Source organism: Acipenser ruthenus, chromosome 9 (genome assembly GCF_902713425.1).
Source record: "Acipenser ruthenus chromosome 9, fAciRut3.2 maternal haplotype, whole genome shotgun sequence".
In the NCBI taxonomy this organism is placed as follows: domain Eukaryota; kingdom Metazoa; phylum Chordata; class Actinopteri; order Acipenseriformes; family Acipenseridae; genus Acipenser; species Acipenser ruthenus.
The window spans coordinates 33037673-33181851 of NC_081197.1; the positions used below are offsets into that span (position 1 = coordinate 33037673).

A 144179-nucleotide genomic window follows, 5' to 3' on the forward strand; every position below is an offset into this window, starting at 1 on the left:
GTATGTGTTGCTTTATACAGTATTTCAAGGGATTATTCCAGGTTTTATTACACTAATCTGGATCTAATTTGAGCCAGCACTAATTTGTCAATATAAAGAAACTGCAATTCCCCAGTCTTTACTATGCTGGCACCACAGCCATCTTGCTATTTTTTGTCAGTATGAACATGCATTGATTTTACTTTTAAAGGGGTGCCTTCCGAAGGTAAATACAACATCAGTGCTGCAATTATTATTAGGTAATAACCACAGCTGAGTATATCCAGTTGCTGCATTTATGAAGCAATAGCACTGAAGAATGTATGAGTAGGGATTGGGATCATTGGGCCCTATATCCATAAAGCTTTAACTCATGAGATATTTAACAGGTGATTCATCTTTAACTGTATTTTTATGGATTACATAGAGTTCTAGATCCAGTGTTCTAGATCTAGAAGTGTTCTAGATGTAGACTATTGTCAAGGAGGTCAATATAGTCTAGATCATGGATATCAACCTTTATTTAACCCATTTAAGCATACAGCGTCAATAAAAGTGTCTTTCATAAGAAACTGTATCTAATCCATCGTGGAGCTTTGTGAATACGGTCCACTGTTTTAGAATAGCGTGACTTGTTTACATTATAGGCAAGGAAAGATCTTTACAATGGCTTGGCTCCAGGATGATTCACAGTCAGGCACCTGAGTATTCTCCAGAATGTTTATCTCGCACATTTTTTTTTTTTATTCTTGCACGCACACAAACTACATAGCACAGCAATCAGATAATCTGATAGCTTGGCTTTGGCTTTTGGCTCAAGGTGTAGCACCGTGTTGAATTTGAAACAGATACCATAATACCTGATCTTTATTAAAAGAGAACAACTTAACAAAAAAAGAAAAAGAGAAATAGGTAATAGAGATGTTGGCAAGCTGGTTTATTGAGTTTGCGTGGCTCAATAGTCGTGCATCTCTTTTTGCCCAATGTGGACAAGGATAATGGGTGGTAATGGAGCAACTAATTCACTGTGTAGAAGCAGGACCCACACTGGAAAAACAATCTGTTGCACCTCAACTGTGCTACCCTGCGGACATGGATTTCTTAAGACGTTGGCGGTACAGCATTTCCTTTATGTGCCTCTAGTGGTGCAGCATTTGAGATACTGGTGTTTATTGGGCTTCTGATTGGTGGCATCTCTCCAACAGGGTCTTATGAATGGATCCACCAACTTTGGTCCCCAAAGCAACCTTTTTAGATGTATATATATATATATATATATATATATATATATATATATATATATATATATATATATATATATATATATATATGTGAAAGCAAGCAAGGCTTACCTCATTTATAGACAACTGACCTGCAAACCCATGACTTTGTGGCCAGGCATTGAATTGTGGAGAGAAATACTGCATCCCATAAGCAACTGAATTTTACATTTGCTTTTTCATGCTATACAATGTATTTAGATTTTTTTTTACATCCATTCTTTACCATACGTATCTGTGATTCTACATGTTCTTTCTTACAATTTACTATGTTTTTACCTTGGTATAGCAGTAGACCTTGTTAAGCTTTTAATTTCTTCTTCTGTTTTTCCTCCATAAGATGGAGAAGCTATTGGGAACTGCTCGGACTTGTTGAAAGCAGCTGCCTTCAATTATTATTTTATTAAAGGTTGTATTAAAACAGAATGTGGAAATGGACTTCCTTCGTCGGTTAATTAGTAACAAATATGTCTAGGCTATGTAATAGCTACTGTGCTGATTTTTGTCTATTTTAACCCTTTATCCATTGTCAGTGACTTTTGGGACCTGATTGCCCACGTCATATATTTGCCTGAAAATGTTCTACAGTGGAAAATATAGGCATTGCTGTCAAGAAGTTAATCAGTTTGGACAGTTTGGACTTTTCTTTGCTGCTGACCAGCTGCAAACAGCTGTTTTTGTGAAGGGCGTCTTCAAAATGGGGGAGCCAAACATTTATAATGAACATCAGTAACTCATCAGTAACTCAGATCTAATTATGTATGAAGTTTCACATGATTGAGTTCATGTCATGCGTTCCTGTGAAGTAAACGACTATCTCTTAACATTAACTCATCACCCACAGCCGCAAAAACGGAACCATTACTGTATGGTAGCGCTGGGCATTATACTCCACTTCTCACAAAGAATATCTGCAATGTCAAACACAATGAAGGAACAAAAAACAACCTTTGAGAAGCTGCATTTATAATTCAGAAACAATATTAGTATGAATTGCTTGATACCTGTGGGACATACTTATGTAACTGTATAAGGCAGGCCCACACCATGCATTCTACCCATACTGCAATGGTTCTGTGCTAAGGGACAATGATAAGCACTCAGCAAAGGTATGAGACTATGTATTGTAATACAGTGGTAACACTCTTGAAGAGACAGCAAATATGTGATGTGATATCTAAAGGGTTTAAAACGATTGTGTGGTGTTGAGAGTGCTGTGCGTTATCGTGTTGTGTTCTGAGCACAGCGCATTCAGCACATTCTGGTGAGAACTGCTTGAGATGTGTTTCTCAAAAGATAGTTAGGACGCTGTTATGTCTAGTTTGAGGCAAAGCTGCTTAGTTAAAAAACAACCTCCTATAAGGGAATCTTCCTCTTTGAGAAAGTTCTAGAAAGTTCTATAATCACGCTGACGTGTTAATTTGCCTATTTGTTGCTATGTTAATCCTGTATAAATATTGTGCTACCTTGTCAATAATCGAGAGAGAGTGAGTTCCTGTAACTGCTGTTGCTCTTCCCTTGTGCATTGTATTAAAGCTTCTTGAAACTGCTATCGAGTGGAGTCATCAGTCATTTAATATTAAACAGGATTTTACCAACTACACTCTAATACCTTAATATACTAAAGGTATCATAATAACAGTATGAACAAATACACACTGGTCATCTACTGCAGTACCATGCATCCATACCAGTACTAGTTTGTTCCTGTATAGGACTGTGTGGAAGCCCTATTGGTGCACGGTTGTGTGGGGAATATTGGGTAGCAGGGGCACCATTGCTAGTGTTATAATAATGTCCCATTGGCATTTTTCACACTCCTTACTTACAATAATGTGGGTTGTAAGCTTTGATATCTTCATTCCTGGTTGCTGCTGCACTGCCATGGATTCTGTTTACTTGTCCTCTAAGAACATTGATTATGCAGACTTTTGCAGTCTAGTTTTGCAGTCTTATGCTGTCTAGTTTTTAAGCAGTGCTTTTGATTTTAGGTTTTAAAAAGCACAGAAATTTATATATAAAAAAATGAACACTGAAAACAACACAGAACAGAAGCCCTATTTATGAGCATGCATATTGTATTGGGAATATAGAGTTAACCAATAATTTTTTTTTTTTAAAAAATAGAAATGTCCTCAAGGCTGTAATGCCTTTTATTCTGAGTAGAGGAAGACAGAGGAACATTGTTAATTCTCTAAAGCTGCCCAATAAGTAGTAAAAACACATTTTAGAGATGACTTTTTGATCCCATGGTTTCACTTCAGAATAATACATTTGTTCTTGCAAGTTTTATTAAGTCGTATCACTTGGGTGTTGGTTCAAAGGAGTCTCTCCTTTTAAACATTTTACCATGGTATACCATGGTAAAAGCCTAGCAAAGTTTAGGAAAAAATTAGTGTATTATTATTATTATTATTATTATTATTATTATTATTATTATTACTGTGATAAAGGATACAATACTAAAGTGCAATTCTAAATGGTGTATAGTCCTTATATACGACAGCAATTACTTTGGAAATGTATCACGGTCAACGTTAATTGGGTTTTGTATGTACTCTGTGATTAAAAAGATGCTTTCAGCTAAATATCCACTCATTTGGGGATGTGTTTTCTCTTTGTGAGTAGATCAGTTAAAGGGGAGGTTCATTAACTGCTTAGCAAACTGAAGAGTGGTGACCCTCTAAAGCAATATCCTAGCAGTGCCACTGGTTGTGGTTATGTATTTCCTATGAAGCATAGTTTATATACTAGTACAGTCATCCGTCTTTGTTTTCTCAGATGGCTCTGTGGGTTAAGTAACCTCAGCTCACTGGAAACAAATACCCTCATGACCATTTTCCGTCTTTATAAAAGCTCAGTCATACTACTGTGGTCATAACCTTTTGTTGACAAATTAGGTTTGGAAAAACAAAACATTGAATAAACTATTTATTTTACTTTTATATCTTTTGATGGAGACCCAAAAGGGCAGTATTAAATACTTCATAAAAATATTTGAAATACCACCCAGTAGTTAAAAAAACTGGATAAACTGTGTTGAAATTTCCCCATAAATATTTTTTGTTTCTTGCAATTCAAGCAAGAGATTTGTAAAACTTTATTAAATTCAAACTTTAAGCTAATCACATGCACCAGGTTATGAAATATTGTATCTATTTATGTACACATTAAGTGTGTTTGCTATGGTAACCGTTGCTGAGTCAGTTAAAGACCTTTCCACATTATTCATCCAGACAGATCATGTTTTTTTTTTCACTTTAAAACTTTTCTCTCAAGCTATTTGGAATGAAAAGCTTTTTTTTTTTTTTTTAAATGATAGATTTGTGTTTCAAAAGCCCCCTATTCCTGATAAAACCAAACCAAAGCCCCCCTTCCAAAGCAAATAATAACTTCCTTTTCTACATGCTTTGTTGGGAAACCCTGGAGCCACAGTCTCTTCCTGTAGCATTGTGGTGGGGACAGGGCTTATAGAGGACTAAGTTGGCTGCTCAATAGAGACTTTCAACTCCTATTCTTCCTACACTATGGGAGGGATAAAACAAGGACATTATGCAGGTCATGTACTGTAGCAGCGCTGTCAATTCTGATGGAGTCGAGCCCCATGAAGTGGTCTGCAGAAGAAGGGAATAGGTTATGAAACGGTTACCAGCTTTCTTTATTCCCAGGAGAAATTATTGTGAAAGCTTTGAAAAAAGACAGCTTAATAAGTGTGCTTTATTTAAGTCTGTCACCTTTTGCATCTCAGGATTTTTCTGAATCTAGTCTAGAGCAATGCAGCATGGGAAACAATTTGGTTGAGGAGCACACAGTTTGTTAATTATGCTTTGACATTCACACTACTTTCTGCGTTGACATTAAAGTTGTTGATTCCACATTAATAATCGTCCTTGGACTTATGTAATTATCTCTAATTGACTGTGAGCTGAGGTCTTTTGGGAGCATGCTTTCATAGCTGTTAGTAATGTTCTGCATGGCTTTGATTCAGATGACATGGCATATATTGTAAACCAGGCAGGTCCAATCACAGTCCTGGAAGGTCATTCCACCCATGGTTGTTTAAGAAATGAAATAACCTACTTTGGGGTCCAAATAAATAATTTAGAACAGGTCTGGCACGAAACCCAGGGCCAGCTTTGGTCACCTCTGTTGTAAATTGTTTACGGATCTATAAATTAAGTCAACCCATACAATATATCTATCTATATATCTATATCTATATCTATATATATATATATATATATATATATATATATATATATATATATATAGTATATTATCCTGATCCCCACCAGAATAGAATAGAGTCAAAATAATATTTTAAACCAGTTCGATAGTAAAAACCCGAGATCAGCAGGACCACCACTGCAAGCACAAATAGTGTCATTTTGTCATTTTTAGAAGTCAACATTATTTGTTTTAGGAGCAAGCTTCAGAATGCATTAGCTACACTGCTGGAACCATAGACCCTTTTTAAATGTCTTTGCCCATTGCATTTGATAACTTTCCCAAAGTCATTTTAAGCACCAATGACAGAAATCATTGAAGGCTTTTAAGATGTTAATCAAATCAGGTTCCAAATGCTTTGGATGTGGTGCAAATATTTAAGATGGGGGAATCTGAAATACATTCAAGAATTCAACAAAAAATACTTAGACACTGTATTCAATCATTTGTAAATGGCTATTCCAGTAAGAAACACATGGCATGTTTTATATCCACACAGAAATGGCAGCAGACGAAGCAAGTTAAATGAGCCCCTGTTGAGATCCTCCTATACCTACTGTACCGTACAGTAACGGCTTGCCGTTGGCTCCAATGCACTCTCCACTTGTTTCATTAATTTGAATTTGGGCTTCAGCAATTTGTGATTCAGAATCCTGACAGTTATTGACTTAGTGATACACAGCGAAAACCCAAGACCATTATAGCCTCAATAATACCTTGAGCATTTCCAGAACTTTATCAGTTCCCATTCGATTCACAGACGCATCAGCATCTGTGTTGGGTCAGTAATGAGAAATCAAATCCAATCACTCATCAAACAATGTCACTGGGAGTCTAGTGGGACTTTGAAGACTATAGGCCAGATTTTCAAAAGCTGTTTACTCTTATCAATAGTGCTTTTTTTTCTAGAAGGAAATAAAAAAAACACCAAATATAATTTGAAAGAGAAACAATTTAAGATTATTTAAGAGTATTTTCAAGACTTGATATTCTGGCTTGATAACATTATTAAATGTTTTTTTTTTTTTGTTGTTTTTTTTTTTAATGAAGTTTAGTGTACAAGCAAGAAGCATTCATAATTCTAATAAACAAAGAGGCTTGCCAATGAAAGTTTAGTGGTAGTGGCCAGGATAATTTGACAGGATTCAATGCGCCCTGTATGTATGGGCATTCTCATATGGGCACCATTAGTCTTGAGGCACAGTTTTACAATGGCATCCCAGTGGCATCTTTCAAACTTTTTGCATGCACATTACTTCTAAATTGTTTTCAAGTGCATTTCTAAGTAAATGATATTACAAACATAAGTGTGTTCTATGTGTGGTGGTACTTTATTACGCTAATGTATTCAGTCAAATACTTAGAAGCATCTGACTCTGAACAAGTCTATCATCAGTTTATCGAATCACTGCTTGGCTGCTCTTACTGTCTAACCACCTTGTGATTCATTCCAATAAAATGATTCCAGGTGTCCAGACAATTTGAAGTATATATTTCAGTTCATATTAAGACTAGTTTCCAGGTGTGAAAGTCTCTCTCTGAATAGTTTAACAGTTACAATTCATTCCTAATTGCTACATAAGCAAGATGCTGGCAGGCCACAGTTAAAAAGAAAAAACAAATTCTCCACCCTTGATGGAAACTACCAGCCCTTTAGAAGCAATGCACAGAGTGAAACATGCTGTAATGAGAAACTGCCCAAATGGAAAGTGTGTCAATTGAAATGAACAGTGGTATATTGTTCTTGTTGGATATTACAAATCTGAAGTGTGACAACTGCCGTGTTTTTATTTCATGTTTTGGAAATGAAAAGTTAGTAGTGCTGGCATCATACTGATTCCCAGCGCTTTACACATATGTATTTAATAGGCTTTAAGGTCTCCAAATAAGTGATTATGTTTAGTTTTTTTACAAGCATGGTTGTAAAACTCAGGAAAATAGTCTTCAGGCTGTAAAGAAGAGATGTTTTGAAGACTTATTTCTGTCCCACTTCATCAACAAAACAAAACAAAAAATATATAGTAATATTAGAGATGTGAAGAGCAAAAGCAGGACGGCCCTATCCTGAAAATCACATGTATAATAGGCCAGGGGCTAGGCTTGAACCGGCGACCCTAAACAACGCAAGGGTCTTAACAACAATGCAAAAGAGCCGGGCTAGTCTGCTATCATGGTTATAGAGCTTTTACCCTCACCTCATCTCACCGACAGGGGACAGAATTCGTAACAGCTGTGTATCACACAACACACAGCCTGTTACACACGTGGCAATGCTCCAGTGTTGCCCATATTCCAAAACGAACAATGATACATTTTTGAGAAAGTGCACAGTGCACAACCCAATCATTTGCTGCCAGTTCACACAGATGTTTCAACAGACTGATCTGGAACACAGTTGCTTGATTTATGGTATCTTAGAATCCACTGATAAATGACAACCTGTTAAATCCAACATTCCCTACTGCACAGACACCAGGCTCTATTCTCTAAGCTTTTTACTCTAAATGGTCATTATTTCCCCCTGGGTCTCTTTTCAGTAACTTCTTGTCCACTCTTCAAAATGAATTCTTCTTGGTGGGTCTTAGCAATTTCTGCTGGCAACATGTTACAATTTTCACAGTTGAAAAAACAAAACTACTTAGGCATGTTTTAACATACCGGTACCAGGTATACTTATACCTTGACAAAAACTATTTACTATTATGAACCGTTTTAAACATAATGTTGTGCTGTCATAATGGATAAAGTGAGTTTTGTTTAAAGCCTTTTGAACATTGCAGTTCAGCAGAGACAACTTGCAAATTTTGTTACACACAGTTGGCAATATCTTATTTGCAGAAGAAAGAAAAAATCCTCACCAGGCATAATTAGGAATTCTGTTCAAAATAATATAATAAAAAAAAAAAACTACAACAATAATCACATTTCAACTTCTCTCTGTTTACAGTTTTTTTTTAATTTAGACATTTATTTACACAAATAAAACAGAAAAACATTCAAGCAAAACATTCAAGCCAAAAAGAGCACATTCAGAACAAAATGATGAGGATAATGGTAAATATTACTAATACAATCTTATAGACAGATTCACAGTTGTGCCATATTCTCTCCATTTCTTAATAATGGACTTTACTGTGCTCTGGGGGATATTCAATGCCTTGGAAATGTTTTTATATCCTACCCCTGATTGGTGCTTTTGAAGAACCTTATTCCAGATTTGCTTTGAATGTTCCTTCGTCTTCATGATGTAGTTTTTATTAGGAAATGTACCTCCCAGAGGCAGGTGTATTTAACCTGAAATCATGTGAAACACCTTAATTGCACACAGGTGGACTCTATTCAGCTAATTATGTGACTTCTAAAGACAATTGGTTGCACCAGAGCTTATTTAGGTGTGTCATAGCAAAGGGGGTGAATTCTTGTGCAATCGATTATTTTCTGTTTTATATTTGTAATTAATTTAGAACGATTTGTAGATTTTATTTTTCACTTTGACATTATGGACTTTTTTGTGTTGATCAGTGGCAAAACTCCTAATTAAATCCAATTTGATTCCATGTTGTAACACAATAAAATGTGGAAAAGTCCAAGGGGGGTGAATTCTTTTGAGAGCCACTATATATACAGTGCCTTACATAAGTATTCACCCCCCTTGGACTTCCCAAATACAGGGAAATTCTATAGGAAAACCTGTTTCAGTCTGCAAGAGACCTGGGACTGGGGCGGAGGTTCACCTTCCAGCAGGACAATGACCCTAAACACACAGCCAAAGCTACACTGGAGTGGTTTAAAAACAAGAACCTGAATGTCTTAGAATGGCCCAGTCAAAGCCCAGACCTCAATCCGATTGAGAATCTGTGGCAAGACTTGAAAATTGCTGTTCACCAACGGTCCCCATCCAATTTTGCCAAGAAGAATGGGCAAAAAATGCAGGATCCTATATATATACTGCATAATAAAGTTTATTTTATTAGATTATTATATTTTAAAAAATGCTAGTAAATTATGTGGACATATCCTCCATCGGCATTCTAGCTACAATTTCTACATGCTATAGAATAGTGTCCCCTGAAACTTGAAGCAACAACAATGTAGAAGGAACAGCTTTCATTCTACATTTTCTAGCAACATGTAGACTAGTACCCCCTTGGCATAGATTCAGACATTGATGGGTGTGAAATATATCTGTAAGAGCTGTTAGAGGCTTTTTTATCCAGATGGGCAGCAGTGTGGAGTAGTGGTTAGGGCTCTGGACTCTTGACTGGAGGGTCGTGGGTTCAATCCCCGGTCGGGGACACTGCTGTTGTACCCTTGAGCAAGGTACTTTACCTAGATTGCTCCAGTAAAAACCCAACTGTATAAATGGGTAATTGTATGTAAAAAATAATGTGATATCTTGTAACAATTGTATGTCGCCCTGGATAAGGGCGTCTGCTAAGAAATAAATAATAATAATAATAAATGATAAGATAAATATCTGTGCTAAAATACAGCCGTTCAAGTCTCAAACTAGGGACCCTTTGAAGAGACCAGAAATCCCTCACCGCACTTTAGTTCTAAGGCCTGTGGCAACTGAGAGACCATCTATAGCCAACAAATAGAGGATCACTGGAAAGGGACACAGAGTCAAACCCTGATCTAGCCATCAAGGATGGCCCTCTTGTGGTGCTGCTAGAGCTGCCTTTTGGTGGTAGACTGGAGGCTCCCAAGAAATCATTGATTGAAATGAGAAAAGGTGAGTTCAAGCACTGAAATAACAAGCAGAAAGAAAAGAAGAAGATTCCAGTCCCTTTCCTAAAGTCAATGTGTTCCAGAAAATATTCCCTGGAAAATATGGTTTTGACTCTATCTACATTTCTGAACACATAATAATACACATAAAACAGTTGGTAAGCTCAAGTCTATGCTCCAAACCCAGTGGATTTGCGGGTATAAATGGACCAGATAAATATGTGGTATCTGAGGACATAGTACGGGTTACAGTTCAAGACATGAAGGCTTGTTGTTATGACAGCTCTGTGGCATGGTGATCAATTTAGCTGCCGTGTGAAGTAACTGGATATACATATGTAATCTCCCAAGGGAACACAGTGAGTACAGTGTACACACTGTACAATGTACAGTGAGGCTATTTTTATTCAAGCCAAACTGGTCATTTTCAAGGAAAATCCAACATTATTTATTTTTATTTACTTGTTTATTTAACCAGGAGATTTTCCCATTGAGACCGAGGCTTCATTTATAAGGGGGTCCTGCAAAACAATACAAAGACAATTACAAGTACAAGCACATGATAAAAATATATGTGGTTCAAACTCCATCAGCAGCATACAGAGATCAAAGAACATGAGCTGTGAATGTAGAAACTGCTCTGCTTGTCATAGTAAAGCTGAGATATCAAGCTTATCTCCGTATCCATGCAGTGCAAAGAGCAAAAGTTTAAAACCAAATTACTGTTTTTATAACTGTTGGTAAAAAGAAGACCAGGACAGAGCAGATACTGTAACTGCATAGTTTAATTTCCTACTGTAGACTTTTTAACTGCTGTATTAAAACATTAAGTGAGCAGTAATGTATAGGTCTAAATTATTCTGGCAAATATACATGTAACTGAGAAATGTCCAATTGCATTACATTATGTTTAGATGTCACTCTGAACACATATTTTTGTTTTGCTTCATCCTTAAAAGGGCTTTTGGCCAATCCAGTGTTTCCCTTAAAAACACAACTTTACAAAGGAACGTGGTAATATAATAAGCAAAAGATTCCTAAATTATCAGAATTTGCTGGCAGCATTTCACACAAATGTACTTTTAATGTTCTAAAATCCATTATATAAACTGTGTGTATACTATATATATATATATATATATATATATATATATATATATAGTGCCTTGCGAAAGTATTCGGCCCCCTTGAACTTTGCGACCTTTTGCCACATTTCAGGCTTCAAACATAAAGATATGAAACTGTAATTTTTTGTGAAGAATCAACAACAAGTGGGACACAATCATGAAGTGGAACGAAATTTATTGGATATTTCAAACTTTTTTAACAAATAAAAAACTGAAAAATTGGGCGTGCAAAATTATTCAGCCCCCTTAAGTTAATACTTTGTAGCGCCACCTTTTGCTGCGATTACAGCTGTAAGTCGCTTGGGGTATGTCTCTATCAGTTTTGCACATCGAGAGACTGAAATTTTTGCCCATTCCTCCTTGCAAAACAGCTCGAGCTCAGTGAGGTTGGATGGAGAGCATTTGTGAACAGCAGTTTTCAGTTCTTTCCACAGATTCTCGATTGGATTCAGGTCTGGACTTTGACTTGGCCATTCTAACACCTGGATATGTTTATTTGTGAACCATTCCATTGTAGATTTTGCTTTATGTTTTGGATCATTGTCTTGTTGGAAGACAAATCTCCGTCCCAGTCTCAGGTCTTTTGCAGACTCCATCAGGTTTTCTTCCAGAATGGTCCTGTATTTGGCTCCATCCATCTTCCCATCAATTTTAACCATCTTCCCTGTCCCTGCTGAAGAAAAGCAGGCCCAAATCATGATGCTGCCACCACCATGTTTGACAGTGGGGATGGTGTGTTCAGGGTGATGAGCTGTGTTGCTTTTACGCCAAACATAACGTTTTGCATTGTTGCCAAAAAGTTCGATTTTGGTTTCATCTGAACAGAGCACCTTCTTACACATGTTTGGTGTGTCTCCCAGGTGGCTTGTGGCAAACTGTAAACAACACTTTTTATGGATATCTTTAAGAAATGGCTTTCTTCTTGCCACTCTTCCATAAAGGCCAGATTTGTGCAGTATACGACTGATTGTTGTCCTATGGACAGAGTCTCCCACCTCAGCTGTAGATCTCTGCAGTTCATCCAGAGTGATCATGGGCCTCTTGGCTGCATCTCTGATCAGTCTTCTCCTTGTATGAGCTGAAAGTTTAGAGGGACGGCCAGGTCTTGGTAGATTTGCAGTGGTCTGATACTCCTTCCATTTCAATATTATCGCTTGCACAGTGCTCCTTGGGATGTTTAAAGCTTGGGAAATCTTTTTGTATCCAAATCCGGCTTTAAACTTCTCCACAACAGTATCTCGGACCTGCCTGGTGTGTTCCTTGTTCTTCATGATGCTCTCTGCGCTTTAAACGGACCTCTGAGACTATCACAGTGCAGGTGCATTTATACGGAGACTTGATTACACACAGGTGGATTCTATTTATCATCATTAGTCATTTAGGTCAACATTGGATCATTCAGAGATCCTCACTGAACTTCTGGAGAGAGTTTGCTGCACTGAAAGTAAAGGGGCTGAATAATTTTGCACGCCCAATTTTTCAGTTTTTTATTTGTTAAAAAAGTTTGAAATATCCAATAAATTTCGTTCCACTTCATGATTGTGTCCCACTTGTTGTTGATTCTTCACAAACAATTACAGTTTCATATCTTTATGTTTGAAGCCTGAAATGTGGCAAAAGGTCGCAAAGTTCAAGGGGGCCGAATACTTTCGCAAGGCACTGTATATAGAGAGAGAGAGAGAGAGAGAGAGAGATAGAGAGAGAGCTGCTTCTTTCTTGTACACCACAAACCAGGGCATGTGGAAGGGAGTGTTGAAATGTACAGATCTACAGGACACAGCACCGTGTCCGAGTGTAACCTGTGCCATTGAACTTCTCACAAACACTTAACTCCCAAGTACCAACATTTTTCTAAAGGAAGGAAACACTTATCATCTGCACCATTGCAAGACTACAGGAAAAGCCAACTGACCTCCTACCTGTATGGAATCTCCATCAGCAGCGAGACATAACAAAAACCCTGCACTCCAATCATTAGTTTAAGCGGTAATATTAACTGAAAAAGCTGAACGCCAACATAAACTGAAAACATAATATAAAACAAAAGATCCCCTGCACATATTAAACTCTTCTTTGTTTTAATATCGTTAGTGGAAGTTTCCCATTGGGAAACAATGGCATTAACATTCCCATTAACAGGCTGCAGGTCATTGCAACTTTCCTAATGAACGGGACCACCTTTTTCCTCTTGAAACTTTGTCAGCCTGACATTCATCCCTATAAATACACTGAAGCCTAATGTGCAGGAAAAGTGAGGCTGGAAATTATAACTGTAAAAGGATAAGACAACAGCAGGGATTCTGGCCATGTGCTCCCACAGTATTATGTTAGCACATCTGTGAATACATTTAGGAAACACCTTTACTTGCAAATTGGCTCCTACAAACACATTAGTAACCCCCAGCTGTGTATGATGGTAATAAAATGCATTATAAGATACACATAACAACATTGCAATGTCAGTACAATGGTTCTGTACTAAATTCTAATGGTAGCACTGGACCACTACAATGCCATAAGTCATGGACAGAATGTTACCAGTAGTGACATTTTATGCTTTTACATTCCAGTATGAAATGATCCAGTACATACTGCTATTCTATTGGCATTCCAATAGTACTACATTAGTGCCAGCGTGCTACTGTATCAGGAACAATGTAGTGAGGTGCTGGTTCCAAATCCATTCTTTTGTCATTGTTGGTAATACTGCAGTATGGGCTGCTAATGGTATTCTTTAGGTTATTTCAGGGTAACACATTGGTAATATCATGGCTCAGTTATTTACTGATAACCAAACAAAAAAAAGGACAAGGAAACAGGAATGCTTGTCAGAGAACTAAAAATTATTTTCAAAACACATGCTTATAGTCGTAAAGGACCCAATTGAATTACATTTTAGAAAAAATACAAATACACTAAATAGTACAGCAAATTTGGATCTATTTGAATTTAGATTCATTATCGATCATGTGTTAAAGTTGAACTATGCCCAAAGTGTTTTAAAGCTTTGCAAGACTAAAGGGTTTACTTACTAGTCTCAAGTGATTTGCCAGATTGAAGATGGTGACAAATGGTATTTGAAATAAATGAAAGCAGCAATTCACTGATTTTATTATTTATTATTTATAAGACGCCTTTATCCAAGGCGACTTACAGAGACTAGGGTGTGTGAACTATGCATCAGCTGCAGTCACTTACAACAACGTCTCACCTGAAAGACAGAGCACAAGCAGGTTAAGTGACTTGGTCTGAGCCAGGATTTGAACCGGGGACCTCCTGGTCACAAGCCTTTCTCCAATCACTGGACCACACAGCCTCCATTTTCCACTGATGATGATGATATCCCTAAAAATCACTATACCAAAAAGACTAATTGCCAGGACTGTTCGGTTCAGCTAGCCCTCCCTGGTAAAGTTCACCATTCCTGACTATTTTGCCCTATTTATGCAAAGAGACATTTTCAAGAGGTCTTCCCAGTTGACCATTTCAGGCTTAAGTGAAACTGTCACAACAGGGTCTATATCCTACCATTTTTTACTGCTAAATATTGTTATCCTACTTCAATTACAGTGCTTGGAAAATCCTTCCTGTAATCCTCAAATGCCTATTTTTTTAGAGACCAGGTATTTTGAAATATTAAGCCTTGAATCTCGACATTCTGTCAGTTTACAGATTAACAGTATTTTACACTACAATCAGCTACACAGACCCAATACAGAGACATATGCAGCTCTCCAATGCCACTGACTAAAATCTTAAAAGGAGCTGACATAGTTAACCCTAAGCAACACTTTTAGTGCAGGACAGAAACCAGGACCAGAGGACACAGTTGGAAATGAAGCAGAGCAAGACTCAGGACAGAGGGAAGGAGACTTCTTCACACAGAGTGGTGAGTGGATGGAATGGGATACTGTTGAGGCAGAATCACTTGGACCCTTTAAGACCCAATCAATCAGCTACTAGGAACCGGATGGACGCAGCTGGGCGGAATGGCTTCCTCTCGCTCGTACATGTTCTCCAGTGTCATCTATATAAACTGGTTAGTGAACTCACTGCTGCCACTGTCCATCCATCCAGTACTTGCAATCACAGCCTGTACAGATGCAATGGTCATGCTTTATTCTCATAGACAGGAGGCCAGATTCAAAGCTTCAAACTCCAGATTGTTATTAGCACAAAAAAAAACCCACCAACTAAAATCATTAGTAACCAACAAAATTCTGCTTACGAAACCTTATGTATGAAGCTTTTACCTCTGGTCTGGTAACCTTATTGGGTGAATTGTTCTTTTTGGCATCAGTCTACAGGATAGAATGTATGAATTAGGCTCAATTTACTTATTCATTTATTAAATTTTAGGGCCAATTTAAAAATGGTCATGTCTCAAATGTGCACAATATGGCTCTTTAAATTTCAGAAACTTTCCTTTTTCATTTGGGGGTTGGAATTTTAGAAAACAGAGGCGGGTAAAGGTGACCTGTACAATGCGGGAGGCTGAGGAAATTCAAATGTGGATGTCTGCAGCTGACAAGCAGAGTTTATGTCCATAGTGTTTGTTTCTCTCTCTACAAAAAACAAAAAACCTAAAAAGAGGTAAAGGACAGAAAAAGTTAGGAAATCTCATCTTGCAATGAGCAGGTTTTTAACAGGTTCCTACGATATTGTGTACGGTGCACTCACATATTTCAACCTTTGTATATGATTTGTATCAAATTAGCTTTATAGTGGGCCTGTTTGTATCCGAATTTATTTATTATTTCTTAGCAGACGCCCTTATCCAGGGCAACTTACAATTGTTACAAGATATAACATTATTTCACATTATACAGATAACACATTATTTTTACATACAGATATCACATTATTTTTACATACAATTACCCATTTATAGTTGGGTTTTTACTGGAGCAATCTAGGTAAAGTACCTTGCTCAAGGGTACAACAGCAGTGTCTCCCACTGGGGATTGAACCCACAACCCTCTGGTCAAGAGTCCAGAGCCCTAACCACTACTCCACACTGCTGCCGAATACCAGTATCTCACAGGGAGCTCAACCACAAACACATATGAGTGAGTCTCAAAGGTGCTGACAGACCACACAGTAGGGAATGAACTGTCAAGTGCAGAAAATATAAACTGTGTACACAGTGGTGTATTTGGGCCTAACCATAAAACTGTATAAGAACAATATAGTCTATAATATATAGGCTGTGTAATAACCGCAGACAGATGGACACACGGGTGACATTTCTCACATTTTTATATGTGGCAGCCCCACAAAAGCTTTTTTTTTTTTTTTAAATGCAATTCTCAAGTCTGCAAAACATAAAAGTGCCTAATTTTGGTTTGAAACTGGAAAATGAATGGTTACCATGCACAGGCATGATGGAAAACACTGTAAATTGACAGCATCTGTATTTGTCACCTTTTTAATTTTCTGTGCAAACTCCGAACATGTATTTTTTTAAAAAAAATAATAAAACCGTGTTCAGTTCTTCTCAGTGCTGTGAAAGAGCAGGCTGCTCACCCGCTCCATAATTGTCTCGCTGCGCTCACACTCTGTTCTCAACGCAAGGCCTGATTAGCCAATATGCCAATAACACCATTCGCCATAATATGCATAGGGCCGCCAAAATATGAGTTAGTGTAGGACTCCCATGTCCCGTAATCCGACCCTGTACCACCTACACCCATTACAATTTATTAAAAATTATGTGCCATTAACAAAATGAATGTTACAATGAATCAGTGGACAACATGCTATTTTCTTTTGTTACAAAACTCGAGGGTTAGTAAAATACAATATAGCCAGTTTAAAATGAAAACCCTCGGGGTCTTCCGGATAGACAACCCCTTTTCTTTTCTTCGGGCGCCGGAAACACCCTTAACGCGTGGGCAGGAGAGGTAAGCATTTCTACCCAATTGTTTTGTTGTGTCCCTTAAAGAACGCGGCGTGTGTCGTGCCTTCTGCATCAGCAGCCCGGTTGGTTCTCTCTCGATGAAGAGGCGGGGGGAGGAGAGGGGAGGGGAAAGGAAAGAGAAACAGTGTCAATGTCACACGCACAGTCGACCTGTATTAGCTGTTTTTGTAGACTACGGCAAGAGCCAGAGGTAATTACAGGGAAAGGACACTGTAAAACACAGCACACATCTTGTAAACCTGACTCCATTAAAAGTAAGGATATCTTGATACAATATCCATTTAAAGGTACGTAAAGTTTCCTAGGAAGCATGCTTTTACACATTGGGATCTGAAAGGCATTGCTCCAAATGCTAACGTCTGTACAATCATTGCTAAAATGTTTCTCAATTGTGGTGATGATACATTATTAGAAAATTACAAACTTTTGCGTATAGCTTGAAAACGATTTCTTAATATGTATTATTTTCCACCTGTTGTGTTGCTATTGAATGCTGCTATACTGTGTGCTGCTAGCTAGGCCTAATTGAGTTGTTTTTGTCAAGAAAGTTATTTTGCCTGTACAGAAGAAAGATGATTTTTAGATGTTGCCATCTTTTATAAAGTAATTTGAAACCCCCAATTTTAAAAAGAAGCAACTAAATAATTTATATTTTTCTAAATAATTGTGTGTATTCACAGTAAAATGAGTTTATTGTTTTGTTTTTTTTGTTTGTTTTTTATGCAGGAAATACAAGAACATGCAGTCATTCTGCAAAACAGCTACCAATAACCTGATGAAAATCCTGTCCAGAAATGCAGGTTTTCCATCAGTAAGTCCCACAAGCAGAGCTGGCTTGGGGATAGCAAGAGCCAGCCACTCTGGGATAGTCCCCACCAAGAAGAGAGGATATGACATCACCAGGAATCCACACCTCAACAAGGTAAGCCAAAACCAACACCTCTCTGTTTTTAAATTGCACCATTACAATGGGGTGATCCATTCCCAGCATGTCTATAATCTTACCTTTGTTAAGGTACTTACTGTAAAACACTCCCATTGCATAGCAGTTTGATCCATTCCTGTATTTACTATGAGTTTAATAAGACACTTCTGAGCTTGGTACCTCTACATTGTGGCTAATCAAGCTTGTATTAAATTTTGGTATGGGTGAAACTGCTGTGCAATAGGAGTCTTATTCCATCCCTGTACAATTGGAATGAGCAGAAGTAACAATGAAACAACAATGAAAAAATAGATGCCTTGGCACTAGGACACCTTTAACTCTAAAAAGATGGAGATGGATCTTAGGGAACAGGGTTCCAGGTTCTATATAGCTACAATATATTATTTAAAAAATAGATCTTCTAATTAATACTACCCTTGCCTGCAACAGCCAACATAAAGGGGGAGGGCTCTAACTTTATATACACTTGGAAGTAATTTATTCAAGACATTTTGCCTCCGTTGCATAAATTGCTATCGACAGTTAATTGCAGGTACAGTTCAGAAGTTCAAAAGCTAAGATACCTTATCATTTGATTCCCATCCATACTGTCATTAAGGTGCTGCTTTTTATCATTAGAATAGCAAAGGAAAGAAGACTTGCATTGCATAGCAATTTTAGCCATCCAGGTTATATCACGAGTTTAAATAGGCACACACTGTTTACCTAGCTTTTGATCTACAAGAGGTACTAAAATACTTTAAATCAAAGTCTGGGGGCATATGGATGTGTATTTCTGTATGTCTCATCTGTATCCACATGTTTTTACATGTGCATACAGTGGATGCTGGTCTTGGGACTTTTTTTATGAAAAAGGATAATTAAAAGTCATAAAGCATATTCATTTAAGTGCTGCTGTATGTTTCATGAAAAAAGAAGAAATATTTGAGTAAAATCAACTCAAATATTTCTGCACTTGACTGTTGAGCCACCATGGCTAGGTATTGAACTGCACTGTTAAAAGTCAGGCTCAGAAGGTCATCCAGCAACTACATGCAGCATGTACTAAAGTACTAAACTCATTCAAACATGTTATCATTTACAAATGATAATGTGTTTGTATTTGTTTACAGAGCAAATAGAAGCTGGGAGATATGTGGCGCAATGAAACCTTATTCTAGTTAGAATTGCACAAAGCTCTACAGGGCAAATCAATAATAACTGAAGCAGCTTCTCATTACAATACAGCTTGTTTTTTTCTTGGGTGCTAAAACCCAGAGTACCAAGGAGACTTTTCATTCCCCCTATACAGTCTGAAAATGGAGAAAGCATTAATATTGCATTGAGCGTCTACAACCCGCAGGATATCCAGCTAACTGAAACAAGGGATTGGTAGCTTGTTCATTGCATTGTTAGGGTTCCTGAGGATTACTGTAGCCGAGTGATATCACACACAGCCTTTACAAAAAGGTAGGATGATTGGTGGCTAGCAACTCAGTCTAATTACTGGATGTTATGGCAAAAAAACAATAATGAACCAATTAAAGTATCATTACTAGTGGCTGTATGTTAAAAATTAAACAACTGGAAGAGAGTTAGAGATTAATGAGTGAACAGATAAATGATTTGTGAGCATAAAGAAGGCCTATGAAAGTCCGCTATTCAAAGCAAGACAATCCATTTAAAATGTAACACCAGTGAATATGTGGGCTGTGCAAGTTCTTGCTGTATAAGACATGTTTTACAACAAGAACCTTACACTTTCCACCTTCACTTCCTTCTAACCACTCTTCATACAGAATCCCTCCATTCCCAAAGTACATACCTCTGTGTTCTATGGGGTCCTTACAGTGTATTGCCCACTGATGTGGACCCGCTAAGAAAACTTTCTAATTGCACATTTTTTAATTTATATTGATTTATTTGTATTTTTTATGTCATTTTTTAAAATTAAACCCTATATAATGAAGTGACACACAGTTCTATGATTTCAGTAAAACAATTTGAGGAATTGGAATACTGTGCTATAGCAGTTGATGGGGTTTCTTTACATCTGTGGCCTCTCAGCTTGCTGAGGTTGTATATTCTTTTTTTGGTGAATGAGGACACTAAAGCAGTGTAGTTAGTGCACTGTGTATGGTGGCTCCACTGCAGCCAGTGTGAGAACAAGGACAGGTTTGCAGTGAACGGTGTGTCTTGATGAACTTGAAATATAACAGATACTGTAAAGCCAAATATAAGATCACACTCCCTCCTGCAATAATGCTGAAGCATTGTTGCAGGGGGGAGCATGAATTGGATACACTGCAGTGTTGAGAATAAAACATATTTCTCCTGGCGAACGTTCCTGAGTAAAAGTTAAAAAAAAAAAAAAAAAAAAAAATCTAAACTTTTAGGAATATGTTGAACAAAATGTGCTACGGTATGGGCAACATAGGATACAGCAAAGGTAAAGTAATGTGCTGTAAACACTACAGGGGGTAACACTTTAACCTTGACAGTAGTACTGCATAAACGGCTGTTCAGATTGAGCTATCCACTGAAAGCAGGTGCTGACAATCAGGTGACGGTCATTGGTGTTGATTGCGCTAATTTACCATTCAAAATGAAACAAGTGAATAAACAGCTGCTTGGATTTATGTGGAAGTCTCAGTGGAGAACAGCGATCATCACAACTCTAAGCAGCTGTTTTTTAGTTGTTTCCATTGGAATGGTAAATTAGCCTAATCAACACCAATGACCCTCAACCTGTGGTAAGCTTATCCAAATAATTGAATAATCAGTTTGTGCAGCTCTACTTGACAGTATCCCAAGCTGATTAAATTTGCACAGTCCCTACCTGGAGGCATTCAGTTTGGACTGACAGAGATGGAATAGAAACAGTGACTGCCAGAGCAGGGTTGCCGTGGAAACTGTAGCACTGAAATAGGAAGTGTTGTTGACCACTAGGGTTGAAAACATGCTGTTTATTTATTTAAATTGTTCCTGTCCAGGAAATCCTGGTGAATCATATAGTTTATTGGCCCAACCTGATCGTGGATACATTATCAACCCAACATTCACATAAAGGCTAGGAAGTTAAAAATTATGATTTGTTGTATTGGCTGGTTATGAAGCTATTTGTGTTGAGGAAACTAGAGGAAGTTTACAATTAAACATGTTGCTGTTCCAGAGAAGGAAATATGAAAAGTTCTTTCAGGATACAGTGCATTCAACTGCATGTATATGTTTTTAGAGTTCAGTAGTTTCAGTGCTTCAGTAGCTTTAACGGTTCTTCTTGCAATTACTCAAAGACTGTGTTTAATTCAGTGTTGCAGTGTTAAAACTGAGTTACTCTGTTAAGGCACTTTGACTTGAATTCAGGAGCTGCTATCCAGCTCTACTTGTTAGATTGTGTTTCACTATAGACATGTACCACAGACTAGATCAACAAAGATCTAATTCTAATGAATAGGTTTTGTGCAGATGATGCGTATTGACTGCGATGCTAAAGAAAACTTGATTCGGTAGTTGCCACTGGCTCTTAATCCTAAACCCTTTCCTGATCCAGCCTGTAGTGCATGCTGCAAGTCTGTGTTGAACGAACAAGTACAACTCAAGAGCTGCTCCTGAACTCAATATTTCATGTATATTATACATAATACTTTGTGAATCCAAAATAAGTAGAAAGTTATGAAACTCTAAATACCATCTAAACCAATTATTGTGAACCACAATCATGCTGCAAATTGCTACCTAAAAGCAACAATTAAGGTGGGGGAAATTGAGTATTGTGAGGGTTGTTCCAGCCCTTGACTGCCTTGCCTTTGTATGATATGTTCTGTCCGATACCATAAGTTCAACTTGACGTCTTTCAAGTTATTGACGTGCATTCTCATGAGGCAGAAATTGAGGGCCAGGCAGTAATAGCTACAGGAGCATTCATTTACAGTAGGTCAGAGCAAGTGGGTGTGAAAGGGGTGTGCAGTAGGCTTGCCACTCCATTGGATGGCAATTAATAGTTCCATCAGTAATAGGCTTCTCACATGATCTAGTATATTTATAGACAGTTTTCTCATGCAGGTCATTTTAGTTCAAGTTGATCTTTTTAGTGCAATTTTGTAGAACAAAATAACAACCTGTGATATCTCCACCCTGAATTATTTTTTCTCTCCATTACCTCTATAATATACTGTGTCAATCATCTCTTCTCTGGTAACGCCCATCTAAAAAATGTTACAATCAGTTTTTTAAGAGTATGGTGCTTCAGGTTCCCAGTGTCAGAGGATAGCCATGTTGAATGTTGGAATAGAACTGTAGAATTTTGGAATTTAACTTTTTGAGGGGACAAAAAGGAACACATTCAGTTGAACTCTTTCAGCACTGCAGGCATGTCAACTAGGTCTAGGAAAGATCTCCATTCAGTTCTGTTCTAACCATTGCCTATATATAAAGCTTTTTCAATGACACTGAAAGTATTTCATTAGGTGTCCTGTGTTTAGCTTTCTGTATAAGGAATGCTGGAATACACGTGCATTAAATTATCGAAAGTCTTTTGGATATGATGGCTGTTGTGGGACAATGTGAAATTAGTATCTTAGGTTCTATTGGAAAGACTCTCTTTTTCTGGTGTGTGTAGACATATCTTACCACACACACCTGGGTGCGTTGTGAGATTTTAAAGAAATTCAAGGACATTTATTTTAATTTTTATTTTATAGGGTCCTATTTAGTTTCGGTTATTATTTGACTAATACAAAAATATTAAAATATATAAGAAGCCTGAAGTCCTTTACTGAAGTCCTTTAAGATAAGTTTTTAAAACTGCTGACCAAGATGTGCTTCGATCTTCAGAGAGGATGAGCCCCCAGTAATTCTTCCTGCACGGTCATGTGATCTTGTTTAGCCAATCACAACATTTAATTTATCCAAGCCATTTTATAATTCATAATAAACCACATGGATCATCTCAACCAATTCGGTTCTGTGAAGAAAACTAGAAACTAGATGCCAGTCCAGAGCATTATTTAAAAAATGTCTTTGATTGATATCCGCTGCAACGGTCTTTGTCTTTCGCTAAGTCACCTGTTAGCAATTATCTAGCATTTAATGACTGCCACGTCAAGCATAATTGCCTTAATAGATGTCAATTTCACAAAACTTGTTGGCACTGTTTGAAAATGAGACAAAAGACGTGAGAGGTATGGAGTGTTAACCACTATGTCCCTGATGCTTTCTGAAGGTATGTGCTAATCTATGACAGTTTGTAAGGAAGTTTGCCCAGGCCATGCCTGCTTATTTTTTTCCCTGTTATTGTCAATCCACCACATTACACAAGTACTGATCTAAACCTCTTTTTTTGTTGTTGGTAATTATGCCAGCAAAAAGACATGGGAGACTGTTTAATTATTCTTGTTGAAAGATACTACAGAAACAGACCCATATTAAAAGATGTGTGTGGTCCCAGTACTTTTGATAACGATTCTGAGAAACAGATGAGTATGTTTGCTGTCATGTAACAATTTTGCTTGTTCCAGTTTACAAACTTACAGTACAACAGTGAGCGGTTGCAGTAAACAGGTCAAATGGATAAAGGAAAGCGGGGAACAGCATTTACAACTGGTTTGTGGGATACTTTCCCAATGGCACTGTTAAAAAAGGTGTGCTTAGTGAGGCTGAGACTTGATGTCACAGATTTGAGATTCACTGTCCAAATAGAAGCTGTAACTTATAGAAAATACATGTATAATTGTTTCCTGTTACTCTAGTGTAATAATTACCCCCTTCTTTTTTGCACCTTCATTTTTGATAGACGATAAGCTTGAGAAAGTTATTTAATTGGGTATCCTTCAGCAGTACTGTATGTGTAGCAAGCATGTCAATGCTCTTTAGGATATTCTACGTTGGCCCTGTTTTTGGCTTCTAAGCTCTGCTACCCCAGTTCCCAGATGCTTGTTCAGAAGGTTCTGCCCTTTCTTTTACAGTCCCTCACTCATCATCACATTATACCCTGCAGTATAAAAGATTTATACAAAACACAGAATACTGAATTTACTAAAGCAAAACCAGCACCAAAAATAACGTGTAAATCTGCATGGCGAGCCAGAAAAGTAATGTTTAGCATTGAAGCAGATCTTTTTATATAATCATAAACTTTTGAGCATTGTTTAAAATAAGGAAACAGAAGGCAAGGGAACAGAAAGTGTTGAATCAGCAAAGTAATCTTCTGTTTTGAGTGGCGTTAGGCATGGATCATTTCCGCACCGTGGAGACCCATGTTAAAGCAAGTGAAAAGTTTGCCACCAATTTTTCTTCTGTTTTATTTTTTTCTTGCAGAATTTATAAAATTGATGTTGTTTTATTCTTTATAGTTTTGAGGCGAAACATTTTATTTACACTTGCTTTTTGCAGGGATGGAAATAAGACTTATATTGCACCGCAATTCCACCCATTCCAGGTTTTACTACAAGTTTGAATAGCCACAGTCTATAGGTAACAAGTCTGAGTGTGTTCTATTAAACTCATAGTAAAACCAGGAGTGAATCAAAGTCCTATGCCATGGGAGTCTTATTTCCATCCCTGCTTTTGTTTCTTTGGTAACTGGTGAGTGGCTGGTAGTTTTCCATTATGTTATTATTTCCATTATACTAAAACAGCATTGCATTGATCTTGACAAAACATCATCAGACAATAATCAAAAGCACACCTTTGTTGTCCCAAACATTGCTGCTGTAAATGAGATGCTTGTCTGTTTTACCAAAAAACTACAATTATGTTGGCTTGCGTTATGCTTCACAATCACCTACATTTTGAAGTAGTTCGCAATCGAAATCTAACAATTCAGTGCCATTTTATTTATTAAATGTATGTGAATAATTGTTGGTAAATTTATATAGGGCTATAAATACTTTACACCGCATTTGAAGAGGTAATCGAAAATAAGAGTCTACCTGTGACTGACGAGGAGCCCTCCACATGAAAAAGGGCAGGGCGAAGCCATGCTGTAAAATGTATTTGTTTTGTATTATTATTTAAAAATGTATTGTTTATTTGTTTTAGAACAGGGTAGCCCTCCACCCCTGTGTTTGTGTGTTATTCTGTATCTGTTTTGTTTTATTATAATGTATGTCTTTTTAAATTATGGCGTAGCTGTGTTGTTATTTTTATTTTAAATGTGTTCTGGCAGAGGCGAGGTTGGCAGCTTGTCCTCTGCCAGTAGTAGCTTAAAAAAACCTTGTGTAGAAGGTGGCATAAAAGCTTGCAGCTCTCTGCAGTCTAGGTGGGTGTACAGAGGAGAGTACGGGAGAGCGAAAAGAAAATTTAAAAATGATACAGGATCAGTGACAGCGTTTGCCATGCCTGACCTGTATTGGCTATTGTGTTTTGGTGTTCGTGATTTTGTTTTGTTTGAACTTTTATTTTCGCTCTGTGAGCAAAGTGTTTTGGTTTGAATATTTTATTTATTTTTGTTCTTTAAAAAAATAAACTGCGCTGCAGTGCCTTTGCACTGCAGTATTTTGTGTTTGTTTTTGTCCTGCATCTGGCCTGACATCACTACTCTGCCAACCCTGTCACACTACCCAAAAACTTTTTTTTTCTTTCTTTTTTTTTTTTAAATAAATATTTTTATTTTTAAATACCTCTTAAGCACAAGGACCTTTGTGCTCAGCAGTTTTCCTGCTAAGTACCACAATACAAAACAGAATAAAAGACCATTCTCTGTAAGCTAACACCCACTGTTGTACATGTTACATAAACTATACTCAGAAATTTCCTGTACAGTGTTTCTGCCTCTTGAATCAAATGGTATTGATTACAATCAGAACCTCACAATGGCTGTCGGTAAAATGGGCACACAGCTCCATTCATTTTAAATAATGTATAAAACTAGGTTCAAGTAGTACATTTTGATTTACCCATGTTCATACACTTAACTCTTTATCAACCACAGCAATATATACAGTAGACAGAAATTGTGAGGTTCTGATTGTAATCAATGCCACTACATTCAGGAGGCAGAAACACTGTACGGGAAGCCTTTGAGTGCGGCGGTCTGCTAGTAACAGGTCACGGATAGGGTTGTTAAGTGTGACATTGACGGAATTTGTAAAGGGTGGTTTGTGAGAACTTGGATGTCTCCCAAGGTATTCACCATGCACTATTTACTGGCCCCTGAAGCCCCTTTTTATTTGAGTTGCTGTACACACAACCAGCTCCTCCTTTATACACGTGGCCAATCTAGCAGCAGATTGTCTAATTTAGCCTGACCAAATGTTGACCTGTTTTTAAATCTGCGATGTCTTAGGCCATAAAAATAATAATACATTGTTTTACTATACAGACAGTTTCTCCTAGAAGTGGTTTTACAAAGATAATTAGCGTGTTTAGCTTCACATGCTTGCACCTGATTAGCAGTTTTTGCCTGTATGGCCGCCTCCTTGAGCCGACAAGAAAAAGTAAAAGTGATTAGCTGCACCTGGCAGTTATTATCATCATTTATGAGATGTATTGTTAACAATCAAACCTGGCCTAGATAGATCTCCCAGGGTCGAAGTGTACCAGATTGTGGGCTGGTTGTGGGAAGTGTTGTGATAAGCAATAAAAGAAGAAGCGAAAGAGAAGTTGCGGGCTTCTTGCTTTCGAGTCCAGATAAGTGTAGTTTATTGAAGATAAAAGTTCTGAGTTGCAAAGTTAAAGGCTACATGTTGAGAACAGTTTGCAGGTATCTACTCTCCAAGCATGGATCAGAGCAATAAAAAGCACATTTCAGTTTAAATGCAGTCTTTCAGTGACGTCATGATTTTTCTTTAAACCAATCACAAGAAGACAAGTTTCTTTTGGTTACAGTTATACAATCTCTTAATCAGTCCAAGTATCTAACACTGTCCAGATCTCCCTGATGGGGCTAGCTTTTATGAAACCATCATAAACCAAACTTGTTCCTAAGCCTGAAGGTAATTTAACCTTTTAGTCAAAGCAAGGACAGGAGATAACCTGTCCTGGAACAACCTTATGGTCATCCTTTTGTTTAGAGTAAGAACAGGAACAACTGAAAGATCTTAATGAGCTCTTCAGGTTCTGACCAGAATTCAAGACAGAAAGATTTTGTCTCTCTGCCTAAATTTAAACATTTACCTTCATAGTAAATTCAATCTATGAGTTGTATTATAAGATCTAGTAATGAATTTATGTCTTTTTAAATGTACCAACAGGAAGTCGAGGGCGATTCTCTTCAGAAGAGAGCTGAGGTCACCAAACTGAATTCATTTGTGAATTCATCCAAACAATGCCAGATTTAGAGGATTAGTGTTTAGCCTCAGATTGCAAGTTGCATTTGGCAACAGAGTGCATATAATTATTACTACACAGTCGTTGAGAATCGTAACGCTTTCTAAAAGTTACATTTTAATACAGATTCATTAGGCACTGATGCTTCCAGCGCCCGGTTCCACAGTTGCATATTATTTTATAGCCTGTAAAGGTATGACATACTAGCAGTGAGGACCTGCTTTCTAATCCATTGACCGCACCTCCTGAGCTCAGTACACCTTGCCAGATTCTGGTCCAGCTAAGTAGAGAAGTGTTTACCTCCATAGTTTTATGGTCCTGGTTAATCTAGTGCTACTCCCTAAAATAAGCACCTATTGAAGATCTAGTCACATGCTTCCACATTCTGGTGTTTTAATGATCTAAACAGTGGTGCCACCCATTAAATGTATTTATTCATTTATTGATTTATTTATGGGCCAATTTTCTCAATATTTGTAGTATATGTATTATTGTTAATAAGTGGGTAAGTAAGTCACTAAAATGATTTATATAGAATTAAAGGTTGTTTAGGTCATTAAAACTGACACTTGTGTGTTCTCCAGCCCAAAACCTATGTGCAATTTTTTAAAATATATTTATTTATTTATTTATTTATTTATTTATTTAAATTTAGTCTCGCCAATGGTTTTTACCCCGGTTTTCTCCCCAATTTGGAATGCCCAATTATTCGACTGTTATAAACTGGTACATATTTTAATGTTTAGGTTTAAACTCAGCAGTGAATTACTATCTAGGTATTGGACTTCATTGCTTCAGTGAATAACAAGGCCAAAACATTTTCCTTGAACAAAAGAAACATTTCAGCAACTGCCAAAATAGTGTACCCCCCACCCCTACATTGTGTAGTTCTTTTGGCAAAGCTTGAGGTCTTTCTCCTGTTGTTGTTTGATACTAAGACTCATTTGCAGTGATAGTTTCTGGATTAACAAGGATTATTATGGGATTAGAGACCTGTCGTAGCTCAGACACAGTGCCTCTGTTCTCTGGAGGCCGTGGGTAGAAGGAGGAGGTCTCCTCTGGCTGAAAGAAAGGTTGGAGGTTAACTCAGTTCAGTGTGAATATGAGAAGTGAATGCAACAATTGTTATTGTCAGGCCCACATGCATTCAGTTCTTCTGGAAAACGTTTTGCAAACAACGGCAGTGGCACAGGCTTTTTATTTATTTATTTATTTGTTACTTATTACTTCACGTTTTGTTGTTCTTGTTTGGTGTGGCCAATTCCTTTCCAATTAAAGTCTCTAAGACAAGAACTCCGCTGTTTTTACTACCAGACATAGTAAAATGACTTTAATGACTCCACTGCTTTACAAGTATCAAAATGTGATTATGTTACCATGAGAGGTTTCTAGTGGGTTTTAATTTATAAAACCCTGCCCTCTACCAGGGGTGGGCATTTGTGGTTGAGATCAACATCGATCATCATATCCTTTTCAATGACATATATTTTCAGTGGGAATATTACAGATAATTACGTTCCAGACCTGTGGACAATTATAAATATAATTTCAATTACAGCAGAATTATTTGCTGAAGTTGCAATTACAATTACAATGCTATTTTATTCAGTCATTACAATTATAATTACAATTACACTAAAAAAGTAACAGAAACAACTACACACATTAACATGTTTACTCTGTTTATTCTCAATAACCAAGCAGTAATCACAGGTACAAATACAGAAACATGCAAGAATAATGATCGAATATAAATGCGTAATTGAACTGTAATCGATCAATTATATGGTATAATTACAATCATGTAGGTGTGTCAGAGTTCAAATACAACTACATTGTAATTACAGTTGTGACAGGGCAGAGGGTGGGCACAAGCGAATGTCGTAACCACAGTGCAAAAGAGCCAGGCTCGTCTGCATTCCTGATTGTAGAGCTTTTCATTCTTTTTTTTTATTTTTTAATTTTTTTTTATAAATGTAGTCGTCGCCAATGGTTTTTACCCCGTTTTTCTCCCCAATTTGGAATGCCGAATTATTATTTGTATCCCGGTTCACCGCTGCAACCCCCCGGTGACTCGGGAAACGGAGGCTGGAACACGCGTCCTCCGAAACGTGTTCCTGCCAATCCGTCATTCTTCGCACTGCGGATCCACAGCAAAGCCACCAGGCCTATAGTGCCTATACACAGGGGTTGCTGGTGTGCGGTGAACCGTGGATTGCCCTGCCGACCTAACCCCTCCCTAGCCGGGCACTGCTCTGCCAATTGTGTGCCGCCCCCTAGGAACCCCCGGTCACGGTCGGCAATGATTTGAACCTGCGATCTCCAGGCTATAGGGCGTATCCTGCACTCCAAGCGGAGCGCCTTTACTGGAAGCGCCACTCAGGAGCCCCGATTGTAGAGCTTTTAACCTCGACTCATCTCACCGACGGGACAGGACCGAATCCGCAGCGGCAGTGTATGACACAACACTGCCCTAGGGTTGGAACAATAATCGATTATCGTGATATTATCGCTAATGTTTTTGCATCGATAATTGTATTGCGTTGAAAAATAATTATCGATAATCATTTTATCGTCCGTTACCCACTATGATATGCTTGTGTGTAACAGTAACTCTGCATTGAAGCATTAAGACAGGATTTAACTGTCTGCGTAAGGCGCAACACCTGATCTGTGCGCGCTGCGTAGTGGGAAGTTGTAACATGTGATGTAAGATTCACGGAGTAAAGGCAAACGTTTGAGCTAATGGCGATGGCAACTGCAGAAACTACCAAACCTTCCGAAAAGATTTTAGAAAAAAGAAACAGCATCAGTCCTGTGTGGCAGTTTTTTGGAGTGACAGAAAGTGATCCGCAAGGTAATAAGCCCGTCTGTAGGCAGTGTGGAAAAGTTGATATTTTTTAATCGTAAATTATAATTTGTTTGTTTGTTTTTTTTTAAACACTTTTTTTTAATAAGTAGCCTATATTTCAAAAGTTTAAAAGCTACCAAAGATTTGGTTATATTTAGGGGTCTACTTAAATCGCGGTAAATTTTACGTATTTTTCACGGGTATGTTGCGGAATAAAATTAGGATTTCAAGGTCATTTCACGGACTTGTTTAAACATTAAATAATCCCAAGTAGACAGTATTTCAGAACACTATAAAGCCTAAAAATAGTGGTACTTGCTTCATTTCTAAAACAGAGTGCTGGCATTTGTTAAAGGCGAGTATGCAGCATCCCCCTGCAGGTGACTTGCCCATACATTGAGACTGCACGTCTGCATCCACTGAATTGCTGGAAGTTAAGGCAAAGCTTTGCCAAGTTATACAGATGTGGAAATCGATTAGAAACAGCCCAAAAACTTGGTTACACAAGGGCATCTGGCATACTTTAATAAAGGCAATGTATGCAGCACGTTCGTTGTCATGTAATTTGTCCCATCCAATAATTTATTTTATTAGTACCGAGTCAAAACAAAAAAGACGTGGCTATTCGGGTCTAACTGGCCCAAAGATGCACCTGGCAATTCTGCCTCTATGGCCACGCTGCTCAGAGCGCTGTCTGATACTCATGAACTTGGCAGTTTTCAACTCGTTGTATAATTAAATACAAATCAGTTAAGCACCATCTTTCTGTATTTTGTAGAAGTATAAATACTCCGGTAAACATAAATAACATTCATCATACTCATACTTTGACGGTTTTTGTTTTATTTCCCTTTAAAAACTGCCATTTCTGAAAATAATACTGTCTCAAGCATATTCAAACTGGTAGAAAATGAATAAAAACATTAAATTAAATCTAAAACACACATTTTCAGTATAGTAAGCAGCAGGTTGAAGCGAGGTGGCTGTGCTGGATCGTTTTAGTACTGATTTAACTTGCAGACAGGAATACTTCTTGTCTGGGCTGACTTTCCAGTTTGGTTTCTGAAAGCTGTTTATTTTACGTTCTGTTCAGCAGCCTCTGAAGTAGCCGTTTGTTTAATGCGTGATTTTGAAGCTATAGCGATCGATCGTACTTTCTCCAAATTCACATTAAGATATGGAAAACAATTGCCTCAGTCTGCATGTAGTTTCTTTGTGAAATATCTTTAAACGATCATCAGCCGAAATATACTTTGCTTTTTTTGTCATCCATATCTACTATTTTCCCTCCAATGCTGAAAACTAGATTTTAGCAACCTAAATGAAAACAATGCAGCACCTTTGTCCCGCCCTCTCCTGCACAGTACAGATCACATAAAATCAGTAAAGACGCACTGATAGGCTGAAAACTTTGTTATTTGAATAGTAAATAAGAACGTTAACTGCTTTGGAGAAATTATTTTGTAAATGTTAATTGTGGACATTTTTTTTTTTTTTTGCTTAAGTGCAATGCACACGGGACGGCGAAGGAATAAAAATGGGCCATCTACAGAAGGAAGATACGTAGTTTGCGTCGATTGTGTTGTACAGTAGTTCATTTAAACAAGTTTTCTTTTTTTTTCCTCGCCGTACTTGTTTGTATGCATTGGCCCCTAAGTGGTGAATTTCGCGGTGACCCCCCAATTTCACGATTTCCGCAAAATCGCGAATTAGGTAGGTCCCTAGTTATATTATTTGTGCTTTTTTGTAACCAACCATTGTTTCATAACTTTTATTAAAGATGCTGGTTTCTTTGAAAATTGTCTCGTTTTATTTCTTCTAAACTCGTAGAGGCAGTTGTCATATTGCTCAAGTATATATAGCTTTAAATTTGATAAATTCCAAGACATTTTACATGTTTTTCAGCCGATAATCATGATTATCGTGATAATTTACAGCCGATAATCGATAACTGAAAATGTCATTATCGTTCAACCCTACACTGCCCGTTACACAATTCATTACGAATTGCACAATTACACTTGGAACGGACCCCAAGTCTAACGCATTCTTTATTGCCCTTTCACTTTGTTGCAGTTTCAGCATGATTTTTCTTTTTTTTTTTTTATTTCTCTGCTGAAATCGGTATTGGTAAATCAGCGTGTTTTTCTTGGTGTAAATTCTAATGCTGCCAGGGGCACATTCCAGTTTATAAAATGACCAGGAAGGTGTGCCTCCAGCAGCAACTTTTAGGAGAATTTGGCCAACAAATGCAAAGAAGCTGGCAGCAGCAGCAGCCTCACAGGCAGAGCTTCACTGCATTAAGTTCACTGACACATAATAACACTTGTTTATTTTACTGCTGCCAAGTGACCTCTTCCTAGGGATATGAAAATATGAACTCTGTAGGCTAAGTGCTTTATTCTCTTGTATGGAGTGGGACTACTCTTCAGGGAAACGTTCAGGCCTGTAAGCTCACCCAGGCCTTGGAAGGAACTAATTACCATGTAGTTCGTTATCACATCCCGCTCCATACAGTAGCAACGATTGCTTAACCTTTACCTCATCCAATAATAACGTCACGTATAACCCTTGTGTATGGTAAACTTTGTGAACATTTGAGGGAAGGAAATAAACGTTTATACATGTAAACGTTTCTACTCAAAGTGCTTCCCAATCTTTTAGCGACTATGCAGCAGCATATACTACACATTGGCTTCCTCTTTTGTTTCTCATGTCGCTGATTTTGTTAGACTTGGAAGGGGTGAAATTAATCCAGGGCTCAGGTTCTTGCCACAGAAGAAGCAGACAGGGCTTTGTTTTAAGGTTTCATCTTTCCTACAGAGTGACCAACACATCTTGGCTAGTTGGTGCTACATGACAAGCCACGTTTCTAAAGACGTCTTCTAGTGCAGTATATTTGTGCATACTGGGAAAAAAGGGGAGAATTACAAATGAGCTTGGTGTGTGGCAACTCCAGGGTGTAAACAGAGAGTGTCCCTTATTTGTTGTGTTAAACACAAGAGGCCTGACGAAATCATGTTTTTATTCTACTATATTTTTTGAAAAACCACCCTCAGTTTATTTAACTTTTTATTTCTGCCTTTAGGAAGTTACTCCCTGGGTTTATTTGTTTACTGATGTCCCCTCAGTTTATTTGAAATGTCGCCGTTACCCATTAGGTGTGTAAGTAGCTCCTATGCAGGGGGCTGGACACTGGTAACCAGCAGTTTCACTGGTGTCTTGGGCGATTGCTATCAATGTGCTCTTCCTGTTCAGATGACACACATCCCATACTGCATTCCGTTTGAAGCACTGCCACACCATTGGCTGTCTCCAGTACTCCAGTACAGGACAGGACGTGATTCGGAAATCGCTGCAGCTTGATATGCAGCTGTGTTTTTTTATTCAACACCATCGTCGCCTCTAGTGGTATTTACAAGATGTAATTTCCGAAATATGTTGGCTATTTATGTTGGCTCTGGCTTTGACCTGGTGTTCTCAGGGCCCTCGTGAAGGATTATTTCATATTAGTTGGTCATTTCCCTCGGAGTGGCTTGATTGCCAATTGAATTTACACAGGGCGAGAGTCTCTCAGTTCACTTGTTACACTGTCCCACATGTTCTTAAGCATCCCTGGAAGGAGAGCTTATATGTAGATCACTTACACTATTTCAGATGGCAACATATTTTCAGTCTTATTGAAACTTCATGGACAAAGTCTAATGCTACCCATCACTTTGTCATGTGACTTTTTTGTTTCCGAATGATAAAGATGTTTTGAGATACTGGATTCATACTCGATAAACACTCCTATAGTTCTCTAGATCAAGTTGGATCATGGGTATCGCACAAGAAAAATGAACCTGTATGTGGCAGTAATTTTACAGAGCTCTTATCGCAACAGTGTCAGAGCATCATAGTCTGTTTGGAGGTAGTTATTTCCTATTGGCTGGGTTATATAAACTGAAATGTGTGGATTGCCTTGATGTTGACCTCTGTCCTAATATAGCTGCAAGTAAAAATAAATCGTTTCACAACCACATTGTTTTACTTCTGTTCATATCACACACTAAGATCTGGCTTTACAGTTAATGCACAACTTTTTTATGATTTGTTCATTCAATTTCCAATAGTAAAAATTAACATTAATTTCTGTATTGTTTATATACTAATTCACACAACCCTGGGATCAGGACTTTGCTACATTCTTGAGTGCGGTTGTGTCCTTTTTGTAAAGTGTTCTCACCTCACTGTAAAAGTCTTGAATTCTCCAAGAAACCCTATTTTCCTCAGAATGAAAGTTAAGGTGTCTTACTTCAGACCTGCTTCTTAGAACTGGACACATTTTGACATCAAATTGGTGACTTTTTAATCATGATTGTGGCAGGAATAATTTTGCCACACCTTGGGTGGTCATAGATGTCAATGTCTATGAAAGGACATCAAACTGTTAGTTAAAGTAGAATTGTATTTGGACCTGCTTCTTGGCCTGTTTTGAAGCCAGTTTTTTAACTGGGAAAGTGACCTCAAGCAGGATCTTCTGTTAGTCACAGGGGCTTTCCATCTACAGCCTGGAATCTAAACAATCCATCAGTTTATTGTAATGCGGTTTTGAATACTTTATACACTTCCTTCCTATTGCTTAGCCCTTTAGTCCTTTTAAGCAAAGCCCCCATTAACACTGATATTTGTCAACTTACAAAAAGCCTTACAAAATTAAACGCCAGAAACAGTAAGAAATAAACTACCGTAAAACTTCAATTAAACACCTCTGGCGTTTATTTAAAATATTTGCCAACAGACCCAACGTGTATTGGAGACAGGCGATTATTTGAGACCCGGAAATTATTTGAAGTTTTACGGTATGTATGAAATAAATAAACACCAAAAAGTGAAGCCATAAGTTTAATATAGAACCATGATTGCTGGTTCCGTCCACACTCCAGCCTTCAACCTTATTTTACTAGCTGCTGGATATTTTATAATGCTGGACAAAGAAAGGAATTAAGAAGCAATTTGATCAAAGAGTAGATAATGCAACAAAAGATCTGCAGATTGTGCAATTACCAGGACATCATTTTTTTCCACGTTCAACCACCATATTGTTATACTGTACTTACAGAGTCCTTCCCTTTCTGTATTTTATGTGGGGAGCAAAACCTACAACCCACTCAGGCCCCAAGCAAGTTGTGCTTACTTTTCAAATAAGTGACAGTGACAGTGGTGGAACCATGCCTGGAAAGCACTGAGTGGCACAAAGGAACTGGTACCATGTAAATGGAATTCAGAGGCATAGATTTCCCAAAAATAAATGACAAAGCTTTTCTCATTTTTAGTCATGTTCCTAGCTGAAACTACATACCCATATAATATAAAAGTGGGCGAGAATGTACATTCTGCAGCTGTGACTTTTTTGCAGAACATTCGCTTTATACAAACAGTAACTCATTATTCATCCCAGTGCTTTGCATAAGCCGGCATCTTCTTCAAGCTGACACTATTCAAAAAGATAATTTTTTAAAGATGAAATGTCTGATTTTCTGTGCACAACCAGCAAGTGTCCGTTTATTTGGCTCGTTTTGGGCATTCTTCAGATGCCCAGAGTGCCAGGGTTTTGTCTAAGATTGTACATGACTAAACAGCTCTGCTCTTTAGATAAATAGGGCCTTTAAGCTTTTCTGATTCTATTTTGTCTATGTTGTTGACATTTATCATGACTTGTTAAGCTGCTTTGACATGCTGCATAACTGCTGCCTTTAACTAAACTGGAATGGTTTTGTTTTGTCGGTGTGACACACCCAAATGTTTCATTTAAGGTTGATCATTTTTGGACCAGTTTTCAATGATCTAACCTGCAGATGGTACTTAAAAGGGTAACTGAGGCTTTTAAAAAAATTAATAAATTTTCCTACCTCCACTTTACTGCAAGTCCCTTATCATTCAACTGTTGATAGTTTAGTTTTCTAGACTCTATTTTCACTTTCACTGTGGTGAAGTCCTTTTAACCTTCCACCACACCCTACTGTAGCTTGTGTTGTAAATATGACTTAAAAGATGAAATATGACATAAAGCACCTACCTCTAAATGTCTCGCTGGAGAAAATCACAAAATGAGGACACGCTGAAATGCAAATTTGCAAGAATACTGGTCATCCAACATGTGGGTTTAATCTATAGCAGCCTCTTCTGCTGTAGTGGGAATTATGTGGTGCTTCTAGCTGTTTAGTCATTGATTATGAAGATAATTAAAAATGATTTACAGATTCAAGGCATACATTATGTGGCGTCTTTGGAACACATTCTTGAAAAATGTAAGAAAATCAGGAGGCAGCTGCATCGGCTGCACTTGAAGAACACGTCTAAAGCTTTGCAGTGTGCCTTGTCATTGCCAAGCAAATGGAGTAAGTAATACCTTAATGGGAAAGTCTTTTCAGCCACAGTGTTTGAATATGCATCAGTACCGTTTGTTTAATAAAAAACTGATCCTGAATATAGGATACTTGTCAACCAGATTATCCCCACAAACGCAAATAACAATGCTCCTGTACTGGGAGTACTGGGAAAATGTGACAGTGTTTTAATCACCTTCATTGCTGGCAGAGATTCTGAGTAATGTTCAGGTAGTCAGTGCAATGGCAGTTGTTGTAACAAGGCTAATAGGAGCTGAACAAACCCTGAAAGTGTTCTGCTTCTACATAACTTCCCCATAGTACAGATCTTTCAAATTACCTACAAGTTATCAACCTGTATGGCAGAAACACTACTTACAGAATTTTTGATGGATGCAAATTCTCCTTCACCCTGCATAAGGTTTTGGAGCAGAATTACATAATGAGTAACAATACCATACCTTTTATACCATATATCCAGCTTTAGAAATATCTCTGGTTTGCTGCAAGCGCTCTGTAACCTAGATACAGTTTACGGATGTTTGTGGTGCCTGCATTCAGGTCAGTAACAGCATTGTCCTTCTTAAAGCCCCCCACCCTTTCAACATGTGCAGGGGCAGGGGTCTGTGGCGTTGCTAAGCACATATCAATAAGGATTATGCTTTTTTTCCATGTTGTTTGTAATACAGGCCGGAAAGGAGACTCAGAACTTCCTAATCATTCTCAAGACCCATTTTACCAAGATAATTAAAAGTAGAAGAAAAATGGGCGTGTTTTCCCATATTTTTACAAAATTATACAGACATCAAAGCGTGTACTGCATATCTCGAACTGGATCTCTGAACAATGAGAGGAAGGGATCTGCAATCTGTTGTGTGGGGAAGTATTGTGCTTGGCACCAAGCTGAGGTGAAAGCTGGTAGGGCCTGACCATATATGCAAGGTTACTACGGGTAATTAAAGAGATTAGAATTATGGCTTGTTGGGAAATGGATTTTGGAGATTTCAAAGTCTACAGTCTGTAAATAAAATATACAGTTTATTAGTCAATAAAAGTGGAATTACTAAATCGAGAGGCCATTCCAGTGATGATTTTGATCATTTTGGCCCCAAATTGTGATAAAACTTGCTTAAGACATTCTTTACCAGCCGTTTCTAAGTATCAGAATCTGAGGCATATGACAGAACCTGTCTGTCTGTTTGGCCATCAGTACTTATGTCATTTATACATGTACATTCAGAGGAGGAGGTAGGTCATGGTAATATGTTTCATGATCCTGATAGCTCACATTTTTGGGAATGTATCATTACCGTGTCAGGGTAGAGGACCAGGTGAGAAGCAACTTGCCATATGCCTGAGATTAACAAAGGGCCTGTGGTGATCAAGCAATTTTACCAAATAGTCTTTTTGCTACTTGTTATCAAACCTGCCCTGTCTGAACAACACATGCCAGTTTGTCCACAGCACTACAGTGAAAGGCTGCTCTATAATGGACCAGGTGAGTTGTACCCTCTCTAGGGTGGTCCTTAAGCAGACTGGTGTGGAGCTGTGGTGAAACGTCAGTGTGTTTTACCCTCTCTAGGGTGGTCCTTAAACAGACTGGTGTCGAGCTGTGGTGAAACATCAGCGTTCATTTGTGTCTAATTACAGTCGTTTATAAAACAATAGGAAATTGTCCGTTCTCTAGGGTCCAATGTAATTTTATCTGGGATGCTCGACAACCGAACAACACATACAGTACAGTGCTTTTAATAATTGCAAACTGCACGGGGCTGTTTTAAGAGTTTTCGTTCGTCTGAATTACACATTGTTGAATTCATGTTCAAAATATCCTAACGCATGAATAATTAGAAACAGATGCTGAATGCACGCTGGTCTGTCATCAGCCATGGGGACCAGTGAGGGCTACATCAAGGTCTGTGCATGATTTTGGAGACACTATAGTTTTGGGAGACTGGGGCCAGAATAAAAATCTCTTGGTTTGCTGTAATCCACCCTGCTCATCACTGTAACCCCTACTCAAATATTTCTGTGCACTCGAGTATAATATATATATATATACAAATACAATGCTGCAAGTGTCATCTAATGTAATGCCATGTACTTTACTGGAAGTATGGTGTGGGTTGCAGAATGTTCATGAGAAGCGTGAATGATCCGTCCTGCCCGGTGTTCATGAACCCAGTTTAAACAAACACTAAACCCTCTACCCTCTCTCCCCATGTTTGTGAGTATTGCTGACCCTGGGAAAGCAGGTGGTCAGTGACTCTTTTTCCTCTCCCCTGGCAGGGCATGGCCTTCACCCTGGAGGAGCGCTTACAGCTGGGGATCCACGGGCTACTCCCGCCCTGCTTCCTCTCGCAGGACGTGCAAGTGCTGAGGGTGATGAAGAGCTACGAGACCAGATCCACCGACCTGGACAAGTGAGTGGCGCTCAGGCACCTCCCGCTCACACGAAAATCACATGAACATTTGTTACAAGTTATCTACATCCTGTTAAATATAGCGCGCAGGTGACCTACTTTCTCACAGTAAAGAGCTATGGAAGGCTATATCTCGGAAAACAACTCTGGAAACTGTATCTTTATTATTGGCATTAAGAGTCATCTCCTTATTGCAACTACGCTTATAATTTTGGTCGTACTCAGAATGTCAATGACAAAGCAGGCTAAGCGTTTAAACCACAAACTATTCTATATAAACAGATTAAGTATGTTAATATCAGGTTTCCATCTGTTTTTCATTTAGAATCATTAACTTATGTGTTTATAAGTATTCAGTCAAGTCGAGAGTGTACTTTCTCTTTGTATAATAGACCCGACAAAGCACAGAGTGTGTGAGAAATGCACTCTTAACTTGATTAGAGGTAGCCACCAAACACTTACAAACATATTGTAGTTTATTTCTAAATGAAAAACAGACGAAACGTCATATTAACATACTTAATCTGCTGGTGTGGTTTAAAGGTTTAGATAGCTTTTGTCATTGACATTCTGAGACATGTGGTATTAAGATGCTGCAAAATGATCTGTCGATCTTGGTCAGGTGTTGTGAGTCTTGGTCTCCCAGTTCGTGGCCTGTCATTGACAGAGTGTGTCTGGTTATACCGTCTCGCCAGATTTGAAATTGCTGGCTGTGAGCACCCAAGACGGCAAGGCACAGTATGCTGCCCTAGTCCAGCCTCCAACATGCCGATTGCACGAAGGCGCTGCTCTCTTGACAGACGTGGCATATTGTTTTTTATGTTATTTTCTTTATTGCTTTTATTCAAGCTTGCAATTCAACAGCTGAAATCACTCCATATCCCGTGTCCAATCAACTGTCTCACTAATTAAGTGATTAAGTGCATATGCTTCAGTCACAGTCCCTCAAGTAGTGGTTAGGGCTCTGGACTCTTGACCGGAGGGTTGTTGGTTCAGTCCCAGGTGGGGGACACTGCTGCTGTACCTTTGAGTAAGTACTTTACCTAGATTGCTCCAGTAAAAACCCAACTGTATAAATGGGTAACTGTATGTAAAAAATAATGTGATACCTTGTAACAATTGTAAGTCGCCCTGGATAAGGGCATCTGCTAAGAAATAAATAATAATAATAATAATAATAATAATAATAATAATAATAATAATAATAATAATAATAATAATAATATGGGCAATGATGAGTGATTAAAAAGAAACCAAAAACATTTCGTCAACGTCCATCATTTATATACCTTATTTTTTTTTAAAATAAATGTGTTATAATACTGAATTTTCTTTTGATGCTCAGTGTATATACAGTACTGTGCAAAAGTTTTAGGCAGGTGTGAAAAAATGCTGTAAAGTAAGAATGCTTTCAAAAACAGACATGTTAATAGTTTATATTTATCAATTAACAAAATGCAAAGTGAGTGAACAGAAGAAAAATCTACATCAAATCAATATTTGGTGTGACCACCCTTTGCCTTCAAAACAGCATCAATTCTTCTAGGTACACTTGCACACAGTTTTTGAAGGAACTCGGCAGGTAGGTTGGCCCAAACATCTTGGAGAACTAACCACAGTTCTTCTGTGGATTTAGGCAGCCTCAGTTGCTTCTCTCTCTTCATGTAATCCCAGACATACTCGATGATGTTGAGATCAGGGCTCTGTGGGGGCCATACCATCACTTCCAGGACTCCTTGTTCTTCTTTACGCTGAAGATAGTTCTTAATGTCTTTCGCTGTATGTTTGGGGTCGTTGTCATGCTGCAGAATAAATTTGGGGCCAATCAGATGCCTCCCTGATGGTATTGCATGATGGATAAGTATCTGCCTGTACTTCTCAGCATTGAGGAGACCATTAATTCTGACCAAATCCCCAACTCCATTTGCAGAAATGCAGCCCCAAACTTGCAAGGAACCTCCACCATGCTTCATGTGTACCGCTCTCCAGCCCTTCGGCAAACAAACTGCCTTCTGCTACAGCCAAATATTTCAAATTTTGACTCATCAGTCCAGAGCACCTGCTGCCATTTTTCTGCACCCCAGTTCCTGTGTTTTCGTGCATAGTTGAGTCGCTTGGCCTTGTTTCCACGTCGGAGGTATGGCTTTTTGGCCGCAAGTCTTCCATGAAGGCCACTTCTGACCAGACTTCTCCGGACAGTAGATGGGTATACCAGGGTCCCACTGTTTTCTGCCAATTCTGAGCTGATGGCACTGCTGGACATCTTCCGATTGCGAAGGGAAGTAAGCATGATGTGTCTTTCATCTGCTGCAGTAAGTTTCCTTGGCCGACCACTGCATCTACGGTCCTCAACGTTGCCCGTTTCTTTGTGCTTCTTCAAAAGAGCTTGGACAGCACATCTGGAAACCCCTGTCTGCCTTGAAATTTCTGCCTGGGAGAGACCTTGCTGATGCAGTATAACTACCTTGTGTCTTGTTGCTGTGCTCAGTCTTGCCATGGTGTATGACTTTTGACAGTAAACTGTCTTCAGCAACCTCACCTTGTTAGCTGAGTTTAGCTGTTCCTCACCCAGTGTTATTCCTCCTACACAGCTGTTTCTGTTTCAGTTAATGATTGTGTTTCAACCTACATATTGAATTGATGATCATTAGCACCTGTTTGGTATAATTGTTTAATCATACACCTGACTATATGCCTACAAAATCCCTGACTTTGTGCAAGTGTACCTAGAAGAATTGATGCTGTTTTGAAGGCAAAGGGTGGTCACACCAAATATGTATTTGATTTAGATTTTTCTTCTGTTCACTCACTTTGCATTTAGTTAATTGATAAATATAAACTATTAACATGTCTATTTTTGAAAGCATTCTTACTTTACAGCATTTTTTCACACCTGCCTAAAACTTTTGCACAGTACTGTGTGTGTGTGTGTATGTGTATATATATATATATATATATATATATATATATATATATATATATGATTATAATTAATTGCATTTGTAATAGACATTCCTTGTACCTGCTTTTGAAACTACAAATTGCAAAAATGGAATAATAATAATAATAATAATAATAATAATAATAACATGTTAATTCATTCTGTTTCCCTTCCTATACAGATACATTCTGCTGATGACCCTGCAGGACCGGAATGAGAAGCTGTTCTATCGTCTGCTGACCTCCTACATCGAGGAGTTCATGCCCATCGTTTACACCCCTACCGTGGGGCTCGCCTGCCAGCAGTACGGACTGGCCTTCCGGAGACCGCGGTGAGCACGTCGCCTTCCCTCCCCCCTCCTGAACCAGACCCTGCACCAGCACTGGCTGCAGTGATGTCTGGGGCTGGAATATAATAGCCAATATGCCAGTCAGGGATACTGTGAATCACAAGATCTGATCAGGGGGCTCACACTAGCAGGATTCAGATTAGCACTTATGATAAAAAGCATCCTTGTCAAATGAGTGATATCAACAATAAAACTATCAGTAACTTGTGTTATCCTGCTAATGAGCATGTTTTTTTTATACATCTAGTTATTATACATTTAAGACATTTTAATGACTTGTATGTAAGGGGAAATAGTGTTTTTTTTAATTTTTTTTATTTGTCCATTTGAAATAAAATACATATTTGCATTTTACAATCATATTGATTTATGTACTGGCGAACCCCAGGTCAGATCAAAGGATTATCTCATTAGTAAAATACAGAGTTTCTGATATTTGATGCATGTGAAAGAAATACAGCCTGACCTATAGTTCTGAATGATGAGATTCAGAAAAAAAACATATTAGAAACCATGCCAGAAATGGGATTGAACAGTAATGTTAAACAGCTGTATACAGACCAAAAGCCCTCTAACCAATACAAATGTTTCATGGCGGTTTTTGCTATGTCCAGTGTAATTCCTAATATCCCTCTTCATGCAGTTCCAGGAAATCTCCCTCTTTATAGAGAAATTCTTTAAATCTCTTATCAGTATGTAATCCTCTAAATGTTTGGGTGGAGGGAAATGTACTACATATTATCTCCTCTACTGCGAGGGAGCTTTGTGGCTTAAGACATGTTTTAAAAGTGTTAAAGAATTAGCTGGTTTTATGCTGCTGAACCATTACAGCAACATGAATTAACCTGGCTTTCTCTCAGGTCTAGACTCGCTGCCCCCTATTTGTCTGCTGTGATTGATTTGGGAAATGCCAGCAGCAACCTTTTGGGGATAAAAAGCTCAGGGTTTTAAAGCTACCAAATGTTGTTTTTTTTTCTTCTGATAGATACCTCTTAGTTGTCCTGTTGATTATTCCGCTCTGTATAATCTGCCCGTTGATCTGAGGGTGAGAGTAGACCAGCTCTTCTCATTAATGCTTTCAATGTGTGATCCTGTTTGTGGTGTTTAATGATGCGTTACATCTTAATCCCCTGCGTAAATAAGTAAGCAAATTGGCTGCGTCCTGTACTGACAATGATGAGGCGCCTTTCACCGCTCTGCCTGCACAGAGCATACATCTTCTTCTAGGTGGCCTTCTAAAAAGCTGACTATTCTTCATCAAAAGGCAGACAATCAAACTGTCTGATAGCTGCTCTTTTAACGAGAGGGTGGGAGGTGTAGGGGGCCAAAGGATTCTTATGTCCAGCTCTAAATGCTGAACAGAGTGGTTTTGTTTTGGAACAGTGTGTTACAGTCTGGGGTAACCTTGTCACAAATGTCACTGCCCGGTTTTGGCTCAGCTCTAGTGAATTTGCTTTCCTTGCTGCATCTGTCCCATGAGGAGTGCTGGCTGTATTTCAAAGCAAGCTAAATACTTAATTTTGTTTCGGATTGAAAAGGCGTCCGGTTCCCTCCCTTTATGTGCCCACAGTTTAATGTGTAGAATTGTAAATGATGAATTGTCATGGAATTTTTATTTTTTTTTGCCAACTGTGAATCTTTTGTTGTATAACAGAAAGTTTTCCATGCCAGTAATATATGATCTTCCTTTTAACTTTCTCTAGAGTATCCATTTGTGATGACATTGGTTCACAAGATTGCCTGTGGAGATGTAGATGTGAACGGGTTCAAATCAGAAACATTCATTCCTTGACAAGCTTTGTATGTCCCCTTTTGAACTATGTAAAGGTTTAAATAGTAAACAAAAATACAAATCTTAAACACATTTTACTAAACATTTAACCGAAAAGTTTCAGGTTTGTCAGGGTCTTACATGACTTTCTCAAAAGTTTCACCATTTATAGTATTTGTAAACCATTATTTTTGAATACTGTGGGCACGATTTTGATGACAGGGTCTTCTGATCAACTTTGGAGGTAGCAGGACAAGAGTGTTTATCAATCAGCAGGGTAGGTAGTTGAGTCTTTTCTAGGTACCTGCCATGTGGATAAATGCTGCTTAATGTAGATTCCAAATTGTATCAAATTGAAATAAAAATTATTTACTTTTGTGATACCAATGGCTCTAGGTTTGTATGTACATCTTATTTTTTAATGACTGTTCACGAGGAAGTATTTTTGTATTCTGTTTGTTTTTCTTTTTTCTTCTTTTTTTTGACAGATTTTCATCTATCTGTGAAAGAATAATACTAATAACTTTTTTTGGCACAAGTGCAAGTGTGCTTCAGAATGAGTCACATACAAAAAAAAAAAAAACTTGACTCGCTGGAAAAACAAAATAAATAAAGACAAAGTTGAGTGTCCTTTGGAGCAGTGCTGCTTATACATGTTGACTTGCTCAGTCTCCAATTCCATATGTTATATGGTTTTGAACTGTGCTTTTTTAGACGGATGATATGAAATCAATAACTCCAGATGGGAAGATGAAGGCATGTTCCCAGTGAGTGACAGGAAATCAAAAGATACTGCTGGAAAGCCACTTGGCTGTTGCTAACAAATCCATGTCATTTACCCCTGGTCTCCACAAGCTGTGAATCAGGGAGGGAAATCCCAGAACAGTGAAACAGCACTGATGCCAAAATCCAGTTATATCAAGCTGTGTAGAGGACAGACATTTAGATTAATATACTCTGGCAGACAAAGGGCTAGGGTTGTGCCCACCAGCTTAATACTGGGTTTCAAACCAGCTTAGGCCACAGAGTGACAGTCTAGTGGTGTACAGTAATCCGTCGCATATCCGCCCTTCACATATCCGCCCTAACCGTTTATCTGCCACGATCAAGCTCTTCAGCAACGTTAGTTTATTATTGAACAGAGAAGATTAGTTCAGAGACTGTAGATCCCACCAAAGTTTCTGTACACTGTGTTGTATGTGCTCTGTGAGCTACAATTACTGGTAGTGTCATGTGAGCTGTTCAGTGTGTAGATACGTAAATAAAGTCTCGACCTCGTGCCTGTCACTCAGCAGTGAATGCACGCACCCGCATGGCAGACGGCTACTCTGTCACAAGCATTAATACCCTGTATCTTTCTAAACAAAGGTTTTGGGGGAGCTCCCTGATAAAAGCTGAATCTCAAAACAATAATTGTGGGAATATAGTAATTGTTACAGCTGTGTTTAATGGTATTTAAAACCGGATTCATTTATCCGACTTTTTACATATTCGCCCTTACTCTGGTCTCACTACAGTCAGATACGCAGCGAATTACTGTACTTGTATGCTTGAAGTCTTGCAGTCAAGGCTGGTTTTATCCCTGTTCATGCCAAAACATATTATTGAAATAATATATTGTATTTCAGCAGTCCTCAACATATGTCCAGAGCTATCGCTAGCAATTTAATATAATTTTCCACAGTTAAAAATTGGTTTTGTGAATATTTTTTGGCTCTGTCAATTTTGCTTGGAAGATGTAAGGAATTCTAGTTTTGCAAAACAGTCATCGAGAGATTTCGTTCCATGATGCAGCTGTTCAGTATTGCTTGGCTGCCTTGCTTTTGTTCGCTTGTCCAGTTCATCACAGACAGCAGTGGCATGCAATGTTGTTTATGTGTTCTTGTTTTCATGATACAAGTATAATAAATTCAGTTCATAAGTGAATCAGGTAGAACACTCGGTACAAGATATCTGAGTGGAGGTCATAGCTGGGCATGGATCCAAGTAATAGGTCAGAATTGTCTATTTAACTAACTAATAATATCACCAGTTTAAGAGTCTCTTTGAAGGGGCTCCTGAGTGGCGCATCCAGTAAAGGCGCTCCACGTGGAGTGCAGGATGCGCTCTATAGTCTGGACATCGAGTCCAGGCTATTCCTTTGCCGACCGAGGACGGGAGCTTCCAGGGGGCGGTGCTCAATTGGCCGAGCGCCGCCTGGGGGAGGGAGGGTTAGGTCGGCCAGGGTGTCCTCGGCTCACCGCGCACCAGCGACCCCTGTAGTCTGGCCGGGCGCCTGCGGGCTTGCCTGTAAGCTGCCTGAGAGCTGCGTTGTCCTCCAACGCTGTAGCTCTTGGGTGGCTGCATGGTGAGTCCGCAGTGTGGAAAAAAAGCGATCGGCTGAAGGCACACGCTTCGGAGTTTCTTGGGAGTTTTTAGGGAGTTTTTAGTTGATAGCACCTTTTGAGATTTCCTTTGCAATTATCTTTCATGGATATGCCAATTGAGACTGTGGCAATGTACCCCGCCCCTGTGTGCATTTGTGTGTTTGTTTGTCTATTTATTTTGGCCTCAAGTGCCGTGTCCTGTTTTCTGTTCAGCATTTTATTTATTTTCAGCATCTGTTTTATAATAAACTGCTCAGCAGCGCATTCAATTCACCACATCACCTCACAGTACTGTGTGTTTCCTTTCCTGGGTCTGACGTCACCACTCAGCCAGACTGTCACAGAGACCCAGCCTGTTGTAGGTGGTAGAGGTGATGGATGGTGAATGAGTGTTTTAGGTTACTGGTTAATTAGCAGTGTTGTAGGCTTTCTGTGCTCCTGAATTTAGGGCATAATTTATTGCATTTTTAGCTAGTAAATTCAAGTTACTATAAACAAAGTGAGGAGTAATATTTATTTTGATTCAATGTAATAATTTATCAATACTATATAGAGTTATATAGATAACATTTTGTGTTTATTGAATGAATTTGTATTTTCCTTAAACTATTCCTTTCCTAGCTAAAAGTATATTGAACTTGGGCTTTAAGTTTACAAACTTAATTTCAAGCACTTTTAAAATGAAATTGCATGGTCAATTTGTGGTGTTCTTTTTTTAAAAAAGCATGTTACCCATAGATAGAAACAAAACCATTTTAGCTTCAGGCTTATCGTGACCTCGAAAGCTGTAAATCGAATAATAAACACTGGAATACAGTTGTATAAAAGCACTGCCTGAATGCCTCTTTTATCCACTTTTCCCTATTACGCAGCACCAATCAAACAAAATGAGAAATGCAATCCATTTAATCCGTCAAGTGATAACATTTTGGACATTGCCTTGCTTGTGAACGCTACTCTGCTTTGTTTGTGACCTTTGTAGGCTGGTTATATGAACTCATGAAAAAGTCAGACTAAGGATGGGCTTGTTAATCCGCAGTGCCAATCAATTCCCTCCTCTGTTCTTCCTGGTCTAGACCAGACCCAATGCTGACATCAGCTGTCAGCTTCATCCAGTCAATTCCCTCTTCTGTTCTCCCTGGTCTAGAGCAGACCCAACACTGACGTCAGCTGTCAACTTCATCCAATCAATTCCCTCTTCTGTTCTCCCTGGTCTAGAGCAGACCCAACGCTGACATCTGCTGTCAGCTTCATCCAATCAATTCCCTCTTATGTTCTTCCTGGTCTAGACCAGACCCAACGCTGATCACTGCTGCACTTCATTTTGCTTGTTCTGTCCAGTCCCTAAGCCTGAGGTTTTGTTCTATTAAATAATTAGCAAAGACAGTGTGTGGGTGCCAGCAGAATTGCCAACCTTTAGAAACTTTCTTCAGAAAGTCATCTGTTAATTGTTTTTCGCTGAAATGGCAACCTGTCTTATGGGCCCTATGGTTAACCTCACTGTTTCAATATTTTTAACCTATCTCTTGTCCGATTATGACGAAACTTGCAAAGCACCTTCTTTAGCTAAATTTATTGCGAGTGTAATAATCTTTAAAACCTGTTGCCTTCCACAAAGGTGTGCGCTGTGTTGAATGATGTCACTGGCACTGCTGTTCTCTTGTGCCTCAACTGTTTTTTTTTTTATTATTTTTTATAAATTCTGAACTTTTTCCAGAAGCTTTCCATTATAAGGACCAAGCTTATTTTCAATCTTAAGCAATACTCTTTCATTTAAATTGGATAAGACACATCACTGAGCATGCTTTTTTTATTTTTCCTTAACGATCTCTAATGGACCCTTTGTGGAATTCAAGCTTTTTTTTATTGCTTTGGATCAACTTTGTATTCATGTTTGGATATGTTTGTTTGATGCCTAATGCCACAACAACAGGCCAGTGAAAAGCTTTAGTTACAGCTTTGGGGTTCTGATTGGATTCCTTTATTATTGTATCAGCCAGCTGTTTCAAGTTAGACAGGTTTTTATTGGTTCCTCTGTGCCTCTGGAACCCTGTCTCCTGCAGTGAGGTGCACGAACATAACAATTAAAACAGAGGCTTGACCGGAGAACTGTGGACCTCAGTGACTCCTCGCCATTCCTTTGTGAGCTGTGTCACCCAAACTGGAATTGATTCAGGGTTAATCTAGGGAAAACATACTGAAACAGGAACTCTGTATGATTAAAGGGATGTGTTCCCATTGAGCCCTTATTAATGGCTTTCTCGTTCCTGTTTACAAGCTCTTCTCCCACCTGGCCTGAATCCATTATGGAATACCATGAACAGCAGCGTTGAAGGATTTGAGGCTCCAGGATATTCAGAGGTTATGGTTTGGAATTTGATTTTCCGGGTGTGGAATTTGATTTTCTAAGCAGGAAAAGCTTCTTCTTCCAGACTGTCTCTTAATCAGTATGAGAATGTACAATATGATTATACTTATTTTCAGGTCATTTATATAAGGTTTGTAATTGCAGATGGTGTTAATGGACAACAGCTTATCTAGGTTTTGCTTTTTAATGTGTGCACACTATAACTTGACAGTCAGTTAGCCTTGGCTGTGTTTAATGGTGTTGTTGGTTTGGTGTTTTGCAGGGGGCTGTTCATAACTATTCATGATAAAGGGCACATTGCAACAATGCTAAACTCGTGGCCAGAAGACGATATCAAGGTACTACTGCATGATGAGCTGTTTGAATTAAGATCAACTGAAGTAAGACTGTTATGAGGTTGTCGTGCATTCGAAGATCCAGCCCAACCATGCTAATATTCGATTACATATCCTCAGCCTTGCAAGTATACTGCTTCTCATTTTAATTCTAGCTGTGCAGTTATACAGACAGTTCAGGTTGACCTTTCATCACAGTTGACATTAATCAGACATGTTTGTTTATTCGATGTTCTGCTATTTCATCAAAGTAACTAGCTACATTCACAAATGCAACTCAATCCAAACCTGAACTATCTCCTGCCGTTCAGTATAGGGCCTCTTTTCAAGCAGATGATGCCAGTTGTGCTGTATTGTGGGGTAGTTCTGATGTGGGCTGGTGGTTGTGTCTGTTCTGTGTTTTTCAGGCCATCGTTGTGACTGACGGAGAGCGCATCTTAGGCCTGGGTGACCTGGGGAGCTATGGCATGGGGATTCCAGTGGGAAAGCTGGCACTTTACACAGCTTGTGGCGGGGTCAGGCCTCAGAACTGTCTTCCTGTGCTTTTGGATGTTGACACAGACAATCAGGTACTGCAGTCTTAAGTGGACCAAGATTGATATTATGTTATTTTATACAGAGGCTGGACAAGACAAATGGATACAGCTGCAATATTTAGCACATGGTTTTTGTGGGGGGTGGGGGTACATGAACACTGCTTGACGGACTTTGATCGAGGGCTGATAATTGGTTGGCAGATGCTTCAATACCCGAGACTGCACTACTTACTGCCGTTTCAGGAGGAAGGGTCTCAAAGAAGAAGACTCCACAGGAAATATTTTCAAAGAGTTGACTTTACGAAACTAGTATCAAACATCTAAGTAATGTGACTGAAGGTCTCTTAAGCACTCTCAAGCTTGTTTGGTTCTCACTTTTGTACTTTTACTGTTGAGGTTTCATCTTTCTAAAAATAGGCGTTAAGTATCCCTATTGGACTACTGTAGTAATGTTCTGGCCGGCCACTGACAATGCAGCTATTTCATTTTTTTTTTGCTTGTTTGTTTTTTAAATCCTGTAAATCCCATGCCATGTGGCTTTATTGGTAGGTGATTTAGTCCCAGTCCTCTTCCAGTGCCTAAGTTATCTACCTTTGAAGCTGCCTTGCTATTATTTGAAATCCCTTGCATACTAAGAGTATGTATTATTGTGCTATCAAGAAGTTCTCTCCTAACTTTAGTTTTTCAACAGGGGTAATTTGTATTTCCTTTTTTATGGAAATATTCCAAACATCATCATTTTATCCGGCAATATCTGATGAGCATACACAGAGGCCCAAAACAACAGCTAAACTGTAATTATTAGCATTCAGCTTGTTTTAATTCAGTATAAAAGCCGAGGCCCAAATGAATTAATCTTGGAGACAGGAACATCTGGCTTTGTTTAAATCTTTAGGCCACCTTTGATATAAAACATGCTGTTTACGTAATTTAAACACAACCCTCTCACAAGCTTTATCGGGGGTGTAGTTTGGGAATATTTCCTGCCTTTTTTGAATACTTGTTGGGGTTATTGTATTTAATAAATACTGTAAAGGAGACATCCAGTTTCAACAGTGCAGCTTCAAGGAATGTCTTTTTTGTTTGTCCATTCCTGGAAAACCCTGCCTTGATAAACATTTAATGCAGCCACTGCATTGAGGGCACACAATTACACAAATGGCAGTAGAGCTAGCGGTAGCAAAATGTTTTCTGAAAGACAAGCAAGAATACCTTTTAAATGCCTCATTCTCAACCTATCAGTATACTCTTAAAATCCTCAACTGGATGCTGAGTGGTTTGCATCCTATAATCCCAAAAACAGTGACACCTGAATTAAATGTAACTTGCTGAGAAGCTTTGGAATATGTTGCACTTTCAAACACTCCAGCAGCCACAGCACATTACTGAATGTTACTCATTTTTCATGTTAAACATGATGCTAATCTGTACATATACTATATAATGCTTAAAACTGCAAGCCCTTTTAGCATGGAGTGCCAAAAAGATTTGCATCTGCCTGGCTGATTTTGTTTCATTGTTTCCATTGTTGGAAACGACAGCAGTGCCTTGCAAAACATGTTTCCTGACGTGATCACTGCATAATGTAGCACATACTGTAGCTAAGCAGTTGTTCCCTTGCAAAGTTTACATTTGAGTCATACCAGACTAACATCTGTGAATAGACATACTTCATTCCGTATGTTTTTTTTAAATAAATTCTAGTCCTGCCATGAGAGATTACTGACTTTAAACAGTGTGTTATCATGCCAAGCTTCCAGCCATTTAATGAAATTAGCTGTACACTGGGGAACTTTGCGCTGATACATGAGAAATTCCTTGGTGTGTTTTGTATCTGGGTTCATTATGGGCAGTTTTTAGGACAGTTTGTCTCATCAAAATATATATTTTTTTTTAACAAACCGAGATGAGTCGCAGTCTGCATTGGGGCTGCTTATAAGGTTTGTTTGTTTTATTTTCACATGAACAACAATCAAAAACAATGCAGGAAATAAATAACAAAAATGATTAGTTGTGGTCCATCCCAGTTAAACACTAGTTGGTCAGCCAGCGAAGAAGACTCCAAAACTCTCCGCACTCCATTCTGATACAGCTTTATCAGCCAAGAGCTTCAGTGGCTAAGTGGATGCTCATCAGGATTGTAGAATGCAGCCTGCCTTAAAATAGCTGTACTTAAGCCCTGTTTATATCTTGTTTGTGAGCTTGATTTACAATTTATTCAGCTATGTATGACCTATTGTGACAAGTATAATGTATTCCAAGGAGAGTTGTGAATAAAAAGATAGCACAAAGACATGTGACCTGTTACCTGGCGCATTGCCTGTTCAATACATATGGTAAGAGATCATTCTGTGTTGTGCTTTTGTTTTGCAGACTCTATTGGAAGATCCTCTCTATATTGGACTAAAGCACAAGAGAGTGAGGGGGAAGGAGTATGACGAGCTGATTGATGAATTCATGAAAGCTGTAACAGATAAGTAAGTGCCTCTTCATGGTTTGGAAATGGAAATCACGATTGTTCAAAGTAGATACATGCTGAAGATATTGCTGTGTGATGTTGAGGTGTGAGGTGTGAAGCCCAGGAGGTTCTTCCTGTTTAACGATAGACTGTCCATGAAAGCGGATGAGGTATTGACTCCTGTGGGGAATATAATATAATATCTGCAGTTTTGTGTATTATCATTTTTTTAACCAACAAGAAACAGGTAGGACCGTATTTAGAAAGCTTTTCAGATTTTTCTTCCTAGTTTTTATAACACTGCTTGCTTTTCATTTTACAAAAAATAAAGATTGGTGCAAACTTAGAAAGCTTGTAAATGTTTTGTCAATGTGTCATTGCTGATTATCCAAAAGAAGACCGTTGCCATGGCTGCAATGCCCCTACCATGAGTCACAGATACCAATGGTCCTTACTTGAACTCATCATTGTGAACTTCTAAAGCCCTGTTAAGAGTGGAGACATCTGCTACCACTATAATAAACCTTTTTCAGTGCAACAGGAACAAAATCATCCTAACAAAACAAACAGAAATTAATTTGATGATGTTTATCGCCTGTTTGATACCACTAAATAAGAAAACAATCTCTGCGTTTCAAAATTAACAAATCAAAAAATCATGGGGTTATCAAACCAGGGATACTTCGGGTTCATAGGTGGTACGCAGGACGACTCACAAATGCAAAAATAAAAATAAAATAATAATCTTGAATTTTTTCTTTAATTGTATATTATCACTTAACCACTGTGCATAAATATTTCATTTTTGTTTAGCAGCTCTGACTATGTGTTACAGTCTGACTATAGTTTCAATATGATCACCCATCTGTACGCATGTGTGATTCCGACTGAGCAGATTTCCACTGTGGGCTGGGTGAAGCAAACGTCTGGCGATTCTGCCTATGGAGAGCTCTGCTCAGAGCGCTTTGTGTAGTTCAACTTATTTTATTAATGAATACTAATCAGTGAATCACAGTCTCTGCATTTTTATAAATGCTCTGATATACAAATAATAGTCACAATAATCATACTGGTTTTTTTTAAAAAAAAATTATTAGGCATGGATGCATTTTAGTAACAGCAATAGCAGCTGGTTGAATTTATTATCATTGTACTGTACTGTACATCCACAGTATCCTGTGTATCGTTTCTGAAGTCAACAATTGATACATTTCTTGCTTGCAAAAGAAAAACAAAGGAAGAAAGCACAAAATAGTCTACAGAAAGTGCCAAGCCACAGAAAGTTATACCGTGTCCCTTTGGTTCATTTTTATGTTGGCTTTCATAAGAGTTTTATCTTGAGGTTAATGTTTTTGATATTGTAAACATTTTAAATGGCACACATAATTATGCAGAGATGGAAGGTAAACAGCAGCAGTGTGGAGTAGTGGTTAGGGCTCTGGACTCTTGGCCGGAGGGTTGTGGGTTCAATCCCCAGTGGGGGACACTGCTGTTGTACCCTTGAGCAAGGTACTTTACCTAGATTGCTCCAATAAAAAAATCCAACTGTATAAATGGGTAATTGTATGTAAAAATAATGTGATATCTGGGGCTCCCGAGTGGCGCATCCAGTAAAAGCACTCACTAGAGTGCAGGATGCGCTCTATAGCCTGGACGTCGCCGGTTCGAGTCCAGGCTATTCCACAGCCGACCGTGGACGGGAGCTCCCAGGGGGCGGCGCTCAATTGGCCGAGCGTCGCCCGGGGGGAGGGAGGGTTAGGTCGGCCAAGGTGTCCTCGGCTCACCGCGCACCAGCGACCCCTGTAGTCTGGCCGGGCGCCTGCGGGCTTGTCCTCCGACGCTGTAGCGCTGAGGCGGCTGCACGGTGAGTTCGCAGTGTGTAAAGAAGCGGGCGGCTGACGGCTCATCTTCGCCCCTCCCGAGTCAGCGCAGGGGTGGTAGCGGTGAGCTGAGCCTAAAAAATAATTGTGCATTTCAAATTGGGGAGAAAGTAATAATAACTAATTGGCAACGACTAAATTATTAAAAAAATAAATAAATAAATAAAAAATAATAATGTGATATCTGTATAATGTGAAATAATGTATAATGTGATATCTTGTAACAATTGTAAGTCGCCCTGGATAAGGGCGTCTACTAAGAAATAATAATGTTTGGTATTCTGTCTTAAACCAACAGTGTGTCGTTTCCAAACTCTTGTGACATCATTTAAATATTAAATAAATGGGGGGGGGGGGGGCGGGTTACATCTGTTAATCCTGTTGTTCTGCCTTTTATTGCAACTGTGGGACCATTTCCATTCAGTAGAGCAAAAATTGTAAAGGGGTACTTGAGCTGAAACCTCCAGACAGGGTACAGTTATAAAAAAAAAGTTTGTAAACCATTGGTTTAGCGAACCAGAGGGAACACGTTTGATGTGGGAATAATAAACAGCTCTATCATCTGCAGCTGCGTCTGTCTCCAGAGACCACCGGCGTAGATTTAGCTAGGGATGGTAGGGACATGTCCCTACCAATGTCAAGGGACCGTTGAATTGTCCCTACCAATAATTTTGATAAATCTGAAACGTCTTTTGTCAAGTCATTTTATCTGCTCCACAAAGGGTTAACTCTCTCAAGCCCCCCACCCCTCCCCCTCGTTACTCCTCCCTCCTCCAAAAAAAACAAACCAAAAAAAACCCGCTAATTTGATTGGCTTAGGCCCTTCCATAATGCATCACTGTAACACGGACTCAGTGCGTGGCTGAGGTCAGGGACCAGCAGAGTGTGTTGTTTTCATTGAAGTGCGAAAGTGCACAAGGACTCGGGAGTGAAAGGTAAATCCCCGGGTTTAAAATAAAAAAAATTCTAGTCATTCTTAAACGGTGTATATTGTCCCACAATTTTCACATTTATTTAAAAAAATAAGAATAAATATAATCAGTTTAATTCGATGTTTGTGTTTGTTGGTTAATGAGTTGTCACATTATTTCAATCCTCCTCCTTCCTCCCTTTGTAACTAACTTACTACTTGCTTGAGATTTTTGTATCGTGTGTGTAAAAAGCGAACACGAACATATGTATTTGATTGAATGGACAGTGTGACTATCCAGGCGGCCAAATAAACGCTCTATATTATATAGGCAGTAATAAAAATATATATATATTAAAAAGTAAAATTAAACGGGGGCGGGGGGACGACAGATAAACAAATAAATTTCAGTGCGGCGTGAGTAAAAAAAGGTTGAGACCCGCTGGCTTAGGCTGGACTCTGGAAAGACGCTCATCTGATGTTGCCGCTTGCCGGTCAGGCTGATATGAGTGTGAGCCACTGACTGAATGAAAGCCAGGTGCCGGGGCTGAAGGTATTGTCAGCTCGTCAGCAACATAGCTTGAGTGAATAAACCTACCGACCTACCTACCTACCTATTACGTTAGCGACCCATTGCTAGCTGCTAACCCCACGTCCTTGGTGGCTAGCTAGCTTGTTTCACAGCTAAATCATTATGTGTGTGTGAGAGAGAGAGAGAGAGAGTGTGAGTGTGCGTGAGCATGTTTTGATATCGTCAACCAACTAACGTTAGCTAATCACTTCAATTTGGCTTTAGGTGACTAAAGCATAATGACAACCAAAAAAAGAAAGATGGACATCAGGACGTTTTTTTTACAAAAAGTCAAAGTGTAAGTAGGATGGAAGATGTCGTTAAAGTAATAAACACAATTGATAATGATTCTCATAGCAAATGAAAAAATAATTTACTAATGAAGTTAACAGAGTCATACTTTCTCTCTAAACAGCATGCATCAATTTATCATTTTATCAGGCGAGTGAAGCAGTGTAGCCTGGTAAAAGCAGTACAGAAGCAGGTGGAGCAACAGGGTCGCAGGTGAGGTCTGTAATGGCTTAGTGATTATAACAGTGAAAGTGTTAGACTCAGTTTTGAGATATATTATTGTTTGAGGCACATTGTGATATGATAGTAGGCTAATGCTGTATAGTAATACTCAGCAAATAAAGTTAGCATAGCCATATATTTTCTCTCTATATGACATGCATCAGTTTATTATTTTATCAGGTGAATGAAGCAATGCACCCAGGTTCGAGCAGCAGCACAGACACAGGAGTGGCAGGCAGAGCACGTAAGCGTGCATGTGCTCATGCTTGTAGCGCCAGGGGTAATGGTAGCTTACAGTAAGGCTGGGATAGGTTATAATTCAGGTTATTAGTAATTCTATAGCAGGGATGTCAAACCAGCTTCCAGGACGGCCACTTTATCATAGTGTTTTAAGTGTATACCAGCCAACTTCATGTCAATCAGATTGTCCTCGATTCATGTCCATCATTCATTTCAAGCCACCAGAAGTGACCATTTAACAGCTGTCTCCTAAAAAATTTCTTCCCGGGGGGCACGCCCCTGAAGCCCCCTAGCGACCGCGACTCCGCCCCCCTAAAAAATGGTGTCCCCACCAATGTTCAAACCAAACCTACACCCTTGCCAGAGACCCAGCTCTGTGTCTTCTCAGGACTTCAGTCCCTTGTGTGTAGATTTCAAGATGTCCACAGCAGTGCATTTATTTATTTAGAAGCAGAAAGCAGTGCTAGATAAATGAGGCTTGATGGACAAACTGCTCGTCAATTCATTCTTTATTCATATGGCATTAATATGATTAGGCTACTTGATTAACTCTCTCTTAAAGGTCTGAAGTGTTTTCCCAAGCCTTGCCTTCTGGCTCATTGGCTAAATTTTGAGCTTGATTAGCCACAGGGTATAGTTAACAAGCTCAGGTGTCTCTTATTAAACTCATAGTAAAACCAGCAATGGATGCAACCAGCAAACTGCTATGCAGTGGGAGTCTTATTTCCATCCATGTATTATATAAACTTCTTTGGCAAAATGCACCAGTAGCCTTGACCTCCAACCTAATATGGCCAGCACCTTTGAATATTATTTGAATGTAAGTTATTATGACAGACTTGTTCACTGCTATGTCTGAGAGAGTACGAGACAGTAGACTGCAATGTGACACAGCTAGCTGTTCCTGTAAAAATGGTGGTCTGAGTACTTGTTACAGTGAATATACTGATTCGTTTTTAATACCCTCAAAAAAATTAAGCACCCTTTTTTATTGCCACCTTGGCTAAGTAAATCTTCATGTTTTTTAAAGGAATTTCCCATGTGTTTGCTTGTTAATTACCTACAGGTGTATTTCTGGATACGTGGAAAAGTCCATTATTGCACATATGAAACAATGCCAATGTGTATATTTCTTTATAAGCTAACTTTTTGTTCAGAAACAGTAGTCAGATACAACAACACTTTACTAATACCAGAGGTGCTTATAAAATGAGGGATACCAGTGTATGGGGGGCTATGTGCTTGTGTGTGCGAATGTTTACTGCTTATGTTTAAATGAGTATATCCAACCACAGAACCCCTATAAACATGCATGTCTTTTAACGCTAGACTGCTGTGGCCAATATTCCAGATTTATTCTCGCTCTGTAATGACTCGTACAAAACTTATGGGAACAGTATTGTTCCAGTAATCCAGGGAGGTTTTAAAGGAATGGCAAGTTTGAAGTCCGTAGCCTCTCACCGACTGGGAGGCTATGTGCTGGTGTAGCTGTTTGTTGGGGTTAGACATCTGGTATTTGTAAAGGCATTTGTACAGTAAATGTCAGCAGTATTGATTCTCTGGCAAACTCCCAACACCCTGCATTCTTTGTGTTTTATTAACTCCACACAATTACTCTGTCATCTCTTGAAAGGTTTCTCGAAAAACTCTTAAAGTCTATGAGCATTTCTTGAGTTTAATCGAAAGTTGGAAAAGGTATCATTTTTCATAATTGTGTTTATAGTAAAATGTTGATGGACCGGCAACCTTTTAAATTAAACAAATATGGTTGATCTTGAATGACCTGTTTCACTAGGGACTACCAGTGTTGCCAGATTGGGTGGGTTCATGCCCAATTGGGCTTGTATTTTTTGTTTTGTGTGTGAAGAAATGGCTTTGGGCGGGTGCCTATTTTTGGGGCTGGTTTTGGGCATTTGTGCTGGTATTAAATTTGGATATGTTTTGAATAGTTTTAAAATATTTACGATATTTTTAAGCAAAATACTAAGCTATATGATACACAGCCCTTAGTGTTTACATCACTGTTGCTAAACATTATAACAATAACACTCATCAATATCTGTCATATGACGTTGTGACAGGCCAGCTGCAGGGATGACTTCAGGCCAGAAAGATGAAATTGAGTCGTGGCAGCGCTCAGTGTTTTAATAAACAAATAAACGGTTGAACAAAACACAGGACACAGCACTTGAGGCCAAAATAAGTAGACAAACAAAACGGATTAACACTAAACAAACAGTGGACGGACAGACAAACAAACACGGTGAGTCAAACAAACTTATATTTACTTTTTATTTTCTCCTTCTCCACACCCGTTCACCGAACACACAACCCCGAGTGAGTGAAACGTGCATCTATATATACACTATTCTATTGTGCCGGGATTCAATTACTAATTAATTAATTCACTTGAATCCCAGCACGTGAACTAATTATGTGCAACCCCGTGCTCACATATTAAATACTTTAAATGCACGTGAAGTGCAATCCCCGTGCCTAAATACAATTATACATTTTAAATAACTTGTTTTAAAATAACATATCAAACAGAACAAAACTTCAATGTACCATTTGTAATTCAGTAATATGAGAGAATTGGTCAGGGGTCTGAATACTTTTGCAAGGCACTGTATATATATATATGTGTGTGTGTGTGTGTGTATATATATATATATATATATATATATATATATATATATATATATATATATATATATATATACACACACATATATATATACAAGTAGAGATGTATTCCATCTCTACTTGTTCTTTAAGGTAAGCAATCATGGCACCATAGTGTACTGCTACTTCCCTCCTAGCAGAAAGATGCTGTATGACAGTAGGGAACCGTATACAATGGTAACTGATTGCCACTGGGGGTACACCGGATCCTAGGAATGGGAACATTAAGTTCTCTTCAACAAAAGCCCACATACAAGGGAATTGTTTCAAACAGCTGTGCCATGAAATCCAGATTAATATATGGAAATGGATGTTGTTTTTTGCAAACATTAATAATAGCAGACTCCCAGAACTCAATTATTTGTTTCATCTGTCTGTAAGAGATTCCACTCATTTCTTAGGTCTCTTTGTTTCAGTGCAGATGTAAGTAACTGGTTTTGCCAGGGTGGGGCTTCTTTCTGTTCTAAAGGGGGATGCAGATATTAAATATGCACAGATCTTAAATTCATCCCTTTGACATGATATACTTGCATGCAATGAAAGGATTGGGAGCATTTGCTGTATTTGTGTCATCAAACTTTGAGAAATTAAGTCTATATTCTCTTGATCTCTCAATTGCAGTTTCTTTTGAAATGTGGTAATGATATGTACCTCAGTAGATGTGTGTGGCAATGTACCCCGCCCCCGTGTGCATATTATGTGTTGTATGTTGCGTGCGTGTGTTAATGTTGGTGTATAGTCATTGGTACACGGGATATAAACGGGTCTGTGTTTCACGTGTATTTAAAAAAGTGTAGATTTGTATTTAGGCACGAGGAGGGCACAAATCACTTCATGTGCTGGTTAAATGTAATATGTGAGCACGGGGTTGCACAGAATTAATTCACGTGTTGGGATTCAAGTGAATAATTAATTAGTAATTGAATCCCAGCACAACAGTATATATAGAGACACGTAGCATTCAGTCGGGGTTGGGTGTTCGAGAGTGGAGAACGGGTGGGAGAGAAGGAGAACGTAAAGTAAAGGAAAATAATAATCTATAAGTGTTTGTACTCACCGTGTTTGTTTGTCTCTCCGTGCACCGTTTAAGTGTTTAGTACGTTTTGTTTGTCTATTTATTTTGGCGCAAGTGCCGTGTCCAGTGTTTTTGTCTGTTCAAACCTTTTATTTTCTGTTCTGTTATTAAATGCTGAGAGAAAGCATTCGCTCAGCTTCACCAAACCCCAAATCTCTGTCTGTTTATTTCCTGCATCTGGTCTGACGCCACCCACTCCTGCCATCTTTGTGACAATGTGACACTAAACAGAGCGAGCATTTGAAACCACAGTTTCCCTGATGATTTTATTACATTATAGTGTAGAAGTAGTTAACAAGATGGGTTGGACCAACTGTGCCTCCATCTTTTGTGTTCAAAGAGTTTACTATAAAATATTATCAGTAGAACAAAACCTAGTTTGGGGGGGGGGGGGGGGGGAATGATTTATTATTATTATTGTTTGTTACTGATATGCAAAAACCCTATTTTTGAAAGCTGATTTCGGCTCAAGAGCACAGAAGGCTAAAATAAGAGATAAACAATAAAATGCTTATGCCAGTGTTATTATTTGAGCTCATACTGTGACCTCCAAATGTATGATGGCATGTAAACAGAAATGAACAAACACCAAATTTAAACAATTTGAGCAGCTGTGGTTGAAATGTTCTTTTCTTCTGAATGAATTAAGGCTCTGTACTTTCTTGCCATCTCCACAGGTATGGAATGAACTGCCTCATCCAATTTGAGGATTTTGCCAACTCTAATGCCTTCCGTATACTCAGCAAATACCGCAACAAATACTGCACCTTCAATGATGATATTCAAGGTAAGTGTCTCCTCTACCCCTTGAACAGCAGGGATAAACCTAGATCTGATACAACTTCAAATACAGCTAAATCTTTTAGGACGGGCCTAGTTTGTCTATCCTGTAACGCTGAATTTTATTTAGCTGCACTCTGTCCACTGTGAGGGATGATTATAAACCAACCATACTTCATTCCCTGTGCTGGAGGACAAAACCAATCCTATTTAAATCAGGTGGTGTTGAATTTCACAGCAATCAGTACCCAGGAAATGTGGAGTAAATTGATAAAAAAAATAAAAAAAAAATAAAAAAGCTCCCTTATAAAAATAAAAAAACTGGGAATTATTTGGTGGGAAAATAATTGAAACACTATGCACACTGTAAAGAATGGTAAAGTGCAAAAGTACTGTGCACATTCACAGTGGCAAAGTTTATAAGGGTGGCACCCATCTGCTTCAGTCAGTGAAGATGGAAAATACTTTGTTGACTCAAGCGACAGTTTTGTTTTACAAGCAGCAATAACCAGAGCTAGAGGAGGCCATTAAAGCGAGATATATGTATTGCCCATGCATTTTAGACATTTCAACATGGAACATCACATATTTGTCTGAACAAAAAAAGGAACAGAGGATTTGTCTGTACATTATTATTGGCCATAAAATGCACTTTAGGGGACAAGCCTAGTGTTTTAAATATGTGCTTTGTAAAAGAAAACAGGGATATCCACAAGGTAATGTTCTTATTCAGTGATGAGTGGTGCTTGCTGCAGCAGCTACTGTAATGTATTCAGTTTAATTTTCTGCTGTGGAAGCCTGAGGTTTCTCAGGAACTCCACTGAATTTGAGCTAGAAGGGTTCCAGATCTGATTTGTGGTTTTGGCTCTAGTGTATCTAATGTTAACAATACAGGGAAAGGTGCAACAAGACGCATGTTTTAAAAATGTAAAAATAAGTTCTGCATTTAGTTACTACTTATCCAGTTAAATAAGTGTTCGTATAGGGCAGGTAACTGTTTCTATGTGTATTAAATATTCTTAAGGTTTTGTCTTTTTTGTGGTAAAAGTGAAGGCTTTACTCCAAACTTCTTCACGGCATTCAGTGTCCCTTTTAATCCCGCCCCCAGAATACATAGGAAGGCTTCCCCTGTTAAGGTGGGTTCAGATGTTTTCTATTTCTCGTGCTAGCTTTATGATTAAGACTGTGTGGCCTGTATCACCCAATGATTCATATTTTAGGTTGTGAAATGTGGAGGGAATATGGATTATTTGTATTTATTAAAAAAAACCTAAAGCCTCCTGTCAAAATACTTTTTTTCCCTTTAAAATTTTTGAATGTGCAGAATAACACCCCACCCAATACCTGTTCAGTCATTCGGATCCTGCTTATCATTTTCAAACCGTAAAAAAAAAAAACAGCTGGTGTTGATGTGGGAAAATATTTGTTGCTTATTATTGCTGTGGTCACAGAATTAGTCAGAGAGGCTTGTTCCATTACTTGTGAGGATTTCATCTGGTGGTGTTTGTGTCTTTGGAGACTGATGCAGAGCAGGTTTAGCCAAGAACAGATGTCTCTGTGTGTTTCTGTCTGCTATGAAACCTTCCAATAAAAAAGGGGCTCTGGCCAAATTATCTCCTGTGTGACCAATATACAAGACCCAGGTCAGGCGCAGTTGATCAGTCCACTTCCAAATGTGCCGTTAGGCAGATCTGCTGCAATGTCGCTTAGAGACCCATTGGAGTACAAAGCATATAAAAATCATTCTTAATGTGTTATGATCGCCGAGCTGTACAACTGAGTAGATGCAGGACCCCCACCGAGGCTGGCTTGCTGTCTCAGCTGGGCAATTCTGGGTGTAATTTTAGAAAACTAAACTGTACAAAAAAGAAAAATCTATTTTTCTGGCCTTCAAAACATGGTTAAGGATTGGAATTTATGGGAACCATGAGAGGACACGAATTGCAGTCTTGTCACACTGCAAGACCCTGTGTGGTGGTATGAGAATCCACTTATTCCCACAGTAGTGACTCTCTGTAATGGCATTTGCTAATGGCCGCAGGGTTTTCCCCTCTAATCTGATGGAAGAATATCAGGTTTAATTGTATGACACGGCACATTTATTTCTGCTGTTAAATGGACCTTATTATTATTATTATTATTATTATTATTATTATTATTATTATTATTATTAGTTTCCTAGTTCACATATATTTTTACAGGTACGAGTTTCTTGAAAATCTGTTTTTTCTATAACTTGCTCTGTTTGTGTTTTTGATATTTAATGAATAGGGTTTTAATTACAGTAAAATAAAAAGCAAATTGCTGTTGGACTCAACCCTATTCCTAAGCAAGTTCAAAGGCTATACAACTATTATAACAATATAGAACTACAAGATATAACTAAACTGTTCAGTAATATAACTGGGTGAGTCTGAGGTGCATGACTTCTGGAGGTCTGCTGTCAAATCCGGTGTTTTGGTCCAAATTTAGTCTAAAACAGTCCACACAATTTGTCACAGTTGATGCTGGTCCCCTTTGCACGTTGTCTTCCAAACGCAGGTCAACAATAGGATTGGCATTCTGTAGAGGCTAAATTACACCCTTCCAGTGACCTTGAATTGGTAGAAACTAAACATTTCTGTGCCGCAAAACAGTAATATGTAGGTCTATACCTAGACACTACTGAACAATAATGAATTTGCACTCTTGAGTTAAAAATGCCTGAGCCAACATTTAAGAATGGATTAGATTGTCCCCATCTGCCACCTCACGATAATAAATAGCTGTTTTTCTGCTGCTCTGGTTGTGCCCTTTCCAGTTTATCTGCAGTACATATATAAACCTTACAGCTGTCAAAACATGCTTAAAAGTGCAAACATTCGAAAGCTGGAGGGGATGAGGATTACAGTGCAATTATGATTTATTTTAGAATGAATGCACCCCTAGGTTTTATTAAATTATGAATCACTGAGTTTGGTCATAAAGTCCTCCCTGCGCTTACATATGGATGATAACAAATAAATTAGAGGTGGGAGAAAAGCCAGATTTATAATAAAAAGGGTCTGTTCTTTCCAGCAATTAATTGCTCAATAATCTTACTGTGCTTTATGTGTCTTTACATGCAGAATAAGTTCAAAGTTAAAGGTGTGTTGTGAATTCAATGTCAGTTGTACCAGTGTTCAATATTCAGTATTTCATGTTGCAAATAAATTATTATGGAGTATGAATATGATAATTAGAGCATTATTTACTAAATAGGTGAAATTAGTTAGTAAATATTTCACAAGGCTTGTATGAGAGTACTTTTACAGCAAAAGAGCACCTGACATCATGGCTATAGTGATAGTCGGTACAGAAAATAAGTTAAAACAGCTAGCAGGGCAGTGATAGGGTTAGTAATAAATTCCTACAGTTTTCATTGATTTTAAAAGTGCGTGTGCATTTTTTTTAACCACAACAAAGGAAAATATATTAGAAACATTGAAACGGAGTGATAGAATAGGGTTTATTTTCTTTTTTTAAATCTATATTGCTAAACCTCTCTCTCTTTGATCGCTTGTCACTTGTTCATATTTTATTATTACTATGATATTAAAAAGTACATTCTATTTAAACAGTACCTTGAAGTGAGGTCCAGCACAGATCATGACTGACAGGGCATGTTTTAAATCAGTGCTTCCTATGTCAGTGTATGTTAGGTCAAATGTTGCTTTTACTCGGTCCCCCTATTAAACTCAAGATCTCTCACCGCAGTTTTAATCTGAGTTGAAGCCCCCCACCAAGACTCAAAGGTTTTCTCAGGAAGGATGTGTAACACAATGCCAGTGCTAGAGAGTTTGTTTAATTTCAGTTGGGAATAAGATCCAAAGAAAAGGTGGCATAGTATATCATGGTACTGTTGTCATGGGAACCCATCTATGTCTGCTGTTGTACTGTACCATGGTATGGTCAACGTGATTGCATTGAACAATTACCAGAGACCGTTTTGAAATGGGTCATGTGAGGTTTGCCATATTATCTCAATATTAGTTTGTTGTTTTCTGTTGTGGAATTCCTTGACTTTGGAACCGACCTTAATGTTTATTTACATGTCACTGATACTGTACTGTGTCAGATGAGAAGGCTGAGAAAAGGGTCTGAGAAAACACATGTCAATCCAAGGTTATAATGCTTTTTGAATAAATATTTCTCTTGTTTACGTTCATGTCACAGACTGTGGGAGTGTGGAATGCACTACCGAATAAAACCACTTGAGGCAGTATTGAGTTTCTAGAAAGTTCTATTTTCTCTTTATTATCTTTCACAAAATCTTCATAATTCCACAGGGTTTCTTTATAAATTCCTTCTTTTTATTTTATTAACTCAAAGTTCCTTTTAAGATTGTATTTTCTTTACATAAATCACCAAAATAATTCCAAGAAAAATCCTCCCCTCCTACCAACACTGGTATTCGGTTTGGTTAAATTAGAGTCTTAAACTTAAGAGATCCCCTAACCAAGGATCTGAAAATAAACAAAAGACAGTTTTTAAAGCTTCCTGGATGGCTGCACCTTGTGGGAAGAGTCAGCGTCCCACTGGGTTTCTCTCTCTCTCTCTCTCTCTCTCTCTCTCTCTCTCTCTCTCTCTCTCTTTCTCTCTCTCTGAATGTATACAGTGTGCTTCTCTCTTTCCAAACAAACCAACCCGAAGTGTTACAACCCGGGCCCTATATACACAAGGAAACACCCCCCCCCCCAATCAGCAGGGCTCAATCATCTGCCGATTCGAGAATGTTCCACCGTGTTCCCAGGTTGATGCCCCCAACAAAGATGGCGACCGCTGTAACTGGACTTTTGTCCCAATGGCAAAAGCCTCCTGTCAATCAAACCGGGACTTCCGCCCCATGACGTGATCCTTGTTGGGAACTTTGTGGTCGATTCACAGCCCTCTGACGGCTGGGAGATTGAATTGCAGTACAATTTCCACTTTCCCAAATCCTTTATCTGTTCTCCATGTGTTTTAATCTGATGCAAGTGCACACAGGTTCAGGATCACTGTCTCAGAAAACCTGATTGATTTTGTCATGTAAGCTCTGTGCCATTGATTTCGGATTCAAAACAACCAGTTACCAAAGGGTTGATTTACTTGTGTATGTAAACATAGTGATTGATAACACCGTGTAACAATTTTTTTTTTTTTTTTGGTTCCTGGGTACTAAGTGTTATTTCCTAATTGCTTATGCCTCAAAAGTATAGAAAATGACTATTATTCCCCACAAACTTTGCTTTTGTGACCAGGACAGTGATATTTTGAAATTTACCTATTTCCAATGAGAAAACGGGCGAATTTGTGTCTTTTCGTTCACATAAAGTCAGAAAAAAACAACATATGAATCCAAATTAACATGTATTTATACTAAAGTAATACAAAAATGACTACAAAAGATTTAGAAGTGAGTAGTTTTTCGAGATTTACGATTATACTGTAAATCACAGAACATGATGGGAGACTACATTTGGGGGCTGATTCGTGAAAGTGATTTACAGTATAATCGTAAATCTCGAAAAACTACTCACTTCTAAATCTTTTGTAGTCATTTTTGTATTACTTTAGTATAAATACATGTTAATTTGGATCCATATGTTGTTTTTTTCTGACTTTATGTAAACGAAAAGACACGCATTCGCCCGTTTTCTCATTGGAAATAGGTAAATTTCAAAATATCACTGTCCTGGTCACAAAAGCAAAGTTTGTGGGGAATAATAGCCATTTTCTATACTTTTGAGGCATAAGCAATTAGGAAATAACACTTACTACCCAGGAACAAAAATTGTGTTACATAGTGTAATGAAAGCTCTCTGTCTAAAGTTATATTTTCAGTGCACCTTCCAATTATCTTCCGAAATGATGACTGAGTCTGGTTGCAATGAAAAGCAAAGTTCTCGCTTTGCTGTTAAACTGTAAGAGGCTGCTGCATCTGTGGTTTGCTGGATTGCCATGGTTTCTACTTCATCTTAATGTAGAAGAGACAGGCAGACAGTATATAACTTTAGGCTGAGCTGCCTCTGTAGATAATAGTTTAGTTGCATTGCAGACATCTTAGTCACCCTTTGTCTGTGTTAGAATGCTGAAAGGAAAGTTCTCTGCCCAGGCAGTGTCTGAGAAGTGGTGTTCATGTTAAGGCTGTCAGAGCTTGACAGAAATGAGTTGCAGGGAGTTTCAGTTGTTTCTTCAGACTCTTCTTTGGCAGTCTCTGGGATTGTTAGACGTTATGCCAATGAGGTTCTAATCATCTGAATGTAAATATTTTACTCTTCACTTAAGAATAATGGTATTTTTCACTCTTATGTATTGCCATGCTGGGGATGCATCTACAAGGCAGTGAAGAGGGGGATTTGGGTTTGAGCCTGTTGGGGTATTTTCTAAAGTGGGGGAAGTGCAGTAGTTGTAGGTCATGTAGATGTACTTTAAGAACATAAGAACATAAAGTTTACAAACGAGAGGAGGCCATTCAGCCCATCTTGCTCGTTTGGTTGTTAGTAGCTTATTGATCCCAGAATCTCATCAAGCAGCTTCTTGAAGGATCCCAGGGTGTCAGCTTCAACAACATTACTGAGGAGTTGGTTCCAGACCCTCACAATTCTCGCTGTAAAAAGTGCCTCCTATTTTCTGTTCTGAATGCCCCTTTATCTAATCTCCATTTGTGACCCCTGGTCCTTGTTTCTTTTTTCAGGTCAAAGAAGTCCCCTGGGTTGACATTGTCTATACCTTTTAGGATTTTGAATGTTTGAATCAGATCGCCACGTAGTCTTCTTTGTTCAAGACTGAATAGATTCAATTCTTTTAGCCTGTCTGCATACAACATGCCTTTTAAACCCAGGATAATTCTGGTTGCTCTTCTTTGCACTCTTTCTAGAGCAGCAATATCCTTTTTGTAACGAGGTGACCAGAACTGAACACAATATTCTAGGTGAGGTCTTACTAATGCATTGTAGAGTTTTAACATTACTTCCCTTGATTTAAATTCAACACTTCTCACAATATACCCGAGCATCTTGTTAGCCTTTTTTATAGCTTCCCCACATTGTCTAGATGAAGACATTTCTGAGTCAACATAAACTCCTAGGTCTTTTTCATAGTTCCCTTCTTCAATTTCACTATCTCCCATATGATATTTATAATGCACATTTTCATTGCCCGCATGCAATACTTTACACTTTCCTCTATTAAATTTCAGTTGCCATGTGTCTGCCCAATTCTGAATGCTGTCTAGATCATTTTGAATGACCTTTGCTGCTTCAACAGTGTTTGCCACCTCCTACTTTATCTGGCTTGGGAAAAGGCATAACATGTTCTGCAAACTGAACAAAACACCAGATAGTATTCAGAAAACAGCTTTAGTTTCATTTTTTATAACTTGGTTGTGAAAGCTGAACTCTTGACACTGGACGTGGTGAGTTGAAGTAAAGCTTTCCAAACTTGTATTCAGACAAGCAAATAAAACAGGATATTTCTTTACCCCTAAGATTTTTTCTTAAAGGATCCAATTAACTTAGACAAGCGTGAGTGTGAAGCCTCCGGGATTCTGTGTATGTCAGCTTTTATTCTCAAACTCTTTTTTTGTTGAATAAGATAAACCAGGAACAAGTTGATGAAATTGAATGCCCATTAGCATGTGGATGGTTTGGTTCTCATCAGGCTTTTACACAAGATGCTGATGAATGATTTTTTCACGATCAGGCCTTTACACAAGGTGCTGATGAATGATTTTGCTGCTGGAATGATGGTACTTTGCTCAGAAGCACAGGGGGGGTCTTGGGGTTATTAGAGTAAGTAGCGGGGTTCAGCAACATACAGCTTTACACATCCCCACGTGTTGCTACAACTGTTTAAATAACATATTTTTCCTTTCATTAACATCCTGACAACTTTTTACACTTATAACTTTAAAGTCTATTTCAAAGCTATTTTCAAAATGGCTGCTCTAGTGCACTGATAGTGTAAGGATTATTGCCCACATTGACAAACAAGTAACACAGCAATAACGATCCACGATGTGGCACGGAACATCAAAGCCAGAGCACTTGTTATGCTTTTTTTTTGTTTGTTAATCGCTCTTCCTGCAGTAATTTAGAGGACAGATCTCAAACCCCAGTGCACGAGAGCTGCCATTTTGAAAATAATTTTAAAACAGACTTTAAAGTTATATGTGTAGTTGTCAGGATGTTAACAATGAAAGGGAAAATGACAGGTATGTTATTTAAACAGTTGTTGCAACAGGTGGGGACGTGTGACACTAGATTTTGCAGAACCTCACTACTAACTCTTTTAGCATCTCCATGAGGGAAGCGTGTATGACTTTGCAAATCTACCACCACCAATTCTACAGCTGCTAATAACTCAATTAAGCTGGCATTAAACTCCTCTGGGTGAAATCCAACAGCACCATCACTAGGCATCCCCTCTTCAAACGTTTTATGAGGAAGATGTTTTGCTTATACCTACAATGAATGCCCTATGTATTTTACTTCCCACATATACTCTAGAATCTAAGTGAAGATAAGCCAGTGTGAAACGAGAAATTTTTGTGTCATCAAGTGACATTTTATTATTTTCCCACAGTCTTTACTATAAACATTTTTATTGTACAAATAATGCTCAGAAGACTTAGGCACCCACAAATTTAAATACAACTTTGCTATTTCCAACTAACTCCAGCTAACAGCATTATCCGTGAGACCCAGACAGTTCAGGCAAAGCCTGCCTGATCTTGCGTTTTATACAAAGGCGAGTGGATGTCTTTGGCATCATTAAAGCATCTTGTCTTGAGTGATGAAGGCTTGCAGATGTTCTGACAGATGTTGCACCAGGGAGAAGGGCATTGATTTTGGAAAGAAAGACGGAATATCTTGATAGGAGATGAAAGGCTAACTGCGAGAGTATGTATAATAAACTTCATTATGGGAACTGGAGATCCCAGTCTATTATACAGTACCAACTTTGCTTGAGGGTTTTTTTGCTCTGTTGATTGTAGATCTTATGGGAATGTCATCAGCCCCAGTCTTATAAAAAAAAGAAAATAAGATATACAACATATGCTGGATTTTCTAGTTTCAACCTTTGATAACAGAATATAAATGCGGTTAACAGTCTCCAGCAGGTGTTTGCTTCAGCCTAGCAGGTGCCTGGTAATAGGGGGCGCTGTAGCGCTGTGATGTGTCTGATTTTGCTTCACTAACTTTTGGACGCGCCAGAGCTAATGTGATGCTCCCTGTGGAATCCCCAACAAAGAATGGCAACTTCTCACAGCCTGGACAGGAATCTGCGCTCCCCTGACTATATGACTCACCCTGCACACCATGCGGCTGTGATTTCAGCAGAGCTGCTCGGGGACCTTGCTTAAAAGTCTTTAATGTTCTGCATCCTTTAACTGCTTTAAATTGCATGAACTCCAAGCTTAGGCTTTCTGCTAAGGATAAGATCTTTAAAAAACTATTTATTTTAATATATTCCCACAAGTATCTTATTGCAGTTGATCTGTTTGCTTGCTCATGCTTTGTTTTCACTCTGACTTGTCATTGCACTATAAGGTCTCTTACACTGTGTGCAGCAGGAGTCCCTGAGAGTCAGGTTTAGTTCTGGTGCCAGTCGACTCAAGAACACATCTGAAGTTCAGCTTTTAGGTTGTGTCCCTCCATTTGTACACAAAGTGACCGCTCAGCAACCCAGCAGTTTCTCTCTGTTTAGAAAAGACCACAAATTGGCTTGTTTGGTAGTATTACCAGATAATAAATTCCTTTGTATGTATTGTGAATGACTAGATAGGATTTCCTTTTCATAACATATTATTCCCATTCAGGATAAGAGATTGTCCGTGGCACCAGTGCTCTTCAAACATGACCTGGTATTTAGAGCCAGTAGCAACGTGCAATGTGTTTGAACAGAGGTGCATGTGAATAGCCAATATTGAGAACAAATACCCTGCACACATTACACTGTTTCATCTTTGTTATTAATTATAAAAGGGGTTTGCAGTAGTTGGTTTAATGCTATGCTTGTTCTGGGATTGAGAACTCAACTATATCTTCTGAGAATAACTGGTTGGCAATAATTACAGATGTGGTTACAGGGTGATATAGCTACCAGCTTTTAAGCAATTAGGATATATTCCAGGGCAGCCAAGAACAAGCTTACAGTCACACAAAAGCGCATGTACAGTTGGATATGATATTATTCAGACCGTTGTTAGATCCATGTTATTGCCTGCAGAATATATTAAACAGGTTTGCAAAGGAAAGCTAAGTGTCAGCATGTTTTCTTGTTTTATACCATGCCTTCGTGTACACTGCAAGTACATATAAACACACCCTGAGGCCCTTTCCTGGCCCCGTGAGGTGTTCTCCCTAACAGAAACATTCTAAATATACCAGTGGCATTGTATTATAACACCAAAGAAAGTCTACCAGATTAGCAGATTACAGCATTGCCAATGGCAACACAATGGATTTTGAACAAATAATGCAGAGTCGTCCTGATGCAGTAGCAAACCAGTATTGAGTTATTGCAGTGGATTTAGCAATGGGCTTTGATTACCAGTAATACCCTAAAAGGTGATTCAGTGCATATACAGACATGCTCAAATTTGTTGGTACTCCTCCACAAAAAACGAAGAATGCACAATTTTCTCTGAAATAACTTGAAACTGACAAAAGTAATTGGCATCCACCATTGTTTATTCCATATTTAATAGAAATCAGACTTTGCTTTAGATTTTTTATTCAACATAATATTGTAAATAATAAAACAAATGAAAATGGCATGGACAAAAATGATGGGACCGTTAACCTAATATTTTGTTGCACAACCTTTAGAGGCAATCACTGCAATCAAACATTTTCTGTAGCTCTCAATGAGACTTCTGCACCTGTTAACATGTAGTTTGGCCCACTCTTCCTGAGCAAACTGCTCCAGCTGTCTCAGGTTTGATGGGTGCCTTCTCCAGACTGCAAGTTTCAGCTCTTTCCATAGATGTTCGATAGGATTCAGATCAGGACCCATAGAAGGCCACTTCAGAATAGTCCAATGTTTTGTTCTTATCCATTCTTGGGTGCTTTTAGCTGTGTGTTTTGGGTCATTATCCTGTTGGAGGACCCATGACCTGCGACTGAGACAGAGCTTTCTGACACTGGGCAGTATGTTTCGCTCCAGAATGCCTTGATAGTCTTGAGATTTCATTGTGCCCTGCACAGATTCAAGGCACCCTGTGCCAGGCGCAGCAAAGCAGCCCCAAAACATAACCGAGCCTCCTCCATGTTTCACTGTAGGTATGGTGTTCTTTTCTTTGAAAGCTTCATTTTTTTGTCTGTGAACATAGAGCTGATGTGACTTGCCAAAAAGCTCCAGTTTTGACTCATCTGTCCAAAGGACATTCTCCCAGAAGGATTATGGCTTGTCAATATGCATTTTAGCAAATTCCAGTCTGGCTTTTTTATGTTTTTCTTTCAAAAGTGGAGTCCTCCTGAGTCTTCTTCCATGGAGCCCACTTTCGCTCAAAAAGCGACGGATGGTGCGATCAGAAACTGACGTACCTTCACCTTGGAGTTCAGCTTGTATCTCTTTGGCAGTTATCCTTGGTTCTTTTTCCACCATTCGCACTATCCTTCTGTTCACTCTGGGGTCGATTTTCCTCTTGCAGCTGCGCCCAGGGAGGTTGGCTACAGTTCCATGGACCTTAAACTTCTTAATAATATTTGCAACTGTTGTCACAGGAACATCAAGCTGCTTGGAGATGGTCTTGTAGCCTTTACCTTTACCATGCTTGTCTATTATTTTCTTTCTGATCTCCTCAGACAACTCTCTCCTTTGCTTTCTCTGGTCCATGTTCAGTGTGGTGCACACAATGATACCAAACAGCACAGTGACTACTTTTCTCCATTTAAATAGGCTGAATGACTGATTACAAGATTGGAGACGTGTGATACTAATTAAAGAAACTAATTAGTTTGAAATATCTCTATAATCCAATTATTTATTATCTTTTCTAAGGGGTACCAACAAATGTGTTCAGGCCATTTTAGAATATCTTTGTAGAATAAGCAATAATTCATCTCTTTTCACAGCTTCTTTGCTTTATTCTATGACATACCAAAGGCATGCAAGTATACATGATAAAATAGCTTTTAATTTCATCACTTTTCAGGAGGAATGAAGCATTATTTCAATGAGCTGTAAGGGTACCAACAAATTTGAGCACGTCTGTATATTGAGTTTGTATTACTGAATCCATAGCCCTACTGCAAAGGCACGTTTTCAATAAATAATTATAAGAGTGTAAAACTAGCTTCTTGCTTTTTTTATACCATGTGATTTATTTCTCTCAGAAAATGTCATTGCCTTTGCGCTTGCTGCGCAGTAGGGCACTATTGTTTGGCCAAATAATTGAGCAGCCCAGGCAGTAGCTTACAAGTCCTCATAAGATAGTGTGCCATTCCGTCTTCGCCAATGGAGTGCAGAATGAAAGATGTTGGTGTGTTGCCAGTGCCAGTAAATAAACTGTTTTTATGCTACTGCATGTACTTTTTTTGAGGATGCCTGGAAGCTTCCAACTGGATCTTCAGCGCCATCTTGTGATTATAAGTGGTCATTGCAGGGATTTCATATATAAAAAAAAAAACCTGGACCTCTACCTGCTTTGGTTGTTGTGACTGCAATTCAAGTTTTAAATTGTATGATCTACAAATATTAAACACTGAATAGTGCTAGATTTAGAAATAACTTCTAAAAGAAACTAACATTCAACAACAAATGTTTCAACAAGTCGTTTGTCATTAAATTTGAGTTTCTTTTGTTTCTTTTGTTTCAAAATGTTTAAGCTACAACTAAACATATTTCTGTTAAACTTTGTTTTACCGTGTCAGGTCCATTGGTGAATGCATAGAGCACCAGAATAGTAAAATCATACCATACTCAGTGCGTTCTCTCTACCTGTTTAGGAACTGCTTCTGTTGCAGTGGCTGGCATTCTGGCTGCTTTAAGGATCACCAAAAACAAACTCTCTGATCACAAGTTTGTCTTTCAGGGTGCTGGGGAGGTAGGTTTCATTTATATTTTCATATATATGGTTGCTTTTTCCCTTTAGTGATTAAATGTGATTACACAAAAATCCACTTGTGGGCTTTGTGAAGTCTTATAAGAACATAAGAAAATGTACGAACAGGGTGAGTCCATGTGGCTGGTTGGTTCCTAGTAGGAGATTGATCTCAAGTTGGTGTATACCACTGCAGAACTAGCAATGTATACATTTACCAAAAGGATAAAACACTCAATGGTGGAATATCTAGCAATACTAAAGAATCTTAGAGTAAAATTATTTAATAAATGTTTCTCAGTGACACAGATTTTTTTTGTTGTGAAAATAGTGTGCCTTGTATCAGAAGTAGCCGGTCAGTGTGGGTGTGATTAATCCAAACCAAAACTGTGTGGCTCTCTTGCATCTCCATGGCAGAATGGAGCAAGGTGAAGCTGCCTGCCTCCACTACCATCATCAGATGAATTGGAAATCGCACTCATCCTAACTGGCTTCATGGTTTATAATAATAGCCCTGATTGTCGTGCCTCTGCTTGCAGGCTGCCATGGGGATAGCTCATCTGATCATCATGGCCATGAAGAAGGAGGGGGTTCCATACGCTGAGGCCGTCAAGAAGATCTGGATGGTTGACTCAAAGGGACTCATTGTGAAGGTAATCAAATGTCATTGTTTCCAAAAAAGATTTTTATATGAAGTGTTTTAACTGTATGGCTGACTGATAGCATCTTTTTCTCAGTGCCACAGTTGCTCTGAAATGGGTGAATGATTAGATGTTGGAGGTGATCTGATCAATGGTGTGACTGGCTAGTGGTCATCTGGTTATTTATTTAGCATGTAGGCTCATAATTGTGCGCCCTACTGTCTATCAAGGTTATTTTGTTGGGTGTTTATTGCTGCATTCCCTTGTTAAACCAGGAGAAAGAGTAATTTACATTAGGGGATCGGACCAAGACCAAGAAGATTCACAAAGTGTACGACACAACACAATCCTACACCACTGAACCTTCATCCAATCTGATTCCAGAGATACACATTTATCCAAAATGCTCTGAGAGGACACTTTCATTTAAATTACATAAGTGTCAACCAATGGGTGCATAGTTAAGTAAGTGAATCAAGCCCTTTTTGTATAAACTGTAGTTGCAGTTTAATGTAATGAGTGTAAGTATCCCAGACCTCCAACAGAAACCGGCCTCCTAGCAGCAGTGTCAGCTACTCAGTAGTGCTGACAGTAGGCTTTCAGAGCACTGACAACTGCTGTCTTCAGTGTCCTGGAACTTACCTCTTAGAGATGATCCTCCTCAGCTCCCCTTTCACAGGTCTGTCCTTGCTATACTGCAGCCAGTCACACAGCCTGGTGAAGTTGGCAGATATCTCATGTCACTGCACTGAACAAATGCTGCCAGCCTGCCACCACCCACATCCCTTCCCATACTGCTACTGCATGATGGGGCTGATTTTTAATTATTTAGCAGGAAATATTCACAAGGCAATGTTATGCAAATGTACTAAAACATTACCAATATGTGTCATGTGATTGACTGCACTATGCTAGGTCTTGAGTAGTGAGTTGGCTATGTTAAATAGGTAGAAACTAAGATCAGAGTATTAAAGTGGTGTGATAATGTGTGTCCTATTGGTTGAAACATCTATAGATTGTAACTGCTACTGGGAAAAATAAAATACCCAGATACTGATTGGTCAACATGCGGTCTTAAGTGACTGGTGACCGACGGGGAAGAAAGACTGAAGTAGAGGATTGTGACATCCACTCCAAAGCTGGTAATAGACAGCAGCATCTCAGGTGGGTCTTGTTTTCTGTGCACAGAGCAGGGGGAACCTGAACCATGAGAAGGAGCAGTTTGCCCAGGAACACCCCGAAGTGAGGACGCTGGAGGAAGTCGTTCAGATTGTGAAACCCACAGCCATCATAGGTATGGGCTACATATATTAAAGCATTCTCATTATGAATGATTGGTAGAAGGTCAGCAGTGTGTTGCTCTATCTGCAGCACAATGTGCACAATTTAGAATGAGTCGTTTTTTTTTTTTAATACAACAAACACTATATAGCTAAACCGTTCAAATATTGTTCTAATGTGGTTCTCAAAGGAGGACCTCTCTTTTGACATGTTTGTTCCTTGACTTTATTACAAATTACGCACCAAGGGGGGCCATATCCATTCTGAATGTTATTGTCTCATTTCACAGACCCCAAGGAGCCCTAATCTTGAACTACCTTCCCATTAGGTAGCACAGGATTAGTGCTAATCAGGTTCTGTGAAATCAGGGTCTTTCATGGCCAATTAATGCTTTAGCTCTACTGAATCAGGATAGTTGTCTGATGTGCATGACATTGTAGCTGTGTGAGAATAGACAGACACCTTATTGACAAACAGTGACTGAAAAATAAAACCTTTTTTTATTTTCAGGAGTTGCTGCCATTGGTGGTGCATTCACAGAGAAAATCATTAAAGACATGGCCTCCTTCAACAAGCAGCCCATAATATTCGCTTTGAGTAACCCGACAAGCAAAGCAGAGTGCACAGCGGAGCAGTGCTACACTCTGACTGAGGTAAGACCCCTTTCCATCCATCACTTCGACAAATCTGTCTCGTGGTGTGTGTACGTGGCAGGCAACGGACTGAGCCACGAGCCTCTGTGCTACCAAACAGATTTACACATGCGGTTCTTTTATGTTCAACAAATTACCGTATTCCTTCGAAGATGCACTTGTTAAACCAGTTTTTCTTCTAAAAAATATCCTGCGTCTTAAATTCGAGTACAGTGATGAGTGTATTAAAATTGGCAAAAAAAGATGTGAATACCCGAATACACAAGCAGCAACGTGACTGACTGCCAAGAAAAGATGAACCAAAATGTTACTGCCTGATATCGAATTACCCATAACATACAGGCAGCCATTTTCAAAGAAGCATCATTAGCTTCCTGAGGAATTCAAAGAGACGCTTTTACAATTTCTGTTTCGTTATTAGGCTCCGCTCTAACAAACAGTACCAGCTTGGACAGATCGGAAATGCTGATCAGACCCCCGTATTTTTTGACATGACAAGCAATACCACAGTTCACAAAAAGGGAGAAAAACAGGTGCGAGTAATCATGACTGGAAATGAGTGACAGCAGATGGCCGCAAACTGCCTCCATACATCGTTTTCTTATATGCGTAATTGAGGTTGTATCTTTGTAAATGCAACTTTATTTGATGTTTTATTTTTTCCTCAAATTGAGAGTGGGAAATGTGGACTGCATCTTAAATTTGAAGGAATACGGTATTACCCAGGACAGAACAAATACAGTTTGTAACTGTGATATATGTCTAAGTTTTTTGTTTTTTTTTACCTACATACATTTTCAGGGTATTGTTTTGTTATTTGTTTCCCCTTTGGCAGGGTCGTGGTATCTTTGCTAGTGGCAGCCCCTTTGACAAAGTGACTCTTGCTGACGGGCGCTCCTTCATCCCTGGCCAGGGAAACAACGCCTACGTGTTCCCTGGAGTGGCACTGGGGGTGATCGCCTGTGGAGTGAGACACATCTCTGACGACATCTTCCTCACCACAGCCGAGGTACCCGGTGCTCTACTGCAATGACAGCTAATAGGAACAGGACGAACATAGATGGGCCGAATGGCCTCCCCTCGTTCGTAAATCTACTTTGTATTTTTAGGAGTATTTCCGAGATAACCTAGGATGTTGATGCAATCAAAGGTGATTCGCCAGTTCTGTGAAATGCAGATGTGGCTCATCAGGTTATAGGTTGATCAAATCTACCCCGGAGTAATTTGGCACTGTGTTGAACACTGAAAGGCATAAGCTTTATCAAGCAGGTTCTCACTAATTCAGCTGTAACTTGTCATGCCATTCTTTCATTTTTTGACAATAATATAAGATCTTAGAATCTCCATTTCCAAAACCTCTGTTCAAGCCCCCTTTGGTTTTCAGGAGAGAGCTCCACAGTCTCACTCTGCACGAGTTCAGACAAGTTGCTTTGTCTGCGCTCACAGCAAACCTTAGTAAGATGAAGCCTACTTTCTATGACAGCGATGTCCTTCAGTACTGGTCAAACAGAGCTGTTCAATTCTTGGGCCTATTCTGCAAAAAATCATTAATCAGTCATTTTCTCAGGGCTCCTTCCCTCAGAACTTGAAACTTGCATCGGTTTCCCTATTGTTAAAGAAAGCTAATCTGGACCATAATGTGTTTAATAATTATCAACCCATATCAAATCTTCCATTTTTAGGCAAACTCATTGAAAAACACGCTGCTCAGCAGCTGCAAGAACATCCTGTGGACTCCTTGACATTAATCAGTATGGATTCCGACCCTTCCATAGTACTGAGACAGCTACCTTGTGTGTTGTTGATGAGTTACGTAGTGTGCTAGGTAAAGGGGGTTTGGCCATTTTAATCCTGCTAGACCTCCGGCGGCCTTTGACACACTAGGCCACGGTCTTTTATTGTAGAGGGTGAAGCAGGATATGAGCATCTGCAGGACTGCACTGGACTGGATCAGGTCGTTTCTGAATGATCGCTCCCAAAAAATAACAATGGGTCCCTATTCCTCTTCAGCTAGGCCAGTCACGTGTGGAGTCCCACAGGGTTCCGTACTATCTCCCCTACTGTTTAACATCTATGTTAAGCCACTGGGGGAGCTGATCAGGGCGCATGGCCTTTCTTTCCACCAGTATGCTGATGATACTCTGCTATATCTTGAAATTCGGGATGAGCAGGACTTTAATACTCTGTCCGCTTGTCTGTCTGATATTAATAGCTGGATGTCTGGCAATTGGTTGAAACTTGACAAAACAGAATACTTGCTGGTTGGGTCAGAGGGTAAACTTGATGATCTGAGGCATATGGCATCGTCGTTAACTGTCAATGGAACTTTTCCCTTATAGTGAATAGTACTAAGAGTCTAGTCTAGTGTTGGACAATTCTCTGTCATTTCTGCCTCAGATAAAACAAGTGGTAAAAACTTGCATGTTCCATCTACGGACAATCAAAAAGATTTCCATTTCACTCTGACAGAGACTGTGCTTCTGTTCTGAATGCCCTCGTAACATCTCGTCTCGACTATGGCAATGCCCTGTATGTGGGTCTGCCTCGGTGTCGAGCCAGACTGCTCCAGGGCATTCAGAATGCCTCAGCTCGACTCTTGATTGGTCGATCCCGTTGGGATCCAATTTCCCAAATTCTACTGGATTTACACTGGCTCCCAATTGAGCTTCGTGCACAATTCAGATTACTGTGCTTAATTCACAAAGCACTTTATCAGCAACTTCCTCACTATCTGACAGAAATTGCAGGTTTATAATCCTATTAGGAGTCTGAGGTCCTCACACACCATGTCCCTGTGTCAGCCACGTTTTAAACAAAAACGTTCTGGAGCTTGTGCTTTTTCGGTCCTTGGTCCACAGATTTGGAATGCTCTGCCTGTAGAACTCCGCCTTTACCGCTGAAATTCTCCCTTTTAGGAAGAAACTAAAAACATTCTTATTTGTTGTGCTAATTCAATTGGGAGAATGTATTGTCAAATGTTTTGACACTGATACTTTATGCTATGTGCTGTTTTTTGTATATGTATGTGTGCTGTGTTTTTTTTTTTTTTTTTTTTTTGTATATTCATGCCCTGTACTGCGCTCCTATATTATTTATTTATGTATGTATTTTTTTTAAATAAAACATGTTGAGGGGGGGGGGGGGGGGGGGACTCAAATACTGTCTACATTTACAGCATCTCTGATAAGCTTTACCTCCGAAAACTAAAATACTCCGATAGGAAAGAAGCACGTGATGAGAATGATGCAGCTCAACACTGTATAGTAACTTCTATTATCGGAACAGTGGACTTGACATTGCATTAGAAGACCCAGCATGTCTTCTCTCTCCTGATCCAGGCTATTGCTCAGGAAGTGACAGAGCAACACCTTGCTGAAGGAAGACTGTACCCCCCTCTGAGCACCATCAGAGAGGTGTCCTTCAAAATAGCTGTCAAGGTAGGCACAGTTTTTTTGTCTTATTTGTTTGTATGATGTCTTTCACTTCATCTATGAATGGGGGCTGTGGCCACCTTAATGCTAAAATGTATTTCTGCAACATGTTTTTGCATTGCCTTGCATAGAGGGACTTTATATACCCTCTAAATCCCTGCTGTGTCAAAATCTGAACGCAGTAAATTTATAAATCAGCGTTTTAACTAATCAATCCATTGATCAGAAAATAACTCCTGCCTTCTCTTGCTCCCCAGGTTGTTAATTATGCCTACAGGAATGGTATAGCATCTGTGTACCCAGAGCCTGAGGACAAAGAGGCCTTCATCCGCTCTCATATCTACAGCCCCGACTACGACTCCTTCACCCTGGATAGCTACAGCTGGCCAGACCATGCCATGAAAGTGCAAGATGTTTAAATCTGATTGGCCAGTAGCCCAGGGCCTCATACTACCCCTAAGGCCTATGATCTCTTACCAATTGTTAGCACTTTGAGACAGATGATTAGTTTGAAATTCAGGAATAAAAAGGTTTATTCAAAGAGGTACTTAGAAAATAATAAAAGTATTTTAGTAATTGTACTTTTCAGTGAATCATTTAATCAGTGTTTTTTATATATAGATTTCTGTCCTGTTTTGGTGAATGGTTACCCACAGCAGGCGTGAGTTTGGGTAAAAGCAGATTACTTTTTGAATCATTACAAATGTCAACAGAACCCTGGTTATTCTGTGTTTGGGTTCTCCACAAGTAGTAAGCAGTCAAATAGGGTTAAAAGAAGCAGCTGCCAAAGCAACCAAGGAATCGGGCATGATGCTGGTTGCTATGGAAACAGCAGTACTGTGACACAGGGTTGTTGACATCTGGAACATTTTCTTAATAATGAACCAAGAGTGAAAAGTATAATTGTTTTGGGGGAGAAAACAAAACAAATAAAAAACAACACCACCACCCAGAATATTCTTTTTAAGCATCACAGAAACAATTAATCTGCTTCTCCATCCTATGTACTTTTAAACCCCATTCTCCTTCTCAACATCTGTTAATGTTACCAGATAGCAACCTGTGAACACATGCTGACAAGATTTCAAACTGGCCTAAATAACTTAAACTTGAGTGAGTAAACTTGAAATGACAGGTATTTTATCTTTTGAATCAGGAATCCAAAAATAACGCTAGTTTTGGAATTAGTTATATTTTAAACATTGTAAATAGTGTTTTGATCATGCTACTTATAGTTCATGTTTTATATAAACCTCAAATCAATATTGTTTGAGTGCTTCAGTTTGATCTCAACCCCCAGAATATGGCCCCTTAACGTTTTTGATGTTTTGTTGTTGTTTTACTTTTATTATAGTTTCTTAAAAGAGAAAGGGTTTAAAAGAAAAAAAAGATTTGTATTCAATATATACAATTGGGAAAGGGTTTACAGCAATGTAATGACTGTGTAATGGCATGCAGTCTGTTTCAGTGGGAAACAAATTGTACATTAAGCAAGCACAGTGTTGAAACATGTTTACTGTTGTCATGAATGAGCTATATGAACTGCAGTTGCCTTTGTACCCCCCCCCCCCCCAGCTTTCCAGCCCCCCACCCCATATCCTCAGGTACCTTCAACACCTGCATTTAAAAGCACATGTACAGTATGTTCTCGCTTCTAATTGCATGTCTTTTGAAACAGAATGAAAAAAGTAAAGCAATGCAATGTAGATCAAATATTAACCGTGCAATCTATGGGAATGTTATTGGGCCTTCCTTATCAACTTAATAGTTACTGGAATGAAGTTTCTTTATTGTCCTGTGTACTGTATATACATATAACAGGCAAATGTGTTATGCAGGTTCAGCATTCAGTACTATAGGTTTTATAGCGTAGCCCTACGAGCATGTGTGCAAGAGGCCAGTATTTAAACCATAATGTTCTTAGTTTTTTGTTTTTTTTACACTTGCAGTAGAGCAGTTAACAAACTGATTTCAACACACCAGACCTCTAAGAAAGATAACTAAATAACTGTGGACTGTTATATAGTATAGGAAGACATTGAAACTATTTAGTTGTCCCAGAGTCATCCTTCTGTAGAGTTATATGTATATAGTTACAGTTGCATTTACATACTCAACTGTTGTGGTTTGAGTTTAGATAAGCTATGAATGTGTACTGTATATAAGTGAACAATGAGGAAGTCATAGGCATGATGAAGTTATTAACTGATTCAGTCAGGGATACAGACGTGCTCAAATTTGTTGGTACCCCTCCACAAAAAACGAAGAATGCACAATTTTCTCCGAAATAACTTGAAACTGACAAAAGTAATTGGCATCCGCCATTGTTTATTCCATATTTAATAGAAATCAGACTTTGCTTTTGATTTTTTATTCAACATAATATTGTAAATAATAAAACAAATGAAAATGGCATGGACAGAAATGATGGGACCGCTAACCTAATATTTTGTTGCACAACCTTTAGAGGCAATCACTGCAATCAAACATTTTCTGTAGCTCTCAATGAGAATTCTGCACCTGTTAACAGGTAGTTTGACCCACTCTTCCTGAGCAAACTGCTCCAGCTGTCTCAGGTTTGATGGGTGCCTTCTCCAGACTGCAAGTTTCAGCTCTTTCCATAGATGTTCGATAGGATTCAGATCTGGACTCATAGAAGGGCATTTCAGAATAGTCCAATGTTTTGTTCTTATCCATTCTTGGGTGCTTTTAGCTGTGTGTTTTGGGTCATTATCCTGTTGGAGGACCCATGACCTGCGACTGAGACAGAGCTTTCTGATACTGGGCAGTACGTTTCACTCCAGAATGCCTTGATAGTCTTGAGATTTCATTGTGCCCTGCACAGATTCAAGGCACCCTATGCCAGGCGCAGCAAAGCAGCCCCAAAACATAACCAAGCCTCCTCCATGTTTCACTGTAGGTATGGTGTTCTTTTCTTTGAAAGCTTCATTTTTTCGTCTGTGAACATAGAGCTGATGTGACTTGCCAAAAAGCTCCAGTTATGACTCATCTGTCCAAAGGACATTCTCCCAGAAGGATTGTGGCTTGTCAGTATGCATTTTAGCAAATTCCAGTCTGGCTTTTTTATGTTTTTCTGTCAAAATTTGGAGTCCTCCTGGGTCTTCTTCCATGGAGCCCACTTTCGCTCAAAAAGCGACGGATGGTGCGATCAGAAACTGACGTACCTTCACCTTGGAGTTCAGCTTGTATCTCTTTGGCAGTTATCCTTGGTTCTTTTTCTACCATTCACACTATCCTTCTGTTCAATCTGGGGTCGATTTTTCTCTTGCGGCCGCGCCCAGGGAGGTTGGCTACAGTTCCATGGACCTTAAACTTCTTAGTAATATTTGCAACTGTTGTCACAGGAACATCAAGCTGCTTGGAGATGGTCTTGTAGCCTTTACCTTTACCATGCTTGTCTATTATTTTCTTTCTGATCTCCTCAGACAACTCTCTCCTTTGCTTTCTCTGGTCCATGTTCAGTGTGGTGCACACAATGATACCAAACAGCACAGTGACTACTTTTCTCCATTTAAATAGGCTGAATGACTGATTACAAGATTGGAGACATGTGTGATACTAATTAAAGAAACTAATTAGTTTGAAATATCACTATAATCCAATAATGTATTATCTTTTCTAAGGGGTACCAATAAATGTGTCCAGGCCATTTTAGAATATCTTTGTAGAATAAGCAATAATTCATCTCTTTTCACAGCTTCTTTGCTTTATTCTATGACATACCAAAGGCATGCAAGTATACATGATAAAATAGCTTTTAATTTCATCACTTTTCAGGAGGAATGAAGTATTATTTCAATGAGCTGTATTGGTACCAACAAATTTGAGCATGTCTGTATGTTCATGTGTTGTTTAGAACTAATGCACAGCATCATTTTTAAAAATCCAAAGGGTGCAAGAGTAGGCTAACCCTCAAATACATTTTCAATTGCATTTTCTGACAGCAAGCAATTGTAATAGTACCTTGACGTTAATAATCACTTAATTTCTCAAAGCCGTGTATTTGTATGTAGTAAGAAGACATGGGGATTCCTCTTCAGAAGCATATTGTAGGAACACGTGTTTTTTTGGTTCATTATTAGAACACACATGGGGTCCATTTAAAATATATTTTTAAAGTGTTAATTAAAAGCTAACTTAAAGGATCATTCTTTAGTTTGGTAACTAAATTCCAAAAGGTTGAGGATTATTCCACTCTTGCACTAGCTGTAAAACATTTGAATGTTTTTTGATGTATATCAGGTATTTGTAACTCCAGGTTGATAGTTTGGGATCTGATGGCAATGCTCTGAATGCAGTGGGTGAGTTTTGTTTGATTGTACTGTGTGCTTCCGTTGCTCATCATCTCATACCCCTTTTCCACTGGCACATCCTCACATACAGGTGGTTTTCCTCTGGCTATTTGTTGAGCCGAGCCTCATAACACATCTGAATCCTGCTCAGAGCCGAGTATGGCCAGGGGCAGGGTTAATGATTTTGTATCATTATGTTGCGTCAGTCAGTACCCTCAAGGAAGACTAACAATATGGCATGCAGCTAATTGGAGAAGAGAAGTATTTTTCAGTGTAATTCAGTAATATATGAAGAAAGAAAATGAAGAAAAACACAACCATTACCTCTGGATCCACCATTCTCGACTCAAACACATCTACATGCAACTCGACACGTTCATTGCGTGTGACGTCAGCTGACATCGGGGCTGGCTTGGCATGGCCTTGGCTTGGCTCGGTTGTACAGTGGAAAAGAGGTATACGATAGTAGCCTCTGTCCTGAGGAGATGCTGCATTGTATGTGTCTTTGTTACTTTTGTCTGGATCCTCCTCCCAGAGAAAACCAGTATGTAGGGTTAATTTGTTGGTTTTGATGTACGCTTTGAATTGTTAAGAAGGAAACATCTCTCTACAAAAGCTGCTTGAATACTTTAACTTTATTAAAATATGCTTTGCTTAAAAAAGAGCCTGTGTTTATCTGTTTAGCTACACTCATCCTACAAAAAAACTAAACATTATTATACTTGAACAATATCACATCACTGTGTAACATCTATAAATACTGGAGGGTGACTGGATTATGAGACTTAGAGTCCCCCATTCACACTGTATTCTTCTGTCAAGGTTTCATTTAGCTACACTTCATGGACTTATCTGGTGCACTAACTTATCAAACCCAATGACTAATTTGATGATTTCCATATTGCAAAATGAGCTAAGCAGAGTGCCTGTTCTACAAAACATGCAACACAAAACAGTAAACCAGCTGTTGACCATTTGACACAATGCCACATAATCAGTTGAACAACGGATCAATTCATCTAAACAATTGCAGATCCAAATACACCACTAAGATATTATAATTGGTGTACCAAGGTTAAGAAAATTAAACATCTAGCCGTGCATGTGTGTTTTTAGTGCATTCCTGTCAGTAAAAATATATAAAAGGCCAGAAAAGGGCTCATTTCATTCTTATTTAAGATCAGTACCCTATGTCCTTGGAATGCGAACTTTTCACAGAATACCGTTTTTTCCAAGGTAAGGTAAAGTTTATTTTGCCCACAGTTGTGATAGCCACAGTCAAACTGGATAGCCATCACTTCTTATCAATTTGCTAATCAATTTGAGAGTGTATTTTCTCTGGTACTCTTTATTTGTTAAAAAACAAAGGAAGTTTTAGCACATTTTCCCTCATTGACTTTACATGTTACTGTGTTTCACCTTCTAATAAACACTTTTAGAACACAACATAGCAATGTGCAACACGGTGTAGTAAAACCACAGAAACACATCCCAGTGCTGTATCACCCCTCCATTTCACCAGATTGAGTGCACTCTGAACAGAGCTGTATTACCGTTCCATTTCACCAGATTGAGTGCACTCTGAACAGAGCTGTATCACCCCTCCATTTCACCAGATTGAGTGCACTCTGAACAGAGCTGTATCACCCCTCCATTTCACCAGATTGAGTGCACTCTGAACAGAGCTGTATTACCGTTCCATTTCACCAGATTGAGTGCACTCTGAACAGAGCTGTATCACCCCTCCATTTCACCAGATTGAGTGCACTCTGAACAGAGCTGTATCACCCCTCCATTTCACCAGATTGAGTGCACTCTGAACACAGCTGTATCACCCCTCCATTTCACCAGATTGAGTGCACTCTGAACACAGCTGTATCACCCCTCCATTTCACCAGATTGTCCAGAATGACTGAATTCTGAAACTCTTTCATGCCTTTTGTAATTGTTCCCAAGATAAGAACAGTTTGGGGGAAAATCATTTCTTGAGATTATTCTCTAGAATAATATTAAAAATTCCAGATTTCTTTCTGCTTGGTTTAACCACATCTGGTTGCCCACATCCTCAGTGCCACATCAATATCATAATTAGTTATGAGAAACGTATTGGAAATCTAACAAATCTCCTGATATACTGTACATGAATACTACAGGATGACAAAGGGAAGCTGGGAGGCTTTATTAAAAAATGGAAACCTCTCATACATTATTTTCTTGATGTTAAAAAAAAAAGATCTGAAGCTTATATTTGAATGTAAACAATGATCATTAAATGAACAAACCCAATGTATGCAGGATTTACACTATTATTGTAACATGACTATTATACAATCCTGATTAGATTGATTATTATTGTTCACTGACCCGAGTTTCTGCCGATTCCTACCGTAGGATGTGTTGTTTTATGTTATATTTAAAATAATTTAGGTTTGATAGCTACCCCTGCAAAAAATAACTTGAATGGAAGCCCTGTAAAGTGTGGCTCGAACATATTGGTAGGACAGAGCTTGCACGTGTGTGTATGTTTAGCTTACACTGAGCCGCCCTTTTCTGTATTCCTTTGTTGACAACTAGAGAATTGTGTCCTCTCCATGTTGACTGTCTGTAATCTGCATTACATATAAGAACATAAGAAAGTTTACAAACGAGAGGAGGCCATTCAGCCCATCTTGCTCGTTTGGTTGTTAGTAGTTTATTAATCCCAGAATCTCAATAAGAACATAAGAAAGAGAAAGAGGGCTCGTGCGGGATTTGAACCTGGGACCTCTCACACCCTAAGTGAGAATCATACCCCTAGACCAACAAGCCACATGTACTTAAGAAGCATGTACTAAAGAAATCCATTTCACTTCTCAGCTAGCTGTGTTAGTTCGAGTCGATCCAGAAACACTTGGTCTTGTTTACTCTTGGCCTCTTTCTCCTTTTTCGCCCCTACTTGCAGGGACAGGCTCTGCTTGTACTCCTCCTGTTTGGGGAAGCAACACAGCATCCAGGGCCCCTTAGGAAAGAAGTAGGAGCTCTGGAGGTAGAAACGAGACACGTCTGAGGGCAAATCATACAGATGTGACAAATTCTCTGAAACTGCTCATTATTCCAGCCTTACAAGCGGCTCAAGAGGAAGTTTCTATTATGCTGAAAAATATTTTGATTTAAAATATATTTGAATGTTTTTTTTTTTTTTTTTTTAAACAAATCTCCACCAAAGCAAGCTTCAGCCATGACACCCCATAATAACTCAGACTCGACTGCTATACATTCCATGATCGCCTAGCTACCACGCTGCATCAAATAGCAACTCTTGTTAGGCACAGGGCACAGGCGGCGTTTACAGAGCCGTCAAAGACAGAGCAGACTTTGAAACTTTAAACAAATTGCCATCAGAAGAAAAAGGTAACGTATTTGTTTATTGTCATTTTCAATCATCTGCACACTTTTATCACATACCTAGTGATATAAGAACATAAGAAAATTTATGAACGAGAGGAGGCCATTTGGCCCATCTAAGCTCGTCCGGTTCCTAGTAGCTGATTGGTCGCCGAACTTTGTCAAGTTGGGCCTTAAAGGATCCAGGTGATTCATCCTCAACAAACATGCAACTGGTCAACTAATACTGTGAGTGAAAACATTTGACATTACACTGAATGTGGATTTTGCAGTTTTACTGGCTTTGATCGCTTCAGAGACTCCCAAGTTGTAGGCTGCACTCTCCTTATTGTTTTCTCTTGCAGCCAGCATGTGATTCTGAGAAGAATAAAGAAATGTGCAATGAGGATAGGCTAGTGGATTTGAGTGCAAATCCAAGTCCTTAATTTAGCACCCAATCAGCCAGCACTACTGCACAGTCCAGGGAAAGCACCCATCGAGTCTTACATCTGTGAAGCATATACAAATACAGGTCCACTGCAGCTGACAATTGTAACTAAGTTCAAAGGAATCACAGGTAATGCATCCATAACTTTAAACAATCAAACGTAAGAGTAGTACTAAAAATAAACTTGGTTTTAAAACATATGCACTGACACGGCACAATATGGCCCTAAACATCACGTTGAATGCTTGTTCCTGTTTCTTATCTAGGTAAGCCTGGTCTTGTAGTTGCTGGTACTGCATCAGCACTCTCTCTTCGTCCTCTTGCTGGCGCTTCCTCTCCTCATGGAAGTACACTGGCACATTCCTCCGGGCTCTCTACACGCACAGGTAGCACAGCTCCTGCACAACATAAGAGCAGCCAATCAGCACCCCCTGACAGCTTCACACAGCCCCAACCAAGCACCCCCTGACATCTTCACAAAGCCCCAACCAAGCACCACCTGACAGCTTCACACAGCCCCAACCAAGTACCCCCTGACAGCTTCACACAGCCCCAACCAAGCACCCCCTGACATCTTCACAAAGCCCCAACCAAGCACCACCTGACAGCTTCACACAGCCCCAACCAAGCACCCCCTGACATCTTCACAAAGCCCCAACCAAGCACCCCCTGACAGCTTCACACAGCCCCAACCAAGCACCCCCTGACATCTTCACAAAGCCCCAACCAAGCACCCCCTGACATCTTCACAAAGCCCCAACCAAGCACCCTCTGACATCTTCACAAAGCCCCAACCAAGCACCCCCTGACATCTTCACAAAGCCCCAACCAAGCACCACCTGACAGCTTCACACAGCCCCAACCAAGCACCCCCTGACAGCTTCACACAGCCCCAACCAAGTACCCCCTGACAGCTTCACACAGCCCAAACCAAGCCTGACACCCTCCCTGAGATACAAGCCCTGCTCTGCAAACAGCCACAACCAAGCATGACACCCTCCCTGAGATACAAGCCCTGCTCTGCAAACAGCCCCAACCAAGCCTGACACCCTCCCTGAGATACAAGCCCTGCTCTGCAAACAGCCCCAACCAAGCCTGACACCCTCCCTGAGATACAAGCCCTGCTCTGCAAAGTTTTGCTGCTGATAAATGGCATCTTGTCAATTACGCCTCTTCATGTTCTGATTATACAATACAGCGCTTGTATAAACTGAACAGATGTTAGAAGCCAAATTATTCAAAACTGCTGTTGTACATAAACTGTGTTTATTCAAATCTTGATTCTCCTCATGCCTAAATGTAACCCTCTGTTCCACTGTATTAATTATCTAATGTTTTTTTTTCAGAAAGGACATGAAGCTTTTCTGTGCAAATATGGGGCCTATGTTAGACACTGTAGATTATCCAGGGTATACCTAAATACTCATAAAAGGCTTGCTTCCATCATACACCAATGTAGCATGGTGGTTGACGGTGGGGATATAATCCCATGCCATGATGTCACAGCCATGGCTGACCCACACCAGCTGATAACAACTAACCTGGAAATACTAGCTGCTCTCAAACCTGGGGGCAACCTCTTTGCTGCAGAGGTAAAACAAACCTTTCCACTGGCTTCCAAGCAGGGAACAGATATGAAATCCATTATACAGACAGGAAAGCTTGTACAGTAGTTAATTGTATAGATGCAATACTTCATTATATACAAAACTTTAAATTGACTTAACATACTGGAAACAGATGACAAACAGTACAGCTACAGTAAAAAGAATCCCAAGGCCATCATACTTTCTATTCTCTTGGCAAAATGTTCATATTCTTTTTCAGTCACTGTATTTTCGACTAGTTTCAGAATGTATGTTTTCATGATAATGCTGCTTTGGTATACCTGTCAGCACAGGCAGTGACTGGTGAGCTCACTGCTCGTTTCAATGGGGGGGGGGGGGGGGGGGTAATTAATGTACTGGAATTATTCAGGGAAACAATGAAGACTCTGTTTCCATCATGGTTGAGATTAAGAGGGCATGGCAGGGAGGGCAAGTGCAAGTTGCATGTTATATGGACTGCAGTTCACATAGTCATGGCTGCCCACCGTGGCTCACAACTTTAATGAGAGCGGATCAGTCCTAATGACTTTCTCCTCTCACTTTCCACAGAACAAAAGCAAGTGTTGAGTAAAGCTCAGGGAGCCACTGGAAACATGTGGAACCTTTCCTACCACACCATTAAACATTGATCTGGAACGCGTAACAGGAGCCCCAGCCGAGACCTCTTTATGCTTGGAGGGTTACTTTCTCTCCCTGCCTGCCATGTGCAGCACAAGAAAACGGATCGGCCTACTGCCTGTCAGTGGTGGCTTTGTTTGCAGGAGCATCACTTTAATACCCCCTGCAGATGCTGTAAAGGATATTTTTTGGTGTTATTAGGGATGACAGGGATAGAAAAAAAGTTATCAGTTAAATGAGGATTTTACCATTCCCTTTCCTTTGCTTCATTGCTTTATATTGCATCTGCTGATTGTCTGCACTGTCCCAGCATCATCTTGCTTTGAGTGGAAAGAAACTGAGCAGTCAGCTTCAATGCTATTAAAAAGCATTCCTGAACTCAGGATTTTGAATGTTGACTTCCAACAACTGACTCGACAAACTGAAAGGCCGTTTACTTTCCATACCATAACACATGGGGGCGCACTTGTAGAACACTATGCTGGTAGTGGGTACCTAAGAATACAGTACTACTGCACGGTCAAAAACAAGCAATAGACTAAAATAATATTTCAATAGGCAATATAGATTTGTTTTAGATCATTGTTATAGGACTTATTCCTAGTTTGTACTACACTCTAGGGAAAGCAAGGACTCGTGTCTGTGTACAGTTTAGGGGTAGCTGATTCCAGGCAAATATGTACAATAGTCATCTAATGAGTGACCTGCCTCGGGTATTCCTACAATTACAGAGCAAGTATCACCCATATGACCTGAAATCAGCAATTCTGTTTATGCCACAAGCATTTTGTATTTAATTTAGTCTATTTTAATTCAAGCATCCTGCATTCTCAACTAAACAGCTGCACAGTGTTGTTCCTAAAAAAGCTCATAAGCAACAGCAAGCAGCAGGGGGTCTCATTTTTTACTTTTTGTTTTATGTTTAACAATACAGTAATTATTTAATGTATTACCAAATGTTTTATATAAAATCAAGCCCTGATCTAAATGACTCCATCAGGCTTTGAAAACAGCTTCCACGTCTATCACAGGGCTTACCTCTCTGCTGGGCTGTGTTCTTTATGCTCCTCTCCAGATCATCAGGCACACTGATCCCAGTCACTCTCGCCGGTGTTAATGTCTGCCTGGAGAGCAGCTGTCTGTCGCTGGGGGGCTCTGCAACACAAACCAAGCACCTCAGCGTTGAACTACATTCTTATATTTGTATGTGCTATTGTGTTACTAAAGTCTGTATTTGTGTGCTGTTACTGAATATGATGATCACTGGGGGTCAACACATCACCTTTTTGTGTGTCTTCTATAGAAAATAATAAAAACTCATTTTAAAAGAAACTCAACACTATTTGGAACACTTTGGCATTAAAAAAGCTTTATTTTCAGGGATGGACAGGGTGTAGTGTAGTGGGTGTAGAGTCCCCACTACTACCATGTCTGTATCCAGGAGGACTGTTGGTCTCTCAGCATTGGGGCTCGACTGCTGTTTCTCCATATTAATCTAAATATGTCCTTGATACTCTCATCTAACTAACATAACTAGACATAAAGTAATGCAGTAATATAGTTTTATTAATAACAGAACAAGTTAACTGTGTAATTCTTCATTATTGCAGCCTTTTGATCACAACATTTAGAAGAAATTAGGAGCACTGTGATCAGTTTTTCAATCAGTTTACCAGGACAAGTTCCGATGGAACCCTTGACGTCAACAAATCATACTGAACTTACATTTTGACCTGGAGGATGGTATACAATTGATTACGTGCAGGTTCCTTTAAAAACGAGAACTAGAGGGAGTTTCATGTGTATGAGAAGACAACAGTCCCGTTATTGCAGGATAGCAAGTTGAGGAATCCCAATGGAAGTGAATGTCAAGCTTGTCATAAAAAACATGCCCATTGCCTAATGTGTTATTCACTGAGCCACCAGCACTCCAACATTGTTTTACAAAGAGGTCTTACCTGCAGAGAACAGTTTGGTTTGCTTTAGCCCATGAGTTTGTGCACATTTTTCAGAAATTAGAAATATGGGTCTCTAAATTAAAATGATTTCATTTCCCACATCAAGCTTTTGCTGTGAGAAAATAAAGGTCCCCAGTCCTGGAATACTGACACCCTGAAACAGAGACCAGAGGAAAAAAATAACCAGGACCCCAAACCAAGACCAACAATTGTTCAGTAATAAACTATATTCCTAATTCTTAATTTATAGTACAGGAATATTATCAATGTGCAGAAAAGACATAACCACCTGAAATTCTTGTTGAAACAATAGATAAATGCTTTTATACCTGACCACCAGCTCTTTAAATATCTAACTGGTTCACATAATCTAGCTTTTTTTTGGTACATTTATGACCAAACAAGTTCTAATCATCTCAGTGCCTTACAAATCCTTCACTCCCAGAGGTTTGCATGACTAAAGCCCATCCCAGGGCTCTCTGGGTTATATTACTGGCTTGTAATACAGTGCACTGCAAGTCACGGCATATAAGAAAAAGTCTTCTATCATTGACTAGTAAAAGCAATAAGGTATACCAATAACATAAATCCCCCTGCAAGTGATACACATGCTGCTATAATAAATACCATGAATAGTTTAATCAAAGCTGAACAAGTGCCTCATGATGTGTCTTTGTACTGAATCTTACCTTCTGAAGGGACATCTGACGTTCAACAAATGCTGACACATTTGTCCAGATGCTATCAACATCGGAAAAAAAAAAAAAATGCTAATTATAGATTAGGACATATCAGTATATATTTTTTTCTCACTAATATTTTTTTTACAGGGGAAAATGATGATATTACCACATTTGGAGAAAATAAATATGTGAAATAATGTATGTTTTGTATTGTTTGAAAATACACATTCTTATAAATGTTATAATCTGAGACAAATGCACCTGTACTTCAATGAGTAAGTATATACCATGACAATGCAAATTAATATATTTTGAACATGCCAGAATGTTGCATGAAGATTGCAAACACATTTTTTTCCAGAAATAACTACAATACTGTACTGTATAAATAAAGGTAAATGTATATATATATATATATATATATATATATATATATATATATATATACATTACTGTGCAAAAGTTTTAGGCAGGTGTGAAAAAATGCTGTAAAGTAAGAATGCTTTCAAAAATAGACATGTTAATAGATTATATTTATCAATTAATTAAATGCAAAGTGAGTGAACAGAAGAAAAATCTAAATCAAATCCATATTTGGTGTGACCACCCTTTGCCTTCAAAACAGCATCAATTCTTCTAGGTACACTTGCACAGTCAGGGATTTTGTAGGCATATAGGCAGGTGTATGATTAAACAATTATACCAATATATTATATCAATTCAATATGTAGGTTGAAACACAATCATTAACTGAAACAGAAACAGCTGTGTAGGAGGAATAAAACTGGGTGAGGAACAGCCAAACTCAGCTAACAAGGTGAGGTTGCTGAAGACAGTTTACTGTCAAAAGTCATACACCATGGCAAGACTGAGCACAGCAACAAGACACAAAGTAGTTATACTGCATCAGCAAGGTCTCTCCCAGGCAGAAATTTCAAGGCAGACAGGGGTTTCCAGATGTGCTGTCCAAGCTCTTTTGAAGAAGCACAAAGAAACGGGCAACGTTGAGGACCGTAGACGCAGTGGTCGGCCAAGGAAACTTACTGCAGCAGATGAAAGACACATCATGCTTACTTCCCTTCGCAATCGGAAGATGTCCAGCAGTGCCATCAGCTCAGAATTGGCAGAAAACAGTGGGACCCTGGTACACCCATCTACTGTCCGGAGAAGTCTGGTCAGAAGTGGCCTTCATGGAAGACTTGCGGCCAAAAAGCCATACCTCCGACGTGGAAACAAGGCCAAGTGACTCAACTATGCACGAAAACACAGGAACTGGGGTGCAGAAAAATGGTCTCCTCAATGCTGAGAAGTACATGCAGATACTTATCCATCATGCAATACCATCAGGGCCCCAAATTTATTCTGCAGCATGACAACGACCCCAAACATACAGCGAAAGTCATTAAGAACTATCTTCAGCGTAAAGAAGAAAAAGGAGTCCTGGAAGTGATGGTATGGCCTCCACAGAGCCCTGATCTCAACATCATCGAGTCTGTCTGGGATTACATGAAGAGAGAGAAGCAACTGAGGCTGCCTAAATCCACAGAAGAACTGTGGTTAGTTCTCCAAGATGTTTGGGACAACCTACCTGCCGAGTTCCTTCAAAAACTGTGTGCAAGTGTACCTAGAAGAATTGATGCTGTTTTGAAGGCAAAGGGTGGTCACACCAAATATTGATTTAATGTAGATTTTTCTTCTGTTCACTCACTTTGCATTTTGTTAATTGATAAATATAAACAATTAACATGTCTATTTTTGAAAGCATTCTTACTTTACAGCATTTTTTTCACACCTGCCTAAAACTTTTGCACAGTACTGTATATATATATATATATATATATATATATATATATATATATATATATATATATATATATATATATATATATATATAAACCATGTATCATTGATCTGCCTTGATACACCCTACAAGTGAAATTCACAAATGAACCCGAAATATAAAAGACTTATCTTTACTTGCTTATTGAAAATATAATAGTGTAAATGAATTATTCAAAAATGACTGTGAGAATTGGGGTGGGGGTCGATGATCTGCCTGGTAACTTAACAAAAATATTCTAGAAATTTGTAGAAAATTAATTAAAAATAAAAACTGAAATAGCTTGGTTAGATAAGTGTCCATCCCCCCTTGTAATAGCAAATCCTAAATTAGCAAAGGTGAAACCAATCGCCTTCAAAATCACACACCAAGTTAAGTGGACTCCACCTGTGTTAAATTGTAGTGATTCAGATGATTTCAGGATAGATTCAGCAGTTCCTGTAGGTTCCCTCTGCTGGGTAGTGCATTTCAAAGCAAAGACTCAACCATGAGCACCAAGGCGCTTTCATAAGAACTCCGGGACAAAGTTGTTGAAAGGAACAGATCAGGGGATGGGTATACAAAATATCAAAGGCCTTGAATATCCCTTGGAGCACGGTCAAGACAATTATTAAGAAGTGGAAGGTGTATGGCACCACCAAGACCCTGCCTAGATCAGGCCATCCCTCCAAACTGGATGACCGAGCAAGATGGAGACATCAGAGAGGCTACCAAGAGGCCAATGGCAACTTTGCAAGAGCTACAGGCTTTTATGGCCAAGACTGGTCAAACTGTGCATGTGACAACAATATCCCAAGCACTCCACAAATCTGGCCTGTATGGTAGGGTGGTAAGAAGGGAGCCATTACTCAAGAAAGCCCACCTTGAATCCCATTTGTATGCATAAAAACACTCAGTTATGGGGATGTTTCTTATCGGCAGGGACTAGAGCACTTGTCAGGATAGAAGGGAAAATGAATGGAGCAAAGTACAGAGAAGTCCTTGAGGAAAACCTGCTGCCCTCTGCAAGAAAGCTAATACTGGGAAGGAAGTTCACCTTTCAGCATGACAACGACCCAAAGCACACAGCCAAAGCTATACTGGAGTGGCTAAGGAACAAAAAGGTAAATGTCCTTGAGTGGCCCAGTCAGAGCCCCGACCTAAATCCAGTCGAAAATGTGTGACATGACTTTGATTGTTAGCAGACGCCTTTATCCAAGGCGACTTACAGAGACTAGGGTGTGTGAACTATGCATCAGCTGCAGAGTCACTTACAATTACATCTCACCTGAAAGACGGAGAACAAGGAGGTTAAGTGACATGCTCAGAGTCACACAATGAGTCAGTGGCTGAGGTGGGATTTGAACCGGGGACCTCTTGGTTACAAGCCCTTTTCTTTAACCACTGGACCACACAGCCTCCTACACAGCCACAGACTTGAGGATTGCTGTCCATCAACGCTCTCCAAGGAACTTGACAGCTAGAACAGTTTTGTAAAGAATGGTCAAATATTGCCAAATCTAGGTGTGCAAAGTTGGTAGAGACCTATCCCAACAGACTAACAGATGTAATTGCTGCCAAACTGTATTAACCCAGGGGGGTGGAGACTTATCCAATTATGATCTTTCAGTTTTGTATTTTTAATATATAATTTTTTTCTCAATAAAAACTTTTTTCCCCTTAACAGTATAGAGTATGGTGTGTAGATAAGTGGAAAAAATCCTCGTTTAAATGCATGAAACTCTGAGGCACTGACAACAAATATGTTTCCCCTTATATATACACAGTTGTATGCAAAAGTTTGGGCACCCCTGGAAAAAATGTATGTTACAATGAAACTTTCCGGGAACAGAAGTTGACCTGACCTCTACATGGTACAAAGTTAAACATGACACCTTTCTGCAAATTTTAATACAGGATTACTATTTATTTACATTTATTACAGATTCAAAATAATAAACAAAAGTGAACATGGCGGGTGCAAAGGTTTGGGCACCCTTTTGGATCATTCTTAATTACTTCTTAAAAAGATGATTACTAAGGCCCAGAAAGGTTGATTTACTCATTAGGGCTTCAATTAGTCAGGTGAAGTCAATTCCAGTGCTGAACTTCATAACTTCATACCTTCTAATCTGTCAGACTGTGATGGTTGTTCTGCCTGGTTTCAACAACCATGGGCTCCTCTAAGCAGATATCTGAGTACTTGAAAATGAAGATAATTGACTTTCACAAAACAGGAGAAGGCTATAAAAAAACTCTCTCAACGCTTCCAGCTAGCAATTTCAACTGTCAGAAACATTGTCAAGAAATGGAAGTTAAATGGAACGGTTAAAGTCAAGGCAAGATCTGGAAGACCAAGAAAAATATCACATAGACTTGCCCGAAAACTGGTCAGATCTGCACAACAGAACCCACAGGTCACTGCAAAGGACCTTCAGAACAGTTTAGCTGACACTGGAGTAGTTGTTCACAGGTCCACAGTCCAGCGTACCTTACACAACAAGGATCTGCATGGGAGAGTTGTCAGAAGGAAGCCTTTTCTACGACCTCATCACAAAAGTCATCGTCTAAAGTATGCAAAAGAAAACCTTGACAAGCCTGAAGCTTTTTGGAACAATGTGCTTTGGACTGATGAAACGAAAATTGAACCGTTTGGCCACAACCAAAGAAGGTACGTATGGAGAAAAAAGGGTGAAGCATTTCAAGAAAAGAACACCTTGCCAACTGTTAAGCACGGGGGTGGCTCTATTATGCTTTGGGGTTGTGTGGCAGCCAGTGGAACTGGAAATATTGTGCGGGTGGAAGGAAGAATGGATTCAACTAAATATCAACAAATCCTAGAAGCTAATGTTCTAAAGTCAGTCAGGACACTGAAGCTGAAAAGAGGTTGGATATTTCAGCAAGACAAAATCCAAAACATACCTCAAAATCAACCATGAAATATTTACAAGAAAGGAGGAGAAAGGTTTTGGAATGGCCGTCACAGTCCCCAGACTTGAATATTATTGAAAATCTGTGGGGCGATCTCAAACATGCAGTGCATGCAAGGAGACCTAAGAATCTTTCTGAGCTGGAAGAGTTCTGCAAGGAAGAGTGGGAAAAAATTCCAAAGGCAAGAATAGAAAGACTCTTAGCTGGCTACAGGAAACGTTTGGAAGCAGTTATATCTGCCTAAGGAGGTGTTACCAAGTACTAAGTGACAGGGTGCCCAAACTTTTGCACGCGCCATGTTCACTTTTGTTTATTATTTTGAATCTGTAATAAATGTAAATAAATAGTAATCTTGTATTAAAATTTGCAGAAAGGTGTCATGTTTAATTTTGTACCATGTAGAGGTCACTGAAAGATTCATTGTAACATACATAGCATACATTTTTTCCAGGGGTGCCCAAACTTTTGCATACAACTATATATATATAAGGTAACAACAAATAAAACAAAGATAGTAATATGCAAACAAAAACAAACAACAAACAAATAGTTACATTAACAGCATCGCGACTCATGTTTTATGGTCACTTACCATTATCCGAAATTCTAGAAAGAGTTAGGAAAGAATTTGTCTCAGTCTCTGATAAGTTCCCTGATATTAGCGTTTCAATAATGTTGAACCAAAAAAAAATGGAATAAAAAAAACGATCTACCGGGGATGTGGTGTAAATATTCTACTATCTGCATTAATGACAACTTACTTTTTTAGGGCTTTCTACCATAAGCCCACAATCTGGAACTTCTATTCTGTTTCAAAGTCTGTCCACTGCACAGATTGCGCTCCGTCAGTGTCTCCAGGGAAAGAACATGAAACATTTCACTGTTACCATGGGCGACGTCATAAAGACACCTCCTCCTCTCATCTACGCCCATATACGAGTGACACCATTCATTTCTTCCCTACAAAGCAGAACGTGTGGAATGATGAAATTACAAGTTTAAACATTTTATATTTAATACAGTACTATTATAAGCACCCATTTTTCTGAAATTGGTGATAGTTTCATGAATCATAAGCCAGTTTGACAAGTTCAGGTTTGGCCTAATAACTAATAGTCGAGGAAGATACAAGTCGTAAATTATCTGTAGGTCTACAAAAAAAAAAAAAAAAAAATCGTTATGGTTTTATAATAACTTCAATCAAAAGAAATACAGTAGTAATGAAATAAACGTAGTAATATAGTTAGACAAATGGTTATAAATGTCCATGTTATATCTTTACCAACATACATGTAAAAACTAAGTTTAATTTTTGTTCTACTAGAATGTATAGTGTAATGTATATTAAGTCTACTGGCCATTTTTTCTTTTTTTTGGAGTTTAGTTCATTTGTTTATTTCAATGTTTGCAACTATGTTTATCAGATTATTTGATGTCCTCATTTCGATAAGTGAGGCTGTCACTTCAACTCAGTTGGTTACACCAGCCCTACAGAACTAACTGCTGAAAGTGCAGTCTTTCAATTCACCATTCTGAACCAACAGCTGTACAAATGAAGGAGCTCATCCAGGTTACCTTGCATCTCCCAAGAAGGGGAGCAGGGTAAACTTTCATGCCTGATTGTTTACATTCCCTAATGTAAGTTAAAATTTCAGGGATTTAAACTTCTCATCCCCTTGGTACAGTACCTGCTTGCCACTATGTAGCCCATTTTACAGGCAGCACCTTTTGAGCTGCTGTTTTGAACATGGGTCGACCTTCTTAAATATGTAACTCTAAGATTTGATATGTATAAAGGAAGCACTGGTAATACATTACATCCCCAAGAATGAAGATATCTGAATAAGACTCTATTATATTTCAGCTTTTAGACAATTAAACCCTTTAAAAGACACTGAGTTACTGAAATAACCCTATCAATCTTATCTGGAGTTTTTTCACATGTAATGAAATGATCACATTCTAATGTTTATACATTCGTAAAAATGTATGTGGACAGGCCAGCAGGCACTTCCATATTTCCAATAGATTCATGTGATAACAAACCTATTTGTAGGTGTTTAAAGTACAGTACAGAAAGCAAGTGTGATATACTTACTGAGGTATGGACACCACGTTAATTCATCTTTTAAATATCAGGGGCAACTATACTCAGCAGTGTTAAAGGATTAACACACATAGAAATAGCTAAAATGCAACTAAGTAGGGCATTCTATCACTCACTTATGGGTTTGCAGTGCTCGACATTGTGACTGCCTGCATCAAAGAACCCGTCTATCCATAAATCCTGTATAGCATTTTCACACATGTTCTCCTGCTCCTCCTCTCTAGAACAGGATAGCGTCTCTAGCCTGTTCCCCAGGAGCACCATTTATGGGGTGAATAAGCAGTGCAATCTCCATATCACCTATTTGTCAGCAAATAGCCCCTTCGGTGAGGTGTCTGATGGTTTTGTGACTCCCTATTATAACAGAGAACTCATTTCATATGTACCTCCAATGGATCTGTCTGTTAAGCACCAAAAAAGCATACATAATGTTTAATCCAAATTTATTTGTATATCAAACAAAAAATATATAAATCACTTTTTTTGCATGAATGGCATAATTGTCTTTTGTTGAAAACTAAAATCCCTGTGAACTCAGATGCTGAGTGTTGGTGTGTTATAAATCAAGCCTAGTGATATGGGAAAATAGGATTTAAATACACAAGGTTGTTTCAGACTCTTCATGGTTGTTGAAGGAGATTTTATGATTTCCAAAAATTAGGATTCTGGACCATTCTTCTCTGAAAGTTTTCATACCTGGGGGGGAAAAAAACAAACAAAAAAAACAAAAACATGCGTCAGTAACACAGATTTCCTGCGACTTTGTACAGACAACATTAAAGATATCAGTATTATGAACAATAAGATCCCCATGACCTACTGTGTATACACTGTATGTGTGTGAAAAAGTATGACATGCAGACAGACAGTTCCTCTATATATCCCCAAATTCTGATGCTTATTGCCGGGCAAAGCAATTTTCTACGTTTTGGTAAGATTTATCTTAAAAAAGATATAATTATATTTATTCATGTTTTTTAAAGGATAACTAATAAATCATAACTGCAACTCTGAAAGACATCACATTACAGCATCTTCCTATTAGGTCAGTCTCTTTACAGCATCCTGCAAATATTTGCAGACAGCCACTGTGCTGCAAAACCATACATGGCCATACAGTGCACCCCACACTGCCTTTAAGACAATTCACAGAAAGAGTTTAGTAGTTCAGAAATGTCATTTATAGCATTGATGTTGCTTCTGCAGCCCACCTATGAGCCAACAATGATGTGAAGAATGCAAGAGGCGTGTGAAACACCAGGGAGTCCTATTTTAATGATTTAATGACAGACAAATTTATATCCACTACTGTTTAAATCACTTGAATACACTCCATGGTCTATTTGGTAACACTTGCACATTTTGATACATGTAATTAGTAACAACAATTAACATTTTCTGGTGGGTCCCAAGGCAATTAACTATAGATAATTAGAAACATATGACCTGATTTAATTATATAGCAAGCAGTGGTGGCATCACAGACCTCTAACAGTAATTCAAAACACAACCATCATTGTGCAAAGTATTGGCCAGGATTTTAAAAGGGGGTTATACTTTATTACCTGATCATCCTATACAGTGTGTTGATGCTTAGTGACTCAAATGGCCCCTTTACACAATGAATGTGCATGACCCTGTCAATTTATTTAGCCTGGGAATAGTTAGCTTCTTGGCTACTCAACTGGTACAGTATCTCTAAGATACAATGTGATTCTCATGAGAGGGCTCCACTCTTTACCATTTCAAAATAACACTGGCAGGGATGAACATCTCAGAAGGATTGGGAGTCATCTGAGCTTGCGTCACTGCATACGATGAAGAAAAATTATACAAGCTGTCCATCATCTTCTGTGTGAACTACAAGTAAAGGAAGAGTGACAGAATTAGTTCAGACCAGCTACAACAAAAAGATTAAAGATGTGTAAAGAAAGGAATGATTTTTTCAGCCACTATACCCCTCAACACCTACATGCTTCATACTGTAGGCTAGAAATTAAATGCCTTACCTCCTAGAAATACAGTTGTTAAATGATTTTTACTGTGTCTCACTGCAAAACCAGAGCCACTAAATACAGTTTTAGTGTACGTTTATAAACATGAGCCTATATGATCACGTTATTCATGTGCTAATGACTAACACAGAAAAATATAGTTTTGGGGTAGAATATATTGTGATATCACTGTAAATTGTCCTTCCCTTTTTGTTGCCTTTAATTACCTGTGTGAAAGAGTCAACTGTGGATACAGTTGCACTGGCCACTGGGGTCTGCTGCACCAGCTGTTCCAGCGGTTCTATAGACACGCCCACCTGAGCAACAGAGGGAGTCTGCGGAATGCTCATCATTCCAAAGGGATGCTGGCCTCCTACCCCTGCAGCAAAAAGTTAAAAAAGGGACGTGGATTTATTCATTTAATAGTATGATTTAATTTTGCACTCAAATATAATATCTTGGTACCAGATTCTACTAATTTATTTACATTCCCCAAAGGTAGTTTTCATTTAAGAAATGGAAGACGACTTATTTTTTCTGTCATTGAATTTATTATGTTTCTTGTAGCATTTCTAAATTCAGCTCCACTAGGTGTTTAATCGTTATGAATGATTCATTGTGCCCCTACAAGCTTCCTCCCCTTTAAATCTATTTGCCACTAAATCACTGTGGTGGCCAGGGGTGTCCAATCTCAGTCCTGAATTGAAATAATGTACTACTTTTGGGTCTGTATGGTGGTTTAACTGGTTCAATTAAACAATTTAAAACAGGGTTGGAACAATGACCAGGACTGGAAGGGCCCATGTACAGTATGTATTGTAATATTTTCAGTGTGTGAAATTATATGTGTGTGTTTGAGAATGTGTAAAAGCCTGATATAAAATTGAAGATACAAGATTGATAATGTTTCTTCTATACCAATCTTCTGTAGTTACTCCTGCCACAAACATGCTTTGCTTAATCAAGATATGTCCCGTTTACCAGACTTCAAGCCTGTAATTTTGAAGATGGCGCTGGGTTTCTCATTGGTGATGAATCCTAAGAGCTGCCACACTGGCAGCCCGCTGGGGTCAGGGTAAGAGAAGTACACCGCTCCTCCCATCCCACCAGGGAAAGGCACAGTCCCCAGCATGAACACCACCACGTGGTTAGCAGTCTCATAGTCAGGGAGGTTGAACACAAACTTGTCCTCTGCAACCTGCTGCACATCTGTCTGCACCTAAAACAAACATGATCCTGGCCAGTCAGGTAAGTCTGTGGTATTGAGTGTGGTTCAGAGGTAAAGCATCTAGCTGAATGAGGGTATAATATCATATTTATTCATGATATTACATTGAGGTATTATTTACCAAAGACTACCCAAATCACATTTACAGACTCAATTACTCAACCTTAGGACTTGGAAACTAGATCATATGACTTGTACACATTCTGCATAACCAGGATATAACCACAGATAATTTGTGTTTTTTTTTTTTTTTTTGTAATGATGTACAGTGTACTTTAATGTAACATTTTAAACTCTGTTCACAACTTATATAAAAAATATGGAACAAATGTCAAAAATTAAGCCCTTTTACATGCATATGATACGATTATTTACAATGCGCCTACAGCTAGTCTGTAAAAAAAACTTTACAATTAGCCTAAATTTAAAACTATCCAGTATAATTTGATCATTTTAACGCTTGTAATGAATTCATACAAAACAAAATTAATGGTATGACTAAATCTAGAATCTAGTATGGAAGGTCACATTGGTCACATTACATTAGTGAGCACCTGTGAATATCAGGATTTTTGTCTAGACTGGTATATCTGTATGAATTTTAAGAACATCATTGATAACTAAGTAATAGAAAACTGTTAGTAATGAGTGAATGTCGCTGAATGCGGACGGGTGTAAATACAAGAACAAACGTTACCATACCATAGCAGTAACAAATAGTAGCATGCGACCTACATCTTACAAAATTTTGTTGTAACACCGATTTTTTTAATGATTCTTTTTTTTTAACAAGCCTCAAAATTCTAAACACGAAAACAGCAATGGGCTAGTGGTGTACACGTGCTGTCATCTAACATATACTATCAAAGAAGGAATGGATTTAGCTGCCATTTAATAAACTAAAGCATAAATGTTGTTTCACCAAATATGTATAAACGTAAACTAGGAAGTTCAACATTGTGACAACTTAACTTACCAATCTACCCGCCACTAAACAACCAAACATTTCTTAAAAGTCGCAGATTCTTGATGATTCGCGGTTTATAAATTGTATTACCACATTCGGGGGTTGTGTTTCGTTTTTTAACATTACACTCTTCACTGACTATCGCATACCGCTGGTTATTATTACTATATATATACCATGGTTACAGATAGCGTTGCCCCCGTGCTAAGTGTTATTGTTCATTGCTTACCCAGAGAGTGCAGAACCTTCCAGATCGTGTGAGTCAATGTTAACAACTCACACGCAGGAAATCAACTCTCAACTCACGGTAACCCAGGAAACAAAATACAACCTTCACGCCGGCGTGCAGATGAAGAGTAGACTGAACAAATTGAATGCACTTCCGTTGTACGGTTTGTATTGGTTTGTGAGCAAATAAATACGTTGGGACAGTACTACGTCATATAATGCTCGAATTTAATTTAGTTACATGGCTATGTAACTGGGAATCTCAGTTTATAAGAAAAAAAAGACGCAATTTCTTGATATATATATAATTATTTTTCATTGATGTGGTCGACAATCTGGTTGTTGTGTCTGACGAATTGGAAATCTCCACCATGAAATGAAAAACAAAACACATGTTAATAAATGGTTGTATTTGCTAAACTGCTTGACAAGTTTCCACGGCGTATACCGCTCACATGACACGCCACGCACTTGCTCGGTTAGAAAACTAGTAAAAGTAAAGTACATAATACATTAACAGTTTATAGGGATATGGCTGCAGTTCAGCTGCGAGACGACCTCAGAGATACTCTATAAAACCTTTATCGAAAAAGTAGGCCACTGTGATCTTCATTCACAATATGTGGAATTTGTAACAAGATTCTCTGCTGTTTAAATCCAGTCAGTAAGTTTCCAATATTTTTTCAGCCAATCAGCGGTCTAGACTTTTAAAATGTTACGAATTCACAGATATAATACATTAATTATACATCTTGTTCTTAAGATAAGAACATAAGAAAGTTTACAAACGAGAGGAGGCCATTCAGCCCATCTTGCTCGTTTGGTTGTTAGTAGCTTATTGATCCCAGAATCTCATCAAGCAGCTTCTTGAAGGATCCCAGGGTGTCAGCTTCAACAACATTATTGAGGAGCTGGTTCCAGACCCTCACAATTCTCTGTGTAAAAAAGTGCCTCCTATTTTCTGTTCTGAATGCCCCTTTATCTAATCTCCATTTATGACCCCTGGTCCTTTTTTTCTTTTTTCAAGTCAAAGAAGTCCCCTGGGTCGACATTGTCTATACCTTTTAGGATTTTGAATGTTTGAATCAGATCGCCGCGTAGTCTTCTTTGTTCAAGACTGAATAGATTCAATTCTTTTAGCCTGTCTGCATACGACATGCCTTTTAAACCCAGGATAATTCTGGTTGCTCTTCTTTGCACTCTTTCTAGAGCAGCAATATCCTTTTTGTAACGAGGTGACCAGAACTGAACACAATATTCTAGGTGAGGTCTTACTAATGCATTGTAGAGTTTTAACATTACTTCCCTTGATTTAAATTCAACACTTCTCACAATATATCCAAGCATCTTGTTAGCCTTTTTTATAGCTTCCCCACATTGTCTAGATGAAGACATTTCTGAGTCAACATAAACTCCTAGGTCTTTTTCATAGTTCCCTTCTTCAATTTCACTGTCTCCCATATGATATTTATAATGAACGTTTTTATTGCCCGCATGCAATACTTTACACTTTTCTCTATTAAATTTCATTTGCCATGTGTCTGCCCAATTTTGAATGCGCTCTAGATGATTTTGAATGACCTTCTGCTAAAATAATCAGACAGAACTAAATAAGCATGCATAAATACATAAGCTGGGTTTAGTACAGTAAACCAGATGGGTTTCACACAGTAACTGTTAAATTGAATACACTGGACATAAAACAATGTCATACAAGAAGCGGAGGGTGCTGTCCTATCAGCTTTAACACAAGTTATTTAAAGAATAGTTTTTCAGTCTGTTTTTACTGTGACACAAAGTTTGCTATTTCTGAAACTAACCCTAGACTGTGGATTTATTTAATACCCATGTTAAAACTGAGTGAATAGGGCCCTATTATTTAACTTCATATAAATAAATGAAACATGGTAACTGTTGCAGTTTAAATATTTGTTTTGTCATACTGCTCTTTGGAACGTCAAATTGCCTCTATTTAAACCTAAATATCACAAACCATAGGAATTATTTGGTCTTAGAGATAGAGATATACAGTATATTTTTTATTACACGTCCTGTCAGCAAACAAAAGATTACATTTAAATCTGAACACCAGAAGGTAGTGTGGTTGAAGGATACGTTAATATCCACAACTGGGTTAGTACCTGGCTAGGATGATGCTTTATAGGTGCCATCAGTAAATACAAAGTTCAATCTTAGAAAAATAAAATTTTATTTTAAGCAACAGAGAACAAAAGCAAGAAAACAGGACGAGGACAAAAAGACCACAAAACGGTGACTGATCTGATGCTTTCTAAAACAGACAGCTAAAAAGGGGCCCAAGTTGTTAAAATACATTGTCTGTAATGTATCAGAAGTGTGAACACAACTAGCAGCCTCTGTAATACACCAACAAGCAGCAGCCAATCACCGTAGCCGGTCCCAGCGCCAGATGGACGCGTCGTCACACACAGCAATCAGGATGCTGCTGTCGCGGCTGAAGCTGGTCTGGCGGATGGCTGAGGTGCATTTCGGATAGGTCAAGGTGGTACATCTGTGAAAAAAAAGAAACGGCAGATGCAGGGTTTTCGGTTGTGAAAGAGAACAATATAATTAATACCCTTGTATCCCTTACCTCCCATCATGTAGCCTAAGATTAGAACTGGACACAAGGTATGATTAAACACAGCTTTCCCTGCCAAGAGTGTATTGCTGTGGTCTGTGCCATGAAAATGTAGTAAAATGCCAAGCATGTAGGATAGTAGCCTATTGCAAAAGCCAGTGCAGTTTCAACAAAAACATTTCTTAAAACATTGCCTTTTAATAGCAGTCACCGTGGACTGCATTCACAGTATGTGGAACAACATCTTGTAACAAATTTCCATATGAAGTTTTATCAAGAGGTCAGAAATCATGACTGTCACAATGGCCTATATTCAGATTACCTTCATAAATTGTACTAATGAAGGTTTCTCAAGATACATTAATAAAATACAAGTGCTGGGGCTAAGTGGTGCAGCAGGCAAAGTCAATAGCTTGTCATGACTTTTGAATGGTTTTAGATCAATCTAAGGTCACATGTGAAACAAGGTTGATGGTCCCCACCTTGCCTTCATGAGACACTAGCCTGAATTACGACAGAATTCTGCAAACTGTCAGTCTCTGCTTGAGAAGCTCAGTACTAAATGGAAGCTCCTTACTTTGCTTTATGAGGGTCCTCCACCTCCAAGTCCCAAACATACAGCTTCCCAGCTTGATTGCCCAAGGCCAGCATCTGCCAGTAAAAGCAAGAAACATACCATCAGTCTAGTACTTGTACATGTTATACATAATGCAATCACCAAGCTATACGACTATTATATTAAAGTATTTAGAAATTCATCTCTCTACCATAAATAATTTCGATCCAACGTCTCAAGACAGGTCTAGCATGGGAATAAGTCTGGTGATTACAGCTCTACAATAGAAAATGTTATGTCCGGCACTGCAGGAATGGAAATAAATTCCTATTGCATAGCAGTTTCACTATGGCAAGCCAAATTATCAATTTAGAGATATCTCAAATTGCATTTTAAGATATCTTGAAATATTTAGAGATATCTGTAAAAACATTTCCTGATATTGCAAATTGAATTCCAGATATCTTTCTAATTGTGCAGTTTTTAAGATATCTAAAATTAATTTAAAGATATCTGTAAATCCATTTGAGATATCTAAAAATGAAAAAGATATCTCAAATTGATTTACAGATATCTTTAACTACTATGGCAACCATATGGATTGTGCTAGCATGGCACGCCAAACTGTCATTTAGAGATATCTTAAAATGAGGGTTTAAAAGATCTCTCTAAATCATTTAAAGATATCTCTAAATAGCTTCCTGTTCATTTAGAGATATCTCTCAATCATTTAGAGATATCTCTAAATAACTTCCAGTTCATATGAAGATATCGTCAAATGACAGATATCTCTAAATGAACAAGAAGTTATTTCGAGATATCTCTAAATGATCGAGATATCTTTAAATGAACAGGAAGTTATTTCGAGATATCTCTAAATGATTGAGATATCTCTAAATGAACAGGAAGTTATCTGAAGATAACTTCAAATGATTTAGATATCTTTAAATGATTTAGAAATATCTTTAAATGAACAGGACATTATTTAGAGATATCGCTAAATGATTTAGAGATATCTGAAAAGTATTTCAAGATATCTCAAAAACATTTAGAGATCTTAAAATGATTTAAAGATATCTAAAAATGCATTTTAGATATATCATTTAAAGCTCCATTTAAAGATATCTGTAAATCATGAGATCTCTAAATGTATTTTAGATATCTTAAAATGATTGAGATATCTTCAAATATTTAGAGATATCTGGAAATGATTTAGAGATATCTAAATGATAAATTTGGCTTGCCATAGTTTCACCCATTCCAGGTTTTACTGTGAGCTTGATTAGCCACCGTGTATAGGTAACAAGCTCAGGTGTTTTATTAAACTCATAGCAAAAGCAGGAATGGATGAAACAGCTATGCAATGGGAGTCTTATTTCCATTCCTGCACTGTGAGGTATTTTCACATTTAATGTCTGAAAGCTCAGGATTCTTTACCTTCTGCCAGAAGTCCATGGAGAAGCGCATGTACCAGATATCACACTGACTGTAGTCGAACCTGCCTAGGATTGTCACGTTGGACTCGTTGGGTTTGATCCGATCGATGTCGTCTTCCATCTTCCCTGGTTTCCAGCACACTATGGCGTTTTCACAAGACTGTGGAGAGGTGCGGAATAGGGTTAACACTGCAAAACCTCACAGCACCACAACAGTGTTAACTGTTAAGATTAGATTGTTCAGTATCTCGGAGCACATTTTGTATCATTCTTTTATTGGATACCCCTTTTAAAAAGTACTGCAATTCGAAGTCTTAATTCAAAAAACATATTTTCCCATTAATGATTGACATTTGAATAAGATTTTGAAATCATACAAAAAACCTGTACCTTAGAAAGTATTAAATCTCCCAGCCACCGTACACAGTCAACATAGTTTCTGTGGATGTCTCTTGTAGAGAAATCAGGAAAATGGATCTTCTGGGAAACAAATGGCCTGTTCAAAGAGACAAATTCATTGTTATTTGATGACAAATCAGGAGGTAATGTGAGAGGTGCCCCATACATCCCAGTAAAGTAAAGACTTTCACAATTCTTATTTTACTTTTTAAATGTTTAATCCAACCAGTAACTGTCTAAAAAAGGTCTCAAGCTAAGGTATAATAGTTTTCAGCATTAGAAACACCACTTTAGACATCTTGAGTAAAACTTATTTGGAACTGTTAGTCTTAATTCAACATAAAATCTGAAAAACTTTAATAAGCTGTTTTGTCTGTAACCGCCACAAAGGGTCTGCAGATCCACATACGACCATAGCCATACATTGTGTGTACATGTAGTCTGTAGGGTGAAAGACTAGGTTTCTAGACTTTCATCCTACAAACTATACTGTAATTAAATATTGACCTAACATTGTAACCCTGTACTGCCCTGTAACACTTGTAAATCACCTTGGATAAAGGCGTCTGCCAAATAAATACGGGCAGAGCACACATACAGCCAGCACCAACAGTCAAGACCAAAACTACTGGTCCACTGAGTGTGTCCTATAAGGCATACGCTACAAACCTACCCTGAACCACAGTGATGTACAAGACAGACCTGTTGCTCACCTATATTGAAACTATCCACAAAGCACGATTGGGATTACCTGTTGGTTTTACTGGGGTTATATTCGTATGAACCCTTAATGGCTTTCTGCATCCTCTCAGAGTTGATTCTCCACAGTTTGAGGGAGTGGTCCATGCCACAAGACATGATCTTCTCGCCGAGGAGATCAAAGTCCTACAGAAAAGAGAGACATGTTCACAATGACACACTTTCTAAGCAGCAGTTTATATTGCACACATTCATGTTGGATGTCTTAATTTTCAAAGAATGGAATACAACTGAAATAATGCAGGCCTACTTTGGAATATGTTGGGATTCATGTTTTAAACAGTATAGATATATAACACACACATACAAGCTGAAGGCTGTTCAATCCTAGCAACACACTGTAGATGTACATAGCCAGTTTAGGCCATGTTAAAATGTGTTGAAAAAGCAATCTCTGCCCCTTGAATTTGTATTGTAAGAAGTTTTAAAATAGTAGAGTCAACAAGCGTTACAGAAACAAGCTTTCAATGTTCTACCTTTTAAGGTACCAGCCGACAACCGCTTACAAAATTTTGGAAAGAAATAGATTTTATCTGTAGCATAAACAATAATGTTACAAAACAATAAGGATGTAATTTATTTAAACTTGGAAGCAACTCTGTCTAAATGCACAGTATACACTTAGATGTAGCTAATTTCCTAGGAGAATTATAGAAACGGGCAGAGAAGGGCTGGTACTTACTGCACTGAGGACCTCATCTCGATGCCCCTCCACGCCTCCAAATATTGCAACTAAAGTGTCAGTCTGAATATTCCACAGCCTCACGGCATGATCTGCGGGGCAAACAAAGTCATTATGGTCAGACCTGATACAACTCTAAGATCCTCCTTGTACTTTTTAAAAAAAACTATATTCAATTTCAGTTTGTACTGCCAACAGAAGACACAGGCATGGAGTTCAGTGCACAAAAACATATTTTACCTTTGCTTACAGACAGCAGGAGGTTTGGATCTCGAGGGTGAAATTTCAGCTCGTTGATTGCATTTCCGTGTCCTACATAATGCTGTAAAAATGTTAGAGACTGTTAAAACATGCCCATTTCAATTATTCTGATTGTTTTGTCATTATATACTTGATTTCAGATTTTAAAAAAAGTACAGTAATACATTAAAAACAGCCAATCAAGGAGTAATATAAAAACAGTTTGTATTCTTCCAACATTAACGCTGGACTGGTTCTGCAGCGTGCGATATCACTGTGGTCTGCTATATGATGTTACACTGCTTCAATAGAGTGCACCACATTAGAAACACCAATACTATTTCATTTCAAAAAGCAGCAGAGCAAACTCAGAATTGCACACCTTAATGCACTGCATGGAGATGTGGTTAATGATGCGGATGATGCCCCGAGATCCTGCCACGGCCAGCAGGGGGTGGCTGGTGCTGCTGTCAAAGGTCCAGGCGCAGGTGTAGAAATTCTCATCTGTCTGTACAGGACTCCCACGTCAAGGAGGAATATTCATCAGCCAACACTCATGAGTCAGCACCACATACCGGCAACAGTAGGAGTTTGTGATTCGTGCGAGTTTAGAGGTGAAGCTCTTTCTTTTTTTCTGCTACAACACTACAAGTTTATTACTGTGTTACTCTTACCTGACTGCAATTCTCTGACAAAATAGGCTTGAGAAAAAAAGGTTAGCTATAGGTTTCATGATTTAATTATTGGTTGTGCTAGCTCCTGTGCACACGACACAAAGGATACATCAGCATCCACATACGACTGCAGTAAGCGGATCTCACCCTGGGAATGGCACTCATATAATGTAACCTGGAATACAAACAAACAACCCTTATCTATTGCCATCAGCGATGTTTTTAAACCACGTCCTGTTAGTAAGTGGTACCAATCAGAGCCTTCTTGGTACTGTGAAAGCCTTACTGCATCATTACTGCACCCCATTCTCAAATAACTGCCCTTCATTTTATTTAAACATTTAAAAAGGAGATTTAAGGTAGCATTTTATTATGTGAAGGAAGCCTAATAAGTCCATAGTTTCGCTTTAGAAAAACACTGGCTTTACAGGCAACCTACCCTATTACTTCCCACCGTGGCAAACACCAGTGGGTCCCCTTCCTTACTGTGCCAGTTGAACTGCACACCAAACAGAGGCTGCCCATGGTCCTCCTGCAAACAAACAAAACACAATCAACACAAAACACCAGCACGCATATTATTATATATGCCAGCTTTTTTTTCATTAGGTTGTCTTGGTCCAAATACTTCACAACATACAAACTGGCAATTGGGATTCAATTTATTGCACTAAAAGCAAAGCTTTGCCTAGCAGCCATTCTAGAGATCTGTTTTGAAGCCAATAGTTATTTCTACCTGGTACATAGCATATTAGATTTGTCACCTTTAAATTGCCTATCAAAACTTACTTTGAGGCTGTTGACGCACTTGAAGGAGTATTTACATTTCTTTGACTTCCACTTGCCCTTTCCCCAGCTCTTCCTTCCAGGGGCGTTGGGGGTGTTGGTAGGGGTGTCTGGGCGCTCAGTGTTGGTCCCGCTCTCTATACTGACCGCATCATCCTGGAGTGCAGAGAGATGCATTCAGGATTTACTCGATAATAATGCATCCTGTTGGAATTCCATTACCCGTTTCAAAAAACTATGTGACAAATTCAGAATCTTCTTGATTCTGTGTTATTAAGTGTCAATTAATGACAGCTAAGTTTAGACTCACAAATAAATGTTTGATTTATTTAAATAATTCCATCTCTAGGTTTTGCACATTTTATAATCTCTGAATATATTATTTAAGAATGTGTTACTAGTATAACAAAAACACCATGCAAAGGAAGAACTTGAAGGGATGTAAACAAGCTAAAAAATGTTCCGCTTTGTCCTGTACAGGGATTGGATATACTTTTTGTATAAAAGGCGCTATATAAATAAAGTATTGATTGACTGATTATAAAAACATGGGCTACTTGTCAAACCCGAACAAAGAAACCATCACCACTTTACCTTGCTTTGACTCAAACGTGATCAATATAATTAATTACTAAGGCTTCTGACTTATTATTATTATTTACTATATCTATATATATCTATATATATCTATATATATATATATATATATATATATATATATATATATATATATTTCTTAGCAGACGCCCTTATCCAGGGCGACTTACAATCGTAAGCAAAAACATTTCAAGCGTTACAATACAAGTAATACAATAAGAGCAAGAAATACAATAACTTTTGTTCAAGTAAAGTACAAGTTTGACAAACCACAATTCAATAATACAGCAGGTAATAGTGATAGTTACATCATATATATATATTATACATATACATACACACACTTTACAGTGCAAACTTTTGTTTAACTTTCTACTATTCAACTGTACAGACATAATTGTTATGGTGGGTAAGGTACAATCCCTTTTTTTACAGAAGACGCAATTTACTTTCTTTTGAGAGTTTTTTTGTACTAAAGTGTAATATCTCAACATAACTTTATGGAAGTACATAAATAAATTACTGGAAAAAAAACAAAAACACTAAAAGTTCGGTCCCGGTACCGGCACGATCACAACTCACGCACTCCCGTGGCAACAGCAAGGCCTCTTTGTAACCAGCGTCTCCCACCTTATCTCTCAACTTTCTTTTGGGGAGCTGAAATCGAATAATATCAATACTGCCAGGCTCCCCATACCACCGCTTCACCACACCCAATAAACCATCCTGACACACACCACGATCCCCCAGCCTTACGTTTTCATCCCCTGAAAGATCGGGGTTACTGTTCTCGTCGCTGCTAAGTTTCTGCTTTTTCGCCGGCATGTCGTTTCCCGCCGCAGCTCGGCTCTCAGACATCTTCCCTCATCTTCCTTGTCCTCCAATTTCCCATCGTGGCCACATTGTCGCAAATCATGTGTTTTTAGAATGTATCTGAAAGTGCCGTAAAAACAATGCCACACTCCCGTAAAGCAAGACGAATTGTCGCAAATTACACAACTTCAACACATCAATAACCTCTTTCACTTCACAAATCAATTACATTAAAAAAAATTCTACTACTCTTGTTTTAATATCATTAATCCATATCAAGAATATACCAATTAATTACTATTATTTGTTTAAAAGATAAACATACAATTTAATGAAGAATATCAACTGTTTTGCCGAGCATGTTTTCTAAACACGATGTTGGTACATCATTTATTTATCCTTGATTTAGTTCATTTTCATATTTGTTGTCAGTACATATGAATAGATGCATATTAAGCTGTTTAATGTTGAAATAAGACATAATCAAAATTTGAACCCTGCGTCAAAGCAGTTTATGGACAGGCATTTTCTAATACATACAGACACCTTGTGATTGTTAATAGTTATGGATTGTATAATAAACCCACAAACCTAAACAGGTTCGATTGTCAGGATGAAAGTTATAGGGGACATCTGGCAATTGGCCTGGTTGGCATGGAAATGACCCAGATTTTTTTTAAACCTAAAATATAAAACATGACTGTATGGCTGCCACCATACGCTAGCATAAAATCACCACTAGATGGCAGTACATGATAATGAAAACTTGCAGAGCTGAGGAGGGAAGTGACTGGCGCCTTAGCTAGACTTTTTTCACAAAAAGTTTGCTTTTTATAAAAAAAGAAAATACAATGCAGATTTAAAATGTAAATATAAAACCACATATTCAATTTTGTGTAATAACTGTTGTTTTGCTATTATATACTGTATATATATATATATATATATATATATATATATATATATATATATATATATATATATATATATATACATATATAATCTGCCACCATACGCTAGCATAAAATCACCACTAGATGACAGTAAATATTAATGAAATATTAATGAAAACTAGCTGTTGTGGCAAAACAATTTTTGTTCAAAAAAATTTAGCTAGGAGCCAGTCACTTCGCTCCACAGCTCTGCAAGTCGCTACCTTTTAGTTCAGGGTCTCTCCACAAACGTCCTGCATGGTCTACTTGGGTCGCCAGCTGGATTCCCTTACGATGTGAGCCTACCTGTCGGACGACAGACTAGCTGCCATTCGCAACTGTCTGGCCCTGTTCAACAAGGGTTAACAGTATAATTGGTGCTGTGTTAAACTATTGCCCGATCCAGGTGTGGCTCAGTGTCTTTCGGCTGCACCCCAAGTGCGACAGATACCATCGGCTGTGGCGTAAGGATAGGAGTGATACACAACTGTCAACTGGTGATGACAGACGCATCCAACTCTGGTTGGGGGGCGTTCTGAGCAGGCAGAGGAGTTTGCGGACCCTGGTCAGATGGCTGGACATCCCTGCACATAAATGCATGGGAGCTGAGAGCAGCCCACGAGTGACCCAATGTGTTTTGTACGCTTTCCTGCCGATACCGCTGCTCCATGCCTTCTTCGAGAAGGTCAGGAGAAACAAGGCGACAGTTCTCCTGGTGGCACATAGATGGCCGAGGAGATTCTGGTTTTTAAACCTCTGCTAGCTGCTGCAAGGCCAGCCCTGTGGGATCCTGCTGCACATGGATCTCCTCAGTCAGGCGCAAGGCACCCTCTGTCACCCAGGACCAGGCAGACTCCAACTGTGGGTCTGGCCCCTGAACGGGACTGTCTGTCCACCTTAGGGCTCTCAGACACAGTTGTCAGTACACTGCAGAATGCTAGGGCCTCCTCCACAGGGGTGTTACACGCCATATGTGGAAGTATTTTCAAAATTGGTGCATGGCCAGAGGTCATGACCCCAATTATTGCCCTATAGCAATTAATTTGCAATTTCTGCAAGATCTGTTAGAGGCAGGTCGATCCACCTCTACTTTGAAAGTGTACCTAGCAGCCATATCTGCATGCCATGTACCCATTGGCGCTTATATACTAGCGACCTGTTTTTTGAAGGGTGCTCAGTGGTTACGCCCTCCCAGGAGGGCCGTTCTCCCCCAATGGAGCCTTGATGTTGTACTGGAGGCTCTCACAAAGGCCCCATTTGAGCCCACACACTCAATAGAGTTGAAACATCTGTCTATGAAGACAGCCTTCCTCTTGGCTATCACCTCCGTACAAACCCTGCTTTCCTCCCCAAGGTGATTACAGCCTTCCACATGAATCAGTCTGTGGAATTGGAGTCTTTCCATCCACCTCCATTTGCTTCGGAGAAGGATAGGATTTCCTCTGTCCAGTGGGGGCATTGAGGTGTTACGTGGATAAGGTCAGAGCTCTGCGTCATACTGACCGCTCTTTGTCTGTCACGGTATACAGACCCTAGGACAGCCCCTCTCAAAGCGTCTGTCACATTAGATTGTGGACACAGTCTCGACTGCGTATGATGGTGCTGGCTTGCCCCCGCCTGGGAGGGTAGCCACACACTCCACTAGAGGGTTGGCTACATCTTGGGCCCTCTTCAGAGGGGCCTCGCTGTCCGATATTTGTACTGCGGCTATCTGGGATATGCCGCATACTTTCTTCAGGTTCTACCGCCTTAATGTGGTAGATCCTGCCATGCTTTTGTTAGGTACGAGGGTCCTTGAGGGTGTAAGCTCACACCAGCATCCCTCATATGCTGCCGTTCCTTCTTCCCAGCGACGGCTCTGGTATACATTATCCTATACATAATGTCGTTGGTGGTCATCTTCGAATTGAAAGGTAACGTTAGGTTATTTACCGTATCCCTGCACCCCTGAAAGAGAAGACAACCACCAACCGCGAGGTCGCATCAGTCGCCCTCACAGGTTCGATGGAAAAAAGAGAAATGGCTTCCTCAGGATGACAGTTTTAATCCCTCGGTGGGTGGGACCGAATGCGTCATCCCAGGAAGGGGCCTACCGGCAGCTCTGATATAGAGAGCTCAGCGATACCTACCCAATGGGCAGGCATATCCCATATATAATGTCGTTGGTGGTCATCTTCTCTTTCAGGGACCCAGGGTTACGGTAAGTTTTGAGATGTGGCTGGCCAACTGTCTTTCTTAATGCTAAATTACAGGTTATACATGTACCATACAGAACATAAAGAGACGTACATTAAAAAAGCCAAGTACAATTTGAAAATGCAAACTTCATTGTTTGAAAAATAAATAAACACAGCTAATGGGATCATTAGCCGGAGATCACTTTACCACTTGGGCGGTGGTCCCCATCACCCAGTGATAGAAGTTTGTGAACCAAAATTCTTTTCAACATTGAAGAAATTGAGAAAGACTTGGTTAAAACGTTTGTCATTGAACTTAATACATTTAGCTACATGTACTTTATCTTATGGTGGCTCATTAAGGACAGTGGAGAAAAAATGTGATATGTTGAGATCAGGAGATAAATTATCTCAGGATCTAGACATTACATTTTTATTTTATTTTTTCCCTTGTCCTCAAAGCCATCTTAGTATCATGTGTTTTCTAGATATGGGTGATGAACTGTTCTATATGCATTTTATTCTGAGAATAAGGGTTTTCATGGAAACATGAAAATCTGAATACTCCTGCCAGCAGTTTTACATAAACATTGTACAGCTGCCAAAACCAAGACATTGCTGATGATCTCAAGCGGATAAAACAGTACACTTTATTTTCCTCCGTCCCACATTCAATTGCCGGGGTGCACATTCACTTTGTGACTGTTTACAAACTGTAATGTTATTGTATATTTGCGGTGAACTATGTTACAAATAATAATAATAAAAAACATCTGATCATGATCAATGCTCTATGGCATTGCCTGTGACCTTTGACCTCCCCTAAAGATCAAATGTAAAACTGGCTTGTAACTCCTGAGACAGTGCAGATAGGGTCATGGTTACTATGGAACACATATAGTAACCAATGTTTGCTCTATAAAAAATGTCATTGCCCGTGACCTTTGACCTTTCCTAAAAGTCAAATGTAAAACTGGCTTATAACTCCTTATAGAGTGCACATAGGGTCACGGTTACTATGTAAAAATGGCATACTGCACTATTTGCTGAAGTGTTTGGTACTGGTACTGGTACTGGAAGCTGTAAAGTTGCTGGCAAATCTAGTTTTAATCATTTTCAGCATCTTTAAACAGCTTGTTCAGTGGTAGCAATGCACTGGATACTGAAGTAAACTGCATCTACGTTCCAGCATGAATGTGACAGCGCACCTCGTTCAACCTTGACCTCTGTACACCAGAAGCAGTTTAAAGTATATTTACATAAATTTAAAGCAACATTGTCTGTGCTGATGATTATATATGGATAAGTGAATTGGTTTGATTATCAAACCACTACACTATATGTCCACAGAGACATGTCCCAGGAGGAAGAGTTACAGCATTTCGATAGATCAGGCCATAGGAGGATTGGCAAACTCTATCTAAAGTAAAGCCTTCTAAATCAGTGTTTTTAATCATGGCATCATACAGACTCAGCAGTCCAATCAGTCTTAGCACTAGTATCAGCAATCTTACCAGTCCCAGCAGTGTCAGCACCAGCCTTACCTGTTCCAGCAGTGGCAGCATCAGTCTTACCAGTCCCAGCAGTGTCAGCACCAGCCTTACCTGTTCCAGCAGTGGCAGCATCAGTCTTACCAGTCCCAGCAGTGTCAGCACCAGCCTTACCTGTTCCAGCAGTGGCAGCATCAGTCTTACCAGTCCCAGCAGTGTCAGCACCAGCCTTACCTGTTCCAGCAGTGGCAGCACCAGTCTTACCAGTCCCAGCAGTGGCAGCACCAGTCTTACCAGTCCCAGCAGCAGCAGCACCAGTCTTACCAGTTCCAATTGTAGCATCAGTGTCACCAGTCTCAGCATTAACTTCAGTAGCAGTGAACCAAACACATGTCTCAATGAAGGGATAAACCCATCTACTTATTCATATTTATAAGTTCTATTCTTCTTGTCCTTTTAATATCACATATTTCTAACAGTGTGAATAGAGTAATTCTAGGTTGGTGTTGTTTTTGCTGGGAAATTTGGGTGGGTCACTGGGTAAAAAGAGTTAGCGACTTCTATTGCTTTACAGTTGCATTAATAGTCTCCAGACTTCATGAACACGATATGAAGTTTTTTTTTTATTTTTAGACAAAAAATTTTTTTTTGCTGCAGTAAAAATCTATTCCTAGCTATGCTCCTGGTATTGAACAGGTTTGAGCGAGAGCCAGTGCTCCCCTCCCACAAGTTACTAACAAGTCAGAGCAGTAGACATGACATATATGTGTGTGTGTTTAAGGTAATGTTATCGTGGCAAAGCGCAAGCTAGCATGTATAAAGAACAATAAAATAAATTAAACTCAACATGGTAAGTGCATCGTATGTGCTTGAAAAAGCATGGTGCACTTTCATGTTGGACTACCTGTACATGTAGCGAGGGAGTGGTCCAATATATAATCATATCCTCAGTTTCTGATATTTCATTAGCAATTTGTTTTTACCATAACTATTAGTAAAAAGATCTCACAGGAAGACATGAAATAACTTGTTTTGAAAGTTCACGCAATCCTGTGACATTTCCTTAGAAACAGAATGCAGGTTTATAAATGTTTTGCCCCTTTTCATGTACTCGGAAATGCATTTGCGGTTCCAACCACTGGGTAAAAAAAAAATATTGGTGCCTGACAGTCAGCTGTACTAATTCTCTACAAAATATGATCCCTGAAGCCTCTGGTCTTACAGCACAGATCCACAAGCAGAGGATTTACACCCTGTCATCAGACTTTCCATCTTGTTTTATTACAGGACACAAACACAATGAATACAACTCTATATATGAAATCAGTGAAGTGTACAATATTGTTAGGTATGGTGGGGTTCGGTGCATGATGCAACTTTGTAGCCCAAAGTATAACTAAGATTGTGTGGATTGAGGGTGCTGTAATTTGCTTTTCTTAACTCTGATTAGCCATCTTTAGCAGGACTCAAAGATTGTTTTGAATCACAGCTTTTTTTTCTTTCTCTCCGTTTTCAGTTGTATACGTTCTGTTGCACAAAATTCTGGTTTGCAAAACAGTTTTCAGTATTGTTCTCAAAGCCAGTGCCTCAGTGACCAATCAGATTGCAGATATCCATGCAAGACTACCTACACATAGGTCAAAAGACAAAGTAAAACTCTAATACAAACTATGAAAGAAAAGCTTGGAGGTTCAGACAGGGCTTGTAAATTATTTTGATGCAGTCTAATAGTTATGGGGTAGCCTAGTGTTCAACAAGAAAACAGGAATCACACAACTAAAAGGAGATGCCGGTCAGAGCTTTTGCACACTTGAATTGTTTGCTGACACACAATAAACAAAACACATTGAGGTTTCTGTCTCTTCAATGTGGAGCTGCAGCTTCTCCTGATACAGACAAGCTCTCCAACTGCACAGCTTCTGTTTTATTCTCAGCAATCTGCACTTTTATCAACTATTTTGATAGCATTTATATCAGTGCCCCTTCACACTAAAATAGTGTGGAATCATTGGCTGTCACAATATAAACAGAATCACCTTCTATTTTCACTTGATGAAGGGACATGCAGTCTCAAAAGCTTGTCAGTATTTTGATAAAAAGCTATAAAAATATAGGGATACCACACCCACTGCAACTAGATCCAGCATGTACAGGTTTAAATGCTTTATTTAATATTTAATAGACACCTGCCACTAGTGCTCAATATCGCTCATAGAAATATGTAAAACTTTGACCTGTTTTTGAGGCCCCGAGATATTTTAAATTGCCAATTGTGCTCAAAAGAATGTAGATTGGCTGCTTATACAATATCTGGCTACAGCCTTTTCCTGGTAACAACACAGGTACGTGTGAGAACAGAGGTATGGGAGCTGTAGTGCCAGCCAGGCCTCAAGCACTAGATAATGCTGGGTGTGTAACACTAGGCTCACAGTGCCAACTGGATAAGGAAGAAGGAAGCAAAAACCTAAATATGAAAATCTGATCTGTTGACAATGTTATTCTGTTTTCTTAAAATAGTATCATATTGCTTATTTACAAAAAAGCCCACTATACACCTCCTAAGTAACATGCTATGATCCAGTTTTAAAAAATATCTATATTTCTTGGCAGAAGGTTTTACACAGAATACTCTGCTACAGTACCCGGTGCTTGGTAATACCTGCTACATATTACATAAGTTAAATATATATACAGTAATCCGTAGTGTATCAGCCCGTCACAAATCCGCCCAAACCGTTTATCTGCCATGATCAACCTCTTCAGAAACGTTGCTTGAGTGTGTTGATATGTAAATAAATCCTGTTAGGTTTGTTAGGGTGTATCAGCTTCAACCTCCGTCTCGATCTCCTGCCTGTCACTGAGCAGCGAATGCACGCACCCACACGGCAGACTCTGTCACAACCCTGTATCTTTCTAAACAAAGGATTTAGGGGAGTTCCCTAATAAAAGCTGAACCTCAAAACAAGAATTGTGTGAATATAGTAATTGTTACAGCTGTTTATAATGGTATTTAAAACATGATTCATTCATCCAACTTTTTACATATCTACCCTTACTCTGATCCCACCGCAGTCTGATACGTGATGGAATACTGCAATAGTCTCCCCTGACATGTGATTGGTTCACATCACTGTCAGTCCTGCCCCTTTTCAAAGGAATGCCCTCCACCTCCACTCCTAACAACAAGATAAAATGGCTGAATGAAAAACTGCTGAATGGCCATTCTGTGACTTAACAGAAAATGAATTACAAAACATACTACAAAAGAAAGAAAAAAACTTGTGGTATGAACTTCAAAAACATTTTCTGTTAGTTATGTTATTTAGTTATTTACTTATGCTGTATCAGCTATATTTAAACAAAATACTGTCAAGCCATAACTAATTGCGACCAAAACATTTGGTGAATCACACCCATAAACCTATTTTGCTCCAGAAATCTTGACGACCTGTTGCATTGGTAGTAGTATATTACTTCATTATATGTACAACACTAAGATATTCATGCCAAAACTGTTTATGTTTTTCATACACGAAAAACGCACAATAAAAGGCTTGCAAATATTTATAGCTTTACAGTATATAAAATCATATTCACTATCCAACCTTGCCTCTCTTATTTTTTTGACTGATTCATATATTAAATATGTACTGCAGACTCAGCTCATAGTGGAAAATTAAATACCCCTCAGGAAGACTATTGTTACCTCCAGTGGCTTCGGGCATTATAGTATTGCTCTTTCTTTGAATTCAAACTGTCCTACTGTCCCTGTTGACAAAAAGGGACTATGTTTCCTATTCTGTTTTAGTCCCATTCACTTCACCTTCTGAAAGTTTACTGTGGGAGAACCACACCTAGTTCTGAAGAAGCCTGTTTGTTTAATTTAGATCATTCTGAGATCAGTAGAGTTAATCATTATTATCATCATGAACTTGACATTTTAGTATGGGAGATAATATAATTCAAACAGTATCTGTGTTATAAAAACATACATTCTTTATGCAGGGCATCAAGCCCTATAATAAACTTTAGTAAAGTTAAAAACCACTAATTTATCATAGTATACTTCACTATATACAGCAGTATATTCTAAGATACTGTCATGTTATATTATTTTTTATATGGGAAGGTCAGGGCTGTGCCAAGAGTGCTTTTTTTGTGTGTTGCTGGTTTACAGATTTATGTGAGGTAATGCAGTTCAAACCAAACTGCAATTTTAAACAGCTCATGTTTAGTATTTCTGTATAGTTAAATGTTCAAGCTGGTATGCTGTATATATGAAAATACATTAATTCTATACCATTCCAAAAAAAGATATTATTTATACAAACCAGAAAATTCTGTGCTCTTTCTGGAGCACATTGATTCAATGGGACATGTTGTTAACGTATTTGGTTTTGTATTGTAGCTGTGGAATTTCCCTAATTATGTATTGCAAAAGGCTGTACTCTTTCAGTATAGCCAGGAGGGGGTGCAAAACACTTTTTTCGCTGAGCAGACACCAATGTAGTTTTTGTAGTTCTGAGAATCTCAAACACCGACGCTCCAACCCTACAATGGGCACTATTTACTAAGCTTTCACTCATAAGCTATTGAAATAATACAAGTTTGATATTCATAAAACTGTTCCAGGCTTTTGTTGGTGCCTTTGACAATGCCCCAGAACATATACAGTATCAAACTTTATTTTATTAATAAAAACAGACAGAAAAGAAGCATTCTTTAAAAAAAAAAAAAAAAATCCCAAGTTAAAGCTTTGTAGAAAGAGGCCAATGCTTGAAACTTCTCATTGTGACCCTCTGTGCTGCAATCGCCAGTTTTTGGACAGAGGAATAATTAGAAGTAGTTCAAGGAATTCTTAATTGTAATACTTGAACTAAGCAGCATGTATCTATGCCTGTTTGGAGGGCTTGTTGTTTTTGAGATGCTCCTGTGAACCTGTAAAAATGCATTTGAACTGTGGGAAACACTTGCAATTCTCCTACGCCCATAATAAACCTGTTTAGTAAAGTGTATATGAGTGCACTTCATTTCCTGTGACAAATTAAAATGAAATTAAACAAAAGAATGATAACTCAGAATGTCTACATGTGATAAAGCATTCAATTAAACAGATGTTGACTAATATGTTGCGTTTCAGTTCTTGCAGTGCAGTACACGTAAGCTGTGGTTTAATTCTCAACTAATTAAAAGGCAGGGTGAAGTGACACTAAGCCATTCAGTTTTGAGGGAGTCAGAACTGCAGCACTGTGAGTCAGTTATGCCTGGGGGGAGAGAGGTATATTAACTAGAAAACACAATGAACTCCTGTTGTAAAAGTGACTTTGTAAATCAGAAAAAGCAATTTAGAAACTGATATTTTAATTGGCAACTATTGTCCATTTGTTGCCAAGGTTAGCCTTTTTAGGAATGGAAAAGATCACATGGCCTGTACTGAAACCTTATTGGTTCAATGAATACATTGGAAGCGTTTAGACTGGTCATTAGGGTAGTCCAAGCTTGGAGTCACTTATGGGCTGTGAAACCAGTCCATTGAGTTAAGGACGAGGCTGCCCGCCCATGCTGTATATATGGACAAAGCAAAATAAAGGCACATCCAGGGTTGATATTTAAAAACACCGTTCTACCCCATATAGCAACATTCAAGGGCCCTATTTTGATGCAAGTAGTATTAAAGAATACATTGTCTAAAACTTCCAATAAAATATGTGGCTGTTTTCTTTGTACATGTACTGTATATAATACAGGCTAGATTCTCAAAGCCAGTTACTCTAATTTGTCATTAGCACTTTTTTTCAGTTAGTAGAAACACACCCAATAAAGTTACCACCCCAGAAATAGAAAACTCAAACATTTAATTGAGGGGATAACATTATTTATTATTCGTTTTAGGAATGCAACAATGTGCTAATGAGGATTTGGAGTCAATAGCTTTGAGAATGCCGCCCTGCAAGCAGTTAATACATGCCTCAGGTAAAATATTACCAGAGCACATCCTGAATAAATGTAAATGGAAGTGTATGTATGTTTTCTAAGAAAACCTTGTGACCACTTAGCGAACAATGTTTCCATTCAGTCAAACATGCAGCATTGCTGTCATTTGCTGTCAATACCATTCATTATCTAATTATTAAACCATTCAGGTTTGCTGACAGTTTGGGAAAAAAACTGGATTAACAGGAACAGTAACCCAATAAAAAAAGATAAAACACCACCCATACATGATTGGTTTTGTAATTGTATTTTAAGCCAATAGTAATGGAAACACAAAATAGGCTGATCTGTAACAAAGACACAATTCCCTCTGGAGCTAATACAAACTATAATGTAATATACAACAAGTAACATGGTCTGAGTGTTGGTTGTATTCATTGTGTTTTTTAGATTGACTTTGTATCGTGTTTCAGTCATCACAGCCTAGTGTCTGTTTAGAAATGTAGAAATGTATTGCTCTCAGAATCATGTCTAACCCTAACCCTAACCATAACTACATCTGGTACACCAGAGTGTAACCATTAACCAGCCCCCCTGCAACACTGTGCCCCTGGAGGATGTAAAGAAAACCATGCTTACAAATGAAATATACATACAGTAGTGTATCCAGTTCCTGTAAGTTCTTTGGGCATTGAGCAGTGCTTGAGAAAATCAAATCTTCTTGGAGGAATTGTTTTCCTTCTACTGTAAATAAAAACAGGTTAAATATTACACATCAAGTTTACATTTATAGAATATGCTATGTTTATTGTTTAAAACAAGATAAGCTTTTGCATGTTAGGGGTGCACTGTAGACCTTTAGAAACTTGTAAAAGTACATGTGAAAATGTATCAGAATCTCAAGGGTATGTCCATACACTGTTTTGCATAACCACTTTTCCAAGTGTCACGAAACTTGCGAAGAATCTTCTTTAGCACAATAATTCACCCATAAATACTCAAAATATAAGGTAAAACTTATGAGAAGCTAATGAACAGAGTTACTAAGCTTTTGCTCCTAGAGTCACTCTGAATGTTAATATAAATTTTGTACTGAAGCAACTGCTTTGTAAATCTGGCCCTGCGTCTAGCAGACCCACATTTCAGTTCATGCTTCAGCAGTACACTGAGTGGATGATTATCTCTGGGCATATGGAGGCTGTGTCTGTTTATCAGAATGTCTGACTGTATATTACACTTACATTTGTACAGGTACATGCAATGCACAACTTTTTAATGTTACTGATGACTATAATTGTGAATTTACAGCCGTGGGGGGTGGGGGGTGGGGGTGTAATTGACACACATGCTGAACACACCTCAGAATTTTTTTTCTTCACTGTAGCAATTCCCCAGGAGAATTGACAGTTCGATGGACGTCCTCTGATCCCACAACCAAGCCAGTTTCCTCTTTTTCACCCAGGAACTCGAGAACAGATGTCAGAGAGCTACTGGCCTCTGGAGGACAAAGGTCAGCCCTGCAGGTGTCTGCTCAGAAGGGTTTGCTGTGGCGCGATGAAGAGAAACAGTCCCTTCCAGTTTTGCCTCCCTAACCTGCGGGAGCACCAGAGCCAATAATGCTCCTTCTGGAATCCCCAGCGAAGACTGGTAACTTCGCAACAGCCAGGATGCGAACCTGCGCTCCCCTGACTTTATGACTCACCCTGCACACCACTGGCTGTGCTTTCACCAGGTGAGCTGCTCTGGGTCAATTAAGTTATTCGTCAATGCGGCTCTGAAAAGAGCGTGGTGGTGACCACATCTAAAATGTGGCTTTCGGCTATCTCTCTAATTCTTTCTGTTTTACAACCCTATGGTTTCATTTCTACAGGTTCAGTCTCAGGTCTCTGTGGCCACGTGAAAAAACACAGAGGAGAATGATTTACAGTAACCTAATTTAATAGCTGCCATGTGGTTATGATAGAGCAGATTATTCTCCTCAGTGTTTTTCACGTGGCCACGAGACTGAACCTGCAGTGAACTGTAGAATTCAAACCAAAAAGTGCAGGGTCATCTCCTGTAAGAAACACAAGAGACTCACCGATGTCATCCCAGTATGAAAGGGCAGTTTCTGGGGATGTTTACCATAATGATTCAGCCTGCCTGAGGAAGGAAGAATTCTGCATTTTGTAAACATAGGAAATGCAATTCATGCAATAACCCATTGGATTTGTTTATTTATTTTTAGAACAGGGTCTTCCCCTAAACCCGTGTGCACTGCGTTATTTTGTATTTGTGTATTATGATTTATTTTTTGTATTTATGTATAAATATGACGACGGAGCGCTGCGTATTTTGTTATTTTGTTTTTATTTAAAATGTGTTCTGGCAGAGGCTAAATTAGTGCTCGTCCTCTGCCAGGAATAATTAATAAACTTGTGCAGATTGTGGCCGAGGGTTAATAGAATAATTACTAGCCAGTTAAACCCCTCGGCCACGATATATAAACCTGCAGCTCTCTGCACTCCAGGTGGGTTGTACAGAGGAGCGTACAGGAGAGTGAGAGTGAGAGTGAGAGTGAGAGTGAGAGTGAGAGTGAGAGTGAGAGTGAGAGGAGAGAAATTTATTTAAAACATTAGGTTCAGTGAAGCCTGAACTGTATTGTTTATTTTGTGTTCGAGATTTGTTTTATTTACATTTTTTTATTTCGCTCCGTGAGCAAAGTGTTTTTTTTGTTTGAACCTTTAATTTATTTTTGTCATTTAAATAAACGACACGCAGCATCTCTTTTTGAACTGCAGTGCCTGGTGTCAGTACCTTTCCTTCCTGCTTCTGGCCTGACGTCACCACTCGTCCACCCTGTCACACCCATATTAAGACTTTTTTTCCCGGTAACATTTTTTTTATGTTACTTCCATAAAAAATATTATTAATCAAAACAATGCATACATATAAAAACCAACGAATAATTAAGCCTCTATATTGCTTTTTAGACATGTCACAGTGTTATGTGAAGCGCGGTCAGGTGATTAGTACTTCAGTTACTGTATGGTGTTTAGCTGTGGCTATATATGCATCAATACAGCTCTGCAAATGAGTTTCTGAGAATGGTGTGATGGTGACCAAATCTAAAATGATGCCTTCCTGTTTCACAGCTAATTTACAGTAACTTTGTTTGATAGCCTCAATGTGGTTCTGGTACAGTGAATGGGTGATGGCCGACAGCATGATCAGCATGAGAGAATAAGAATGATCTGTGTAACGGCTGCTGCAATGGCTCCTCAAAGAGAATGGTGAGCTCGCATCGGCTAGCAATGAACAATCGTCATTTTGAGTGATTCTGGCTTGAAGGAGGAGAATAATGAAATATGCTGTGATATGTCGAACTAGGTTTGAAAAGTATTGCCAGCGTAAACAGAATATTGATATTAGATGGTTCCTGAACAGTACAGTTGGAACCGTTTGACTGCAATCAGGAAAAGGATACAAAAACGTTCACACTATTGACAACCGGTCATCTAGCACGCAGCAGGCTCTCTGCTAGAGGCTGAGATTTTCATAAAATCCAACTGGCAGGGTGCAAGCCTGCCAGTGTAAATAGTGGCATAAATGGAAGTTTGGCAGGGATGGGGTTAAATCTATCAAGTGTGGCAATTACCCAATTAAGGAATGGCATCACCTGTGATTGTTGGCAGGGATAGATTTAACCCCATCCCTGCCAAACTTAAAGTTATGCCACTATTTACAGCAGCAGGCTTCCACCATGCCACACCTACTCTGTTTGTTTGGTAATGGGGTCTAATGTACGTTGCCTACACTTAAGTGTGTTCTAATTTCCAGCCCCCCCAAAAATATATATGATGTATGTTTTATAAATAAAATACCCGAATCCATTGAAATGGAGACTGGGACTGAGGGGAATTCATATGTACAATACAGTATGTCTGCCCTTGAAAGGAGCTAAAAGGAAGTAGTGACATTATCTGACAATTAATTAATAACATCTGTAGAAAAACAGGAACCCCTGACTAAAGTTAATTTCAGTAAGCAGCAATGGGTTTTGATGCAATTTAACTTAAAATAGTGCAGCTGTGTGGAGTGTGGTTCTTAAAATATCCCGATGTACAGGAGAAAGAGTCACTGCTGGTGCTGGGAAACACCACCGAATGGAGAAGTGTGCGTGTGTTTATAGGAAGTAGAGAGCTATAGAATCTATTTAAAGAAGAAAAGGCTCATCTCATCAATGCTGCTACCTTTGGGTCTCCCTGGAACCTGGGGCAGTTAGACAGGCATGTCTTGAACGGTCTTTCTGCCTGCGTTTTACAGTAATAGGTCAATTTCAACACCCCCTCCCTACCACTCCCATTTTGAAATTGGAATGCCGCCTCACGGCTGCAACCCACTGAAAATCAATATCCTTTGCTCTAATCTACGCCTAGCCTTTATAATGATCCTTTACTATTTGGTTACTGTACCTTGAAGTAACGTCTATAGTTCATTTGCACCACCTCCTTGGGGTACTCTGTGGGATATCTCTCAGCTGTGAGGAGGGTGGAGTGTGCTCTGTGCTTGTACCCATATAATCTGTGTCTGGATTCTCTGTGCTGCCTTCTGTCCTGGATTAACATCAAGCCAGACTGCCCATCATTATGCCATGTCAGTCACCTGACCAGTAGGGATCGTGGAAGCGTGATGAAGTGAACTATCTGCCTGGGTGTTATTAGCTACTTGCCTTACAGACATCAAGCATTGGATGTCACAGAATGTTCTAATGTTGAATTCAGATAAAACAGTGGGATCACAGAACCAACTAAAAGAAAATGTGGAATTACATGAGTTTGACCCTTGCAGTCTCTCATCAAAACTTAAACTAGAAATGAAGAGTTTTGGGGTATCTTTGATCCTGATCTATCATTTGAGACTCATATTGGGGAAGTTACTAAAGTATCTTTTTTACAATCAGAGAAATATAGCCAAACCAATTATTTCCATATCTGATGCCGAGAGACTAATGCATGCATTTGTTTAATCTAGAATTGATTATTGTAATGCACTTTTTTCTGGTGTACCAAAATGTGTGGTATCCCGCTTGCAGCTTGTTCAGAATACTGCTGCTAGAATTCTGACTAAAACCAGGAAAAGTGAACATATTACCCCTGTTTTGGCCTCTTTACATTGGCTCCCTGTGCAGAATATAATTGATTTTAAGATTTTGCTGCTAACTTACAAAGCCCTGAATGGATTTGCACCTAGTTATTTGCAGGAGTTGCTGACCCCGTATCTTCCAAACCACACTCTGAGATCACAGAATGCGGGTCTGCTGGTTATTCCTAGGGTCAACAAAAGCAACACGGGAGGTAGGGGTATTTTCTTGTAGAGCTCCTAAATTATGGAATACTCTGCCTTTGTTTGTCAGGGAAGCTTGAGACCGTTACAGTTTTCAAGTCAAGACTAAAAACACACTTTTATAAAATGGCTTTCTTATCTTAGTGGGTTTTAATTAACTTTAAAATTGCTGCTTTTTTATTATGTGTGTACTGTTATTTAAATGGTCTGAGTGTGGCAGTTGTATGTGTGACATGCTATACAAATGTATTGTGGTGTGTTCTTTTTTTTCTGCTATGTACTGTACAGTGCTTTGCGATACTTTTGTATAAAAAGTGCTATATAAATGTAATAAATATAAAATATATAATATCCCGAGTCGATTTTCCATTCAAACCCATTGAAGCACAAAGGCCAATGCAGCACTTCCTGTGGGCCCTCAGTCAAACCCGGCAATGCACACCAGTGTTTTCTCTCTTGTATCTCTCTTGGTTGGAGCCAATACCTTGCCTCCCTGTCTGCTGTCCTAAATGAGTTGGGCTCCATTTGTTGAGCAGACAGATGTATATATACCCTGTGTTTACTTTTCTTTCTACACAGCTGAAGAAGGGCTTTTGTGTACATTGTTTGTCTTCATCCATTTCCGGCCCGTGGTGCGTACCTGGTGTCAGTATAAGCGATTGTTTCTCACTGAATTGTGTTTTACCATGTTAGCTGCAGATTCCTGGCCTCTATATGACTTTCTTTCATAGTGCTGCACAATCAAAGTTACCTCAAACCTAAGACCACCCAACAGCGTTGTTTCCCTAATTCCCTAGTATCAAAGTATCAAAAACTGGTTCTGAAAGACTAGGTTAAAACACAGATAAACAGCACTTCAGGAGAGTCTGGTTGCATGTGGCTGTAGAATAAGGGCATGATGTGGGATTTCTGTGGTAAAGAGCCTGGGAGTTGTTTAACTTTACATTTTAGAGAGCTGCACTAGAACAGCTGCCTTTGCCCACTTCTCCTATTGAAAACTTCTTTGAGTTACATGTTCCCCAAATACTAAATTACTGGAAACCAACATTTCCTATTCTTCTGCAGATTAAAATATTGTGTTACTTTACAAAAAAAATCTGCATTTGCCTTTATTCTGCAGATGTTCGCTTTGCTTGAGAGATATAGTCAGATCTCTTTTCTATTAGATGTAAACACTAGAAGGCAAATGCTCACAGAGATAGTTAATGTATAACCCAAAGCATATTTTAATGAAAGTCATTAACCATGACTTTGGTATAAAATCAGCCTAGTCATACATTTGATAAGGTGCTTCTAAAAACAGAAGTAGTATGTGTACTCAGCTCTGTACTTGTTTTCAGACTCTTTCCACAGCCATTCTATTCAGTTTGCTAAATGATGTTAACTGATAAACTAATGAATGATTTCTGTTCATGCAATAATAAAATAGCCACAAATCTGCAACGAATTCAGTAAACAAACCAGACGTGGTGTTTCTGTGAACACAATCAAATCAAGAAGCAAGAATGGTGAAAGGAGAATGTCACCATTGATATGGGTTTAAACAATGTGGCAGTGAAACAGTTCATTGTTACTGAGCTTGCCAGAAACAATCACAGCAGCAGGGTATCCTATATCAAGTCACTATCACTAAATCCTTAAAAGATGCTGGAAATGCCAATATAAAAGTGTACCGTAGTAAAAACATAGCAAAGTGTAATAAAGCACAGTGAAAGCATGGTGAAGCATGGATAAGCATTGAAAAGCACAGCAAGGTACGGTAAAGCACATTAAGAAACATGGCAAATTAGGGGAAACCATGGTAAATGCATAGAATAGTAAAAATGCAAACATTCTGTCCATAAATATTGTGATAAACTTTTATAAGGATATGTCTTAATATAGCAGGTTTAGGAGTTTTAGCTTACATAGTTTATTTGCTCAAGAAGATAGTGTATAGAGTATGTACAGCATTTCAAATCATTCAGGGGTGCTGTACTGATTATTAAGAGCAGTGCTCTGGATGAATGAAGAGTTTTATAACACTCACAAGTTTGTTTTAATTTTTGGTACATCTCAATATTTTATGAAGCGCCTATGACAGAAATGCCAAAGAAATATCCTTATTTGTCACTTTTTTAATATATATATATATATATATATATATATATTATTGCAGTTTTGTGAGTGCCATACATTTTTTAGGAGGTGACTCATTGTATAAAGTTACCACAGATCTATGTACATGTGGAGGTACTTGGACAAAACAGTAAAACTGGAAAGGTAAGCATGTTTAATAATTCATCAGAAAGAATGTTGCTTCCATGATTATGTTTACCCTGGGGTTATACATTAACTAATTCATTAACATTAATTAATTCATAATTCATAACATTAACTTTCACACAATATAATGGGCACTGTGTTGGAAACAGTGTATCAACTTCACATCCAACCCTTTGAACTCACATGCTTTTTTGTCCTTAAATTTGCCAAAAAGACGTATATTCCCTGCCTGAGAGATAGAGCCATTTGTAATTAATTGTAATTAATTGCCAATAGATGCAGGATCTAACAAGCCCTTCATGGGACACTTACAGCACAATGTTATTTTCATATACTGTGTCGACATTCAATGACTTCTCAGAGGTGCTGTATACATGAGTGTTTATTCGTTTTAAGGTCTGGCCATTGTTTACATGAGTGTTTGCCATTTTGATAGTGCAATACTTTGCTTGGGGCATATCCTCCTATGTCTAGAAGTTCAATCTAACTTTGGCAGTGCAACATTTCACTAGTCACACAGATCATATGAGTACAAAACCTGCCAAATATTTTAAAGCACAAAATCAGACATAAACAGTAGCAGCAAGTTACGAGACAGAAACGTTGATGTCATCAGAATACTGGGAAAGAGGATGTAAGCTCTGGTAAACCAGTCAGCCTGATGTTATTTTGTCAGCTTGTTTTCAGAAGCTGCATCCTCAGTGCTGGGCTTGGCCTTCGCTTTCAGAAATATTTTGTTGCTGTCCTTGGCAGGTACCCAGATCGTTGTTCATTCTTCACCGTAGACACAGTGGTATGGTTGTCTTGACTTAGCTTTTTTGGTTTGGCCACTTTCTGATTCAGAGCACCAGCCAATTATGATCTATAGCCTTCATATCACTTTTACCTAATGAATGTTCAAAGTTGACAGCAATTAAAAGGCAAGGTGCAACAATCACAACTTGTGTGGGTGTAAAAAGAGAAGAGAACTAGACCATCCCTCTTCAGCAATCCTCAAGGCTTCAAAAAAACAAACAAACTGCCTATAGCAGGGTGATGCTGCTCAATTAACCTTAAAAAACAACATAATCATCTCATCTAATATTAGTCATCATTGAGTAACCAAGTATGACGGCCCAATTGTTTAATGTACAACATAACGTTACTGTCAGTGCCGCACCCAAAAGCAAGACACGTGTGTAACAGTGTGGAAGCTGGGCGCGAACCGGCAAACCCACATATTGCATATATTTTAGGATTGCAATAGATCCTATCACTTATAAAAGACAGCATCATACAGCTCTGTTTTGGAGAAAGATTGCAGGTGTCTGTACAAGCTTTTATGTGTTATTAATGTCATTTTTTCTAGCTTGACATGTTGGATCACATCTCTAATCCAGTGCACATGTAAGGGTGTGGCAGCTAGTTTCCAATTAATCAAAACCAAACGGTACAGGCTTTTATAAAATAGGATGCAGCTGCACTGTAAATATTGTCATTTTAATTCTGAAACATGTGAAGCGAATACATTGTTAATGGCTATGATTTGTGGTCAAAGCAACCTAGCCAATGGAATTGGGAAGCTAATATTTTACCTGTGATTAAAATGTATATGTAAGTAATGCTGAGAAAGGCTGAATAAAAATATATATATATATATAATGAAAAAAAGTGCAAGCATTATCTGTTAATTTGACACAGACTGGACCTATTTCTGTATTTTAAAGTGATTCTCTGTTAGAGTTATTTATTTATATTTAGTTGATTGAAGCCAAAATTGGAAACATTTCCATTAACATCACTCTATTATCGGAAAGGATTGATGTAACGAAAATGAAATGCAGCCTTAAGCTGCAAGTCACTCCTTTAATCACAAAAAAATCCTGTGTATAGGATTGCAACAGAGGAGTTCTGGGGAATTCACTGAGTGTGAGTTGTTGTTATTTCTGGCACAGCATTGACACAACGGCCCTTTTTTTTTTGTTTATTTAGTAGATGCCTTTATCCAAGGCGACTTACAGAGACAAGGGTGTGTGAACTATGCATCAGCTGCAAAGTCACTTACAGTTACATCTCAGACAGAGCACAATGAGGTTAAGTGACTTGCTCAGGGTCACACAATGAGTCAGTGGCTGAGGTGGAATTTGAATCAGGGACCTCCTGGTTACAAGCCTTTTTCTTTAACCACTGGACCACACAGCCTCCTTATAATTGAAGTAATTTAGCTAGCATTCATGGGGTTTATTTACGGTGGCCAAATGACACGAGACTCCAAAGGGTTAAAGTTTGTTATTTGCAACCAGCCACACATGTTCAAAATTCTAAAAGGTATTGACAATGTCAATCCAGGGGACTTTTTTGACCTGAAAAAAGAAACAAGGACCAGGGGTCACAAATGGAGATTATATAAAGGGGCATTCAGAACAGAAAATAGGAGCCACTTTTTTACACAGAGAATTGTGGGAATCTGGAACGAACTCCCCAGTAACGTTGTTGAAGCTGACACCCTGGGATCCTTCATGAAGCTGCTTGATGAGATTCTGGGATCAATAAGCTACTAACAACCAAACGAGCAAGATGGGCTGAATGGCCTCCTCTCATTTGTAACCTTTCTTATATTCTTATGTTCTTAAAAAAACATGGTACACCTTGAGCATTTTGTGAGTCTTCTTTTTAAACAATATTTGTGTATTCTTTGTATTCATTTTGTTTCAGATTCATTACTTGGGACGGTCAAGCACCCTTCAGAATTCAGAATTTTTCAGTGGATTATGGTCAACCTGGACAATGTTTTATATTTTCTTTTTGGCATCAGTTTGACAAGTTTGCCCTTTTACATCTGACGTTATAAATTATTCAGATGAGTGAGTGGTGGTGGTGTTTTTTATTCCAAAAATACCATTTCTATCTAAATATAGAATTTCCATTTGCATTTGGTATTAGATTGATCTTAGGTCGGCTGTGTCTGGAGTGTTTTCTTATCACCTTGTTTATTGAAAACGATTGTAAACTTGAAGTACCCATTGACTCTGAATTGTATTTCCATGCAACAACCTTTATCCATTAAATTAGAGACCCTACAACAAGCAAATAAGACAGCTAAAAGAGCTTGAACTTGAAGGCTCACTGATAAATAAAACCCTTATTATATATTGAAGGTTTGTTGAAGGGTCACTGATAGAGAAAACCCTTATTACGTATTGAAAGTTTGTTAAAAGTTCAAGTTGCAGTTATAAAGTAATCAAGCTATGGGGATATAGGGCAAGGGCAAAGAACAGGGGAAACTTCATAAGTAGTCTTCTCCAAAACATAATTCTCAAGATCACTTGCACCTCATGTGACTGTTGTCTTAGACCTAAACAGTGACTTCACTAGCTTACCTTGCCTTCATCATGACTGGGATATTTACTCTCCAGAATAACCTCATAGTGTGTGATTGTTGGCCATGCCAGAAAGTAGCAACAAGCAATATGTTACTCAGAGTTCTTGACAAACCTGCTTGGATTTTCCTTAATTGCCAGTTTATTTGTATTTAGCAAAACATACAACAGGTTGTGTAATGGCTTTCCAGTTCCTGAAATTGAGGGGAATACCAAACTTGAACATTTTAGATGGAGGATGTACAGCAGGGTAACTATGCGCTCATGTCACATTGACTGCTGCCCACTGTTAAATGAATTGAACTTTCATTAGTTACTGTACATAGGTGTCAAATGTGCAGTTCATGAAGAAATTTCTATATGCCACATTCTCTACCAATCAGGAAATCAATACGTTTCCCAATCCAATAGCTCCTTTGCTAACCACGTGATTGAATTGAACCAATCAGCAGGTTGGTTAAAATGACATATTCCATAATAGTTATTTATCTTATCATGGCTATTGTTAATCTTATCTCTGGTGTCAACAATATAAAAGCTTTAATGCTTTCAAACTGTAATGCTTGTGAACAGCACCAATTAAATCTGACATCACAGACAGAAAGGATATGTGATATCTATCACGTAGGCCAAAAGCTGACTTCGGTAGAGATCATTATTATTATTTTATTATTATTATTTGCTTATTTAGCAGACTTACAGAGACTAGGGTGTGTGAACTATGCATAGCTGCAGAAGACAAGACCCAAAAGACAGAGCACAAGAAGGGTCAGGGTCACACAATGATTTGAACCAGAGACCTCCTGGTTACAAGTCCTTTTCTTTAACCACTGGACCACATAGTCTAACATGGTTTTCCTCTAACTAACATTTCCATTTCCAACTGTGTGGGAAGCATTTCAGATTCACGGTCCCCCGTTAGAGTCCATCAAAACAAATGTAATAAGAACATAAGAACATAAGAAAGTTTACAAACGAGAGGAGGCTATTCAGCCCATCTTGCTTGTTTGGTTGTTAGTAGCTTATTGATCCCAGAATCTCATCAAGCAGCTTCTTGAAGGATCCCAGGGTGTCAGCTTCAACAACATTACTGGGGAGTTGGTTCCAGACCCTCACAATTCTCTGTGTAAAAAAGTGCCTCCTATTTTCTGTTCTGAATGCCCCTTTATCTAATCTCCTTTTGTGACCCCTGGTCCTTGTTTCTTTTTTCAGGTCAAAAAAGTCCCCTGGATTGACATTGTCTATACCTTTTAGGATTTTGAATGCTTGAATCAGATCACCACATAGTCTTCTTTGTTCAAGACTGAATAGATTAAATTATTTTAGCCTGCCTGCATATGACATGCCTTTTAAACCCGGGATAATTCTGGTTGCTCTTCTTTGCACTCTTTCTATAGTAGCAATATCCTTTTTGTAATGAGGTGACCAGAACTGAACACAATATTCTAGGTGAGGTCTTACTAATGCATTGCAAAGTTTTAACATTACTTCACTTGATTTAAATTCAACACTTCTCACAATATATTCGCGCATCTTGTTGGCCTTTTTTATGGCCTTTTTATACCTATAAAATATGTGTAGTAATGCTAAAAGAAACTTATTGACGTTTTGACTGTAAAAAAAAAGCTTTTTTTTTCTTCCTTACATTTATTGTAGTCTATTAAGAGGCACATGCATCAACTGTGGTGAAAAAAAACAACTGATGCACAAAAAACACAATTCACAAAAAAAAGATCAACCAAAGAGTGAGCAAGACTTCCTGTGGTTTGACGCTGAAGTGCTTCCCCCCAGTGCAAGGATTCTCCAGCAGATGTAGTACTTTCTGAAATTCTGCTATTTTGATCGCCTTGCAGTACTTTCCGTACTTTCCTGCAGTACTCCCCAAGTACGAGTTTAACCCTCTTCACAGCCACTGCATGCACCAGATATGTCCTAATAAAGTGTTTTTCCAAAACATTAATTGTAAAAGGGAAGTCAAGTTCAAACAAATATAAGTCAGTGACAAACATCCCATGTTGCCACAGTTGTCAATTAAAAATTGGAGCAATCAGCATGACAAAAAAGTTCATGACCATGATGTGTACCAACAAGGGGACATGAGAGATAAAATATATATCTTGTGTGCATGTCTTACTATCTCATCAGATAGTGAGACGTGTGCAGAAGATATATATTTTTTCTCTTGTGTCCCCTTCTGGGCTCCATGTCAGCAGCATGTACAGATTATTGTAAAATAAGAATTGGCAACAAAAATCGGAAAAGTTGTACTTAAGAACTAGATGTCATTAGGAACGTAAATTAGGTTTTAGTATGAATAACCAGGCAAGTGCAACACTATCTGAAAGCATTGCTATAAGACACAAGAGGTTTCTTTAACCAAGTTAGCACCATATTTCATGTTTTAAAAAAAAAATACAATAATGTGTTTGTTTCAAAACTGGACATTTGAGACATTTGAAATTAGGTTTTAGCATCATGACAAAGTGCATTAAAATGACTGTGGATGTTTTTAATATTTAACTAAAAATACCATTCCTACATTCAGAATGATATTCAAATGTTATTGCATTATTATGTTTAAAGTTTTTTAAAGGTTGAAAAGAACTTATGAGTGTGGGAAAGGAACCTTTCCATTCAACACCTACAAATAAAAAATGATGTTGAAAATAAAACCTGTAAATTTGCTGGAAAATTCACAACTCTTCCTCCGTGAGAAATAATTACTAAAATAAGGAAGTGTCGTATTATGGAAAATCACATTAGAAAACATCTTAGTACAGTACTGTTCCTGACTGTAGTTAAACAAGTTAACCATCTTCATTCAATAGTGTTAAGTAGCTTTGTTTTGGGAGGCAGTGTGGTCCAGTGGTTAAAGTCCAGGGCTTGTAACCAGAAGGTCACTGGTTCAAATCCCACCTCTGCCACTGACTGACTCACTGTGTGACCCTGAGCAAGTCTCTTAACCTCCTTGTGCTCCATCCTTTGGATGAGATGTTAAATCAATGTCCTATTGTAAGTGACTCTGCATATAATGCAACGTTCACAACCTACCTCTATAAAGGGCTTTGTGATGGTGATCCACTATGAACGGCACTATATAAAAATGAAGATATTATTATTGTTGCAACATGATTCAGTAATTGGTTCTGCTAAATACTAATTAATACCTGTTCGGTGCATGAAAGCTTGTTCAAAAGTATTATTAAAAAAAAACAAAAAAAACAGGTAAATGTACAGCATGCTAATGGTGACAGTATGGAACACTGCTAAATTACTGAGCAGTTGCTATAGTAGACTTCTATAGGTTGGACTTTGTGCATTTGTGCTGGACTTCTTTGGAGACACTGTAACATCATAAAGCCAAGCTTTCTTAATTATCTAACCTGGGGTATCTATGGTCACCTTTAGTCAAATTTCTACAAAACTACAGTAATGTGCTTATGATGTATTCTTACTTGTTGAGCATATCAATTGTAGAAATGACTGTTTCTCTTACTGAATGGGTTTTCTCTTATATGAAAAAAAATATGTTGTGTCAGCTTACATTCAGCCAACCTCAGTTTGGGTAAAGTACTGCTGTCAGGTTTGGTTTGATACTTTCCTGTATTTTAATTCATCTTCAAACCAAATGTACTGTAGCAGTTAAATCAAATTTAAATCAAATCCCTTTTTATAATCTAGATAAGAACAACATTTTGATTTTATTCCCAACACAATACAAGCACTAATTGATCCATATATTAACTGATCACTTTGGGTAACATTTTTAAGTGTGTCTCTAATTAATATGTATTTACATAGTAGTTACTTAGTAAATACATGGGTACTTACACATACAGTAATTACAATGTTATTATGCACAGTTAATGTTTACATTTTTTGCATGATGTAACCCTAACCATATCCCTAACACTTAACCCCATATTCCTAACTCCAAACCTAACCCTAACCCTAATTAATTTCTGGTACAATTGTGCACTTACATATATCGGTCAAAAAGATGTGCACTTTAAGTACATTGTAACTATGCATAATAACATTGTAAGTATGTGTAAGTACACATGTATTTGCTATGTAAGTACTATGTAAATACACAGTGATTAGACACACGGAATGTAAAGTGTTACCTCACTTTGTCGCTGCTGGAATATGGAACTTTTCACTTTCATCAACAGAAACATTCTGCTGGAATTCCACTCCAGGCTCCATACATCACTGAGCTTTGTAATAGTTTTCGAATTAATGTAATATTGTGACATATAGAGCTACAGCTATGCACAAGAGGAAGTTTAAAGAAACTGAAACATAAAAAAACAGGAAGTCGTGAAATTCATTTCAAAAACCCTTTTTAAATGGTAAAAGACATTTTACAATTGCGGTCATTTGGAACTTCAGGATTTAAAAATAATGTTTTAAAGGAAGAGTAACACGTTTGTTTGATGTATTGTTGATATGTTAATGAAAGAAAACCATACATTTTTTCCATGAGTCAATTGGTATTACAGTAGGTAAAAGGATAGCACTTTGTTTACATTTGCAGTCTCTGATTAGAACTAGTCATGAACTAGTTAATGTTAATTTAGGGTAGAAGACTTAGCCCTAGATTACTGCTATCAGGGTCTGTAAAACCAGCTCTTTGTGTCTGTAACTAAACTGTAATTGTAGACCCAGATGCTGCTACATAGTAAATACACAATCACATGTGTAAATACATTTTTAAAACAAGTCCAGCGTTAAAGATGGATGTTAATCACTGCTATGCTAAACATATAAAATATATATTATTTACACCTCTGCTGTGTAAATGACAATGAAAATTGTCCATGTAGTCCACAGTAGTGCATATAGCTTGGAACTAAACAGACCTAGTTTGGTTTTACATTTTATTACCTTTTATTGTTAAATGATAATAAAAGGCAATACAATGTAATGTAATCATTAATGCAATGTAATAAACAGTTATTACGTCAAAACCAAAACAATTAACGACTGATTTATGGCCGTGTACATAAAGGACGGATTGCTTTAACTTGCACATCATTGGTGTAAACAGCTTTTCTGTGGCTGAACGGTTAAAAAACTAATTAGGAACCACTTTACTGTTTTGTAACTATCTGGAAATGCCACCCATCGATTTGCAGCTTACTAAACCATTGCATAACAATGAAATACAACTTTATACAGCTATATTTATGCTTGCTAATACAGTGTTCTGATGTTACTACATTTGCATTTACTGCAATTGTAATATCATTATTTATTATTATTATTATTATTATTATTATTATTATTATTATTATTATTATTATTATTATTATTTATTTATTTGGCAGATGCCTATATCCAAAGCGACTTACAGGTGTTATAGGACAATACATGGTTACAATGCAAAATCAATATTTAAATAGTTTCCAGTAAGTGCAAATTATACTACTAAAATACAAAATAAAACGGAACAAGCTAGGATTACAGCAATGTAATCTACGGTAACATAATACAAGTGCAACAGTGCATCAGCCGAGGATCCAGTAACATGGTGCTGAGGTCAGGCGAGTACAGTACATAGGAGGAGGAGTAGATCGAGAGACCTACAAGTGCAGTCTAAACAGGTGAGTCTTGTCTCAGTCACACCTGGAAAAATCTGAGTTAGCAAGCAATTAGCCTAGTAATGTTAAGCAAACAAGCAGTTTAACCTATAAAGGGATCTAATCATTAAGCAGTAAGATCAACACCAACACAGCTAGTATTAAAAACTGACATTGATAAACTCTTATCTGGTGCCAGGTGCTTTGCCACTGAAGATCATTTGGTGAATGGTCACAGTTTTAGGCAATGCCCATGTCTGGTGTTCCTTGTAAATGATGACTGATAGTGGCTCTGAATCATATTCAGCTTGTTGTCTTTCTCAGGAAAGCCAGCTTTCCCACCCACAATTATGAGTCTCTTTTCTTCTTTCTAACTCCTGGTACTGCATACTATATACAGTTTGATTTATGAAATTAGAAATACAAAATAAAATAGTTGAAAGTGAGACAATATATTTAAATTCATGTTTAATCTTTCAAACAATCACTTTCAGTAGCTTAGAATGAAACAAAATAAGTAACTTGAAACTACATTTTTTTCATTACATAGGAACTATACCTAAAGTAAAGTAAAACAAAAAAATAGCACAGTTTTACCATGCTTATAGATGCTATCATATGTTGTGGTTTTAGCATGAGTTTCAACGTTTTCAGTACAGACACATAGTACATAGTAAGAGCATATATTTCCCTAGAAATTTACACATTTTGTGTGAATGCAAATGCTAGGAGGACTGTTGAGGGTTACATTATAACTCTGTTTTTGTATTTTTTTAGACTGACATGACTGGAAACAAAATAGAGCTTGTTATGGTCTTCGAGTAGTACAGTACCCAATTGTGAGAAACAGCAACCACCAATACAGGCCCAGATTGAGGCAGATACTGTATGCAAAAAGGTGTTCCATGCGTGGAGAGATGTCAGTTCTGCACAACGATCAATCCTGTTTGGCCAGGTGATGCGAGATAAACACACAATGCATTCTTTCAACAAGGATTTCTGTGAGAAGTTTTTCGAGTTTTGATATCCATGCCAAAATCAACTGTATGCTATGTAACGTAAAGACATCTCTGGAAATCTGTGGACTGTGGAACTGGTATACCTTCTATGGTCAATAGACTTCTACAGATTTCAAATCTTAAAAAAAAGTCCTGTAGAAAGTTTCACTATTTTGTGCTATTCTTTCCATTGAAATCTGTTGATTGGCTACTGTGTGGTCCAGTGGTTAAAGAAAGGGGCTTGTAACCAGGAGGTCCCCGGTTCAAATCCCACCTCAGCCACTGACTCATTGTGTGACCCTGAGCAAGTCACTTAAGCCCCTTGTGCTCTGTCTTTCGGGTGAGACGTTGTTGTAAGTGACTCTGCAGCTGATGCGTAGTTCACACACCCTATTCTCTGTAAGTCGCCTTGAATAAAGGCGTCTGCTAAATGAACAAATAATAATAATAATAGGGTCACGCCTGGCCTCATCACTGTTATGGATGTATGCCATGAAAAACCTTTCCTGGAAGTCATGACAATGCTGTCCACTGTGTCATGGCTGTAGTTGGGATCATAACACAAATATTTATACATTGAGTCAATGGGCAGGCAAGTCTTGGCAGCTCCATTAGATAACACCCATTTGCACTTAGAGAGTATACATATACAGTATTATGAATGAAGCTTTACCCATGAGCCAGTGTTTGCAACAATTGAAAGGTGATGTTGTTTCCACACCGCCCTTGCTGTCAGGAGGAAGCAGCCCTGAAGCCTGACAGACAGACACTGCGAGTGGGTTGCCAGTGTGGTAAGTGTCCCAAATGTTTATCACAGCCTATAGATGGCTTGTACAAGACAAGATTAAATTGACTGGAATAGTTAAGGAAGGTGATCTCTCTAAGATGGTGTAGACAGTGGTGGCAACAGTTCTGCCAAAATGAAAATGTACTGATGAACAGTTTCCAAGCCCCTCACTACTACAGTGCTTTTCAGAGGTTTGAGAATATAAAGAGAAAGACCTGTATATAAACTGTCCTTCTATAATTGTAATGTGATGTAGGTCACAGTTTGACACATATCACAATACATGTTAGGGTCCTGATGGGCTACTACTGTGCGCAGGGGTGTATCTGGACAACTACTACAAATACCATATCTATCCCAAAATGAAGTCCTGATAGAATGATTATATAAAAACATGTTTAGGAAATTTAAAAAAAAAACAGTTGAGACGTTTTAGAAATTGAAAACAGGCAAATACCATGTCTCTTTTGTTATAAGACAATACTGTAAGGGAAGTGAACAAAGCAATTAGCTTCATTTGCTTTCACACACCCTCACATTAAGCAAGCCATGATGACACAAGGCTACAGGGTTCCATTGCGGCTTCATGGTTACAGAGAGTGTTAACATACCAGAAGCTATTGCCTCTCAAGCTAACTGAACACTCAAAATGGCACTTTTATCCTAAAGGATCAAATTCTACACAATTCAAACATAAAAGTGTAGTCAATCTACACATTTTCACAGCCTGTCAGTATGTTTTATCCGCCTCTGACTGTGCGATGTGTAAGAAGACCAAATGATAATTAATGATAGACTATTTTGTTAGATTGAAAAACTTAAATGAGATTGAGGGAGGATGCATTCATGCCAGCTATGACAGGTATTCCTCATTAAAGGACCATGACAAGTAGTAGACAACAAGCAACTATGTATTGTTTTTGGTCACGTGTCACGATACACACATTCCATCATCACAATATTATCATTTAGCAGACGCTTTCATACAAAGCGACTTACAGAGACTAAGGGGTGAACTATGCATCACAACTGCTGCTGCAGAATCACTTACAATAGGACCTCAGTTTTATGTCTCATCCGAAGGACAGAGCACAAGTAGGTTGTGACTTGCTCAGGGTCACACACAACGAGTCAGCCTGAGTGGAGATTTGAACCAGGGACCTCCTGCTATCAAGCCCTTTGATATATCATGTAAAGGAAGGATGAATTGCTGCACCCCTAATTCTAAAATGGTAAAAGCATGGTAAACTGCAAATGTACTCTGATACTACTTTCACATGCACACACCCACCCAACACCCACACATTTACTCAGACACACATCTGGCACAAGAAAAACTACAGCAAAATTCTACATGTCACAGCTGAAGGAGTTCCACTGACTGAGACAAACTAAGTTCCCCTTTTGTCATCATCTGCGGTGTAAATGAATGCTTATGATATCATTTTATAGACACTGCTACTGAGGTTTACTAGCAAAATATATCTATGTACTTACTAATGCTTTTTTATACATAGAATATTATATAGAAGCTGATAGCCACTCTACAAGACATCAGAGCAGCTATCCACAAGTGGGATTACTGGCCA

At 38.6% G+C, this 144179-nt stretch overlaps 3 protein-coding genes and 1 long non-coding RNA gene across 9 annotated transcripts; 1 reads left to right on the forward strand and 3 right to left on the reverse strand.

Annotated features, from left to right (window-relative positions):
- The first annotated feature begins 17328 nt into the window (after positions 1 to 17328).
- LOC117405935 (NADP-dependent malic enzyme, mitochondrial-like) lies at positions 17329 to 84908 on the forward strand. Of its 3 annotated transcripts, none has more exons than XM_034009474.3 (15): positions 17329 to 17454; positions 17991 to 18186; positions 38968 to 39101; positions 42224 to 42373; positions 49159 to 49234; positions 49639 to 49800; positions 52141 to 52244; positions 60777 to 60886; positions 73833 to 73930; positions 74467 to 74580; positions 75757 to 75862; positions 76360 to 76502; positions 77338 to 77511; positions 79841 to 79939; positions 80191 to 84908. In XM_034009474.3, the coding sequence occupies exons 1-15, from the start codon at positions 17342 to 17344 to the stop codon at positions 80350 to 80352; spliced, it is 1941 nt and encodes a 646-aa protein (XP_033865365.2). In that variant the 5' UTR covers positions 17329 to 17341; the 3' UTR covers positions 80353 to 84908. The 3 variants fall into 3 exon arrangements, with proteins under 3 accessions (XP_033865365.2, XP_033865363.2, XP_033865364.2); XM_034009472.3 differs by having other exon boundaries at positions 17355 to 17551; XM_034009473.3 differs by having other exon boundaries at positions 17357 to 17518.
- A 1629-nt stretch (positions 84909 to 86537) lies between these two features.
- LOC117405936 (uncharacterized) lies at positions 86538 to 98772 on the reverse strand. 3 transcript variants are annotated; one of them, XR_009329477.1, is made up of 6 exons: positions 98266 to 98772; positions 92930 to 92981; positions 92241 to 92394; positions 91321 to 91437; positions 87883 to 88455; positions 86538 to 87265 (listed from the first exon to the last, which is right to left on the reverse strand). It is a non-coding gene; the product is annotated as an uncharacterized LOC117405936 (long non-coding RNA). The 3 variants fall into 3 exon arrangements; XR_009329476.1 differs by lacking the exon at positions 86538 to 87265 and having other exon boundaries at positions 87554 to 88455; positions 98435 to 98772; XR_009329475.1 differs by lacking the exon at positions 86538 to 87265 and having other exon boundaries at positions 87554 to 88455.
- Positions 98773 to 100206: 1434 nt separating this feature from the next.
- Positions 100207 to 104331, reverse strand: LOC117405515 (protein Hikeshi-like). Of its 2 annotated transcripts, none has more exons than XM_034008622.3 (5): positions 104199 to 104331; positions 102756 to 102993; positions 102002 to 102153; positions 101522 to 101640; positions 100207 to 100476 (listed from the first exon to the last, which is right to left on the reverse strand). In XM_034008622.3, the coding sequence occupies exons 2-5, from the start codon at positions 102904 to 102906 to the stop codon at positions 100422 to 100424; spliced, it is 477 nt and encodes a 158-aa protein (XP_033864513.1). In that variant the 5' UTR covers positions 102907 to 102993; positions 104199 to 104331; the 3' UTR covers positions 100207 to 100421. The 2 variants fall into 2 exon arrangements, with proteins under 2 accessions (XP_033864513.1, XP_033864512.1); XM_034008621.3 differs by lacking the exon at positions 104199 to 104331 and adding an exon at positions 103979 to 104192.
- Positions 104332 to 106387: 2056 nt separating this feature from the next.
- On the reverse strand, positions 106388 to 113852 carry LOC117405504 (polycomb protein eed). Its single transcript, XM_034008604.3, has 12 exons — positions 113682 to 113852; positions 112332 to 112484; positions 111982 to 112074; positions 111652 to 111717; positions 111251 to 111376; positions 110869 to 110950; positions 110629 to 110720; positions 109939 to 110072; positions 109179 to 109284; positions 108790 to 108948; positions 107374 to 107447; positions 106388 to 106727 (listed from the first exon to the last, which is right to left on the reverse strand). Exons 1-12 carry the CDS (start codon positions 113781 to 113783, stop codon positions 106601 to 106603), a joined length of 1314 nt encoding a protein of 437 aa, XP_033864495.1. The 5' UTR covers positions 113784 to 113852; the 3' UTR covers positions 106388 to 106600.
- Between the last annotated feature and the right edge of the window lie 30327 nt (positions 113853 to 144179).

Bases quoted from the DNA above. Each gene is read 5' to 3' on its own strand.
- LOC117405935 (XM_034009474.3), top strand. From the start codon at position 17,342: ATGAAGAGGCGGGGGGAGGAGAGGGGAGGGGAAAGGAAAGAGAAACAG. The intron at 73,931-74,466 runs GTAGGTTTCATT...CTCTGCTTGCAG, and splicing joins TCTTTCAGGGTGCTGGGGAG to GCTGCCATGGGGATAGCTCA. The intron at 76,503-77,337 runs GTAAGACCCCTT...CCCCTTTGGCAG, and splicing joins AGTGCTACACTCTGACTGAG to GGTCGTGGTATCTTTGCTAG.
- LOC117405515 (XM_034008621.3), bottom strand. From the start codon at position 104,008: ATGTTTGGTTGTTTAGTGGCGGGTAGATTG. The intron at 102,994-103,978 runs GTAAGTTAAGTT...TGTTTGTTTTAG, and splicing joins GTTTAGTGGCGGGTAGATTG to GTGCAGACAGATGTGCAGCA. The intron at 100,477-101,521 runs GTAAAGAGTGGA...TTTCCCCCCCAG, and splicing joins GCCAGTGTTATTTTGAAATG to GTATGAAAACTTTCAGAGAA.
- LOC117405504 (XM_034008604.3), bottom strand. From the start codon at position 113,783: ATGTCTGAGAGCCGAGCTGCGGCGGGAAACGACATGCCGGCGAAAAAG. The intron at 111,718-111,981 runs GTAGGTTGCCTG...TTTGTATTCCAG, and splicing joins CCACGGTGGGAAGTAATAGG to GTTACATTATATGAGTGCCA. The intron at 106,728-107,373 runs GTAAGGAGCTTC...TTTTTTTCACAG, and splicing joins GAGGACCCTCATAAAGCAAA to ATGTACCACCTTGACCTATC.